This window comes from Diospyros lotus, chromosome 14 (genome assembly GCF_014633365.1).
Source record: "Diospyros lotus cultivar Yz01 chromosome 14, ASM1463336v1, whole genome shotgun sequence".
NCBI lineage: Eukaryota > Viridiplantae > Streptophyta > Magnoliopsida > Ericales > Ebenaceae > Diospyros > Diospyros lotus.
In genome coordinates this window covers 5,406,111-5,523,912 of record NC_068351.1, presented here as the reverse complement: position 1 = coordinate 5,523,912, position 117,802 = coordinate 5,406,111, and the positions used below count along the sequence as shown (strand labels likewise).

Sequence of the window (117,802 nt, the reverse complement as noted above, 5' to 3'; positions counted from 1 at the left end):
ATGCAAATTACTTATTCTAATGCATCTACGTTTTCAAATAAGAAATCAATGCATTCATGTTTCATATTGCAAACTTAACTAGCTATCAGTGCATAACTCTAAAGCTTTAGGAATAACGTTATTTAAAACACACAATTTTTTTATTTTTTTTATAATAAGGGTAGATAAAGATAATCAATTTACACAAGACTACAAGCAAGTAATAACAAACTCACAGTTAAACATGAACCAGATAATTTATAACTAGACCTTACACCCTCAATCTAAATTGCAGTAATAAAATAGGGTTGTTGGAATACATGTAACTCCACGAGTCCATAGATTTATTGTGAGCTGCTAAAACTCAAACAAACAAATAAGCATATCATATAGATATATATTTACATTTTTACACAAAAATAAAAATTTCATATAAGTCATAAGATAAACAAAATGCGTCTCAAGAGTACAAAAAGTACTTCTTACTCTGCCATCTTAACAAAGAGCATTTCTCACAGTGATAAATCTAAATTAATCGGACCCCTTTGGCGCTTGTTACTAATTGCCTTAGACCAATCTATTTGAGGCTCATGAGGATCGTACTGTGGAACATAAGCGTGTAATTTCTCTAGCAGCTCCTCAATGGTGGATGCGGAAATGAGAATCTTTCTTGCTGAGAGAGAAATGAACTCTTTGTCCACAGCTTGATCAAGAAAAGAGAGCAACCCATTGAAAAAATGGCTAATATTTAAAAGTCCAATGGGTTTGGTATGGAGATTACTCTTGGCCCAGGAGATTATACAAAAGATTTCTTCAAGTATTCCAAAACCTCTTAGTAAAGCAATGAAGACATCTGACTGATAAATCTTACAAACCATGCGTTCAGACATAGAAGTCGTTTCTATAAGTTGACCGCGTGTAATCCCAGAAATATGTGGTTCAGCTAAAGGGATTGGCATTACACCTACCACAGATGATTTTTCAAGATGTGCAGCTTGTGAAATATAGTCATTCAATCCACGACTTCCCTCTCCATATACCAAATTATTTTTTTTCTCTCCTAATTTTTAGCCAAGTTCGCTCGGTGCAAATGCGTAACAAATATTGCTCCCAAGTTGAGAGCCACAAAGTACACATATGGTGTTGATTCGACGAACTAACTGGCCTTCCATGTTTATTCCTTTTGTATGCCCTGGAAAGAAGTTTGGTGATCAAAAGTAGCTATATAGGAATTCAATAAGAAATAAACACAAACCAAAATCATGCGTATTTATAAGTAATTGTGATTGTGGCTCACATCTTCCTCTGGTTTTACGTCCAAAAATGGCTTAAACACTTTCTATGAACTGGGGATAGGCTTCCCATCTAATTTTCTTATAGATTGGCAAACATGGTCGTTTTTAGTCAGATTCCCAAGACTATAGCGTTGGTGGTCACTTCTGAACTGGGTTCATAAAGCAAGAAGTTCTCTTTGTACTATTCCACATGGATGTGTCTCAAGAGTCAATCGGATATCATTCAAAGACTCCTTACTCAGTCCATCCTTTATGAAACTAATTTTATCTTCTCGATTTATGGACGTAAACCCCACAAATTTGCATCGTGTGTTACAAGTCCAACGAGCACATTTGTAACAACTATTCACTCTTTTCGCTCTTCTTTTCTTTGCAAAACTACTCTTCCCTAAGCCTAGAAAGTGCTTAAAACTAGGTGAAGTTTCACCAGCTAATCGAACTTTTGTTTCGATCAGCCAACGAATATCTTTAGGGATGTTATTACGCATCAACAGCCTAAGTCTTTCACACCTAGCAGCATAAATTTTTTTCAAATCATTCTGTGGGAGAGATGGATAATACTTGTGAAATTTTGAGAGATAAAGATCCTTTTTTTTTTAAAGACAACTATAAGAAGAAAGTAAAGAACTATAAACTTTACAAAATGGATGAGAGTACCTGATCGGAGAATAACACAAAGGAGAGAAGACTAAGCTCAAAGAAGGGTGGCTTGCCTCATACAGATATGAAGTCTCTTATAGAGCAATGAGCATCACTATTCTACATTCGACTCGAGGCATGCCATAATTGCACCGTTAGACTTGACGTCGTCTAGCGTCTCATTTTTCAACATTTGGCAGTGTGCCTCTGTTTTTTTTTAGGGTAGTGTGATTGCACTGCCCGAGAAAAATGGCTACCACCAACGTCAGCTCTGTCTCTCTCAATTCAAATTTTTTTTTTAATTATTTTTTTTAGGGACCCAATAAAATCATATATACCACACAAGACAATATTATCGAGTCAACCAAAATTATTTGCACAATGGATCGATTTCAAACACCAATAAATCAATTCTTAAGTACACCTTACCCCTCAACTTGAATTGCACATTGTCCTCAATCGGCAATAAAATGATAGAAAATAAGCATACCTGGCGGTTTTCAATGCATGAACTTGTATGAAAAAATTTTATTTAGACTGCACATAAAGAAACACTATTTGAGTAATTCAGAAAAGAAACAATTTATATATATATTTTTATATACTTCCTTTTTGTTTTTGTTTTTGTTTTTGTTTTTTTAATGTCCCAAATCTAGAGACATCTATTTAACCTAAATGGAAATGTGGTCTTTTAACGTCAGATTCTCAAACGATAGGAAACTTCCCTTACTCATCAGATGGTGATGGATAATCCAAATCCACAACGCCTTCATTCTCCTCAACACTACCCTGGTATGACTTCAACCTATGACCATTGACTATAAGAAGTTGTCCTGACTCCGGATTGTCTATCTCAAATGCCCCATATCCTGAGATGGACTTGATTACAAAGGGGCCGACCCATCGAGACTTCAATTTTCCTGGGAATAGATTCAATCGAGAATCATACAAGAGTACTTGTTGCCCTACCTGAAAGCTTTTTCGAATGATGTGCCGATCATGTAACTCTTTCATGCGAACCTTGGCCAATCGTGCATTTTCAAATGCCTCGTTCTGAATTTCCTCAAGCTCATTCAATTGGAGTTTCCTAGATAGGCCTGCTTCAGTTAGACTCTTGTTGATCTTTTGAATTGCCCAATATGCTCTGTGCTCAATTTTCACTGGCAGATGACAAGATTTACCGTATAGTGCCTATAGGGAGACATTCCTAAAATTGTTTTGTAAGCTGTCGTGTACACCCAAAGAGCGTCTACTAGTCTTAAGGACCAATCCTTACGATTAGCAGCAACAGTTTTTTCCAATATGCGCTTAATCTCCCTATTAGCTAACTCGGCTTGACCATTGGTTTGGGGATAGTATGGTGTTGCAACCTTGTGCAGTATACCATATTTCTTCATTAATCCTGCCACAACTTTATTACAAAAATAGGAACCCCCATCACTGATGATTGCTTGTGGCATCCCAAATCGACTGAATATGTTTTCTTTTAAAAATTTCACAACAGTCCTATGGTCATTTGTTCTAGCCGGGATTGCTTCAACCCATTTGGACACATAGTCAACAGCAAGTAAGATGTATTCATGACCAAATGAATTGACAAATGGGCCTATAAAATCCATACCCCAACAGTCAAAAACTTCTAACACTTGGATGGGATGTAATGGCATTATGTTTCTCCTTGACAGACTTCCTAACCTTTAACATCGATCACAACTTGAACAAAACTTATACATATCCTTAAACAGTGTCGGCCAATAAAATCCACTCTGAAAAATTTTTGCAACTATTTTCTTGACAGAAAAATGGCCTCCACATGCAAGAGTGTGACAGAAATTAATGACACTCTGTTGCTCATGATTGGGTATGCATCTACGAATGATTTGGTCAGGACAATACTTGAAGAGGTAGAGCTCATCCCAAAAGAAGGTTCTGACTTTTCTAAAGAATTTATGCTTATCTAGCTTACTCCAATGGTCTGGGATCAGACCAGTTGCTAGGTAGTTCGCAATGTCGGCATACCAAGGGACAATAGATAATGTAGGAATAACATTCACTTCAAACAGTTGCTCATCAAGGAAATTGTCATGAATTGGTTCTTTAAATTGTGAGAGATCTTGACTTGGAATACTTGACAAATGGTCAGCCACCACATTTTCTACCCCCTTCTTGTCTCTGATTTCAATGTTAAAGTCTTGCAGTAATAAGATCGATCGGAGGAGACGGGGTTTTGCATCTTGCTTTGTGAACAAATACTTCAGAGTAGCGTGATCAGTAAAAATGATCACTAGTGACCCTACGAGGTAAGATCGGAACTTGTCCAGGGCAAAGACAACTGCTAGTAACTCTTTCTCTATAGTGGTGTAATTCTTTTGTACCTCATTAAGAGTTTTGCTAGCATAGTATATCACATGAGGTTTCTTATCCTTCATATGCCCTAACACAGCTCCTAACGCGTAATCACTAGCATCACACATAAGTTCAAATGTGAGGGACCAATCAGGGGACTGAATGATAGGTGCAGAAACAAGTGATTTCTTCAACTTCTCAAAAGCAACTTCACACTCACCGTTCCACTCAAAAGGTATGTCAAAAGCTAAGAGGCGGCATAAAGGTCTGGTTATGGCACTAAATGAAGCGATAAATCGCCTATAAAAACCAGCATGGCCAAGAAAAGACCTAACCTCTCTCACATTCCTTGGGGCGGGTAATTTTTGAATTGACTCAACCTTGGACTCATCAACCTCAATACCCCTGGAAGAAACAATATGTCCCAAGACACTTCCTTGAGTAACCATGAAATGACACTTCTCCCAATTTAGCACTAAATTTGTTTCTTTGCACCGGACCAGAATTTTCTCCAAATTTTTTAGACAACTCTCAAAACTGTCTCCATACACTGAGAAGTCATCCATAAAGACTTCTATCACATTCTCAACCAATTTACTGAAAATACTCATCATGCATCTTTGAAAGGTTGCAGGGGCATTGCACAGACCAAGTGGCATTCGTCTGTAAGCAAATGTCCCAAATGGACATGTGAACGTGGTTTTCTCCTGATCCTCTAAGGCAGTTTCAATCTGATTATACCCGAAATACCCATCTAAGAAGCAGTAGAAGGCATGTCCCGCTATTCTCTCTAACACCTGATCCAAAAATGGGAGCGAAAAATGATCATTCCTAGTCACAGAGTTGAGCTTCTTGTAATCTATGCACATCCGCCATCCAGTCTAGATGCGTGTAGGAATGAGCTCATTGTTCTCGTTTTCTATCACAGTGACTCCTGACTTCTTAGGTACGACTTGAGTTGGGCTAACCCGTTTGGAATCAGATATAAGGTAGATGATGCCAGCATCTAAGAGCTTCAACACCTCCCCCCTAACCACTTCTTTCATGTTTGGGTTTAACCTTCTCTGCATCTGTCTCACCGGCTTTGCATCTTCTTCCAAGAAAATTTTGTGGGTACAAATTAAGGGACTAATGTCATGCAGGTCTTCTATACTCCAACCTAGAACTTTCTTGTGTACCTTTAACAGATTCAGCAATTGTTCCTCCTGTTGAGGATTCAGACTTGATGAGATCACTATCGGAAAATATTCTCCTTCACCTAGGAATGCATACTTAAGGTTGTTTGGCAATGGTTTCCTTTCAGGTGTGGGTGAGCAGCTTAAGACAGATTCAATTCTCTCTCGAGAGCAATCTTGCTGCTCCAAAAATTCCTCTAACTCAAAATTTTCCTGAGAAAATTCACAGTTAATGTACTCCTCACTCAATGTCTGTGTCAGATCGACTTCTTCAGTCTCATTCTCCACATCAGGTTGTTTGGAAACCCTAAAAATGTTTGTTTCCAATGTCATATTTCCAAATGATAATTTCAAGATTCCATTCCTACAGTTGATAATGGCATTTGATGTGGCAAGGAATAGTCGACCTAAGATGACTGGCACAGGAGGCTGAGGCCCCTGATGCGGCTGGGTGTCCAAAACGATGAAGTCCACTGGAAAGTAGAACTTATCGATTTGTACTAGAACATCTTCCACAATTCCTCGTGGAACTTTGACTGATCGATCAGCCAGCTGAAGGGTCACTCTAGTGGGTTTTAGCTCACCTAATCCCAATTGTTGATACACACTGTATGGCAACAAATTGTTACTAGCTCCCAAATCCAAGAGTGCCTGATCAACCTTTTGACTTCCTATGATGCATAAAATGGTTGGACAGCCTGGGTCTTTGTATTTGGGGGGAGTTTTCAATTTGGCGCTGACTTGTTCGGTCAGGAATGCCTTTTCATGCACATTTGTTTTCTTTTGACAATGCACAGATCTTTCAAAAATTTTGCATATGAAGGTGTTTGTTTGATTGCATTCAACAGCGGGATGTTAATTCTCACTTGCTTAAACACTTCATATATATCTGCATTTTGTTGCTCTTTTTTCAAATGATTCAACCTTTGTGGAAAAGGTGGTTTGGGCCTGTATTGAATTTCTTTCCCATCTTCTTTTTGTTTTTCATTTTTTTTCATTTTTTTCCACGGTGGATTCATGATCTTTTGGTTCTTTCTTTTTATCAACAGGTTGGTTTATCCTAGGATCAGTAGGTTTCTCAATTATTCTTCCACTTCTTAAGGCAGTCACTGCTTGCACTTGTTCATGAGTGTTGGTTTCACTATTTGAAGCTTTTACCTGGTTGGTTTGCCTAATTGGGTTAGGATTAGTTTGGGATGGAAACCTTCCGGGTTCTCTCACACTTAATGTTTGTGTTATCTTGGTCAACTGGCTTCTAATGTCTTCTATGGCTCTGTTTGTTTGGTCTTGATTTTTGACAAGCTGAGCAACCTGATTGTTGATACCTGTTTGACTTTGGTGAACTGGTGCAAGGTATCTTCCAAAGATCTCATATGAGGAGGTTGGTAAGTATTGGATGAAGAACCTTGATTTTGTTGGAAGGTGTGTTGTTGTGCAGGGAATGGAGGTTGAGAATGATTTTCAGAATCATTTCTCCAAGAAAAATTGGGGCGATTTCTATTATTGGGATGGTATGAATTATAGTTTTGATTATTCCCATAATAGGCTCCACTCTGATTTTGATTTTGTCTCCCCTCAAAGTTGTGTAAATGATTGTTATTATTTTGCCCATACAATACCTCCTTAAAAGCAGGTAGGGTAGGACATTCTTCAGTTAAATGATCTGTTGCATCACACACAGCACACTTTACTTCCACTTGATTAACAGATTGCACCTTTTTGGGTTGAATGTTTTCAACTTTCTTTGTTAAAGCAGTTAGTCTTGCATTTAAATCGTCACTCTCACTCAGTTGGTATCTCCCCCTAGGTTGTGGATTTTCTCTTGAATCAAGAGCAGATGTTGGACCAACTTCCCAGTTCCTTGTATTCTCAGCCAATGTATCAAAGAAGTGAAAAGCTTCTTCTGGAGTCTTCTCATAGAATTCTCCATTGCACATTGTAGAAACTAGCATTTTCAATTGGAGAGTGAGTGAATCATAAAAGAAACTGACCACTCTCCATTGCTCAAAAGCATGGTGTGGACAAGTGTGGAGAAGGTCTTTAAACCTTTCCGATGCTTGAGCAAAATTCTCATTTGGTTTACAGGCAAAGTTCATGATTTGTCTTTGGAGAGTAGCAGTTCTATTAGCAGGGAAGTATTTTTTTAAGAAAGTTGCTTGCATTTCTCTCAAAGTTCCTATAGATCTAGGTGGAAGAGTGCTTAACCACATTTTTGCCTTATCTTTCAGTGAGAATGGAAAGAGTTTTAATCTTATGACATCCTCATTTGCTATATGGTCCATGCAAAGCTACATACTTTCTCAAATTCTTTCATATGAGTATATGGATTGTAACGCCCCGTTTTCCCACAACGAGCGTTAACTCGAGATTTCGAGAATATATATATATATATATATATTTTTTTTCAACATCGAACACACAACATAAGTCTCTCAATACATATACCTTCATCATAATCATTTCCCGTCAATCCCGATCGTACCTTCTTAGCATATCAAAATTTAATAATAAACTAAGACATGTATCAACAATCACATCAGCGGAAGCAAGATCGAAACCTCAATGATATATAACCGACAATTCCTTTACAATAACCAAATCGATGTTTCACATGAAAATATCAAAATATTACATAACCTCTGAACATCGTAATCATGGACAAAACCTACGAAAACTAAACATAGCCGCTACATCTCGATGATATTCTTTCCCTTGGCGCCACCGCTTTCACCTGGAACGTTTGAATATTCCAGGGACATAGTCCAAATTAGATGCTGAATCATCTAAGTGAGAGTTCAAAAACGTTTTTATGCAGATATGAAAAATCATATACAAAATCGATAAATCCCGACATGCACTAGCCTAAGAGAATCCCACATAGCACTTAACCCTAATCGGGAAAAATGCAATCTCTCTAAAGGCGACACGACCACTTCGGCTCATTGGCAAAACAATCATGCTTAAGAGGGACAACCTCAACATATGAACCCGGGAATCACCCCATTGTCATTGTTAGGCTTTACGCTCCAACTCAAAAGCATTCCAAAACCCAACGCAACCCTAGCACCAAGAGTGTCACATCAGCACTATCCTCGGAATCGACTTCACCTCGGCATTAATGCTATTGCTCAAAGGATCCTGGGGTGGTGTCCACTCGCAGCCCCGCCACTTGAGCCAACAACCGGGGTGGTGTCCACTCTCAGCCCCGCCACTTGGGTCCCGTAGGGTGAAGTCCGTCTCAGCCCCGTCCCAAGTGGGTCACCTAGCACTAATCCTAGGTACGCATCCCGAGTGCTGTCACTCTGGGCTACGTCACAAGTTACCAACCCACGTCCCACATGGACGACAGAAAACAAGCCAATGCCGAAAAATCATAACATGCATAAAAATCAACATCTCAATGTATGCAATTTACTGTACGAAATTCATTGCATGTGTAAATAACTGTTTAGACAACCATAATACACCAAGCCATAGGGATGAACATTTCCAGTAAACCATTCACATGTCGCTTAAAATCCTTTTCGGGCAGAACCACTCACAAGTCAAAACAAAGTTGGGGGCGAACACACACCTTTGGGCGCAATTCGAATTCTTCTTGAAAAGCGCAGTTTGCCTCGATTTGCGTGCCTGTCTCGATTTGGGTGCCTTCTTCGAACTTCGTACGAGTCACTTCGTCTCAACCCTCAAGGCACCCGAATCATCACATTTATCCAACAATTATAATTTTCCTTAATTTTCTCACAATTTTCCTATTTTTCTCCCATTTTCTTTTCTAATAATCCAAAATAAATATCTATACGACTATTTTCTCAAATATTTTTACATAATAATTCATAAAAAATTATTTATAAGCCTTTGGGATTTTCTGGAAATTTTTCAGATTTTTCTCCTATTTTCTAAAATTTTCATAATTACTTTTCCTTGAGAAAATTTATTTCTCATCGATTTACTTCGAATATACTTCAAGAAAAATCACCAAAACTCATAAAATAAATTCCCTATACTTCTGGAATTTTTTCAGAAGTTTCTAAAAATTCCTCCTATTTATTTTCTATTTACATTTCCTTTCAAAAATCAAAATTAATTATTTTATCAACAAATTTCCAAGATAAAAATTCACCAAATTAAACTATTCATCTTTCTAGAATTTATGGATATTTTTCCAGAATTCTAATTCCTTTAATTCTATTTTTTATCGAATTTTCTATATTTTCAGTATTTAAAAAAACATAAAAATACATCCGGTCATCTTCTCCGGCGACGGCACACCGGAAAATTGAAGCGACGACACCAGGCTGTTCCTCTCCCTTAGTCGATCCCAATGGTACCGATATTGCTCGGAAAAGACCACCGGAAGCCTTCCGATTTGGCCAAAAACAGTCGGCCGAAGCTATCCCGCCACCGAACTCCGGCGAATCAAATTGACCCTCGATTCGAACTCCGATTGGCACGAAATTTTTCAGATCAGTTACCCATCACCTTGCGAACAAAAGCCCCTTATTAGATCGCTTGATCGATCACTCTACAACCCGATTTCATCTTCACTCGATATATGTATATATATATACACGGCCAAATGCAAAAAACACCTCTACACCGCTCCAAAAATTCTGAAATTCTCCAGAAATGATCATCTTCCCTCAAGGATCAAAAGCCCCTTATTGGTTTCCCTCGATTCGCTCTCAAACTTGAGCGATTTGTTGCTTCATTTTCGGCCAAAAACCCTTGATATTTATAGGCTAAATTCGACCCCCACGTGGCCGATTTCCGGCCAAATCTTTCCCCACACGCTTCCTAGACTACCCTAGGCCATGCCTTAACGAGATTTGCTACCCAAATCTCCCCATTTTCCGGCCGAATCGGCGGCCAAATCTGCCATGCTTTGGCAGATTTTCAAAAATTGCGATTTGGCCCCCTTTGAATTTCCTTTTACATTTTGGCCCTTATTCTCAAGCCCCTTAATTATCCAACTATACCACTAAGACCCACAAGATTAGAACTTCTCATTTCTCCCTTGAAATTTTCAAAAATTTACCGTTTTGACCTCCCTCGGGCATTTTTAGAAAATTACACTTAGGCCCGACTGATTTATTTGACCTCAAATCCACTTGATTCAACCTGAAACCTCTTAAGGGTTGTTCTATACATCGAATACTAGTCCTTGACACTCTCCGTTGACTTTTTGGACGTCGTTTACAGCAATTCGATAATACGACCTAATTGGCAGCTGTATTTTTGCTGTACCGAAAACTGTTCCCGATCTCATTTCTTTCATCACTAAAAATAATAATTTTAATTGCTCTTCGATACTATACCATTTTCCTTGGCTATATAGAGTTCAAGGTACTCCCTCTGATTAATTTGATCGTCCAAAGCTGTGTTAGTGTGCCCTATAGTCTTATTTTTTTTCCCCAAAATTCCAATTATGCCCTTTATCAAACATCATTTTTATCCTCAAAATTATTCTCGGGTGTTACATCCTCCCCCCTTAAAGAAATTTGGTCCTCGAAATTTGGTCCGTGATACTTGCTAATGACTCTTAATTGAAATGTCCTAAGTACCACTCATTATCCTTAGCAATTATTCATTGCTTATATCTCCTTATGATCCGAGCTTACCAGACATGTTTTTATTTTCCAGAATATCCCGTTGTAGCTTTGAACAGGCAGTTACACGAGTCCCAAAATAATTCTTAACACTTATTATTATTTCCAACTGTGTCCTCGAAATACATTTCATTGACTCCCAACCGACTCTAATGCTAATGCCATGATGACACAGAAATTGATAACATTGAATTAGCTCTGCATATCTTTGGTCATTGTCGGATGGGTTTCTTCGTCATCTCTTGCCAAGCCAGGGTAAACCTCTTCATTTTCTCTTGTTAGGCAAAAGACTCGTCCGGTACGAGGTCCTGGCGTCATGGTTATCTTCCCGGGTTGATCCATCTTCTGTCTCTTCGGACATTCACTAGCGTAGTGACCGGGTTGATTGCACGAGTAGCATGTGATCCTCGTTCGATTCCCAGTTGGAGGTACATCTTTCTTCTTAGGGCAGTCCTTTTCCTTGTGTCCTTTTTCGCTGCACGAAAAACACGTGATATGCCCTTGAGAACAATTTATTCCTGGGTGTTCTTTATTGCATCGGGGACACGGCTTGCTATCTTTGAAATTTTTTCCTCCTGTCTTATGCTCCGTGCCTTTCGAATCTCTTTTCTTTTCATCAGATCTTATCAATCCTACATGCAGTAGGTTCATCTCGGTGGTCAGAGCCCTGTCCAGTGCCTCGTTGTAAGTGTTGATGGTACATGAGCTGAGGGCTTGTTGTAGATCTACTTTTAATCCACTCACAAATTTCTGTGCCTTCTGCCTTTCATCAGCTTCGTACATAGGCACGTATCTGATTAGTTGGGTAAACTTGACATCGTATTGGGTTACTGACATTTCGTCAGTCTGCTTTAAGTTCATGAATTCCCAAGTTCTCTCTTCCTTCCAGCTTTGGGGAAAGTACTTAGCATTGAAAACTTCCTTAAATGCTTCCCAGGTTATCGCCTGAGCTTGTCTCGGCCTTAGATCCTATGCTGCCTGCCTGGGTGTCCTTTGTAGGGCTCGTTGGGCTGATTGCCACCATCGTGCAGCCTCTTCCTCGAGCATGAATGTAACGCAGTTAACCTTCTCTTCGCCACTGCACTGCAGATGTTGGAGCAGCTTCTCAGTTTGCTCTATCCAGTACTCGGCTGCACTAGGGTCATCTCCCGCTTTTCCTCTAAACACCGGGGGTCTTTGCCGGCGATACTGATCCAGCACATGGGGGGTGTGCCTTAGTGGCTCGTTCCTTGTTACACGTGTCAGCACGCCCTCTAAGATTCGCTCTATTCGATCAAGCCTACTTTCACTAGGACCTGATCGCTCTTCTTGTCGTCTACTGCTCGTGGCGCGATTCGTCGAACGACTACGGTGATTACTCGTAGCAGAGTTTGCAGAGCAACTATGGCGACTGTTTGTGGCGCGACTCACTGAGCGACCACGATGACTGCTACTACTGTTTTCCTCATCTTGCTCATTGAGATCCAGGATTCTTCGAGTCCTCTCCATCTGGAAAAGAAAACATCAACACTTGAACCATAATGATTCTAATACTCGAATGCTCGATAAATACCAAATCATTCTAATATTTGAATCTTAATGATTCATATCACTTACTTACAAACCTAACTTGATAGCTAGATTACGTCACGTCAGACTAACCGTTACTGACTCAATCATTCTCTATTTCCACTAGTACCCCTGAGTCTCCAATCGGGGTTTTTTGCTAATTCGCTCTGATACCAAATGTAACGCCCCGTTTTCCCACAACGAGCATTAACTCGAGATTTCGGGAATATATATATATATATATTTTTTTTCAACATCGAACACACAACATAAGTCTCTCAATACATATACCTTCATCATAATCATTTCCCGTCAATCCCGATCGTACCTTCTTAGCATATCAAAATTTAATAATAAACTAAGACAGGTATCAACAATCACATCAGCGGAAGCAAGATCGAAACCTCAATGATATATAACCGACAATTCCTTTACAATAACCAAATCGATGTTTCACATGAAAATATCAAAATATTACATAACCTTTGAACATCGTAATCATGGACAAAACCTACGAAAACTAAACATAGCCGCTACATCTCGATGATATTCTTTCCCTTGGCGCCACCGCTTTCACCTGGAACGTTTGAATATTCCAGGGACATAGTCCAAATTAGATGCTGAATCATCTAAGTGAGAGTTCAAAAACATTTTCATGCAGATATGAAAAATCATATACAAAATCGATAAATCCCGACATGCACCAGCCTAAGAGAATCCCACATAGCACTTAACCCTAACCAGGAAAAATGCAATCTCTCTAAAGGCGACACGACCACTTCGGCTCATTGGCAAAACAATCATGCTTAAGAGGGACAACCTCAACATATGAACCCGGGAATCAACCCATTGTCATTGTTAGGCTTTACGCTCCAACTCAAAAGCATTCCAAAACCCAACGCAACCCTAGCACCAAGAGTGTCACATCAGCACTATCCTCGGAATCGACGTCACCTCGGCATTAATGCTATTGCTCAAAGGATCCTGGGGTGGTGTCCACTCGCAGCCCCGCCACTTGAGCCAACAACCGGGGTGGTGTCCACTCTCAGCCCCGCCACTTGGGTCCCGTAGGGTGAAGTCCGTCTCAGCCCCGTCCCAAGTGGGTCACTTAGCATTAATCCTAGGTACGCATCCCGAGTGCTGTCACTCTGGGCTACGTCACAAGTTACCAACCCACGTCCCACATGGACGACAGAAAACAAGCCAATGCCGAAAAATCATAACATGCATAAAAATCAACATCTCAATGTATGCAATTTACTGTACGAAATTCATTGCATGTGTAAATAACTGTTTGGACAATCATAATACACCAAGCCATAGGGATGAACATTCCCAGTAAACCATTCACATGTCGCTTAAAATCCTTTTCGGGTAGAACCACTCACAAGTCAAAACAAAGTTGGGGGCGAACACTCACCTTTGGGCGTAATTCGAATTCTTCTTGAAAAGCGCGGTTTGCCTCGATTTGCGTGCCTGTCTCGATTTGCGTGCCTTCTTCGAACTTCGCACGAGTCACTTCGTCTCAACCCTCAAGGCACCCGAATCATCACATTTATCCAACAATTATAATTTTCCTTAATTTTCTCACAATTTTCCTATTTTTCTCCCATTTTCTTTTCTAATAATCCAAAATAAATATCTATACGACTATTTTCTCAAATATTTTTACATAATAATTCATAAAAAAATATTTATAAGCCTCTGGGATTTTCTGGAAATTTTCCAGATTTTTCTCCTATTTTCTCAAATTTCCATAATTACTTTTCCTTGAGAAAATTTATTTCTCATCGATTTACTTCGAATATACTTTAATAAAAATAACCAAAACTCATCAAATAAATTCCTTATACTTCTGGAATTTTTTCAGAATTTTATAAAAATTCCTCCTATTTATTTTCTATTTACATTTCCTTTCAAAAATCAAAATTAATTATTTTCTCAAGAAATTTCCAAGATAAAAATTCACCAAATTAAACTATTCATCTTTCTAGAATTTCTGGATATTTTCAAGAATTTTAATTCCTTTAATTCTATTTTTTATCGAATTTTCTATATTTTCAGTATTTAAAAAAACATAAAAATACATCCGGTCATCTTCTCTGGCGACGGCACACCGGAAAATTGAAGCGACGACACCAGGCTGTTCCTCTCCCTTAGTCGATCCCAATGGTACCAATATTGCTCGGAAAAGACCACCGGAAGCCTTCCGATTTGGCCAAAAACAGTCGGCCGAAGCTATCCCGCCACCGAACTCCGGCGAATCAAATTGACCCTCGATTCGAACTCCGATTGGCACGAAATTTTCCAGATTAGTTACCCATCACCTTGCGAACAAAAACCCCTTATTAGATCGCTCGATCGATCACTCTACAACCCGATTTCATCTTCACTCGATATATATATATATACACGGCCAAATGCAAAAAACACCTCTACACCGCTCCAAAAATTCTGAAATTCTCCAGAAATGATCCTCTTCCCTCAAGGATCAAAAGCCCCTTATTGGTTTCCCTCGATTCGCTCTCAAACTTGAGCGATTTGTTGCTTCATTTTCGGCCAAAACCCCTTGATATTTATAGGCTAAATTCGACCCCCACGTGGCTGATTTCCGGCCAAATCTTTCCCCACACGCTTCCTAGACTACCCTAGGCCATGCCCTAACGAGATTTTCTGCCCAAATCTCCCCATTTTTCGGCCGAATCGGCGGCCAAATCTGCCATGCTTTGGCAGATTTTCAAAAATTGCGATTTGGCCCTCTTTGAATTTCCTTTTACATTTTGGCCCTTATTCTCAAGCCCCTTAATTATCCAACTATACCACTAAGACCCACAATATTAGAACTTCTCATTTCTCCCTTGAAATTTTCAAAAATTTACCGTTTTGACCTCCCTCGGGCATTTTTAGAAAATTACACTTAGGCCCGATTGATTTATTTGACCTCAAATCCACTCGATTCAACCTGAAACCTCTTAAGGGTTGTTCTATACATCGAATAATAGTCCTTGACACTCTCCGTTGACTTTTTGGACGTCGTTTACAGCAATTCGATAATACGACCTAATTGGCAGCTGTATTTTTGCTGTATCGAAAACTGTTCCCGATCTCATTTCTTTCATCACTAAAAATAATAATTTTAATTGCTCTTCGATACTATACCATTTTCCTTGGCTATATAGAGTCCAAGGTACTCCCTCTGATTAATTTGATCGTCCAAAGCTGTGTTAGTGTGCCCTATAGTCTTATTTTTTTTCCCCAAAATTCCAATTATGCCCTTTATCAAACATCATTTTTATCCTCAAAATTATTCTCGAGTGTTACATGGATTTTTAAAATTTATGCCATGAAAAGTTGGCAACTGTAATACCTCATGTTTGTATAAGGTTGCCACGTAATTTTAATAAGTTTAGAATACCGAAAATTGGATTTTATAGCAATTTTAGGTATCGAATCAACTGCAGGGAATGCCTCGGAGTGAAATTGTCTAAGAAAAATGATATGGTCTCGATATGCGTTCTAATTTAGGATTTATGGTATCAAAAGAAGTCAGATCGGGAACAATTTTCAGTACAGCTAAAATACAGCTGCCATTTAGGCTGAAAACCGAATCGTGGTAGGAGACTCCCGAAAAATCAATGGAACCCTAGGGGGGCTCCGATTTTGCGTAACGAGCAACCCTTTAGTGGTTTCGGAATGAAACAATAGCCCGGTGAGGACACTGGGGTGAATCATCCTTTTAACTAAGTTTTGAGTTATTAATTTTGGAATTTCGGTATTGTAATGCAAATTAATTTGAGGTTTAAGGCCGTAGTTGCAATTAGGGAATTGCACTAGTGTAATAGGGATAAAAATTGGGGTTTAATATATAATTTTTAAATTAATTATGCAATTTTTATATATATTAAAATAGTATATAATTATATATATGCATGTGCGTAGCAGCAGGCACCTCTGCAAATCCATGGCAGCCAGTTGAGTGCGTCAGACGCAATGGAGTGTGGCCACAGAGCAGTCGAGCGCCTATAAATAAGCATGAAGCTTGGCAAATGAGGAGCAGGAGGGAGATCGAAAGAGAGAGTTGAGGAAGAGGGGAAGCTTGGGCTGAGCATGGCAGAGAAAGAGAGAGTTGTGCGAGAGAGGGAGGTCGGCCGGGGGCAGCCGGAAGCAGCTACAGCGAGTGGACAGCCACCATGGCCGCAAGCCGCGACCATGGCAGCGCATGCGGAGGTCGGCCAGCAGCTGGGGCGAGGTCCAGCAAGCTCAGGCGATGTCAGCGAGGTTAGGAGAGTTCGTTGGAGGCTGGAGCATCGACCGAAGTGGCCAAAGGCGGCCAAGCCAGCCGCATGGCAGCGACGGCCATGGTAGCCGCTGCAAGCAACAGCGGTAGGGGCAGTACGCGGGTGCTGTAACGCGCGGAGAAGGCTGCGGCGGAGGGCATGGCGCTGGCGGCGGCGGCGGCGAGCTGAAGCTGAGCGTTGCAGGTGTTCGCGCGGGAAGCAGGGGAGAGAGGAAGAAGAAGAGGAGAAGAAAAAAAAAGGAAAAAGAAAAAGGAAAGAAAATGAAGAAAAAGAAGAAAAATAGGAAAAAAATTAGAAAAAATTTCAGGAAAATTCTGAAAAATAGGATTTGGGGATTTAGTAATTTTTCGAAGATTTTGGAAAGAAATATGGTTTGGGCACGCGTTTCGGGAATATGGCACCCATACCGAGAAAGCCGGAGAAGCTAAGTCAAGGTAAGTAAAATTCTCTAGAAAATTCCAAAAATTCAAGAATATTATTTTATGAATTTTCGTAGTGAAATATTTGAGAAAATATTTTAGAAATATTTAATCTGGATTTATTGAGGAAAATAGGAAGAAATAGAGAAAAAATTATAGAAAATGCCAGAAATTATGGAAAAATAGAATTTAATATTTATTTAAATAATTATGGTGATTAAGATGCTTTGAGGAATAAGTTGAAGTGACTTGTAAAATTTTGAGGTTGACACGCAAATCGAGGCGATACATGAGGCAAGGCACGGATATCTAGGTAGCCTGATAAGCTCTAGAAAGTAAGTGGTACTTCCCAATTTAAGTTAGTTTATGGAAAATACTTGGTTTGTAAGTGATTTATGTTCCTCGAAAATGTTTTCATTATATTGACATGCCCTGATATGTATCCATCACGTAGACTGCATACATGACTATGAAATGCATAAATACACATTGATATCATCGATCACGCGCATTTGTGGCCGTAGGGAGTACGAACTGGTACCGTTGCTTTACCAAGGGTGCACCCATACACCTCGGCCTCGAAAGATGTGGCCGCAAAAATGGTAGGTAGCATGAGGGGTGCAGTTGACACCTACGATAAAAGACATTGCATACACACATGACATAGTATTATGTACCCTTACTTAGATGATTCATCATCTAACTTGGGTTTTGCCCCTGGAATATTCAAACGTTCCAGGTGGAGATTGTAGTAGATTCGAGGATAAATGATGCATGAAATGGCACTTAGCAGAGTGCATGAAGAATGAAATGTATGTTACGTAGCCCTTTTATTTAAGTTCTACTACTTTAGATTTTGAACGTTTTGAGGAATGTAGAAGATGTAAGAATTTATAATTAATGTAAAGATATCAGGTTTCGATCTTTGCTTCCGCATTTGATGTGTATAATGATTCTCTTTCAAGATTTATGTATGGGAATTCTGGGACGAATTAGAGGAATGATGTGGTTTAGTTTTAATGTTTGAAAAAAAAAAATTATTGTCCCAAGTTATAAAACGCGCCCGAAAAAGCTGGGTGTTACATCAACAATTGGATTGTGCCAGGTTTGAAGTTAAACTTATGATGGTTGATGGGAAGAATAATGCATGAGGGGGTTGTTTGCCTAGGAGGATGAAGATACTCCCTAAGGGATCTGATCATACCCTGATTAATGGAATCAGGGTCACCGTGGTCACTACCATGTGCAGACATGTTGTGTGCAAGTGGCATGTTTTCGTTGTATTGAGACATAAGTGATTGATATTCTATAATTCTACCTGACCTAAGTATCATACACTATGCACAAACAAAAATAAAGTAAAAAGAAACAGAGTTACCGAATTTATCAGGAGATACTTCTTCTTATATTTTTTTCTTTTTGTTTTTGCCTCAATCTCCCTAGCAAGGTCGTCAAAATTTGGTTGCACTCTCACCCTGCAATTAAAACACAAAACAAAACACAATAAAAATTTTATTATTTTTTTTCTTATTTAGATGAGAGGTTTATACTCGTCAGTGTACGAGTGCAGTTGTAGTCCAAATTTAAATTTATATTTTCTGAATGAGTCCAAGTCGTCCACTGAGAGATTTATTTATGACAAAATAAAAAGAATGTCACACACAAACACACACGCATTTGGACAAATTGGCAACAAAGTTTTTTTATGGTTTTTTAAACAACAGATACTAGGAAATAAGGTAAAGCAGTAATTGAAATAAATACTTAAAGTGAGAATATGAAATTGGATCGTACTTGAGTTAAGACAATTTCAATACCAACCCGTTGATTCCCAAATTTTAGCATAAAAGATTAGCAACATTAATTTAATTTCAGATATGAGGGTTTATTATTAAATGCAATTAGAGATAATGATAGTTCTAGTTTAAGCAATCCCATACATGATATGCGGGATTCTAATTTAAACAACTACCATAAATTCAATTACAATTAATACACAAAACAACTAAATCGATCATTCGGGTTTAGATATGATAGCGTTTCCAGTTCTAGTAACTCTCATGCGTGACATGAAAGTTCTAAGTTAGGCTTAGGCTCCAATCCAAACATAGTGATTTCTCAATAATTAAGATACACTCATACTGAAATTTAAATTAATGTTACTTATTTAAAGCGCAGTTTTTTTTGGGAATTATTGGCGTTGGACACTGTCTTTGCTTTAACCCAAGATTAGATTTAGCTACTCATCTCTATTTGAAAATTAATTGATAGGAATTTAAATGACATAATTTAAATAACAGAATTTAAATGACAGGAATTAAAATAATAGAAACTAACCGGCCCTTTAGGCGGTGAACAATTAAATGACAAGAATTAAAATTACAGAAATTTAAAGACATAAACTAACCGGCCATTTAGGCGGTGGATAATTAAAAGACATGAATTAAAATTGTAGAAATTTAAAGGCATAAATTAACCGGCCATTTAGGCGGTGAATAATAAAGTAACAATAAATGACATAAGAATTTAAAAGAACAAAGAAAGGAAGTAAGATCATAAGAGAAAATAATAGAGAAAATGAAAGAGAACAAAAGCAATTCTCAAAGAGAGAATTCTAAGGAAACAACTAAATTTTGATTCAAGAATAATAATCACCCTTACAAATGCAATCAAGTGAGCTATTTATAGGCCATAAGATGCAATACAAATCACACAATTTCAATTATTCAACTAGACATAATTATATCTAATGAGCACTCACACACTTAAAGTTAAATGGATTTTAGCTATAATACACACATAATATTAAATGAATTTTAGCTAAAATACATACCTAATAAAACACTCATAAAGTTAAATGGATTTTAGCTATAATACACACATAATATTAAATGAATTTTAGCTAAAATACATACCTAATAAAGCACTCATAAAGTTAAATGGATTTTAGTTATAATACACACCTAATAGTTAAATGGATTTTAGCTAAAAAAACACACCTAATAAAGCACTAACATAAAAAAATAAAAATAAATTTCTATAAATTGGTTTTTGATTTTCATTAGGATTAAAAATAATCTTCGGACCTTCTCCAAATGATATCTTTCATGGGTTGCTCAAGTTGGGTCTTAATTCTTCATGGGTTTTAATTCTTCATTCTTCATGCTTACAAAAAAATAATTTAATGTTATTAATAAATTATATATTATATATATATACATATTACATGCATGCATATAATGATGTATATGTATTATATATAATTTTATATATTATTATTATTTTTAAATTTTACTTTAGAACTTCATTTTATTCATTTTTCAATTTAAACTTGCATATAACTATAAAATATATATTAATATCTAATTTAAGTCATTTTTAAGATCAAAATAAGGGTGTAATTACAACAATTTTTTTACAAAATTAACCACTAATCACCCCTCACCCTTGATTTAGCTCTCGTCGCCTCGATCTCGCTCTCGCCGTTGCCTCTCTGACTGCATGTGTACATGTATTCTGTGTATATGGATGAAACAAGAAGTCAATGGGATGTTGGTGAAGCTCTATGACATGACAAGCTTTGAGCACTGTAATGAGGTCAGGTGTGCTCTAATATGAAGTAGGAGCTCCTTCAATAGCTTCGGTGGTGGCTCCCATGATTTTGGATAAGTGGTGATGGCTTCTGTTGTTACTGTATGTTGACGATTATTTGTGTTTGTTTTTGATTTAAGGTTGCTTCGATGATTAGTAGTGAGGATGAATTCCAGAGTTCTTTATGATGCTCTGTTCCTTTAAAATAGAGCAATGGCTGCTGCAATCGGCAATAGCGGTGGTGATGGGTGCTGTAACCGGCAATGGTTGCGATGATGGGCGTACTGCAACCGACGATGGACGCTGCAACTTGCTAGGTGTGTGTATGTATGGCGGTGATGTGATCTGCAACCAGCTTGCTGGGATTTACAATCGGTTATAAGTGGTTTTTTGAATATTTTGTATAGTATATTTGATTTATTTTTAGGTAATTTCTAGGTAGAAAATTAAACTAATCAAACGCATTCAATTAATATTTTTCTTAGAATTTAATTTTAGGTAATTTAATTTTCTGAAATTCATTTTCTTTCCATCCAAATTTCATCCTTACAATCAAACACACAACGCAGGTTAATTGAGATAAAACTATAAGCTCAACTATAGTGAGCCTTATTAATTAGTGGTAATAATTTAATTAATCAGTGTACGTATACCCTCGATCATAGCATCCCTGCAATAATTAATACTAATTAACTTGATCTTGAACATTAATTTGGAATTAAGGAGTTCATTATTGGCTTGGTTCACGGGGAAGGCCCCAACCCCTCTGTTGACTAAACAGCTCAAGATTTATAGGATTGAACAAATCTCTTGTTAAATGCCCCATTTAAGTCTCTATCTAGTAGAAATGTAGAATTTTATCACATGAACTGACACTTCAATGCTAACCAGATGGATCCCATATTGAGATCATGGATTCACAACCATCGAATCAACAAAAATAATTAAAGATAAAAACGAAACCATTCATGCCAATATATCTCTTCTAAATTATTTTCATTGTAGATGGGTTGATAGTGAATGCCCATTTTATAAAACATATTTTATAAGACGAATTTGTGATCTGCACTGCACAATTAGTCCCAAGAATAACGACGTTCTAATATTTAACCCTGTCCATGCCTACAAGTGACCCAAAGTTTGAACTTAATTTAGAATCTCCCTGTTGAATGAACAAATCAAAACCAACTTGAAATTGATGTTTTATTTAGAAAATTGATCACATACAACACTCGTGAGTTACATCAATTATGTGTAAAATGTCAATATCAATCAACACTATTCATAAGAGATCTGTTTTCTAAGTCTTTAATTTGTTCTCCCTTTTGTCTTACACAAGACAAGACCATAAATGTATAGAAAAAAAAACATTAATTTATATATATATTTTTGAATAGAAGACTTAATTGATCGTGATGTTAATTTTGCTTTATGGTTCTTTTCTCAAAGTTGACTGCTAGCTAGTTATTCACTTAAGTAGGTAATGTTTGGTTTGGGCTGCCATTAAAAAATACTTTTTATATTATATAAATTTGATCAAGATTTTAATTTATGGTTTAAATTTGATTGATTTTAATTTTTTATATTATATAATTTATGATTTTTATATTATATAAATTGAGTCAGTTTGTGATCTCTAATATGATTGTTTACCGAAATGAATACAAAATGACATAGCAATTTGCAATCCAAGTTTGACCTTAGAATGTTATTTTTTGGATATTTAAAAGGCCATGATTGCACAAAACTATAATATTTTACAAACCATTAAATTATTCATCCACCCAAGACAATAATCCCTTCAATTGTTGAATATCCCGACCCGATCGTGATCTAACCCCACCGACACGTCATGTTATTTAATTATAAGAATTAGTATCCTTATGATATATTAATTTATTTTAAAGTTGTCACGCCAATTTCATCTATTTTCTAATTTTTTATGTTATTTGCTGATAAAAAAAATAGAAAAATTTAAAAGTTTGATGCCGTACTGAAAATCGACTTGTGGGCCCTCATGTTATTTAATCAAGCGCTCGAAAGCTCTTGGAAATTTAATTTAAAATGGTTAAAATACTAAGGTTTTTGAATGACAAGAATACCCGTAGCATTTTTATAATAAGAATTTTCATGACATTATGTATTATGAATTTCAGAATTGAATTTTAATTTTGAAATTGTTATATGCTTGTATATTTAATGGCTTATTATTGGATATTTAATTTTTGGAAGGCTTAAGCTGAGTTGAATATGAATATTATTATAGGCCGACTCTACGTGTCCCGGACCGCCCGCCTGCAGTGGCTTATCTGTTTCAGGCCGACTCTACGTGTCCCGGACCGCCTGCAGGGCTTATCTGTTTCTGCAGTAAAGAGCCCAAACTTAAGAGCATATTCGGATGTAAGGCGTTTATTTATTTAGATCGCTATATAAACCTAACAATTACAAAATTTGGAACCCACTGCCCATTACCCAAATGTCTCCACCGCCCAACACCACCGCAGCAGCCGCTGGGGACCAGAGCGGCGCCACCTTATTCTCCGACGTCCACGGCGATGTGGTGGAGGCGCACATCCTCGCCCGCCTCGACGGGCCCACCCTCGCCGCCGCCAGCTGTGCCTCTTCCCAGCTTCACTCCCTCTGCTCTCAAGACCATCTCTGGGCCGCCGTCTGCCACTCCACCTGGCCCTCCACCGCCGCCAGCCCCCGCCTCCGCCACCTCATCTCTGCCTTCCCCGGTGGCCCGCGCTCCTTTTTCTCCCTCTCCTTCCCCCTTCTCCTCCCCTCCACCGCCACCCCCACCACCTCCCCGCCGCCGGAGCTAATCTCTGCCGTCGACATCCACTACAAGAACAAGCTCATCTTCAGCAAAGTCCAGGAGACCGAGACCACAACCAGCTGGTTCCGGTGCTCCCCGTTCAGAGTCGACCTCTTGGACCTCAAAGACACCGTCGCCACCGCCTTCCGCCACCCGGACGGCGACTGCAGCTGCGCGGAGCTCGCCGAGGAGATGACTCTGAGCTGGGTTCTGATCGATCCGTTGAACCAGAGGGCCGCAAACCTCTCCAGCCACAAATCCGTCTCTGTGCAGCGCCACTGGCTGAGCGGCGAGGTCCAGGTTGTTGACAGTAATCCAAATTAATTAGCATTCTTCCTTGATTAGGTTTATTTAGCTAATTTAGCGATCTCAATCTTAAATAGCATTTATCCATGCATTTGGTAGACTTTTATCTTAGAAGACTTTGTTGTTAAACTGACTTTTAGAAGTCGCTTGTCCTGTTATCGACATTAGGTGCAATTCGCAACGGTGCTGGGCGCGTCGGAGACGGTGCAGTGCGGGATAGTGGTGACTTGCGGGGGATCGGAAGGGGGGGAAATGCAGGTGAGGGAGGTGAGCTTGCAGGTGGAGGACATGGACGGAATGCACTTGACGGGTAAGGACAGTATGGACATTTTACACCAGGCACTGGGGGGCAAAAAAGAGAATATAATTAAAGACAGGGAGGTAGAAGGGAGGAGAAGATACAGAGAGTATCTGGAGATGAAGAGAAACAGAAGAGACAAAAAGCTGAGAATCGAAGGGACTTTGGATATGCTCTGCGTGGCCTTTGGATTTGGCCTCACCGTCGCTGCTGCTTCTTGGCTCTTCTTTGGCAGCAGCTGATCAATCAGCATGAATTAATTGATGATACGTACCGTACAAAATGCATGTAATCTAAGCAATATATATATATATATATAATATAGTCTGAAGGATTAATTCTTCAAGGGAAACCAAGTTGTATTCATTAGTGAAGTGCATCATTAGTAGCATTTTGGGGCAAAAAGCAAGCAACCACTATTCAAACAGTGATATTCGTTAGCTTGGCCTGGTCTGGGCGACTTGACCTATTATGGTAGTGAGTGGCTTGGCACCACCCGTGAAACAAAGGTCGTGGTCGTGGTGGGCCTAGGATCCTTGACCCTAGGCCTAGTTGAAAGGCCCGTCTTGGACCAACTCAAATTCTGTTTGATTAGGCCAAATTTTTAAAAAAATTAAAAATATTTAAAAAATTAATTTGTTTTGCAAATGAAAAATAATTTATATTAAAAAATATTTATTGTTTTGACATTAGAAAATAAGTTTTGATGAACAAGTATCTTTTCTGTATTTGAATATCATAAGATGCATCATATAATTCAAAAGATAGATTTCAAATAACAATAGCATATGTGTAATAAGTATAAATTCATTTGAAATTCACCAAATGACATACATATAATCCAATGGCCTTTAAAATTTCAAGTTTCACTCAACTTTTTAGTTATATCATATTTAGCATTAAGAACAAATTTCTTAAAAAAATAAAATGAAAAGGGCCAGTGGGCCAAGGGTTGGGCCGACTTGCCTGGCTCGCAGGCCGAGTAACGAATTGTCCGAGTATTTTCCAAATTAAAACCAACTTTTTGTACTCGTGGCCCAAAGAGAACAAATCTTAGAAACTTTAACAAAAAATGCTTAATGCTTATTTTGAACTGAATCACTAAGTCTTATTTTGAACTGAGTTTTTATCTCTTGAGAGAACTTTAATGCTTAAGTTAATAAGAAAAAAAATAAAAAAATAAATTTCTATTAGCGTGAAACTTTTTTTACTATTAAACATTTTTACTATTGTTAAATATGATCGAATCAAATAATCAAAACCAAAAATAAATTTTTGTCTCCCAAAAAATTTTTAGAGAGTAAAATTTTCTATATTTGAATCCGTATTGAAGACGCACAAGATTTACTCAAAAAATTTAAAAAATATATAATAATTGCTTCTATTGTTAAATATGATTACAAAAATTACTCATATTTTAGAAATTGCAATAATTTTTTTTACTATTAAACAAAAGGATAAAAAAAATTAATTTTTTTGAGTAATTCTTGTTGCACATTATAATTAAAGTTTTTGAATAGTTCTTGTTTCTTCTATTATTTTTTTTAATTAGTTTTGTTGATTTAACTCCGTTAGAAAAAGCAAGCACATGCACCCATTTCATCCAATTGTCCACTAACCCGGTAACTCGATATAATATTAAAGAATCATGCTACATATACATCATTTTTGTACATCTTGGGCTACACAAGGGGTATTATGACCAAAATACCCTGCGCCTCTCCATGAGCCTCACGCGCCTCTATGCGCCTCATGAGGGGTTTTTTGTCATAATACCCCATTTTGTAGCCCAAAGTGTACAAAATAGATGTACCAATAGCATTTTCCAATATTAAATGTCATCTACTACCATGTGCCCTAACGTTTCCAAATCTTAAAAAAAATAAAATAAAAGAAACTCAAATAAATGGCTTCTCATTAAATTAATGAGGTAATTACATTTTAATTTCCCCCTTAATTCAATTATATATGATATCAAGGTATAAACTCTAATAAATAATTTAAGACTTGTTTCTTGCCAAGGGCTAGTTTGGCTATATGTTTTAGTTTGTAGCTTAAAAGCTATTCAAAATTGGGTAAGCTGACAATGTGTGTTTGGATTAATGTGTTTTTAAGTTATTAATTAAAAGTTATGTAACCCCTGTGTTTGGATTAATGTGTTTTTAAGTTATTAATTAAAAGTTATGTAACCCCTTATTTTCCTGGATCGTGCATTACCTTGAGATTTCGATTTTTGTTTTTTCAACATCATACACATAACATAAGTTTCCCGATATACATACTCTCATTATAATCATTTCCCGACAATCACACTCTTATCTTCTCAGCATATCAAAATTTAAAAATTAATAGACTAAAACAGGTATTATCAATCACATCAGCGGAAGTAAGATTGAAACTTCAATGATATATAACCAACAAATTCCATTTACAATTAAATAACCAAATCGATGTTTCACATGAAAATATTAAAATATTACATAATCTTTGAACATCGTAATCATAAACAAAGACCTATGAAAACTAAACATAACAGCTACATTTCAACGACATTCTTTCCTTTGGCATCACTACTTTCACCTGGAACGTTTGAATATTTCAGGAATATAGTTCAAATTAAATGCTGAATCATCTAAGTGAGATTTCAAAAATATTTTTATGAAAATATGCAAAATCATATATAAAATCGACAAATTCTGACATGCCTCAGTCTAAGAGAATTCCACATAGCACTTAGCCCTAACCGGGAAAAATGTAATCTCTCTAAAGGCGATACAACCACATTGACAAACACAATCCTGCTTAAGAGGGACAATCTTTACATATGAATCCGGGAATCACCTCATTGTCATTATTAGGCATTACGCTCCTACTCAAAAGCATTCCAAAACCCAATGCAACCCTACCCCAAGAGTACCACATCAACACTATTCTCGGAATCAACGACACCTCGGTATTAATGCTATTGCTCAAAGGAACTTGGGGTGGTGTCCACTCTCAGCCTCGCCACTTGAATACCGTAGGGTGAAGTTCGTCTCAGCTCCGTCCCAAGTGGGTCACATAGCATTAATCCTTAGTATGCATCCTGAGTGCTGTCACTCAAGGGCCACGTCACAAGTTAACAACTCACGTCCCACATGGGCAACACATAACATGCCAACGCCGAAAATCATAACATGCATAACATAAAAATCAACATTTTAATGTATGCAATTTACCGTACGAAATTTAATGCATGTGTAAATAATCATTTGGACGAACCATCGCACGAAACCAACTGCTCACGATAAATCAAAAGTAACAAAAATATACACAAGAATTGGATTGAACAACTCACAATAAACCATTCATATGTCACAAACAAGTTTTTCCGGTAGAACCACTCACAATAAACCAAGCCATAGGGATGAACACTCACATTTAGACACAACTCAAATTTTTTCGAAAAGCCCACCTCAGCTTCGCACAAGTCACTTTACCTTAAGCTGCAAGGCGTCCTATTTATCATATTTATCCAACAATTATCAAAATATAATTTTCTCCTTAATTTTCTCGCGTTTTCCTATTTTTTTCTCCTATTTTCTATCACTAATAATCCAAAATAAATATCTACACAACTATTTTCTCAAATATTTTTACACAAGCATACTTAACATAATTTTCTAAAAATAATAAAAAAATCCAAAATAATTGGACCTGGCACGTGCCTCCACGTGCAGGCACGTGGTCTAGAGGATTCGGCTAGCTAGTGCGTGATAGTCACGCACCGGTCATCTTCTTCGATTTTTCAGTCGTCGACGAGACTCCGATGCCCGATTTTCTTACACTGCTCGAAAGTCCTCTTCCAGTCGATCAAGATGGCACCAACTTCCGGCAGAAAGAACACCAGAAAAGCCCCCGATTGGGCAGTTGCAGGAGCGGCGCTGCGGACCGCCTTGTCTTTCTGACTAGCCTTCGAAACACCCTCGAACCACCTCCAAAACTCACAAAAATCTCCAGAAACTCTCATCTTGCTTCAAGGATCAAAAACCCCTTATTGGCTTCCTTCGATTCGCCCTCAAACTCGAGCAATTTGCTGCTCTAAAATAGGTCAAGAACCCTCGCTATTTATAGGCCAAAACCGACCCCTACGTGGCAAATCTCGGGCCATAGCTTCTCCCACACGCCTCTTGGACCATCCTTGGCCATGCCCTGATGAAATTTGGCCGCTATTTCCCCATATTTTTCGGCCAAAATCGCGGCTAGATCTGCCATACTTGAGCAGATTTTCGAAAATTGCATTTTAGCCGCCTTGAAAATTTCTTTTACATTTTGGCCCTTATCCTCAAGTCTTTGAATTATCCAACTATCCCACTAAGCTCCATAAGATCTAAACTCTCCATTCCACCCCCGAAGACTTAGGAAAACCATCGTTTCGACCTCTCTCAGCCAAAATCAATAAATTACACTTAGGCCTGATTATACGTAGGATCATATGCTGATCGAAAATCTTTATGTTTCTTTTCGAAACCTCTTAAGGGTTGTTTCTTATATTTAATATAGCCCTACTTGGGGTCCCGTTGACTTTCCAGGAATCCCTTACCATCATTCGGTTTCTCAGCCTGAATCCTAGTTGCACCGAAAACTGTTTCAAATCCGATTTCTTTCTATACCATAAATCTTATCTCGGAATACTCGATACTGCTGTACCATTCTCTTTAGGCATCTAAGTCCCGGGGAACTCCCTCCAGTTGGTTCGGCGATTTATTTTTACTATTAAGTCATTTTTCGGTGTTTTAAACTCATCTAAATTACATGACAATTTCACGAAGATTTGGGGTATTACAAGTTATGTGTTTAATTTATAAAAATTGATAAGGTAGTAGAACTTGATAAAAAGATTAAAATGGACATGGTACTAAATAATACAAATAAAATTTATAAATTATAAATTTTAATAAAAAAATTTAAATTGATGTTCAATTGCTAAAATACAATACTTTATTTATAAATTTAGATTTAATTCATAAAAATCTTCAAAATATATGTTGAGATATTATATAAAATTGTTTATCTTTAAATTTTATCAATACATATCAACTATTAATATTTAAATAAAAGTTCATATTTAAATAAATATTAATACTTAAATATATATATTACAAAATTATAGCTAGAAGCAGGAGACGGCGATGGAGGCTTGCAGCACTGGTGATGGCGGCGATCTGTTAGCAGGGCGACACTGGGCAACTATGGTGGCTTGCGGCGCTCAGCAACGATGGGCGGCGATGGAGGCGTGCGATACTGGTGATGGCGATGATCTGCTTAGTAAAGCGGCATTGGGCGGCAAGTCATATGTAACTTTGTTGATCAGTTGATCCAAGGTGTAAATTTTTTTATTAATTTCTTGAACTTAATATTCATTATAAAGTGAAAACTTAGAAAAAGAAATAAAATTGAACTTTGGTTAAAATTTAATAATATTTTCCGTAAATGGGTCCCCCAGCAACAGGCCTTCCCATTTTCATGCTTCGATATTTTTTTTGTTTAATTTATAAATATAAATATAAATATATTTCGTTAATATATCTTTTAACATTGAGTAAGAACATTTTGAATTTTATAGCAAAGTAGGCAATCATAAATTCATTCTAAAGATCTTTCTTTTAACATTTGAATGTCAAATGAGAGAAACAAACTTATTCTGTGACTTTGTTGCAAGCATTTCCCTATTAACAAAAGTGGTGACTTTAGGGTTTCTTAATTTTGGCTCTTTTTGGTTATTTCTTTGTCTTTAATAAGCTGACAACATTTTTTGTTTATCTTTTTCTACATGCCTTTTAAGTTGTACTAATTAATAATCTCTTTCCTATAGCAAAATTTTAATATAGTTTATTTCACTCAGATCTTTAGTTTTTACAATCGTTAAAGTTGTTTTATTAAATTTAAAAATTTTAAAATATAACTCTTGAAACTTATCAAGACACTTAATTTCTGCATGATCACTAATAGGTCTGTGGTTGTTCAAAAATAATGTGTATTTTTATATTATTCAAAATTTTAAAAAATTATATTATATGCATACATAAACGAGCCTAAAATTAACTTAAGATGGTAATTTAGTTTCCTTGGGAATTCCAATCCCCACAATTGGCACATTTTTTAGTAATATTTTTTTTTTCTCTCTATTCAAATTAGAGATGAAATTTTTTGTGTCTAAATTAAAAAATTTCATCTTTGATATTCATTTTTGAAGAAAATAACAATCAGGCAAAATTTTCATCTTTGAATTTAGAGAGACGGAATAAGACTAGTCTTTAATCTTGTCTATGATGGAATCAAAATCAAAGACGAAAGTGTTTTTCCATCTATGAAGGCATGTAACATTCAGAAATAATTCTGTCTCTGAATTCGTTTCTAAATTAAAAAAAGCTTTAGAGATGAAAAATTTTCGTCTCTAATTTCATATATGATTTAGGAATAGAAGTATTTCATTTATAATTCCATCGCTAAAGGGTTTTTTTTGGTTTGTAAGGATTTTTGTCTCAAAATTCATCTTTGCTAGTGATGAAATTTAATTCTATTGCTATATATATATATATATATAATTTTAGCGTTTGCATTTGTAATAAAAAATGCAACAGAAGCATCAAGTTAGATCTATTGATGAAAACAACATATCCTTGCCCTAAATCATTAGTCTAGAAAGAAATTTCAACTGTTTGACAAAATCAAACTCAAATTAACAGGGAGACATGATATGATGTAGAAAGTACTTGTTTGATGGATGGGTCCATTGTCCGCAGATCAACTAGGCTGAGGAAGTCTAAAGCTAACAGGGTAAGTCTGAAAGCCAAAGGGGTGACCGACGAGGTTATTGAAAGGGGGCAAAAAGATGAAATTGCCCCCGCTCAATTTTCGCCTCTCTGCTCTTCTCCTTCTCCCATGGTTGTGCGCCTAGCCCTCGCCTCTCTCCTTTCTCGCTTCTCCCATGGCCACCAACCGCCGACCGTCGCGCCTTGCCTCACATTGCCGCACTGCCTCGCCACTAGCATCGTTGCCTCATCGCCCGTCACTGCATTTAGTGACGGGCTATGAGGCGACGAGGCGAGGCGACGATGCTAGCGGTGAGACAGTGCAGCGATGTGAGGAGAGGCGCGGCGGTCGGCGGTCGATGGCCATGGGAGAAGCGAGAGAGGAGAGGGGCGAGGGCTGATAGTGGCATCCATTGAAAATTTGTATTTTGGACGAGGGTGTTTTGGTCTTTTTGACCATCTTCTGTAAGTCTCTTTGTAAGGCTGTCTGGCCTGTAGTATAACCCAAGCTAACATCTTTTTAAACCAAATCCCAAATCTTTTTGTTTGCAAGAAAGAGATAGAGAGAGATAGATTTCTTCTAATAATAGAAAAGGGTTGCAAAAACTAGATATTAATCAAGTCTAACTGATCTTCTCTTCACTAACGCAATTAACTTTTGATCCTCTTTGACCTCACTTTTTCTCTCTACACTAAAGAACAATTATGAGTTTGGCGACACTATGATCATTGCGTGCTTTGTAGTGAGGGAAAGAGAAGGCGATAGAGGAAGGGAGAGATGTACATGTTCAAAGCTGTGGTGGTCTCTCTTAAAGCTGTGGAAGAAGCCTACACACATATTGACACAAATAAATGGTTTGGCTGCCCTCAAGTCTTGATTTTCATTCAAGTCATCATCTAGATTTTAATACATGAGTAATAGATAATTTAATGGGAGAGATTATGCAAATTAATTAATGTCTATTCTAAAATATCTCCAAAATCATGAAAACTTAACTTAATTGCTATTGTAATTATTCAATATACAAAATATAGATCTAATTATTTTAGGAAATAGTAGCCAACTTCGTTTTTTGTTTTTTTCCTATTCACGTCCTAGCCAATTTTGTTTTTCAAAATTCTTAATTTCATTTTAATTTTCCATCTCACATGGCAACTTTTCTTCTTAATTTCATTATATTAATTTTTATTTCACATTTTGCATTTCGTTATTCTTTCAGTCATTTCCCATAATCTCAATTTAGTTTTATTTTTTAATATTTATTATTATTCAACCATTGGATGTGAATCTTCTTTAGAATTCTTTTTTTTTTTTTAAAAAAAAACTTGTAATATGAACTTTTTTGTGATTGGAGTATGCATTTTATTGGAAAAATGGTAAATAATTAAGGCAAGTTTTTCAATTCAATCCCACTTTTATATTGAAATTATTACAATTATTGTATATTGTTGATTTATGATTCAAAATAAATTGATAAATGTTCATTTGGATTTAATTTAATTTGCATTTGGGTTTCATGTTGCATTTGGGTTTATATATATGTAAAGTGACTAGTTAAATGTGAGCCGTTGATCATCATCTAAAACCCTTAATCAAGCGGCCGCCATCGTTTGCCCCTTTGTATATAATGTTTCTTTGGCATTCCAATCGGCACTTTTCGCACACCAACTCAACGAACACAAGAGAGAATAGAACATTCTCAAAGAGTAGAAGAATACAAGAAAGAGCGAGAGAGTGAGATGCTATAGCGGTGCAATCAGGAAGAAGAGCTCGTCAGAACGGAGAAGAATGCAAGGTGAATCCGATTTCGACCCTTTGTAGGTGTGAATCACTTGTTTGTTTGCTTGATTAAGGGAGAGATTGGTGAGATTGAGTGCTGGGTTACTCGGCTATTGAGCGATGTACTCTTTTGCGTTTATATCAATTGCGTTTTTTGATTTGTGAGTGGTTGCAAGATTTTTTGTGAGAGTTATTGTGTATCTCTGTAAATCTATTGTTTATTAATAGTGAATTGATTAAAGTGAAGCCCTGCTGTGTGAGTAGCATTGTTTTCGAATGAATTGATTAAAGTGAAGCCCTGCTGTGTGAGTAGCATCGTTTTCATTCGAACACATAAACGTTGTGTTCATTATTTTTGTGTATTATGTGTACATTTTCACTTTTTTGATTCTGTTTGAATATTCTTGAATTTTGGTACGGTTGTAATTTAGTTGTGTGTTTTATTTCACATATATTAACATATATGATTCTAAGAATATATATTATATACATGGAAAGAGAGAGAATTATTTGACAGGTCGAACGTTATTATCTCTCTTATCGGAGTTCCTTACTCTGTCCTCTCTTTCAGGTCAAAGATCCACTGTCTATTTGTCGCCGAAGACAGAATCAATGAGCGCAAAGGAGATCAGATAAAGAAACCCATCTGGTGCTTGGGGACCGCTGCCATTCCGCCCCACAATCAGAAATTATCAAAACATCTCCCCCTCTCTCTCCAGGGATCTGATTCCAAAGTCGAAGAAGATTAATTAACAAAGATGTCGGCGGCGCAACTGGGAACAATGGTGCCAACTACGGACATGATAGACCTGGCGATTGATCCTCTTTATGGCAACTCATGTCAAGCTCTATGAATTCACCATCGCTTTGCCCCAATGGGTTCATTTCGTCTCACTTCTCTTTCTTTGATTCATTTCTTTTCAGTAGAAAAACCCAGCATATAGAAGAAGAAAAAAGCGCACGCACAAATACACCTAAATTGCTTGCTGGACTGATCTAGGGCATGTTTTTGAGTTTGAAAATCTGATTTGATGATTTACTTGTATTTTGATTGCAGGTGGAAACCGATGTGGAAGGCTATTTGTTTGTGATAAAGAGGTACTGTTGCTTGACTGCAAATTAAAGATGAGGAAGCAAATACGCACAGCCACGATCTTCAAGGTAGTGGATGAAAGATCATTGTTTAGTTACAGATTGGTGTTGTTTGAAGAATACAGTTTAATAAAATGTGTTTTCTCATTCAATGCTCAAATTCAAATTTGTTGTGCATATATATATATATCTATATATAGTACTTTTTGCAGTAAAGGATTATATATTACAGACAAAGTACATATATTTCTTATGTAAAATATATTGCCCCCTGCTGCTGATTTTTTATTCCCATTTCTTGTTCATTGATTTCATTTGTAGCGGGCAACAACAGCTTCAAACAGTCCTTCCCACTGCAGTGCTTGAAGTGCGACTGGAGCTGTCATTTGCTGCTCCTATTTCTGTCCATGTTCATGTTGGCACGAACTCTTTTATGTATCCTTTTTTTTTCTCCCTGCCACGCGGGGTTTGGGTGGGGTCTAACTAGTTTACAGGAAATCCAGCTGAGCCATCTTTGAAGGCTTTAATTTATTTGAAAAATGGAAATGTTCTCTTAAAAATGTTTCCAAATGTTTATGATATCATTTTGTATTAATGATTTTAATTTTTTTATCATAGTTCATATGCTTAGAGTTCATGCACAATATTCCTGCACATTATAGACCAATCCTTAGAGACCTAATCTTCAACTAAGTTAAAGATTAAGTCTCTAAGAATTGGTTCATAATGCACAAGAGCATTGTGCATGAACATATGAACTGTAAAAATTAGAATCATCAATACAGAATGATACCATATACAGTTTGAATACATTTTTAAAACAACATGTCTATTTCAAATAAGTTAAAAGTCTTCAAAGATGGCTCAGCCCACAAAAAAAAAAAAAAAAGGTAGGATACATGCATTAAGAGAGTTCATGCCAACAAGAACATGGGCAGAAATAGGAGCAGCAAATGACAGCTCCAGTCACACTTCAAACACTGCAGTGGGAGGGACTACTTGAAGCTGCTGTTGCGCACTACAGATGAAATCAATTAATGAACAAGAAATGGGAATAAAAAATCAGCAGCAGGGGGCAATATATTTTACATAAAAATATTTGTACTTTGTGGGGTTTGTCCAACTTTACTGAGAAAAAGATTATATATATATATATATATGCGCAACAAATTTGAACGCATGTGCAAAACATAATCGTTGTTTGAGTAGGAGAAAATACATTTTACTAAACATTCATCTTTAATTTGCATTCAAGCAACTGTACTTTATCAGAAACAAATAGCCTTCCACATCTGTTTCCACCTACAATCAAAATGGAAGTAAATCATCAGATCGGCAAGCAATTTATGTGTGTTTGTGTCTGCGCTTTTTCTTTTTCTATATGCTGGGTTTTTCGAGTGAAAAGAGATGAATCAAAGAGAAAGAAGTAGGAACATGGAACGAACCCACTGGGGCAAGGCAATGGTGAATTCATATAGCTTGACATGAGTAGCCATAAGGAGGATCTCTTCAGTATAAGATCTATCGCCAGGTTTATCATGTCCGTTGCTGGCACTGTTGTTCCCGACTGCGCTTGCGACATCTTCCTTATTCTTCTTCCACCGTAATCGAATCCCTGGAGAGAGAGATATATAGTGATAATTTCTGATTGTGCGGAAGAATGGCGGCGGTCCCCAGGCAACAGATGGGCTTCTCTATCTAATCTCCTTCACGCTGGTTGATTCTCTTTCTCCAACGACAAAAATATGATATTTTCCCAAGACTGTAGAGGCAACGGCGAACCCTCTAAGAGACAAAGTTCTGATCTTTTCCAAATGCTGGTCTATCTTTCAATATACATATATTTGCTAGGTCTCAATTTTTGAAGCATTTTTTTTTTTTTTCTAATTCCGATGTATTTCGTTTTTTATGGTTAATTGGCATTTTTTTTGCAACATCTTGAAGCATTATTTTATAGCTAGGTCTCTTTTCATAGGAATTTCCATTTATAATTTTCTAATCCCATTCACCTACCAAATTAAATAATAAATTCCTCATTTGGCTTTTGTATACTGGATTTTGTGTTATATTTATTATATAATGTGTTTTTAAGTTTTTGTTTCTTGTATATATATAGATGTTTCAGTATTTATTAAGAGGGTGTTTGTTAAAATAAATAAGATAAAGTTGTATCAAAATTAGTTTAGAATGCTTTTCGGATCAAAATATGGAGTGGTCAACATAAGGCTGAGAAGTATTTTAAGATTTATATCAAATTATTGGTTAATTTTTAAAATTTATTGATAACTATACTTTTTCTTTTCATATGTTTGTTAATACATATTATATAAATATAAAGATAAGAGTTTTTTCACTAAAATATTCCTATTACCAAATTTATTCAAAATTGTTTGTAAACATCAATAAGAAGTTATTTCAAGAATAAATATCATACTTTATTATAATAATGTAACAAAATCAACAATAAGCATATTGTTCGCGTATTTTTTTCCACAAGTAAATGAAATTGTAACAAGTAATATAATGATGAATAAAGTATCGTTCCCACGAGGATTAGCTTTTGATCTTTACTTTAACCACTATTAGTTTTAATAAACCACACACAATTAAAAGAATACTCAATGGAAGTTTTATATTAATTAAAACTAATTCACTAAATGGAAAACACAAAATAATTCTTTAGATTTTAAATGTAGAAATCTAATACACTAAGGTTCATGAATTCACCGTAGTTCTTTAATTGGTTTAATCTTTCAGTGATTGGGTTTTATAATTCTTGCTTGGAGCTAAAAATCGATGATCCTAAGTTAATCAAAAGCCTCTCTCGATGGTCGATTGAATCTATGCTTACATATGAGATTAATTATCTCTAATTAATTTGCAACTATACAAACATGCATTTATCCACAATGATTATCAAAATAAAATTTCATAAGGCATAACGGTATCTTTACCTATTATCGAATCTCATGTCATTTATTACCAAGTGCTAATCTATATTGAATCTCTCGAAAGCAATATAAATCACAAACACGTTCTAATGGCGGCCAAGCATCAAAACGGAATTAGTGCATAACAAATGATCAACTCGAAAGACAAGAATATAATAAAATCCAAATACTTTTAGTTAAACCATTATTGAACTAAGTTTCATCAATCACCTTAGCAACAAAGTACTTAGCCTAACATAGTTTCTACCAATGAAAGAATAATAAAAACAAAGTTCATGATGTTGGAGAGAAGAAAGAACAGAAAAATACAACCAAACCGAAGATCTTCAAGAAAATCTCCCTCTTCTTCCTAGACTTGCCATTTTCTCTTCCGCCAAAAGCTCTTCAATCTATCAAGAATCCTTCCTTATATAGTGCTTTTTAGGTCTTTAAAGTCGTGCCCCTTGAGAGAGCCCATCTCTACTTGATTTAAAAGGAAATGGGCTCAAAACGGCATTTTCGTGAAGCCTAAAGCCTTCCCGCGGCCTTACCACAGAATGCTTTCCGTGATAAGGTCGTGAGCCACATAATACTTCTTCAACCACAGTTTTATCACAAAATGCTTTCCGCGATAAGGCCGTGAGCCACAGAAAATAATTCTTACCACAACCCTATGTTGGAAATGTATGCCCTAAAGACACGTTTTGTTTAATTTATGGTAATGATGTTTCTTTTATTCAGTTTATGGCATATATATTATTTGCATTTAATTGTTGGAAAGGTGTCCATGCTATTAAGTAAGTGATTCATGTGATGGGTCGTTCTTCACAGTTAGGCATGAATCATGGGTACTTAATAAGCAAGAAAATATTACTCTTGATCTTTTGATAGAACTGGGCATTCTATCATGATAAGATCATTGTGCAATAGATCCTAATGGAGGATGGCTTGCCTTAGCCAGTAAACAGTCCGTTTACTCTAATTGTACAAGCGCATTTGGAATGCATAGAGTGGACCTGTGATAGAAGCTAATGACAAAGTACTAATTATCATGGAGCTAGTCTATCACTGCTACTACGTGGACGAGTACTCTAATACTTGAGTATTAGTTGGTGGTCTAGTGAACCTAGAGCTGTATTCTTAGATTCATTGTAGGTGAGGTCTATCAAAGATCAATATCCTTTTGAGTTGGGAGTATGGTTTCTAATTAGCTAAGACAGACTAATACAAGATAGTTTCTGTGATTCACCCCCTTGTGATTGTCCAAGAATAATCAAATAATTCAGGGCCCTGGGAACGTGACTTAAGAGTGTGTGCTTCTGGGTAGCTCCCAGTGATAAGCAAGTACATTCGAGTAGTCACGGATTATTGGACTAGTGATCTAAGGATGGTAGAAATCATTTAGAGAGGTGTTAGTACATTATTCATTTCTAAATGATGGGTGTTACGCAGAGGGGTATTTTCGTCATTACACTAGTAGGTCAAAGACATGGCATATGCAAAATTATTCGTGGGGTCAGTGTTACCATATGGTGATAGTTGGAACACTTAGAATGATAAAATATAGCTACTAGGTAGCAGGGATATTTTGGTCATTTTAGTAGCCGTGAATAATTTGTCTTTTGGTCCCCGGGGTAGCTCGATGTAACTCATGTATTTTTTAATACATTTGGCTTGTTGGGTGAATTACATTAAGAGAGAATTATTTTATTCAGGATGGTCCATAATTAATTGGGCTAGAATAAAATAATAGTTCATTAGTTTAATTAATTAAATTGGGCTAACCCAATTAGAAAATTAATTAAATGGACTTGGCCATTAGGGTTTGGCCCACTAGGGTTTTAACCCTAGGGTTCTCCCTATATATATCTCTCTTTGGTTGTTTTTTTCATCCAAGGTCGTTTTTGCTCTTCTTCACCGAAGGGAGGCCACGAGTTCGAGTCATATTTCGGAAGACCGAAGAGAGCCTCCAAGTTCTGATGCGAAGGAGCCGAAGGATCGCAGGACAGCCGTCGTCTCCACCACGCGCCGTAGCTCCCGCTCATCCTGCTCCTATCGCTCTATTCCGACCGGTAATCCGCCGTAAAAGTAAGTCTCCTAGATTCTAATCAATACGAGGAACGGTTTTGATTTTAAACCGCTTCCGTTGCATGCTATGTTTCCTCGTTTATGATCCTTCACCCTACCACACAATGCTTTGCGTGACAGCACTTTGAGCAGTTTCTCTTTAATTTCTAACACTTCACCAATGACGTCATTCTTTCGGTGCTTTGCGACATCATCATCCTCGACCCCGAATGGACCTTTGACCTTGTCTGTACTGCCATTTTAACTCCAAAAATGCAACATCATCATTACTTTTTGCTCCAATTGTCTTCAACACATGCTCCACATCTACATAACCATATATAGAACCAAATCAAGTAGAAATCATGCTCATTGAGTGTATAAATGCTAAGTTTATAGACCAAAATAAGTGTATAAAAGACACTTATCAAATACCCCCAAATTTAGACTCTTGATCGTCCCGAGCAAGATTATCGACTCAACTATATCACCCATCAAGTAGAGAATAGTTAATATTTCAAAATCACTTACAAGTTGGATAACTTTCCAAGTAGCCTCAGATTTTGGTATCATTCATAATTCACATAGAGTTTTCCAGTAATGCTACACAAATGTTTTGGACCTATTCCATGTTTTGATGTGTGTGTGTGCGAATCTTGTCAAGTACAATATCATGCATAAGGTTGTTGGTATCCCGACCCCTTGATGGTCCTGTACACTTTCCCGCTCGTGATATTCACTCCACCCCCAAACTTGGTATTTTCATTCAATCCCTAGGTGCTCTCAATCACTTTTTTCTTTCTTGCTTCGATTTGGTTAGGTTCAGCCAAAAATGATGTTGTCTCGGTTTGTGAAGACTCTCCTTTATTTTGAATGTTTCGGCATGCTAACATCCACTAGACAGTCAAACCCACCAGTGTTCTCAATCCCTAATAGTTACAAACATCGGCACCATTATTGATTTTTTTTTTGCTAAACGAGTGCATTTTATGCTCCATCTCGTTTTTTTTTTTTTTAGATATCTTATGTGCAAGCCTTCACTTATTAAGCTTTCTGAATGACCCTTGTAACGAGCTTTCAGCCGATGTCTCCAGAGCTAAATGACCACAGGGCATTAGGTTTTAAGATACCCATACGGGCATAATCACTCAAGTCATTCAAGCTATAAAGAAAGGTATAAGATATATGCAGGCTCAAATTTAATTTGGTGCACGACATAGTGACATAGGGATTAGATCACTAGCCTATGGTCATTGCCTAGCTTCCTTTAGTATGCCTAACACATTCCACATAAATTGTTAACATGCACGAAGTTAACACATTCCTCAACATTTGTCATCATGGCTCAACCTTCCCCAAACTTTCCTTTTCATTATATTCGGTGATTAAGTTGCTCACAAAGTTGGTTTAAGGGCAAAAGTCTAAATGGAAACCTAGTAGTGTAGTCAACCTATGCATTGAACCTCCTGACACTTGTGCTCAAATTAGTCTAACATGGATAATGAATCACAAAACAAAATGAATAACATCATTATCTTTACTCGTTTCATCAAAATGGTACCAAATAAGCTTCATCATTGATGGCACGTCTACCCAACAAAATAAGATAATTTTTTTTTTTAATACCATTCAACCAAATCATACGGCATATGCAAGCTGCCCATAGTGAACCTCCCCTCAAACTTAAACGTTTCATTGTCCCAATGGAACAAAGAGAAAGAAAAGGAATGAATGTACCTGATTCATAGTGTCAAGGTTGTGATGGTAGATAGATCAACACATGCTCATTTTGAGGTATTGGAACTTTCGACATTGGCTTTGCCTTTGCAAACAACTAGTGTAGGACGACTCTTCGACTGCATTATCACTTCCGAACATGTACCTACAATGCGCAAGTTTGAACATGAGAGAGCAATAATGAATAAGAACGACATGAAGTAGACAGAGTCAAATGGATGCCCAAACTCCCCCTAGACTTAAACCCCACAATCCCAAACTTAAGGTGCAATATGCAGGTGAACATCGGTTGGGGCATTTTATCAAACACCAAGTATGGATGCTGTTATGATGACCTCAACATTGTTTTTGTGTAAAAATCCTAAAGAGTGACACTCTAACCTAACACAAAGTAAAGAAAAGAAGAGAAAAAAAACGCAACATGCCAATAAATGAAAGAGATAGGAAATTGGGTTGCCTCCCAATAAGCGCTTGTTTAAAGTCATTAGCTTGACTAAGCCTCCATCTTCAAGGAGGCTTGAATCCTTTTTCCATCAATATTTTGTGGGTGCCATTTAATGAACTTGTTCCTTGAATGTTAGCAAGTTTCAATCCAATCCCCTTCTTTTGCTCCCTCAACACCCTTACCAATTTTTCCTTTTCATGACTTGGTGGCTTGGCTTTTAAAGAAGAAGAAACATCCAAAGAACACAGTTTGTCTCTTTTGGATGGACAATCTTTTTGCTTCTCTCTTAAAGAGCCCACGACCACGACCTTGTTCTTGGCATCCAAAATTTGTTCCTGCTCATCAAAAGAGTTAGCCATGCAATTTTCTTTAGGGTCATCATATCTCTCTACTAAATGAACAATGCCATCCCTCATTAAGACTTATTTTTCATTGCCATTAAAATGTTTCATAGTCTTAAATACATTAAACGTAACCGTCTCATCATAAATTCTAAGGCTTAAGTGTTCCTTGTTGGACATCAATCAAAGCTCTCCCTATGGTAAGAAAAGGTCTCCCTAAAATTAAGGGCATATCATAATCTTCTTCGATGTCCAAAACGATGAAGTCAACAGGAAAAATAAATTTATCTACTTTTACCAAAACATCTTCCACTACTCCCCTTGGATATTTGATACTTCTATCAGCCAATTGAAGAAAAACAGTGGTGGGTGTTGGTTCTTTTAATCCAAGCTTCCTGAAAATAGAGTAAGGCATTCGGTTGATACTAGCACCCAAATCACATAGAGCTCGTTCAAAGAATAAACTACCAATGGTATAAGGAATAGTAAAACTCCTTGGATCTTCAAGTTTCGGTGGTAGTTTGTTTTGCAATATGGCGCTACTTTCCTCCGTTAACATGACGGTTTCATGGTCCTTTAGTTTCCTCTTATTTGATAAGATTTTCTTCATGAATTTCACATAGCTGGGCATTTGAGCTAGAGCATCAACAAATGGGATGTTTATATGGAGCTTCTTGAATACCTCTAGGAACTTCTCAAATTGCTTATCCAACTTGTGCTTGCGCAACCTTTGAGGAAACGGAATAGGTGGAACATAAGGCTTGACCAGTAGCAGAGCAACCTTCACTTTTCTAGCTACTACTCCGGGCTCATCATCTTGATCAGTTGTCTCCTTAGTTGTACCATTTTCTTTTGCCACACTTGGTCTCTTAACATGGATTTCCGACAACTGCACCCCGCTCCTTGTTGTGATCGCATTCACTTGCTCCTTGGGGTTAACTTCCGTATTACTTGGCCACGTGCTTGGTTGCCTTTCTGTTAGGATTTTTGCCAGCTGCCCAATTTGATTTTCAATATTCTTAATGGCTGTGTCAGTCCGTTTGCTTCGTTCTTGAAGCTTTGAAATCGCTTCTTCCAATCCTCATTTTTCTTCATTTGGTGTCCCTTGTTTTTGTGGGTTTTGAATGCCTTGATTGTTGGCATATGAAAAATTAGGATGGTTCCTCCAGCCGGGATTGTAAGTCTGAGAAAATGGATTATTCAATGGTCGCTGGAAATTTTGTTGACGCGAAAAATTCTGTGCATAAGCAACATGCTCTGTGAAAGAAGAATCCATAATGAGCAATGGACATTTGGATGATTGATGAGTTGCTCCACAGGTTACACAAACTGGAAGAGAACCTTGCACCATATTAAATGATGGAGAATATTTTAGGGCTTCCATCTACTTTGATAGTGTGTCGATTTTGGCCAACATCAACGTGTTAACATCCACTTCATGTATTCCAGCTAATCTTTTATGTGAGTTTCTATCTGGCCACATCACAAACTGTTCACTCATTGTCTTGAAAAGGTCATGAAGCTGCCCAACTAATTTATTTCGAATGGAACCACCTGCTGTAGAATCCACCGCTGAACGGCTATAAGGAGTTAACCTAGCGTAAAAATAATGATTTTGGGCTGGTAGTGGAAAACCATGGCTTAGACACTTCCTCAGCAACTCTTTGAACCTTTCCCATGCCTCATGAAAGTTTTTTGATTCGGCTTGTTGGAAGGTTGGAATTTCATGCTTGAGCCTGTTAATCTTAGCCGGTGGAAAATATTTTAGCGTGAACTTTAGAACTAAATCCACCCATGTAGTGATGCCACCGGGTGGCAATGAATCCAACCACTCCCGAGCTTTATCTTTTAGAGTATGAGAAAATAATCGAATCTTAAGTGCTTCTTCATTGATCCCTTAATATTTGAAGTTGCCACAATACTCCAGAAAACGAGAGAGATGATAGTGTGGATTTTCATCACTTCTCCCATAGAATGGAAAGTTGTTGGAGAACAAATTTATCACATTCAGCCTCAATTGGAAGTTATCATGCCCATATGGAGGGTAGACTATGCTTGACCGGTTCTCAACAACAGGGGGCATCATGAAATCCCCCATCAAGATATCTCTCTCATTGATCTCAACAGCACGCTCCATTTGAACAAGCTGATTTTCGTTGTCTTCCATACTGCTCTGTTGTTGTCCCCTTTGTACTCTCTGTTCACGACGTCTTTGACGGAAGGTTCGTTCAATCTCCGGATCAAACTCAACATGATCAAGACGTTCTGAATGCCGCATGCACTATCTCAATCCTAACACAGTAAAAATTGAAATAGTTTAGGGTCAACAATTAAATGAAGCAACACAAGTATTAAAGCTAATCTTAATTAAAGTAGTAATCAAAATAACCAATCCCCGGCAATGGCGCCAAAAACTTGTTCACGTATTCTTTCTCGCAAGTGAACGAAATCGCAACAAGTAATATAATGATGAATAGAGTATCATTCCCATGAGGATTAGCTTTTGATCTTTACTTTAACCACTATTAGCTTTAATAAACCACACACAATTAAAAGAATACTCAATGGAAGTTTTATATTAAGTAAAACTAACTCACTAAATAGAAAACACAAAATAATTCTTTAGGTTTTGAATGTAGAAATCTAATGCATTAGGGTTCATGAATCCACTGTAGTTTTTTAATAGGTTTAATCTTTCAGTGATCGGGTTTTATAATTCTTGTTTGGAGCTAAAAATCAATGATCCTAAGTTAATCAAAAGCCTCTCTCGATGGTCGATTGAATCTATGCTTACATATGAGATTAATTATTTCTAATTAATCTGCAACTATACAAACATGCATTTATCCACAATGATCATCAAAATAAGATTTCACGAGGCATAACGGTATCTCTACCTATTATCGAACCTCATGTCATTTATTACCAAGTGCTAATCTATATTGAATCTCTCGAAAGCAATATAAATCACAAACACATTCTAATGGCGGCTAAGCATCAAAATGGAATTAGTGCATAACAAACGATTAACTTGAAAGACAAGAATATAATAAAACTCAAATACTTTTAGTTAAACCATCATTGAACTAGGTTTCATCAATCACCCTAGCAACAAAGTACTTAGCCTAACATAGTTTCAACTAATGAAAGAATAATAAAAACAAAGTTCATGATGTTGGAGAGAAGAAAGAATAGAAAAATACAACCAAATCGAAGATCTTCAAGAAAATCTCCCTCTTCTTCCTAGACTTGCTGTCTTGTCCTCCTCCAAAAGCTCTTCAATCTACCAAGAATCCTTTCTTATATAGTGCTTTTTAGGTCTTCAAAGTCGTGCCCCTTGAGAGAGCCCATCTCCACTTGATTTGAAAGGAAACGAGCTCAAAACGGCCTTTTAGCGAAGCCTAAAGCCTTACCGCGGCCTTACCACGGAATGCTTTCCGCGGTAAGGTCGTGAGCCACAGAATGAAAATCTTGTCACGGGCTTACCACATAATGCTTTCCGCGGTAATATAATACCCCATATTTTTGTGAAGATGCCACGTATTTTAAGTGAATTTAAAATACCGAAAATATGTTTGAATTGACAACGAGTGACCGAATCAGTCATAGGGAGTACCCTAGAGCTTAGATACCTAAGGTTAAAGGTATATTTTTGATGAGCGTCTCGAGGCGAGATTTATGATGCTGAAAGAAATCAAATCAGAAATGGTTTTCGGTTAAGCTAAGTTGTAGCCTAAAACGATCGAATGATGGTAAGGGGTTTCTGAAAAATCGTATATATTGAGTAATTTTGAGTTATTAATTTTGAAATTTTAAGTATCTCGATAAATTTGATGTTTGAGGGTGTAATTGTAATTAGAAAATTATATCCAAACGAAATAAGGATAAAATTAAGAGCTTATGTGGTAAAATATTGAAGTTGAGGACTTGAAATAAGGGCCAAAGTGTTATTTGAAAGAAGTTTGGGGTTTTAGCTTGGATTTCAAAAGTTGAATTCATTCTATCTTTGGATTTCAAAAGCCATTCAATTATAGGTTTGAGTCTTTGGAGTCCATGGCTAAAATTGTGACAAGTGGCATAATGTGATTGGTTGGAGAAATCTATAAAAAGGCACCATGGGTTGTTCTCAAATCATTCCAAACAACTTTGAGAGTTGAGGCACTCTAAGAGGAGGAGCTTGCTCTAGAGAGAGAGTAGGAAGTTCGGCAAGAAGGCGGGAAGGAATCGAAGGAGAAGCTGGGGAGAATGAGCCTCGTCGGAGTTGCGGGTCTTCACCGGAGTTCGCCAAAATCAGTCAACAAAAAATTAAGGTAAGTCCATTTTTTTGATAATCCTGTAGAGGGGGAAGAGAGAGTCGCGTAGGTTTAAACGGGGGTCGAATCGGAGTTACGAGGGAGATATGACCGAAATACCAAAATGACGCAATGCTGTCCGAAATCTGGCAATAGCGCGTGAGATACACGCGCCGAAAGTGGTTGCGCGTGAAGGCGCATGAGCCACCTTCCGAGGGCGCATGAGCACGTGTGAGAGGCCTATTTTCCTTCAAATTTTTTAGTTATGCCCCTAATTTAATACCCTTCAATCCTATATAAAAATATTTGGGTTTAGGTTTATCGAAACATGTATTTTCTGCAGAAACCTAGGCCGTTTGTTGTGAAATTATACCGTCGAAGAGATAAACCAACAAGGTGAGACTCTTATACTCCAAATCTTATTTTTTATTCTCTTATGAGAGATTTCTATTGCATGAGACGTGTTTTGTGAAGTTCTTGTACGTAGACTCTTGTTATTCTCTTACGTGAAATCATAATGCATATATGAAATGTATTTTTCTGAAAATTATATGCTATTGGCTTTTTAACTGTTGCATTTATAAAATTCGTGTGGCCATACTGTTGTACCTATTTGTTGTTGGCCGAGGGCAAAAGTCGGATATCCCCCGAGAGGCTCTATGCGTGCGCCATCGAGAAATCTCTCGTGGGGAAGACTGTGAGTCTAAGGGATAACGGATGTGGTGCTTGCATGAGTGCTATGAGGTCGGGCCGAAGTGACATGGTTAAGGACCTCCTAAGAGGCACTATGCGTGCGCCATTGAGAAAGCTCTCGTTGGAGGAGGCTAACGTGTTCACGAGGCACTTCGGAGTAGTTCTCCTTGTCTTCTCATATATTTTATACCTGATCATGCATCGATATAAACTATTTTTGGAGTTTCTCACTAGAAGATTCATCTTCTAATTAGACTATGTCCCTAGAATATTCAAACGTTCCAGGTTCGACGAGCGACTCTAAGGGAAAGGAGATAGCTGAAGAATAAGCTTAATTTACTACTGTTGTATGCTTATGTGCGAACCTATGTAATTTTGGATATGTTTAAGATGTTCAGTTATCATTTACGAGAGGTGATGTAATACATTTTGTAGACGTCTTGAACAATGTTATGATAAAGCATTATGGTTGGGAACCATATCAGGTTTGATCTAGCTTCTGCATTTGAAATTTTAATGCCTGTCTTAGCTATTCAATTATTAGGTTTGTTAAGTTGAGAAGGTAAAAATTAGGGTTTTTGGGATATTGTGTGATGTGTGACAACTATTGTGATATGAAAACTTTTTATATTCCTAAAATCCTAAGTTATAACACGCTCAAAAAAACTGGGGTGTTACAGGTAAGGCCATGAGCCATAGAAAATAATTCTTACCACGACCCTATCACGCAATGCTTTGCGTGACAACGCCATGAGCCTTTTCTCTTTAATTTCTAACACTTCACCAATGACGTCATTCTTCCGGTGCTTTGCGACATCATCATCCTCGACCCTGAATGGACCTTTGACCTTGCCTGTACTGCCATTTTAGCTCCAAAAATGCGACATCATCATCACTTTTTGCTCCAATTATCTTCAACACATGCTCCACATCTACATAACCATATATATAACCAAATCAAGTAAAAATCATGCTCATTGAATGTATAAATGCTAAGTTTATAGACCAAAATATGTGTATAAAAGACACTTATCACATATAAAATCGAAATATAAAATAAAATTTTGCATTAAAAATTCAATGTTTAACAAAAGAAAAACTGTAATATTATTGTAAATAAGTTGCATAATAAGATTTTTAAGTTGAAAATAATGGAAGTGTTGTTAAGAAAACAAGGTTATTGAAAGATTATTAAGATGCAAAAAATAGAAATATTTAAAAAAAAAAGTGTTTAGCAATCTCAAAGAGAGGTAAAAGAGTCAAAATAATATATTAGTAATGCAGACAAATGTAGAGCTCGGTTCTCAAAATCGAAAAACAATTAAAGCAAATAAAAGGAAAACAAATTCTAGAGATCAAATAATATTTTCACAAGAAATTGAACACACACAAAGGAAGAATAACCTACTAAATAACCATGTCTCCTTCGTAGGAAACCAGCCAGTGTGAACAAAAAATACACACAAATACACAAACATGATTTTAGGAATGTAACAATATACAATGAAGTGGAGAAGAAGATTTATAAAAAATAGAAGAAGATTGCGGCAGAGACAACAATTAACAGCGAAGAAAAGAAAATAAAAGAAGATGAAGAAGATTTGAACATGTACCTTCCTCTACTATTTCTATGGAAGGGTGAAGATGAAACGACAATTAATGAATAATCTTCCTCTACTATTTTCATGAAAAGGTGAAGATGAAAGGAAGATGACTAGTGAATAACAATTGAAAATAAAAGGAAATGAAGATGAACATGAAGGATGTTTTAAGGTGAGGTTTTATACAAGGGTATACATGTAATTTATATTTAATTATCTGTAAAATGTCAGATAAATTTATCTAGAGGGGAATGCCAAATAAATTTATCTGTAAAATGTAAGATAACAAGTTTTGTGATAGCTTTTTCAGAAATTGTCAGATAAATTTAATAAACATGTTGAAAAGGATAGAACCCCGAGATGCTTCCCATATCTTGGTTAACAAACGCCCCCTAAATAGAGAAAAATGAGAAGTTTCACTAATTAATTTATTGACCATACTCCTAAACTAATTTCTTTATCTAAAATTGTAAATAATTTCATAAATTTGTTCATAATATTTTAATGCCAAGAATTAGTTCATTAGAAAGCACCTAATAATAGCTTTAATTTTGTAAATTGTTATGAACCAACGTTCTTGCATTATTGTCGTTCTCTCGACTTAGAGTGTAGATTTTTTCAATTCCAATGACAATTTCCTCCCTATTCAATTTGAAAGAATTAGGAAAATAAGTGTTGGCGTGAGTTGTTCTTGAGTTATTGAAGAGATATCACATGCTAGAATCATGCACCGTAATCCCTCAATCATAGGGTCATCATGGATCTACAATTATAGCCGTAATACTTGTTTTTGTATAGGTTAGCTCTGTATATATATATATATATATTTACTCTAACTCTGTAATAATTTAGAGAAGAATGAAATATATGATTTGATCTCTTGCCAACATGGTATTAGAGCAAATTTTGATCCTTTGTCTTCCATTCAACCAACGATAGTGAAACAGAGCCCTATTCTTTTCCTATGGCCGACAACGATTCTTCTCCTATATAGCCGACAACGACTTCCACTCGGGTGAATCTCCAACCACTACCTCTATTCTATACGAACTAATGACAAGGATGACAGAAGCTTTGAGCAAAGCTATCACTGCAAGAATGTTGTCTGTATATATTCTTTTTATATTATGAGGAATATATATGTATATATATATATTGGTATATTAGAGTTATTGGAATATATTATAAAGACCAAATTAACATTTTAACCTTAAAAAAAATATAACTTAATGCCACATGCCCTTTGCATGTTGTTTATATATATATATGCAATGTAATGACCCTAAATTGGGCCTAGGTGTTTTTCATATTTAATTTTAACTCAAGGGCATTCTAAATGTGGGTCGAAGTATTTTAACAGTTCATTTTGATGGCATGAAATTATTTTAGATTAATATGAAATTTTCTTGGTGCATGTGATCATGAATTTAAGTGTATGGGTCTAATTTATAAGAATTTGAGAAATTAATGTTTTGGACACCATTTAAATAATTAAATGTGTTCATGGGTTTATTAAGTGGGTTAAATAAATTGTTGGGTTGGGCTTGGGCCCAATGATAAAAGAGATTTAAATTTTTTTTATGTGAAAAAAAAAAGAGAAGAAAAAGAAATTAAAATAAAAATAAAAATAATTGTCAAATGTCAAAAATGCCCCAAAAAGCTTGTCTGTTACAAAAAAAAAAAAGGGGAGGGACAAATCAGTCTTTTGGGAGGGGGGAACAATGCAGTCTAGCAGCCTTTTCTGCTGCATCTTTTATTTTTTTTCAGAGACCATATCCCTACTTTTCAGCACCTATAATATACCCATGTTGCCCACTATTGCATTGCATCTTCTTCTTCACTCATTGCTGTGTGTTTTCTATTGTTGGGGAGTTTTTGCACCTCATCAGACAAGTTTTTCCTGTATTTCTATTACATTCTCAAGTTCAAATTTCTATCCATACACTCCTTATGCATTACGTGAAATATGATTATCTGTTGTTTTGTTTCACTATATTTCAACTATGGCTCTGTTTTTCTATTCCTTGTGAGTCTCTTTGATGTATCCAAATGGGGTTTGATTTATTCCAAGGTTTACTTCTGGAATGGCCTACTTCTATTCTTTACAGAAGTTTTGTTCTTTTGTGGGGGTAAATAAAGATTATATATATATATATACCTATATACTCGCACGGAGAAGCTGCAAGTTTGAAGCAGCAAGTCTGGGCGCTCTTCCCCTGTTCCAAGCAAAACACACACACATCTATATATATATATATAACAACCACCATTGTTGTACCAGTTGAGTGACCCATTAGTATTTCCATCCATATATATATATGCTAACAGCCCTTGTATATACATGTACGCACGCCCCTGTTTCTGTCCCAACCAATCCATCATTTGCATATTCATATAGATATATATATATATATAAGTGCGACAGTGTAATCCCGCTACTTATTTGGATACCCCCATGCTTTATTCAAACCGTATAGATATATATATATATATTATGCAACCATCCTAATGTCCCCCTGTCCCACCCGACCCACCCCATTACATTCTCATACATATACATATATATGTGCGTCAGTGTAACTGCTTGCTTGGAAGCTCTCCCTCTCTCTCTCTCTTAAGCCTCTGTTACGTTAATAGTCTTATGTTAACAAAAAGTAGACCCACTGAAAGCACAAGGCACCCAAATAGTATAAATAATATATATATATATATACACATTTTAAGCATCCAAATAAATAATATATATATAAACGTATACACTCCCACTATAAGTTAAAGGCACCCAAGTAAGTAATATATATATATATATATATATGTAAACACATGCACCCACGCACCCTCTGTAATTTAAAGTCCCACCTAGAAATATATATATAACTATATACATAAAATGATTCTCTCTCATAATTATTTTTGTAAAGGAGAATTTTTGGTCCAGAAGTTTTTTTTGGTTTTTCTTTAATTATATATATATATATATCAGAATACATTCTACCTAATTTTGACGTCTTAAATCGAATAATTCAAATTATATGTAAAGAAAAATACATATATAAATGTTTGGTATGCATACAAATAAATTGTAACGAATTCATTAGTAAATTGATTAAACTAATTCATGAGTAAATTATTATATTTGGTGTGCATATTTGATATAAGTGGAAAAGCTATTTAGTATTGTGAGATGGGTATAAAATATATATATAGCTGTGGCATCGGTTTGTGAGATGAAATTCATGATGTTTATATAGATGTGGAAGTAAATGCGTGACACATTTCACACACATTCAATATGATCATATTATGTGGCACAGTATTATTTATCTTTGCGCACCTAATATTTTGCGCGGGGGAAAGGGTACCCTAGAGCACCTGGCGCGGGACGAGGTGACCATAGCCCGACAGGTTGGTTCCATATTATTTGTGAATTTTATTTACATGAATGCACGTCGGCATATGTGAATTGATGGCTTGCGAGCCTACGAGATTTGATTCTGACACTTAATTTCATATGCACATTTGCATAGTAATATATAGTGACATGATGCATTTAAATTGAAATTTATAAAGTTATAAATTTTGAATCTTGTATAAAGCTGTCGAGTTCTTGATTATTCTTTTTGGTGTCACCATATTCTTGGTTCCTGTTCGCTATTCATTGCTTTTCGAACTTGCTGAGCCTTGTGGCTTACTTGATCTTCCTTACCATTCCAGGTAAAGGAAAGACCATTTTCGGGGGTGAGTCCAGTGGGACTAAGGCCCAGGGATAGTGGTGTACGGAGACGCGTCCTATCTTGAAGATCCTGATTGGTGTTTAGGTGAGACTTGAGATAAAATGATTTTTATTTTGTTACTTAACAAAAGAGCCTCTTATTTATTTGTATGGCCTTCGAGCCCAAACTCATGAGGTATTAGGAATGTAGCTGAACCTTAATTTAGTTTCCGCTGCTTGTAATGAAATGAGATGTCTATTTATTTATGGTTTGTTCTATATCATCTCTGTGATGACCTCCTTTCATATGTCCTATGCTAGCGGGAATATTCAAGAGTGGGCCCTTACAATTTTGGTATCAGAGCATAAGTTAGGAAGTGAGAGGAGTTTCTGTACACCTAGGTTTGGGTAGAGTTAGAATTGTGTCTAATGGTTTAGTAAGCCTAAGTTAAGATGGAGTACTAAAAGGTCGTTTGGCATGCAGGAAATGAGTGGACGACGAGGAAGACCGCCGACCCGTGCCCGAGGCAACCGGGCCATCCCTACTCCAGTTCTTAGACCCATTCTTGAGTCTACACCTGTTCCTACCCCTACACCTCCACCTGCATCGGCCACTCCAGTGGAGTCAGTGGCAGACTTGCGCCAGGAGGTTGGTGAGCTGAGGGGCACCATAGTTGCCATGTTGAGGCACTTTGAGAATTTTATGGCGCATCAGGGAAGGCCAGAGCAAGTACCACCTAGAGCAAGGAATGAACCAGGCCTGGATGAGAACGTTAATGGTCAGACTTCAAACCCAGTGCCACAGGAGGTGGAGCCCCATGGAGTGGATGGCAATACCGGGAGCCAGTTGGTACGAAATTTCATGGCACTGAGACCTTTAGAGTTCTGTGGAGGGACCGACGGCTTGGCAGCAGAGGAGTGGATGATGGCAATGGAGAAGCATCTCAGGACGATAGGGTGCAGTGACACCCAGAAGGTACAGTTGGCCACATATCTATTTCGAGAGGAGCCGAGAGGTGGTGGGAGATAGTTCGATAAAGGTTTGTGGGCAGGGAGTCGTCATGGGCGGAGTTCAGAGAGCTTTTCAATGCTAACTACTTCCTAGCTTGGGTCCGAGATCAGAAGACATATGAGTTTATTGAGCTGACACAGGGCAATAGGACGGTGGCGCAGTATGAAGAGTAGTTCATCTCTCTGGCACGATTCGCTCCTGAGTTGGTATGTACCGAGGAAAAGAAAGCATCCAAGTTCTAAAGAGGTTTGCTAGTGGACATCAGATTTCACCTAGCTGGTGCACAGATTACGGATTATGCTACACTGGTGCAAAGGGCACATATCATAGAGAAGGAGAGGAGTGAGCTAAGGGCAGTTCAGGCAGCTGCTAGGGGACCAGGTTCAGCTCAGGGGCAAGGCAATGACAAGAAAAGGAAGGGAGCACCGGGGTTTTCTGGTAAGGTAGCTGACATTCCTCCCTACACCACTTGTGGGAAGCGACATCGAGGTGTATGTAAGGCGTGCTACGGTTGCGGGCAGTTGGGGCACATGAAGAACGATTGTCCACAAGGGAAAGGTATAACGGGCAATAGGGAGGTGACTTGCTACCGGTGTGGAAGAAAGGGGCATACGTCTAACATTTGCAGACAACAACCACAACAAGGAGGACAGAGGTATGAGAACCAAGGCAACAAGATGGGACAAAGGCAATCAGTGCCGAGACTTTAGGGGACAACACCACCATTGGCACCTCCACCACGACAAGGCACCACAGACATTGGTCGACCCCACACCTAGGGACGAGCATTCGCTTTGACGTCAGTAGAGGCAGAGAAGGGAAAGGACACTGTGCAAGGTATTCTCTCCCTATATGACATTGATGTGCGTGTTTTGTTTGACATGGGGTCTACACATTCATTTGTTGCACCTAGGATTGTGTGCCACATTCCATTCTCTATTACATTGTTGCCTTATTACTTGATCGTGTCTACACCGGGAGGAGTCGAGTTAGTGGGGAGTGAAATCTATAGAGATTGTAAGATTATGGTGCATGATAAGGAGTTACCCGGGGATTTGATAATCCTAGACATACATGATTTTGATCTTATTTTGGGCATGGACTGGTTATCCCAACATTATGCCAAAGTGGATTGTAGATGTAAGGTTATCCACTTTGAGTCACCCCAGCAGCCAGTCATATCGTATTGAGGCATTAAACCGATGAGTTCCACACCTATGATATCAGTGATGAAGGCTAAAAAATTGATGCGGCATGGATGTGAAGCATATTTGGCTTTTGTGACCACGGGTAAGGAGAACAATACAAAACTATCAGACATTCCAGTAGTCCGTGAGTTTCCTGATGTATTCTCTGATGAGTTGCTAGGGTTGCTGCCACTGAGGGAGGTAGAGTTTTCCATAGAGTTGATGCCAGGAACCCAGCCAGTTTTCAAGGCACCTTATAGAATGGCCCCGAATGAATTGAAAGAATTGAAAATGCAACTTGAGAAGTTGATTGAGAAGGGATTCGTTCACCCTAGCGCTTCACCTTGGGGAGCTCCGGTCTCGTTTGTGAGGAAGAAGGATGGATCCATGAGGTTATGCATAGACTATCGCCAGTTGAACCAGGTAACGTTGAAGAACAAGTACCCTCTTCCCCGAGTTGATGATTTGTTGGACCAGCTACATGGAGCCTCAGTCTTTTCTAAGATTGATTTGAAGTCGGGGTATCACCAAGTAAGGGTCAGAGAAGGAGACATTTAGAAGACTGCATTTCGTACTAGGTACGGCCACTACGAATTTGTGGTCATGCCATTTGGGCTGACGAATGCTCCGACCGTCTTTATGGATTTGATGAATAGGGTTTTCAGGGAGTACTTGGATCGTTTTGTCATTGTGTTCATTGATGATATTCTCATTTACTCGCCGAGCTTGGAAGAGCATGAGAACCATCTCAGGTTAGCCTTGTAGAGACTTAGGGAAAAGCAATTATATGCCAAGTTCAGTAAGTGTGACTTCTGGCAATGACAGGTGGGATTCTTAGGGCATGTGGTATCCAGTGAGGGTATTTCAGTGGACCCTGAGAAAGTGAAGGCAGTGATGGATTGGCCAAGACCAACCTCAGTGATGGGCATCAGAAGTTTCTTGGGACTGGCCGGTTATTACAGGAGATTTATTGAGGGTTTCTCCCGAATGTCCCTGCCTATGACGAAATTGACTCGGAAGGGAGTCAAGTACGAGTGGAACGAGGCATGTGATCGTTGCTTTGAGGAATTGAAGAAGAGATTGACAACAGCGCCAGTGTTGGCTATTCCCAGGAGTGGGGAGAAGTTTACCATCTTCAGTGATGCGTCGCACTCCGGCCTTGGGTGTGTGTTGATGCAGGATGGGCGAGTAAATGCATATGCCTCGAGACAGTTGAAGAATCATGAGATGAATTACCCCACACATGATTTGGAATTGGCAGTCGTGGTATTTGCACTCAAGATTTGGAGGCATCACCTCTACGGAGAGAAGGTAGAGATTTATACTGACCACAAAAGTCTAAAGTACCTTTTCTCACAAAAGGAGTTGAACATGAGATAACGTAGATGGATGGAACTACTGAAAGACTATGATTGTGAGATTTTATACCATCCGGGGAAGGCCAATGTAGTGGTAGATGCTTTGAGTCGCCGAGGAGCTCACATAGCAGCTATGATGGTCCAAGAGTAGATGCTTTTGAGGCAGATGGGGGAGATGTCTATCTCCGAACTCGAGGAGAGACTTACAGTGTATTGTTCGTACCTGAGGGTACATCTAGATTTGATGGAGCAGATTAGGGTACAACAGTCTTGTGATGTGAAGCTGGCCCAGATTTTGGCAGATGTGGGAAAGTTTTCCCCAATGGGCTTCAGTCAGAGAGGCGATGGGATGTTCCTATTTCATGGTTGGGTTTGTGTGCCTGATAATGCTGGGATCAGGAAGGAAATTCTGGCGGAGGCACATAAGTCTCGTTATACCATTCACCCCGGCACGACGAAGATGTATCAAGGTTTACGACGACAGTTTTGGTGGGATGGACTAAAGAGAGATGTGGCCAAATATGTGTCCCAGTGTGCAGTATGTCAACAAGTTAAGGCAGAACATCAGAAGCCGGCAAGCCTTTTACAACCGTTACCCATTCTAGAGTGGAAATGGGACAACATATCTATGGACTTTGTGTCAGGGCTGCTGAGGACAACAAAGGGGTATGATGCTATATGGGTGATAGTAGACCGTTTGACTAAATCAACCCATTTTCTGCCGATTAAGAAGACTTATCCTTTGAGCCGTTTGGCTAAGATGTACATTGAGGAGATAGTGAGATTGCATGGGGTCCCATCTAGTATTATGTCGGATCGGGATCCTCATTTTACCTCACACTTTTGGGGGGCGTTACAAGATGCCTTGGGGACGAAGTTGAGATTTAGTACCGCTTTTCAACCACAAATAGATGGCCAGATAAAGAGGACCATATGGACATTAGAGGACATGTTGAGGGCATGTGTGCTAGACTTTCATGGAAGTTGGGATGACCACCTGCCACTAGTAGAATTCACCTACAACAATAGTCATCATTCTAGTATTGGTATGCCACCTTATAAGGCGCTTTATGGCAGGCCATGTAGATCGCCCGTAAACATGATACTTTGTCGAAATTATTGACGGCCATTTTGAATTAAATCTTCGACAACCCTTTCTCCGATATCAAAATGGTGTCAGAAAAATCTATGGAATTTGGTTTTCTCAGACACAAGAGTTTCAACGAGCTGCAGAAGTCTTCACTCGGTATTTTCTTTCCGTCTTTCTACCTTTAATAAGAGAGAACAAAATACTAAGACATGGATGAGATGATTAAAGCGTCTGTGTCTGACTGTACAATATGTATTTCTACATTTTGACTTTGCGTATACTTTCTGGTCTTCCATTTTTCAGGATTGTTAGCACATACGCACAACCACCATCTTCAAGGTTGTGCACGAAAAATCATTGTTTAGTTACAGATTGACTTCGTTTGAAGAATACAGTTTAATAAAATGTATTTCTCATTCAAAACTCAGACAACAACTATGTGAACTGAATGTTTTGCACATGCATTGAAATTTATTGTGCATACATATGTGTGTGTTGTGTGTGTGTGTGTGTGTGTGTGCTTCTCAGTAAAGGTGGATAATCCCCCACAAAGTACATTTTTTATGTATAATATATTGCCCCCTACTGCTGATTTTTAACTCCCATTTCTTGTTCATTGATTTAATCTGTAGTGCGCAACAGCAGCTTCAAGCACTCCCTCCCACTGTAGTGTTTGATGTGAGACTGGAGCTGTCATTTACTACTCCTATTTCTGCCCATGTTCGTGTTGGCGTCAACTCTCTTAATGTACGTATCCCTTTTCTTTAGGTGTGGGGTGTATTGACACGGAGAGAATAGAAAAAAAATACCTCTCGATCTTATTTCAAAAAATGAGTTGAACACAGCTATAAATACATGATACATGCTCTGCTCCTAACTAACCGTCCAGCTATTATAACTAATTGTATCAATTGCCTCTAACTCATATACAGCTAACTAACTAACAGTACACATAACCAGAAATATAACAAGAGTATCTATTACTCCCCCTCAAGATGGAGTATGAATATTAAGAATGGCCATCTTGAACAATAAAGGAAACAGCTGGACAGTTAGTAAAGCCTTAGTAAACACATCAACTAATTGGTGCTGAGTGCGAATAGGAAAAAGCTTGATATAACCATCAACAACCTTATCTCAAACAAAATGACAATCAAGCTCTATATGTTTGGTGCGTTCATGAAACACCGGATTGGTGGCAATATGAACTGCGACTTGGATATCATAGAAAAGCAGAGCAGGAGTTGAGGGAGAGACCTAAAAATCTATTAGAAGTTGATTAATCCATGTAATCTCACTAGCAGTGGAAGCTAGAGGTCGATACTCAGCTTTAGTTGATGAGCGAGAAACTGTGCTTTGCTTCTTAGATCTCAATGAGACTAAAGACTTATCAAGGAAAACACAAAATTCGCTAATAGACCTCTAATAATCTAAACACGAACCCTAGTTGGCATTAGAAAAGGCATGAAGCTGCAAAGAGGATGACGGGAAGCATTAAGATCTGGCCTTCTAGGATGAGATGCAAACTGACTAAGTTTGTGAACTACAAAAGTAATATTCGGCCGAGAAATGGTTAAGTAAAGCAACCGGCTAATAAGCCTTTTATAGATAAAAGCATCCTCAAGTAAGTCACCCTCAAAAGAACTCAACTTTAGATTAGGTACCATAGGTAAGGAAGTATGCTTACTAGCTAGAAAACTTGTATATTTCAAAAGTTATAAAGTGTAATGTCGTTGAGAAAAGAAAATACTTTTGGTTGATTGAGCAATCTCTAAGACAAGAAAATACCTCAAATGGCCAAGATCCTTGAGTTTGAACTGTCTGTGAAGGAAATTTATGACAGTAATATCAGAACCTGTATATCATACACATAAACGAGAAGAGTCATAAAAGAGGAACCATTACCCTTGGTAAAGAAAGCATAGTTAGATTTTGATTGTTGAAAACCATACTGAATGATGGCATGAGAGAATTTAGAAAACCATTGTTGGGAGCATTGTTGTTAAAATCTCGATTTTATGTATACGATTTTATGCTTTGAAAACCCTCAAACGATTCAAATCTCATGTAAAATCTAATTTGAGGTAAAATCCTATAAAATCTCGATTTTACGTGTACGATTTTACGCTTCAAAGACCCCTAAACGATTTTATGATTTAGAGATCTCCATTGATTAAAATTGCAATTTAGAGGATGTTTCCAACGTCTGAATGTCACATAGCATCTAACATTGAAACTTATGCAACGAATTGCTATATTTTGCCTCTGAATTGAAACTTGATTTAACATTGATTGTATAAGTAAATTAAGACAAACAGGTAATTAATTAATGGACCACCCAACCTTGAATCGAGTTTTTACTTGATTTAATCAATGTTTAAATCAAGTAAAAATTGTAACTTAAATATGATGGAAGACATTGGAAGTATCGTCTAAAGAATTTTAAGCTATATTTTACCTCTAAATTGCTTATACCAACCTACTAGTTTTTGAGTTATATTTTGGAAACACCATCTTTTGTGCTATAATAAGGAATAATTAGGTTATTAAATGATATTAATTTATTTTTTATAAAATTATATTATAGTAAATATATATTTACAAAAATTAAATGGTATTTTTAATTATCTCTAAAATCTTACGATTTTACGATCCGATTTTATAGACCATTTTTCAATCCTACTTAAAATCTCAATTTTAACTACCTTGGTTGGGAGGCCTATTTTAGACCATATATGGATTTAAGCAATCTACATACCAATTTCTCCCCCTGAAAAGGAACAGGAACTTGAGGTTGATAACCAAAAGAGAGATCCATATAAACTTCCTAAAAAAGATCACCATTGACGAAGATCTTGTTAACATCAAGCTAAACAAGAAACCATTTACGCATAGCAACAAGAACAAGCAATATTTTGATAGTAACTAACTTGGCAATCGGGAAAATGTGTCAATAAAATCCAACCTTTGTTGAGTGTACCCTTTAACCATTAAGGAAGCTTTGTGCCACTCTATAGAACCATAATATTTATACTTAATCTTTTAAATCCATTTACACTCGATGGCATGTTTGTCATGAGGAAGAGTTGTAACGCCCCGTTTTCTCAGAATGCGCATTACCTCGAGATTTTGAGAATATTTTTTTTTTCAACATCATACACACAACATAAGCCTCTCAATATACATACCTTCATCATAATCATTTTCCGACAATCCCGATTGTACCTTCTCAGCATATCAAAATTTAAAAATTAATAGACTAAGACAGGTATTATCAATCACATCAGTGGAAGTAAGATCGAAACCTCAATGATATATAACCGAAAAATTTCTTTTACAGTTAAATAACTAAATCAATGTTTCACATGAGAATATCAAAATAATACATAACCTCTGAACATCGTAATCATAGATAAAAACCTACGAAAACTAAACATAGCAGCTACATCTCGACGACATCCTTTCCCTTGACGCCACTGCTTTCACCTGGAACGTTTGAATATTCCAAGGACATAGTCCAAATTAGATGCTGAATCATCTAAGTGAGAGTTCAAAAATATTTTCATGTGTATATGCAAAATCATATATAAAACCGATAAATCCTGACATGCCTAGCCTAAGAGAAACTCACATAGCACTTAGCCTTAACCGAGGAAAATGTAATATCTCTAAAGGCGACACGACCACATCGACCCATTGGCAAACACAATCTTGCTTAAGAGGGACAACCTCGACATATGAACCCGGGAATCACCCCATTATCATTGTTAGACATTATGCTCCTACTCGAAAGCATTCCAAAACCCAACGCAACCCTAGCCCCAAGAGTATCACATCAGCACTATTCCTGTAATCAACAACATCTCGGTATTAATGCTATTGCTCAAAGGAACTTGGAGTGGTGTCCATTCTCAGTGCCGCCACTTGAGTGCCATAGGGTGAAGTCCGTCTCGGTATCATTGGCACGCATCCCGAGTGCTGCCACTCAAGGGCCACGTCACAGGTTAACAACCCACGTCCCACATGGACAACACATAACATGCTAATGCCGAAAATCATAACATGCATAACATAAAATCAACCTTTCAATGCACTACAAGAAAAATCAAATTTAGTGACGAAAAAATCCGTCACTAAAATAAGAATATCCATCACTAAACAATTTAGTGATGGACAAATTCCGTCACTAAAACCCGCGTCGCTGAAATTTAATCACGGAATTCAGCGACAATATTTTAGTGACGGAATTAGTGACGGAAAACCCCGTCGCTGATCTGTGACGGGCTTTCCCGTCATAGATCAGCGACAGGGCTTCCCATCACTAATTATTTTTTAAAATAAAAAAATAAAAAATATATATTAAAATTTTAATAAAATAAAATTAAAATTAAATTATATTTTTGAAAATCTGTGACGGGTGGTACCCATCGCTGATCAGCGAAGGGAATTCCAGTCACTAAATTAATTTTAAATAAAAAAATAAATATATAATAAAATTTAAATAAAAATTAAATTATTTTTTGAAAATTTGAAAGGGGAATTACCGTCGCTGATCAGTGACAGAAACTCCCGTCACTAAATAATTTTTTTAAATAAAAAAAATATATATTAAAATTTAAATAAAATTAAATAAAAATTAAATTATATTTCTAAAATCTGTGACGGGCATACCCATCACTAATCAGCGATGGGTATGCTCGTCACTAAATAAATTTTTAAATAAAAAATATATATTAAAATTTAAATAAAAATTAAATTATTTTTTGAAAATCTGTGACGGGAATGATCGTCGCTGATCAGCAATGGGAACTCCCGTCACTAAATAATTTTTTAAAATAAAAAAAATATATATTAAAATTTGAATTAAATTAAATAAAAATTATATTATATTTCAAAAATCTGTGACGGGCATACCCGTCGCTGATCAACGACGGGTATGCCCGTCACTAAATTAATTTTTAAATTAAAAAATAAAAAATATATTAAAATATATATTGAAATTTAAATAAAATAAAATTATTTTAAATTATTTAAAAAATTAAAAAATAAATAATTACAAGATAAAAGTATATATTAAAATTAAATTAAATTAAAAAAATAATAATAATAAAATTAAAATTAAATTATTTTAAATCATGTAAGAATGTAAAAATTAAAAAAATAATTTGCTTAATTAAATTAAATTAAATACAACTGAAATATAAATAAAATTATATAAATTAATTTTTATATAAAAATAAATGTTTCCATAAATATTACTATTTACCAATGTTCACAATTAAATTTTTTAATTTATATATTTTTATAATTATATTAAGAAATATTTCAATTGAAAAAACAAATTAAAATTTTAATTTTTATACAAAATTTGTTAATTAAAATTTAAATTATTTAATTGAATAGAAAAAAAATATTGAGATAACAAATATGGACACAAAATTCAAATCCATAAATTCCATTACTACAATAATAAATAGTTCTCAATAGAATTAACAATCATCATCTTCATCATTCTCATTTTCTTCATCTTCACCGTCATTACCCTTATCATTACAAAACGGATTTCCACCCGGTGAATTTCTCGATGGTCCAGGAGGTGTTGAATTACTGAATATTCTAGACATCATTTGATTCATTTGATCCCTCCATCTCAGCATATCCTGGATCTGTTGCCGTAGCTGTTCATTCTCAGTATTCATTTGGGACATCGTCTGCCTCATTTGCTGATTCTCCTCATTCATCTGGGTGAATTGTAGTTTCATTTGTTCAAAATCTTGTGTCACGGATCCACATGAACTATTATAGGTGCTACCAGATGGAGATGGGTAAGATTGATTCCCTTGAGAGCCGAGACCGTAGATACGACCTTTCTTATTTCTACCAGAGACAACTTGATAAAAAATGTGGTGCTCATTGATTGCAGGTGAAGAGGTCGAATCGCTCTTAGCTGATTGTAAAGATGCCTCAGCGTTTAATCTCTCGAACGCTTCCTATATAAATTAAAATTAATATTGAAATTTATAATTAAATTAAAAAATCATCAAATAACATACATATAAGTAAATATAATTACCGCGACAGTTTGTGATCTATGATCCACCCATACTTCTTGTCCTTGATCATTTTTTCGAGTGTGAGTTTTCTTGAAAATTTCAAATTCGTTAAGCTCGCGATTTAATTCCTTTGCCTATATAACAAATATATATGAAGTAAATAAGATAAAATACAAACCACTATATAAGTTATTAAAATTCTGAAACATTGATATAGAAAAAATAATTACCAATCTTCTTCGAGTCTCGGTGAAAGGAATGGATCCGCCTGTGTGCACTGACCCGCTGATCTCAGATGTGCGATTCTTTTTATTTTGTTCAAATTTTTTCTTGTATTCATCCTCATTCCACTTTGCTTGTAATGACCTTCGCATGGACGGATCCATCCAATCACCTTTATCAACACCGCTTTTAACTTTATTCAAATTACTCCTAAAACTTCGTTGACCTGACTTATTCCAAGTAATCCATATACGATTACTTTCTTCAGCTTGCCACTTGAACATTTTCTATAACAAGTTAAATAAAAAAGAATAAATATAAATAAAATATTAAACTGATAATTAAAAATTAGAATTACACTAATGCTAAATTCTTCGAGCCACATTCGTCGTGTTATTTCTGGAACATCATTCCACTGAAGCCAAGGTTCATTGTAGTGTCTCTTCCAAATTTTTGAGAGAATAGCTGGTAGGCCAACTTCAGGGATAAAACTATAAAATCGATATGAAATTAATCAAAACATGAATTTATGTGTGTACCAAAATAAATCAATGAATTTAGACATTATATTAATATACTCACTGATCACAGTTCTGATTACAAGATAATTCTGTTCGATGATCAGCTTGGTCTACATCTGTTGGTTCAGGTTGAGTTGGACTAACATTCTATGGTAGTGGAGAGGACGAAGGGTGTAAATGCGATGTCGGCATAAATGTGTACGAATAAGGGGTAAATTGTGGTGTAGGCTCAGGTGGGTGGGTTGTGGGTATAATAGGAGTATATCCCACCGGATATGACATCCCACCAAAAGGCTGTGAAAACTGAGTCATGGGAATAAAAGCCTGTGGGTGCGTTGATTGGGGAAAGAAGGGAGTAAAAGGGACAACATGTGTTGAAATAGAAGGAGAAGAGTGCGAGGCAATAGTAGAAGAATCTAGAAAAGGTGTATCCCTATGGCATCGACGGCTACCCCTACCCTTACTACCCCTACCTTTGCTTGCTCTGGGAGGTGAATGTTCTGACATCTATTTCAAGAATTACATTGAAAATAAAAAATAATAAAAGTACAATATCACATACATTGAAAAAAACTAATGTCCTTAATTATAACATTAAATCTAAATGTTTTTATAACATCAATTATATTTAATGTTATAGCAATATTTTAATAAATTTAGATTTTTATTACATTAAATCTAAATTGTAACGCCCCACTTTTCGGGCGCGTTATAACTTAGGACAATTCTGGGACAATAATTTTTTTTTTTAAACACTAAACTAAACCACATCATTCCTCGAATCTATCCCATAATTCCCATCTATTAATCTCGAAAGAGAATCACTATACACATCAAATGTGGAAGCAAAGATCGAAACCTGATATGTTAACATTAATCATAAATAAATTCAACATTCCTCAAAACGTTCAGAATCTAAAGTAGCAGAACTCAAATATAGGGGTTACGTAACATTCATTTCATTCTTCCTGCACTCTGCTAAGTGCCATTTCATACCTCATATATGCTTGCATCTGCTACACTTTCCTTCTGGAACGTTTGAATATTTCAGGGGCAAACCCATGTTAAATGATGAACCATCTAAGTAAGGGTACATAATGCTATGTCATGAGTGTATGCAATGTCTTTCATCGTAGGTGTCAACTGCACCCCTCATGCTACCTACCATTTTAGCGACCACCTCTTTCGAAGCCGGGGTGTATGGGTGCACCCTTGGTAAGGCAGCGGTGCCAGTTCGTACTCCCTACGGCCTCATATGCGTGTGATCAATAATATCAACGTGTGCTTATGCATTTCATAGTCATGTATGCAGTCTACGTGATGGTTATATATCAGGGCATGTCAATATGATGAAAATATTTCGAGAAAGTACTACTTACCTTTTAGAGCTTATCGGGCTACCTCGATATCCGTGCCTTGCCTCGTGCATCGCCTCGATTTACGTGCCGACCTCAAAATTTGCACAAGTCACTTCAATTTAATCCTCAAAGCATCCTAATCACCACAATTATTTAAATAAATATTAAAATCTATTTTTTTCATAATTTCTAGCCTTTTCTTTAATTTTCTTTCTATTTCTTCCTAATTTTCCTCAATAAATCCAAACTAAATATTTCTAAAATATTTTTTCAAATATTTCACTACGAAAATTCATAAAATAATATTCTTGAATTTCTGAAATTTTCTAAGGAATTTTACTCACCTTAACTTAGCATCTCGGATTTCCTCGGTATGCGTGCCATATCCTTGAAACGCGTGCCCGGGATGTTTTTCTCACCAAAATCTCCGGGATATCATTACATCTTCATTTCCTATTTTTCAGGATTTTTCAGCATTTTTCCCAATTTTCTTTTCTTTTTCTTCCTTTTCTTTCTTTTTCTTTTCTATTTTTCTTTTTCTCTTTTCTTCTTACTGTTCATCTTCCTCCTTCCTTTCACGCACCTGCACCTTCTCTTCTTCATTTCTTTCTTTTCTTCTTCTTCTTCTTCTTCTTCTTCTTCTTCTCTTCCTCTTCTTCCTTGCGCCTGCAACCGGCCAGCACCTGCACCCGCTGTAACATCCCGCATCGAGCGATAGGAAGGATCGGAACAACTTACCCTGATGGGTCTACACGAACTTCCCAGGGGGGTCACCCATCCCTGGATTACCCCAGGTCAAGCACGCTTAACTTGGGAGTTCTTTGCCAACATTCAGCCCAAAAGGTATCCAGCTGGTGTTGTTTCATTTCTTACACTATCCTCGATATATACTAACTTCTCTGGGCTCTCGGGGTATTACATTCTCCCCCCCTTAAGCACATGACGTCCTCGTCATGCGACCTTACAACTGGTCCCAGACCTTCTCCCCTTGGGGGCTGCCATCCTAGAAGCCTGCCAGAAGCCGCTCCTTGTACAGGCCCTCAAGCCCCGGCGCCACTCCCCGCCCTCATCGGACCGCCTTCGCCAAGGGTCGGCTCTGATACCACCTGTAACATCCCGCATCGAGCGATAGGAAGGATCGGAACAACTTACCCTGATGGGCCTACACGAACTTCCCAGGGGGGTCACCCATCCCTGGATTACCCCAGGTCAAGCACGCTTAACTTGAGAGTTCTTTGCCAACATTCAGCCCAAAAGGTATCCAGCTGGTGTTGTTTCATTTCTTACACTATCCTCGATATATACTAACTTCTCTGGGCTCTCGGGGTATTACACCCGCCACTGCCCACGAGCCGCTACCGCCTTTGCCGACTACTGGTGCCTCCCGATGGCCGAGCACCGGTCTCAGGCCTTGCTGAAAGCTGCTCACGCATCACCTCGGTCCCGCGCCTAGCCGTTGCTCGCAACCCTGCTCGCTGCCAGAGGCTATTGCCGCGCCTGGTTGCTGTAACAGCAGCCTTGCGGCTGCTGTAGCCGCGCCCTCCGACTCCAGCGCTCTGATCTCTCTCTCTCTCTCTCTCTCTCTCTCTCTCCCTCTCTCTCTCGATCTCCCTCTCTGGCTTCCTTTCGTCCCTCGCTTTCTCTCTCGATTGCGGCTTCCCATTTCTTGCTTTCCTCCTTCTCTTCTCCTTCTATTTATAAGCGATCCTCCCCTCTCCTCATTGGCTGGCTGTCCCTCAATGGGTCTAAGACACTCCAACCCACGTTTGGTTTGCAGGGCATGGAGATTTGAATTTTGGAGTGGCAGGGCATGGCCATTTGCGTTTAACAGAGGCCTCTGTCATGCGTGAACATATATATATATATATTTATATATCATATATTACATTAATATATATAAAATTATGTATTAAATTCCAATTTTCTCATAATCTCACTTGAGAATTTTTCCTTATTGCAACCATGCCCCCAAACATCGATTAAATTTGCATTTTAATACTGCAAGCGCAAAATTAATAATCCAATTCTTAGTTGAAAAGGACGATTTTGCCCCAGTGTCCTTACTGAGCTGTTGTTTAATCCTGAAACCTCTGAAGGGTTGCTTATTACATAAAACCGAAGCCCCCCTAGGGTTCCGTTGATTTTTCGGGAGTCTCCTACAACGATTCGATTTTTCAGCCTAAATGGCAGCTGTATTTTAGCTGTACTGAAAACTGTTCCCGATCAGATTTCTTTCGATACCATAAATTCTATCTCGGAGTGCTCTTTGAAACCATATCATTTTTCTTAGATAATTCTACCCTGAGATACTCCCTGCAGTTGATTCGATACTTGTAACTACTATTAATTCAAATTTTCAGTATCCTAATCTCATCGAAATTACGTGGCAACTTCATACGAACATGGGATATTACATAAATATTTCTAAAACATTACATTTTTATAGCATTAAATATGATTATTTTAATAACATTAATTTAATTATTATTTTAACATTTTTAAATTCGTATATTTATTAAATTTTTTTTATATAATCAATATTTTATATTTCATATTTCATTTAAAAGGTAATTTTAAATTTTTTATTATATTTGTATTTCTAATTTTAAAGCTTGTATTTAATAAATACCTAACTAACCAACAATATTTATAACATTATTTTGTAAATTTAATTTTAAAATACAAATGTTATGCATTTTATTTAAAATTATTATAATATATTTAATAAATAACTACTAAATAAAACACTATTTTTACCCCCAAAAATTGTATATTTATTAAATTTTTATATATAATTAATATTTCTTTTAAAAAAATGTATATTTTAAATTTTTTATTAAATTTTATAACATTATATTCATATTTCTAATTTTAAAACTTGAATTTAATAAATACCTAACTAACCAATGATATTTATAACATTATGTTTGTATTTTTAAATTTAAAATACAAATAAGAACTAAATTTCAATAAAAAAATTTAACTTTTTCTTTAAAATTATTATAATATATTTAATGAATAACTATTTAAAACACTGTTTTTACAAATAAATTGTATATTTATTAATTTTTTTATATATAATTAATAATTTTTTTAAAAATATATATTTTAAATTTTTATTAAATTTTATAACATTATATTTTTATTTTCAAATTTAAAATTTATATTTAATAAATGCCTAACTAACCAACAATATTTATAACATTATATTTGTATCTTTAACTTTAAAATACAAATAAGAACTAATTAAAATACAAATATTAAGGTTTTTATTTAAAATCATTATAATATATTCAATAAATAATTACTTAAAACACTGTTTTTACAAAAAAATTATATATTTATTAAAATTTTTATATATAATTAATATTTATTTGACAAAAAAATATTTTTTAAATTTTTTATTAAATTTTATAACATTATAATTTTATTTCCAATTTTAAAGTTTGTATTTAATAAATACCTAACTAACCAACAATATTTATAACATCATATTTGAATTTTTAATTTTAAAATATAAATAAAAAGTAGTTAAAATATAAATATTAATCTTTTATTTAAAATTATTATAATTTATTTAATAAATAACTACGTACAACACTATTTTAAAAAAATTGTATATTTATTTTATTTTTTATAATTAATTAATATTTTTATTTACAATTATTGATTGACATATTAATTTTTTTACACATTTTTTAATATTTTTTATATAAATCATCAATAATAAACACACAATACACAATAATATATACAAAATATACAATTATATAAACATAAAATAAACAATAACATACATGCAATAAATATAAATAACAAAGATATTAATATGAAATTGAAATATCAGCAAAAAGGAAACAATCAATAACTAAGATAATGAAATTGGCATATGAATTAAAAGGAAATAATCTATAACTAACATAAATATTTGTTATCCTAAAAACATTTAAAATATACCTAATAATCTATAACTAACGTAAATATGGGTTGGGGGGGGGGGGGGGGGGGTAAACATGGCCACGGTTCATGAACCGCCGGTTCCGGTTCAAGAAATCTTTGAACCTGAACCGAACCGCCCAAGGGCGGTTTGGGACGGTTCGGTTCCGGTTCCGGTTCGTGCCGGTTCGGTCAACGGTTTGGACCGGTTCGGTCAACGGTTTGAGCCGGTTCGGTCAACGGTTCCGGTTCCGGTTCAAACCGAATTTTTTTAATTTTTTTTTAAATATTGTTGTATTCAATTTTGGTCCTTGTTCCGTTGTTCGGTTCGGTTTGGTTTCGATTTTTAATTGTTAAATGTAATTGTAAATATAAATATTCTCAACCATATTTTTAATAAAAAAACACTACTAAAAATTGAAGAAATATAAGTAATAATTTCATTAAAAATAATTAAAACAACTAAACAAGTATGTAATATAAGTAATTAATTTTTACAAATGTGAAAAATAAAAAATAAAAAATAGAATTAGACTTAATTTCATTAAAAAATAATTACAACAAAAATGTAATACAAGTAATTAATTTTTACAAATGTGAAAAAAAATAAAATATGGACTTGGATCCTACGCATCTTCATTGGAGTCGGAAGTCGCCGTTGTTGAACCATCATTAACCCATTCGTCAGATGATGATGAATGGATAAGTTCTTCTTGACGTCGCATGTTAGCTCTTTCCCAATCATCGAGGCAAACTTGAGCTTCCAATGATTCTGGAGCCAATCTTGATCTTCTTTCGTCCAAAATGTTGCCTCCACTACTGAATGTTTGTTCAACGGCTACAGTTGAAGCTGGAACTGCAAGAAGTTGACTTGCAATAATTGCAAGAGTTGGAAATGTCTCCTTGTGCCTTTTCCACCACTCCAAAATTTCAAAATTTAAACCTGTATCATCACCAAACTCAAAAACTGTGGTTAGATAAGTTTCGAGCTCCGAATGTGAGCTCGATCTAGGTTTTTTCCTCCTTTGATCTAAAAATTTATGACCCCATTTCATTGGTTGGGAGGAAGAGGAATGCGGAGCCATAGATGGAAATGATTCTTCACTACTAGGAGCAATAACATATGCTTCATATAATTGATTGCATAAAGTTCTAACCTTAGAAATTATAATATTCACATCAATTTCTTCATTATTTTCTAATCCTAACAACGAATAATAGTTAGACAAACACTCAATTAAACCATCAAATTTACACCTAGGATCAAATACCATAGTAACAAGAAAAATTTCAGGAATAAATTGATAATAACGTAACCATTTTTCTCTCATTTCTAAAACAGCATGACAAATTTCTTCAACATTAATTCCTTCCATTAATACACCGGCCACATTCATTGCTTCTATTAAAAATTGATGTGAAGTTGGTTTATAAACACTACTAAGTGTATGAGTAGCATCATTAAAAATTCGTAAAATATTCAAAATTGAACTACAAACATTCCACATAGTTGGAAAAATAGGATATTGTGGAATATAATTTGCTGCAAAAGAACACAATAAATCTTTATATTCAAAAGATTGATTAAGTAATTTAAAAGTTGAGTTCCAACGAGTAGGGACATCTTTTGAAAAACGTTTTGGGGTTTGACCATTGGAGGTGCAAAAATGTGCCCATGCTTTTGCAGTTCGAGGGTGTACCCAAATATAAGAAATAACATTTCTAATTGGATCTAAATAAGAATTAAGTGACTTAATACCATCTTGAACACATAAATTTAAAACATGACATGCACATCTAACATGAAAAAATCTTCCACCAAAATTTGGTTGGCAAATTCTTTTCAATTCATTAATAGAAGCAGTATTAGCCGATGCATTATCAAAAGAAATTGAAAAAATTCTATTAACTAATCTATATTCTTGTAAAATTTGTTGAATTATTCTACAAATATTTTCAGCATTATGACTTTCATCAAAACATCGATACGCAAGAATTCTTTTTTGTAAAACATAATTTTCATCAACCCAATGACAAGTAATACCCATATATGAATGAGTTTGCCAATGATCACTCCAAATATCACTACAAATAGAAACATTAATATTATTGTTTTGAAAATATGTTATCAATTCAATTTTTGAGTTTTTAAACAATTTTAACAAATTCCTTTTCAAAGTATTTCTAGGAATTGATTTAAAACTAGGATTAACAAAGTTTTGACAAAATCGAGTAAAACCTAATTTTTCACCAAAACTAAAAGATAAATGATCAATTGCTACCATTTCAGCTAAACCAGACCTACAATTAGCTTCATTATAATGAAATAATTGAGGAGAGTTTGAAGAGGTAGCAAACCCGGATATTTGTGTTTGATCGCGGCTCAATCCAACCTTGAGCGGGTGCTTTGTTTGCAAATGTCGGGCGAAAGTACCATATCCACCTCCTTGCTTGAATTTGTATACTTGATTACAATAATTACAAGATACATCAAATTTACCATCTCCTTTTGGTGTTTTCTTGAAATGAATATTAAAAATATCAGAAGTAGAAATTTTTCCACCTCCCTTTTGTTGAGTTTCACTCTCTTGTGTTTGAAAATTTTGAGCTTCAAACTCAACATTTTCAACATTTCTACCTTCACTTGCCATTTTTTTGAAAAAAGTATGATAATAAAAAAATATAATAATGATAAAATAATATAGTAACAAGTAATAAATAATTAATAATATAATTGAATAAATTGATAAATAACAAAATGAGAAGATTGAAGAAATTGAAATTAAAATATTAAATGAGAGACAAAATTGAGAGAATAATAATAGCTTGAGACTTGAGAGAGAGAGAGAGAGATAGAGAGAAAGTGTGAAAAATGAGTGGGGGAGGGAGGGGTATATATAGATAGGAATTATAAAATTTAAAAAAAAAAAAAAAGTTTGAGGGGGGGGGGGGTCCAACGGTCCAATCCAATTTGGACCGTTGGGGGGGGGGGGGGGGGGGCTGTCCAACGGTCCAATTTGGACCGTTGGGGGGGGGGGGGTGCGCCGCGCACGGGGGGGGGGGGCCGGTTCCGGTTCTCCGGAACCTTGAACCGGAACCGGACCGAATTTCGCCGGTTCGGTCCGGTTCCGGTTCGGCCGGTTCCGGGTCCGGTTCCGGCCGGTCCGGTTCCGGTTCGAACCGCCGGTCCGGTTCAATTTTGGCCATGTCTAGGGGGGGGGGGGGTTGGAAGGGGGACACATTGGGGGGGGGGGGGAGAGGGAGGGATGGGGGACACGTGGGGGTGGGGACGGGCCAGGGAGGGGAACACATGGATTGTATTTTTATATCTGACTGTATTTTTAAATAATTTTATAATATAATATTTTTATTTTTAATTTTAAAATTTGTATTTAATAAATACCTAATTGACTAACAATATTTATAATATTATATTTATATTTTTAATATTAAAATATAAATAAAACTAGTTAAAATATAAATATTATTCTTTTTATTTAAAATCATTATAATATATTTAATAAATAACTACGTAGACATGTTTAAAAAAATTGTATATTCATTTTATTTTTTATAATTACTTAATATTTCATTTACATTGATTGACATAATAATTTTTTTACATGTTTTTTAATAATTTTTTATATAAATCATCTATAATATATACAAAATATATAATTATATAAACATAAAATAAACAATAACATACATGCAATAAATATAAATAACAAAGACATTAAAATAAAATTGACATATCAATTAAAAGGAAACGATCCACTGCAAAAAATAATAATTGTTAGGTATATTTTAATATTTTATATTACTCTTGTGATATATTATAGATATATGACACACAAAATAATTATCGATTTTTTAGTTAATTAATTCTCAGCATTCTTGTGCCAAAGATAAGTTAAATTAATTTATTATAAATTAAATTATTGATCATTTTTTGAATTAATAAAATTATTTTAATACTAAAAATAATATAAATTATCTAAAAATAAAAGAAAATAATTAAAATTTAACTATTACTCTCGAGTAATGGTAAAAATTACCTTTTGTTTTAACGGGCACAACTAAATTAAGTATTACAAGCAAAAGATTAGAAAGCCACGTTAGTTATTAATGCAAGATGTAATTGATTTCATTATAATTAATTTGCATGCATAGGATTCTTGTTTGGCAGCAAAATGTTGAGGGATCTATTAGTGACAGTGCAGGGTAGTACCATGCGCCAAAACTATGTCTCTACCTTGTCCCTCTTGTGTTATATTATTCGAAGCCGAAGTCCTTAAAATAACATCTTTACAACAAAATATATATCTTTATTGCACGTAAATGCAAAATTTTTTTAAAGTTACATTACCAAACAAATGACTAATTATCAAAAACTAAAAAAAAAACATATCAAACATACTTTTTTTCATTTTTTTTTGTGACAGAATTTAATGTGAAATGGATAGGAATTTGAAAATTGAAAAATCTGATAGATAGGAACTTTTGAATTTATAGGAAAATTCATCATATAATTTTGGCAACCATGCACCTTCTAAAACAGCACTAAAAGCAAACCCAGAAAGTACTTTCTAAAGAGTAATTTTTTATCCTATAAACATTCCAAATATACCTAACAATTAAAATGATATAAATAAAATATAAAGATAAAAAAAAAGAAAAATACCTCACTGCAAAAGAAAAGTAGAGCTCAAGTGTGTTGCTTTATCGTGAGAGCGAGAGAGGGAGTGCAAAGGACGGGGAGGGGAAAGAGGTGGGGATTTAAAGAGGAGGGGGGAATTTCAATTTTGAGCGAGGAAAAGCTAGGGGGGGAATTCAATTTAGCGCGAGGGAAAAGGGGACACGTGGCGTACCAAGGAAGGGGGAATTCAATTTAGCGAGAGGGAAAGGGGGACACGTGACGTGCCAAGGGGGGGACACGTGGGAGGGGGGGTGGGGGCGAGCCAGGAGGAGGGGGAGGGGGAGGGGGAGGGGGACACGTGGGGGCGGGCTAGGGAGAGGGAGGGGGAAGGGTGACATGGGGGGGGGGGGGGGGGGCGAGCGAGGAGGGGGAGGGAAGGGAGACACGTAGGGGCGGGCCAGGGAGAGGGAGGGGAGGGGGTGGGGGCGGGCCAGGGAGGGGGATGGGGGACATGGGGGGGGGGGTGGTTTATTTTAATATTTAATTTTAAAATATTAAAATATACTATTTTTAAAAATTCAAATATAAAAAATATAAATACTAATAAAAATAAATATTTTATTTATAAAATATAAATATAGAAATCATAAAATATAAGTTAATTTTAAAAAATAATAAAATATAAATATACAAATAAATTAAATAAAAAATAAAAAATTATACTTTCATTGATCAAGATATATAGTGCGCCTTTATTTATGTTTCTGAATTTACACTATAAATGTTGAATGCAGTTAATATTAATTGTTAAATTTTTTAGTTCATTTTTACTTGATACGATGTAACATCCCGCTCAAGCGATAGGAAGAACCGGAACAACTTACCCTGATGGGCCTACACGAACTTCCCAGGGGGGTCACCCATCCCTAGATTACCCCAGGTTAAGCACGCTTAACTTGAGAGTTCTTTGCCAACATTCAGCCCAAAAGGTATCCAGTTGGTGCTGTTTCCTTCCTTACACTATCCTCGATATATACTAACTTCTCTGGGCTCTCGAGGTATTACATTCTCCCCCCCTTGAGCACATGACGTCCTCGTCATGCGACCTTACAACCGGTCCCAGATCTCCCCCCGATGCATGGCCGATGTGGGATTCGCCTAAGGTGCCTACACAAACCCCCCTCGAGGACTCAGCGTCCTCGCTGAGGTTTGCCCCACCACCGCGCTCAGAGGCTCGGGAGTCGGCTCTGATACCACCTGTAACATCCCGTTCGAGCGATAGGAAGGACCGGAACAACTTATCCTGGTGGGCCTACGCGAACTTCCCAGGGGGGTCACCCATCCTTGGATTGCCCCAGGTCAAGCACGCTTAACTTGGGAGTTCTTTGCCAACATTCAGCCCAAAAGGTATCCAGCTGGTGTTGTTTCCTTTCTTACACTATCCTCAATATATACTAACTTCTCTGGGCTCTCGGGGTATTACATAAGACATGTCAAATATTATAAATTGTATAATCTCTGGTTGTGCTAATATTAGGGTTCTTCGCAAATCTTGGTTGATTGATTCATACATATAGAATTATAGAATATTACAAATAAAAATAATCTTAATATGGGCATTACTCAAAAAACAGGTACATCAATTCCAATGATAAAATAAATTTCTTCTAAGAATTTCTATATATTTTTTGAGAAGTGCTTCTTGATTTGTATAGAGAGCATATATTAAAATTACTTAAGTAATATTATGTCATTTTGGATGCATTTGTCCATATATATATGATCATTAACCAATATATTAATTTAATTTTTTTTCATATTTGTGTATATATTTTTTCTCTAGAATGTGAATGATCCCACTGATCTCTCCAATCTCATTTAAATTTCAAAATAATAAAAAAAAAATATTTTCAGATAATGATATGATCCAAATGTTTTATGATAAATTTTTTGTATTAAATCTTTATCTATAAAATTATTGTAATGTTTATTGTTTAGGTGAAAGAGAATTTATTCTTATTTCAAAAAAAAATATTTACTTGTAATGCTTGTGGGATCTATGATTGAATTTACCTGAACCAGTAAAAAAGATGGCAATAAAATCAATAAGAAGAAGAACTTACATAAGATATATAGTGCGTAGCATGCATGCTCATATCAAATTAAAAAAGTGTCATATGCTATTAATCACCAGATAAGTGAGAAAATTGGTATTATCAAATATTAATTTATTATCAAAAAAATTAATGATACATCAACAGATGAGTGAAAATTTTCTATAAGATGCATGGTTTCATTTGGACCATAAAACCATTCAATAAAAAATTGTTATATGAAAACTTGTATTCAATTATATATAATCTTTTTATTACGTAATAATATTTTGATTAGATGGCGAGTCCAGATCACATAAATAATATAATGAAAATTTTCTTCACGTTGCGAATTGTCTATATCTCCTTCTACACTTGTTTTATTTAGAGTGGATAAGATTTTGAATCATAAAACTCATCAAATTGATAAATTATTTTTTATAAAGATTTATATATATTCAGTAAAAAAATTTAATAAAAAATTTAATTTGATTTAGTTTTTTATTTTTTAGCTACGAAAATATTTTGTTGCTAAATAATTTATAGCCTAGTAACATATGAAAAAAAAAAGTGTAGAGAATAAAGTTGTAGCCTTATAACATTTCTTAAAATTAATATAGTTTTGACCATTTTTCAGTTAAATATTATTAGTAATTTGTTTTGATCTTTAAGTTTAGGCTTAAGTGTGGGATGAAGATCCAAATGACACTCTCGAGATGTTTTTTGTGTATTATAGAAGTTATATTTATATTTCTTTAAATAATTTAAAATTTTAAATTTCTTAAATAATTTAATTTTTTATAATTATTTAGCAGAGAAATATTTCATTACTAAATAATTTTAATTTATTTTTATTTTTAATTATTTAGTGATGAAATATCCATCACTAAATAAATAATATTTTATTTTTCTTTTTTAAATTATTTAGCAATGGATTAACCCGTCGCTAAATAAATTTAATTTTAATTTTTTAAATAATTTAGCAATGGGTCCATTGGTTGCTAAATAAATTATTTAGCAATGGGTAATCCCGTCGCTAAATAATTTTATTTTATTTTTTTAATTATTTAGATACGAAAAATCCCATTGCTAAATAATTTTATTTTATTTTTCTTAGATTATTTAGTGACGGGTTTGCTCAGTCGCTAAATAAATTTTATTTTATTTTTATTATTTTAAATATTTATGCTTCGCTAAATAATTTTATTTTTTTATTTTGTTTAATTATTTGGCGACGGGTTACCCCGCCGTTAAATAATTTCATTTTATTTTTTAATTTATTTAATTATTGTTAAATAAATTTTATTTTATTTTTATTTTGTTTAATTATTTAGCGACGAGTACTCCCGTCGCTAAATAATTTTATTTTATTTTTATTTTGTTTAATCATTTAGCGACGGGTAATCTTGTCGCTAAATAATTTTATTTTATTTTTTATTTTTTAAATTATTCAGTTACAGGATCTCTCGTCACTAAATAAATTTTATTTTATTTTTATTTTTTTAAATTTTTAGCTACGCGTATTCCCATCGCTAAATAATTTTATTTTATTTTTTATTTTTTTAAATTATCGTTAAATAAATTTTATTTTATTTTTTATTTTGTTTAATTATTTAGCGACAAGTATCCGTCGCTAAATAACTTCATTTTATTTTTTATTTTTTAAATTATTTAGTGACGGGTTTTCTTGTCACTACATAAATTTCATTTTACTTTTTATTTTTTAAATTATTCTGAGATGGAAGAACCCGACACTAAATAAATTTCATTTTATTTTTTAATTTTTTAATTATAGGTAAATAAATTTTATTTTATTTTTATTTAATTTATTTATTTAGCGACGGGTGCTGTTGTCGCTAAATAATTTTATTTTATTTTTTAAATTATTTAGTGACGGAACATAATGTTCCGTCACTAAATAAATTTTATTTTATTAATTATTTAGCGACGGGCATTTTCGTGGCTAAAAGATTTAATTTAATTTTTTATTTTTAAATTATTTAGTGACGGGTATTCCTGTCACTACATAAATTTCATTTTATTATTTTTTTTTAAATTATTTAGTGACGGGTATTCCCGTCATTACATAAATTTTATTTTAATTTTAATTTTTTTAATTATAGCTAAATAAATTTTATTTTATTTTTTATTGTATTTAATTATTTAGTGATGGAAACTCCCGTCGCTAAATAATTTATTTTACTTTTTATTTTTTAAATTATTTAGTGACGGGATATTTCATCACTAAATAAATTTTATTTTAGTTTTATTTACTTTAATTATTTAGCGACGGGCATTCCCATCGCTAAATAATTTCATTTTATTTTTAAATTATTTAGTGACTGGTATTCCCGTCACTACATAAATTTTATTTTATTTTTTATTTGTTAAATTATTTAGTGACGGGAGACTCGTCACTAAATAAATTTCATTTTATTTTTTTAATTATGTCTAAATAAATTTTATTTTATTTTTTATTTAATTTAATTATTTAGCAACGGGTTAAATAATTTTATTTTATTTTAATTTTTTTAAATTATTTAGTGACGGGTTGTTTTGTCACTAAATAAATTTTATTTTATTTTTATTTTGTTTAATTTCTTAGCGACGGGTATTTCCGTCGCTAAATAAATTCATTTTATTTTTTATTTCTAAATTAGTTAGTGACGGGGGTGTTCCCGTCACTATATAAATTTCATTTTACTTTCTATTTTTTAAATTATTTAGTGACGGGTATTCCCGTCACTACATAAATTTTATTTTAATTTTTATTTTTTTAATTATCGCTAAATAAATTTTATTTTATTTTTTATTTAATTTCATTATTTAGCGACGGAAACTCCCGTCGCTAAATAAATGTTATTTTATTTTTTATTTTATAAATTAGTTAGTGACGGGTTTACTCATCGCTAAAGAAATTTTATTTTATTTTTATTTTATTTAATTATTTAGTGACGGTTTATCCCGTCGCTAATTTTAACATTTTAATAAAAAATATTAAAAATATTTAGTGACGAAATTTTTCGTCGCTAATTCCGTCTCTAAATATAAAAAAAAAAAATTAAAAATTTGGTTACGAAATTTCTGTCACAAATCCGTCGCTAAAATTTAGCAACGGAATTTCAGTCACAAATCCGTCTCTAAATAGTGACGGAAAAATTCCGTCATTAATTAATGGATTTTTTGTAGTGATGTATGCAATTTACCATGTGAAATTCAATGCATGTGTAAATAATCGTTTGGACGAACCGTTGCACGAAACCAACTACTTACGATAAATCAAAAGTGATTAAAAGTAACAAGAATATGCACAAGAATTGGTTTGAACAACTCACAGTAAACTATTCACATGCCACAAACAAGTTTTTCTGATATAATCACTCACGATAAATCAAAAGTGATCAAAAGTAACAAGATATGCACAGGAATTGGATTAAACAACTCACAGGAAATCATTCACATGCCACAAACAAGTTTTCTCTGGTAGAACCACTCACCTTGGGGCTAAGTTCAAGATTCCTCAAAATGCGTGCTCGACCTCGATTCTGGTGCCAGACGCTCTATAGTTCAACTTCGAGCCTCAATGATACCCTAGATATCATATGTATTCAAAGGAAAATTAATATTTATTTTCCCAATTTTCTCATAAATTTTGTCTAATTTCTTCCTAATTTTCTCTCGATAATTCCAAATAAATACCTCTTCAAGCATTTTTTTTCCAAATTTTTCTCCACAAGAATTAATAAAACAATATTTATAAGCCTCTGGAATTTTCTAGAAAATTTTCAGATTTTTTTCCTATTTTCTCAAATTTTCATAATTACTTTTCCTTGAGAAAATTTATTTCTCCTTGATTTACTTCGAATCTCCTCCAAGAAAAATCACCAAAACTCATAAAATAAATTCCTTATCCTTTTGGAATTTTCTAAGAATTTTATAAAAATCCCTCATATTTATTTTTCATTTACCTTTCCTTTCAAAAATCCAAAATAATTATCTCCTCAAGAAATTTCCAAGATAAAAATTCATCAAAATAAACTATTCATTTTTCTTGAATTTTTGGATATTTTTGAAGAATTGTATTTCTTTTAATTCTATTTTTTCTCAAATTTTCTATATTTTCAGCATTTAAAAAATACAAAAATTAGCTCCGGTCATCTTCTCCGGCTACGACGACCGGCGACCTGCTCCAATGGCTGATCCGACGACACCACCTTGTAGCCCTCCTCAAGACAATCACAATGACACCCTCATATGGCCAAAAAACTCGCCGAAAATAGCCCGAATGGTCGATTTATGATCCGACTCCGGTGAAGCTTGGCGTTTTTCGGCGAGCTTCGAAACACCTTTAAACCTTAATGAAACTTCATGAAATTCTCCAGAAATGATCCTTAATACATGGAGAATAAAAGCCTCTTATCCCAGACCTCTGATTCGCTCCCAAACGTAAGAAATCCGAAGTAAAATTTTTGATACATTCGGCTACATTCGAACCTATATTTATACCCGTTTTCGAAGCCCAATCTAGCCATACCTGGTCAAATCAACGCCTCTATCATCCTTACAACCATTTAATGGCCTCAAATCGTGATGATTTCATGGGAATCGTCCTTCCCAAAAATCCGACGACCGCGGCCATGCCTTGCCATTTTCTGTCAAATCACTGCCATGCTTGGCTGATATTCTTAACCCATATCGGATCCTAATCAAAACCCCACATGGTGAGGCCCATTTTCATACCCCTAGACGGCCTCAACGGCATCACCCGAAGGTTGGCCGGTGATGGCATTGGGCAGCGGCGGCTATGGCTAAGCTTCCTTCTTCATTTTCTGCTATTTATACTTTGGCCCCCTTAAAACTTCCTTTTACATTTTGGCCCTCATTCTCAAGCCCCTGAATTATCCAATAATTCCATCAAGTCCCTTAAGTTCCAAAATCTTTATTTCAGCCTTGAAAATCTAGAAAAACCATCGTTTCGACCTCTCTCGGCCAAAATTAATAAATTACACTTAGGCCCGAATATAAGTAAGATCGTGTTTTTATCGAAAATCCGTTTGTTTCTTTCTGAAACCACTTAAGGGTTGCTAATTATGTAGTGACCCTAAATTGGGTCTAAGTGTTTTTAATATTTAATTTTAGCTCAAGGGCAATCTAAATGTGGGTCGAAGTATTTTAACAAATTATGATAAATTATTTTGATGGCATAATATGATTTTGGATTAATATGAAATTTTCTTGGTGCATATGATCATGAATTTAAGTGTATGGGTCTAATTTTTAAGAATTTAGGAAACTAATGTTTTGGACTCAATTTAGTTAGTGGATGAGTTATGGGCTTTTAGATGGGCCAATAAATTGTTGAGTTGGGCCTGAGTCCAATGATAAAGGAAATTTAGGTTTTATATAAAAAATATATATAATAATAATAAAAGCATCTATGCTTGAAATACCCTAGAAAATGTTGTCCATTAGAAGGGCAGATCTGCCTATTTCTAAAAATAGGCGCAACTTGCAGCCTTCTCTCTCACTTTATCCTTCTTCTTTTCTGTGCACCTAATACTGTACCATTGTTGTCTCCTATTTCATTTGGCCGTCACTTTCTTTTCTTCTTCCTTGCCTTCTTCTCCCATTTTCTGTTGGCAACTGGAACTGCGAAGGAAAGTCTCAGCTGCTTCTCTTTCGTTGGATCGACTCAGGCAAGCTCCTTCCCACATTCTCTTTAGTGTTCATCAAATCCTTGGGCAAGCTCTTGGTTGTCTCCTGGACGTTTGCAAATATATCCATATATATATATTTAAGTATATACATGTTTCTCTCTCTGCAAGTAATTTAATCTTCTTCTTCCTCTTGTTATAGCATTTCTTTCTTTCTTTTGAAATTTCTCCTAAGCATCTTGTTGTCCTTTGATGTATCGAAATAGGGCTTGATTTACTCCTAAATTTATTTCTGGAATGGCCACTTATATTTCTTTCAAGAGTCTGTTCTTCCGTAAAGTAAGTAAATGTTATATATATATATATATACATGCTCCGGCTCCATCTTGTTCTGTTCTAAGCTAAACCCACCTATATACATATAGATATATATGCGAACAGCCTCTATGGTTGCCCAGCCGAGTGACCCACTTGTATATCTCTATATATTCGTGTATAACCCTATTCGGTGAGTCCTTATATTAGCCGAAATCAGAGACCCACTTATATGTATATATGTATTCATACTCTGTTAAAATGCCCTGTTCCAGCCGAGCAACCAGTGACTATATATATACACATACACATATATACTTTGTTCGATGTATTGTGCCTATGTGAACTGTGACCCATATTTATATACACATTCATGCTATCCAAAAACCTCTTATGTATTGTTTGAATCTATTACATATATATATTTAACACCATGCGTTGCCCTGTTTCAGCTTACTGGTGACCCACTTATGTATATTTATATATATACTCATATCCAGTTCGTCTGTTTCCTCATCCCAGCTGGCCCATTTATATATATATCCATATATACTTGTGTATATAAATGAGAAAGGGTGGTCGGATGGAAGTTTCTTCCCCTCACTATTACATTTGACTATCCCCCCTAGTCATATTCAATCCACCCATTTATGGGTTCATATACGTGCACAGTAGAGAGAGAAATTGAGGCATTAAAGCCCAAGAGAAAATAGGATTATTAGGTCTTATTTTATTTTAATATATTTATATTATAAAGGTGCTAAAAGTCCAGAAGTTTTCCCTTTCTTTCTCTAATTAAATATCATTTATATATATATAGATATATATATATACACATGTTAAAGCACCCACGCAGCCTCTGTAAAGAATTGAAGTTCAACCCAAGTAATATATATATTGAAGTCCAACCCAAATAATATATATATATATATATACATAAAATAATTCCTTCTCTTAATAATGTTTGTAAAGGGGAACTTTTTTTTATACAAAAGACTTTTTCTGGTTTTTCTTTAATTATATTTATATGTATATATATTATAATATATTCTATCTGATTTTGATGTCTTAAATTGAATAATTTGAATTATATGTATAGAATTATACATATATAAATGTTTGGTATGCATATAAATAAATTGTAAAGAATTCATTAGTAAATTGATTAAACTGATTCATGAGTAAATTATTATATTTCGTGTGCATACTTGATATGAGTGGAAAAACTATTTAGTATCGTGAGATGGGTATAAAATATATATATAACTATGGCATCGGTTTGTGAGATGAAATTCATGATGTTTATATAGATGTGGAAGTAAATGTGTGACACATTTCACACACATTCAATATGATCATATTATGTGGTACAACATTATTTATCTTTGCGCACCTATTATTTTGCGCGGAGGGAAAGGGTACCCTAGAGCACCTGGCGCGGGACGAGATGGCCATAGCCCGGCAGGTTGGCTCCATATTTATTTGTGAGGTTTTATAAAACTTATACACTTTCGCATGCATTGATTTATGACTTGAGAGCTAGGAAAATTGATATTGGTAATGAAATGATGTACTCTTGCATGTATTGAATGATGGCTTGCGAGCCTGTGGGAATTGATAATGATATTGGAATTTTATATACAATTGCATAGTGATACATGGTGACATGATATATTAAGTTGAATTGATAAATTCACGAATTATGAATCTTGTATATAATTGTGGAGTTCTTGATTACTCTCTTTGGTGTCATCGTATTCTTGGATCTTATATATTGTTCCTTGTTCCTCGAACTTGCTGAGCCTTGTGGCTCACTTGATCTTCTTTTCCATTCCAGGTAAAGGAAAGACGGTTATTGGGGGCGAGTCCAATAGGACTGCAGCCAAGGGATAGTGGTGTACGGAGACACGTCCTAACTTTAAAGATCCTAGTTAGTGATTTGGTGAGGTTTGTAATAATGAGAATTTGTTATGTTATGGGCATTTGAGCCTCTTATTATTTTGTATGGTATTTGAGCCTAGAGTTATGAGATGTTGAGAATGTAATTAAATCTTATTTAAACTTTCGCTGCTAGAAATGAAATGAGTTGAGTTCAGTTTTGTTCTATATCATCTCTGTAATGACCTTCTTTCGAGTATTCGGAAGTGGGCCTTACAAATTATGCTAAATATGAGCCTACTTAAGGTCCCGTCGACTTCCCAGAAGTCCCTTATGATCATTCGGCTTATCAGGCCAAATAATAGCTGTACCAAAAATTGTCTCGATTTCGATTTCTTTTAATACCATAAATCCTATCTCGGAACATTTGTTAATGTTGTATTATTTTTCTTAAACACCCAAGTTCTAGGGTACTCCCTGCAACTGATTCGGCGATTTATTTTACTATCAAACCCACTTTTGAGTATTTTAAACTCATCAAAATTACGTGGTAACCTCACACAGATATGGGGTATTACAAGAGTAGTGACAAACCAAGTATTATTAAGATGAATAACATTCAATTTAATAGCCATAGTATCCCTCTAATGGGCATATTGCACTGCTTGGTTATAATATTGGGGTTCAAAATTGGAAGAGACATTAAGAATGAAAAAACTGTGAGTAGGAGAAAGTTGAGAATAAGAAACATATATAATGGTGCAAATGCTATAAGGATTGAGTTGAGAGAGGAGGTTTGTGGGCTAGCAAGTTGTAGTAGAAATCATCTAGGTTGGTAATTAAGAGGTCTAATGGTTCTAGTAAACCAGCGAACAGAGATGGTAGAAATAAGATCAGGTTCAACCGGGTAGGGATTAGATAGGATAAAGGTGTCTTCAGCCAAGGCTTGAGAATAAACATGTATGCGCTTAGATGTAGAAAAAGAAGGTAAGTTAAGAATTGGTGTAGGCAATACCAAGTTAGGAAAGGGATCGACCACTTCATTAAAAGAGGTGATAGAATGGAAAGGAAATACATGCTTATGAAACACAACATCCCGAGATATAAAAACATTTGTTAAGTTTAAGGGTAAGTAAATACGATTTTGATGATAATAAAAATATTTTTATGATATAAATGTATTTCTTTCTCATATAAAAAGTAAATTTATTTTGAATTAAAGGTGAATTGTCTTTAAACATGTTTCCTTGTTTTGATCATTATATGTCTCAAAAGTTTATGTTTGAATTTTCATTTATTGATAAATGCATTTTTTACTTATGCAAAAAATATATTTATTTTGAATTAAAGGAAAATTACTTTTAGACATGTTTTCTCTTTTTCATACAAAAAGTAAATTTATTTTGAATTAAAGAGAATTGGTTTTAGACATTTTCTCTTACTCATGCAAAAAGTAAATTTATTTTGAATTAAAGGAGAATTATTTTTAGACATGTTTTCTTGTTTTAATCATTTATGTCTCAAAAACTTATATTTAAATTTTCAAATTTTGAATTAAAGAGGAATTATTTTTAGACATATTTTCTTCTACTCACTCAAAAAGTAAATTTATTTTGAATTAAAGGAGAATTGCTTTTAGACATGTTTTCTTTTTTTAATCATTTATGTCTCAAAAGTTTATTTTTGAATTTTTAAATATTAATTTCTCATGCAAAAATTAAATTTATTTTGAATTAAAGGTGAGGTATATTTTCTTATTGTTTGAAAAAGCCTAAACATCTTTTTGAATTTTAAACTTCATTTAACTTTTTCTTTAATGGCTAGTGTGTTTGGAAGATGTATATATATATGGTAAGTATGAAGGCTCAATGTGTAAAACAAACTTGATAGAGCATTCAAACAAGAGTGAGAAGGTTCAGAGTGCTGGCTGGTGGAATTCTCAACCATTTGTGACTTGTTTGTAATTGTTTCTAATTGTAAGTTTGTTATTTTTACTCACTTGTTGTGTGTGGGGATTGTATTTTCTAGTAGTGTGCTAGTGGTTCTTAATTACTTAGTCAAGGAATTGTATATGTTGGTTCTAGCTCCAATTAAAAGCTAGTGTTGTTTCTCCCTAATGGAATCTCAAGCTAAGTCTTGAGAGAGATGATTAGGCTCTTTAGAGCCGAACCTCAATAAATTTCTCTTGTTCCTTGTGGTTGTGTGATTTTATTGTTATTAATTTGACTACAATCATCACATATTAAGATCACAAATTTAAGAGTTTTCAAAAGAGTTAAAATTATTAATTTCTTTGAAAAACCCAATTCACCCCCTTCTTGGGTATTTTTCTTGGCAACAACAACGTTAGTGATAATTATATCATACAACTTGTGATATTTTACTCTTGAGTAATAAAATGGTTTTGATAATGACTATATGAAAATCAATATATGAAAATCAATCTATATGGATTTTGTGAATGAGAAAATGAATTTTTAATATATGAGTTTTGAAGCAAGGTATGAAAACCTATAGAAGAAATATTGAGTATGGTTGAGTGTGTTTTGTTTCAAATCATACTTTTGATAATCTCAACTTGCTTTAAAGATAATCAAAATGAGTTTTTAAAGAATCGAATAAGGATGTATTGAAAATTCAAGATTTTCTATAAAATAGTCGACTATCAGGATCATTCTGTCGACTATGCTTCAAAATAGTCGACTATTTTTGATGTTCTGTCGACTATTTAAGCATCTGTCGACTATTTTAGCATCTGTCGACTATCAAGTAAAAATAGTCGACTATGCCTTCTGATCTGTCGACTATTTTTGTTCATAAGTTTCAAAAATTTCTTCATATCTCAGCATCTATCGACTATTGGAATGTGTCTGTCGACTATTGAAATTTTGTGTTATAAAATAGTCGACTATTCGTTTTGTCTGTCGACTATTTCTTACTTTAGTTGTAAAAATAGTCAACTATATATTTCTTCTGTCGACTATTTCTTTTTGCAGAAAGTTCCAACGGCTATTTTTTTAAATCCCAACGGCTCCAAACGGCTATATTTCTCTTCAACTTCGTGGGACACTTATATATACATGTCATAGATGATCAAGAGGAGGCTAATAGATGGAAACGAGATGATCTAGCAATTGCAAATAATTTTATTCGAGCTTACAGTGTTTGGGCTTTCATTGTTTTATTTTTCTCTCAAAGGCTTGGCTGTTCTATCATTGTAAATTTATTGTTAAGCCTTGTTTTTCATTGTGAGAGAACTTGTAACTAAGAGTGTTAACTCTTAGCTTATCTCTTTCATTTGTATTGTTTCTATTTTCCTAGCTTGTGTAGCTAGAGGGCCCATTAAATTGGGAGGTTGTATTTTCCTAGCAGTAGCTAGAGGGCCCATTAAATTGGGAGGTTGTATTTCCTAGCTTGTGTAGCTAGAGGGCCTACTTGTGTAAGTAGGAGGTTTTAGTGAATTGGTTTAAAATCCTTAGTGGGAGCTAAGGTAGTGGATTAGGCTTGGTTTAAGCCGAACCACTATAAATCCTTTGTGTCTTTTATTCTTCTTGCTTTACATTTATCATCTCATATGTTCTATGTTTTAAGTCACTAAAACCTCCTACTTACCTTATGCACATTCCTCTTAAAATGAGAGTTTTTAGGTATCAAAACATGCTTGGATCCTTGGGGTTTAACATGAGAAACAGTATACACCTTAGTTCCTTTAGGAATCCATTTTAAAAGAGGAGATTTCAAATTCTTGTGATCATGAAATAGGTGTTCAAAATTTTATTAGTCAAAGAGCTAATGTCAAAATCTCACCTTCACACACCTCTCATGATATTAAATGTTTTTATTGTTGCAAGAAAGGCCACATTGCATTTTGTTGTCCTTTTAAAAGGAAATCAACTAGTGGTTCTAAAACCTCAATTGGGTCAAAAAGTTTTCAAGTTTCTACCAAGTTTTTAATTATACCAATTCACCCCCCCTCTTGGTGTGTGCCATAGCATCTCCCGTTCTAACAACTTGTACCCTTTTACACCTAGAGGATAGCCAATGAAAATGCAAGCTATATATAGTTCTAGGATGAAACTTGGTTCTATGAGAAGGTAATTTAGAGGCAAAACAAAGGCTACCAAAGACTTTAAAAGGAGTATATCCATAGGGGATTAATAAAGAAATTGATAAGGTGATATTGTAATGTATAATGGGAGCAAGAGTTCTTTTAATCAAGAAGGTAATAGTAAGAATACAGTCTCCCCAAAACTTAATAGGAACCTTTGATTTGAAAAACAGTGCCCTAACCACATTAAGGAGGTGTTGATGCTTTCTTTCTACTATTGAATTTTGTTTAGGCCTCTCAACACATGAAAATTTATGGATAACACCCTTAAAGGAAAAATACTCAGTAAACTATAATTCATTAGCATTATTTGATCTAAACTTCTGAATCACCTTGTTGAATTGGGTTTCAACTAGAGATAAGGACTTGGGAATAATAGTTTTAGCTTCAGATTTATGACTCATGAGAAAAAACTTAGTAAATCATGTGCAATCATCAACTAAGATAAGAAAGTATCGATGACTAGCATAAGTTGGCATATGAAATGGACCCCAAGTATCACAATGAATAAGATCAAAAGCACATTGGGAAAAATGATTATTTGAAAGAAATGATAGCTTTCTTTGTTTAGCTAAAGGGCACATAGAACAAGGAGCATTGTTCATGTTTTTGTATTGTAACTAGTCTTTCTGTTTGTCCATCTTCTTAAAAAAAAGATAACCTAGCTTGCTATGTCAGGTAGTTTTACTAACAACATGAGCTATGGTAGCATTAGAAGTACATCCTCTATCTACCATTTGAATATCAAATACCACAGATTCAGTATAAAAAACATACAGACCTTCAAGTAGGTCACCCTTGCCAATCATCTTCAAATTGTGTGCATCCTGAATAATACAGGTATGAGAAAAGAAACCGAGACACATGGTATTTTTCTCGGTTAATGCACTCACAGAGATTAGATTAAATTTGAATTGAGGCACATATAGAATATTCTCAAGCAATATATGGGAAGTAAGCTTCACATTTCGAATATAATTCACTGTAATTCGAGTATAATCAAGAAGAGTAATATACAAGCATTTTGAATAGGCCCTCAGCTCATTGAATGAGGAATAGGTAAAATATATATGACTTGTGGCTCTTGAATCCAATATCCAATATCTAGATAATTAAGCATTGGATTGATAGAAATGAAAAAACGGGTACCTGATGCTTGATCAAGGGAAGCATGAAGTTTTGTACTTGCTTTAGCAATAACAAGATGTGAGCTTAACATCATTACAAGAAAAGCTCTATTTAGCGATGAAATTAGAGACAGAACAAAATCCGTCACTAATTAGCGACGAAAATCCATTGCTAATTTTTTTAAATATTTTTTTAATTTAGTGACTGAATTAGCGACGGAAAGACCCGTCACAACATTTAGCGATGGAATTAGTGACAAAATAATCAGTCACTAAATAATTTTTTATATTTTTAATAAATTTAAAAATTTAGCGATGAAAAATCCATCCCTAAAAAAGAAAAAAATAAATAAAAATAAAAAACTTTAGTGACGGTGGTGCTCCCGTCTCAAAAAAAGAAACAAAAAAAATTTAAAATACAAAATTTAGCGAAGGGGGTTACCTGTTGTTAAAAAAGAACCCAAAAAAAAAATTAAATTCAAAAGTCACTAAAAAAGAAAAAAAATGAATAAAAAATGAAAAACTTTAGTGACAGGAGTGTGCCCGTTGCAAAAAAAGAAAAAAAAATAAATTTAAAATACAAAATTTAGTGACGGGGTTACTAGTCATTAAAAAATGGGAACAAAATAATTTTAAAATTAAAAATTCAGTGACGGGGTGCCCCCGTCACTAAAAAAGAAAAAATAAATTTAAAATACAAAATTTAGTAACAGGAGTTACCCTATCAATAAAAAAGTTAAAAAATGTATTTAAAATTTAAAATTTAGTGATGGGATACACTCGTCACTAAAAAAAATTAAATTTAAAACTTAACAACTGGAAATGCCAATCACAAAAAAAATTAAATTAAAAATTTAATGTAAAATTAAAATTAATATTCATGAATTCACAAAAATTAATAAAAATGACATTACAAATTAAAATCAAAATAAGAACAAAATTTTTCGCTGCAAATAAAATAATCTATAAATTTATATTTAAATTAGTAATGAAATAAAATTAATAAATATTAAAATTAAAATTAATATTTATTTCCCTCTACAAACATTAATATTAAAATTAATATTCATTAAATAAGTTTTAAGAATTTTGAACTGTAAATATAATTCTAGAAAGTTTGGAAAAAAATGTTATAAATATAATTTATGTACTTTAATAACCAAAGAGGCTTCCAGATAGGCTGATTCGCACGCTTGTATAAAAGTTCCTGGTGCTTGGAGATTGGCGATTCGATTCGAAGGTGCAGCATTTGGAATTATTGTTGGGATTAATATCCCAATATTGCCATGTGGCGGGCGCATGAGGGGAGGGCAGGTATTGAATTTAGCGACAGAATTCGTCGCTAAAAAAAAAGAAAATAAAAAAAACTTTTGCTAAAAAAATATAAAAATTAAAAACTTTAGCAATGAAATAAATTTGTTGCAAAAAAAAAGGAAAAATAAATTAAAAAAAATGTAATTTCAAACCTTAATTTTTACACTTTAAAAAATGTGTAAAAATTTGGAAAAAATTTATAATATGTGAAATTCAAACTTTAATTTCACATTTTAGTAATTAAATTTATATTTTTGACTCAATTTAATTAAATATATTTTTTTTAATTGTGATAACTGAAACTTTTTATTATTTTGATTACATCTATGTACTTGTATTTATATTCTTTTTTTACACATTAAAGTAAATATGTTAAATTAAATTAAAATACATATATAAAATAAATTTAACTTAAAAATATAAATAAATAAGTGTAATTAAAAAAGAAAAAATTCAAATGACTATAAAAAAAACATAGTAGTACATAAATAAAAATCTAGATGTGCTCCATATACGCATACATTTTTTAAAAATATTAATCTTCATTATTAAGTAATATGTTATCTTTTAGCGAATACCCATCTTTTTAAATGAATAATATGCAGATAAAATAAAAATAATATCCACGATGTTCAGATGATACATTTCACTTGTTTTAAATTGCATCATTAACTACATGATGTTACGCTATATAATTCATTAACTTAGTAATGTTGCTGAAATTAACTTTTAACAAAATGTTAATAAAAATTTAATGTGAAATTCATAAAATATTTAAATTAAATTTAAAATTTGATTTGAAAATGAAAATTTTCATAGTTAAATATATAATTTATAAGAATTTCAATGAAATTCAAAATTAGTGAGGGAATATTCTGTTTTTAAGTTGTAAATTAATAAAACATGAAATTACAAATTAAATTCAGAATGAGTTTTCAAACATATTTTGAAAATAAGTTTGAAAAATATTGGGGTGCAAATGTAATTCTGAAAATTTTAAACAAAAATACAGTAAAAATATTTTGTGAGCATAATAAATAAAGGAGACATTCAGATCAGCTGGTCGCACATGTATGTAAGTTTTTGGAGGTTGGGAGGTACAGGGTTCAATCATTGGAAAATGTAAGAATGACCCGCTCGCAAGAAAAATAATAATTCCTGAGAGTAGGTACATATTTTTATTAATAGTGGAGTAGGAAGTGCGTATTAACGGATACATGATTTTAATTGTAATGTCATATATACTAAAAATTATATATTTAATTAGGTAACTATATTTTTGACTATGCTACATTTCAATTAATTTTATAATTGAGATGAATAATAATTTTTGATAATATTTTCAGTATATTTAGGGAAAAATATAAAGGCAAGACTACAAAGTCTTTTTTGCTATTATATCTTATCTATATTGTTTTACTCATTTGAACAATAATATAAAATTTTATTCTTTAATCAATGAAATGATATTCAACTTTATCTCAAAGAGTACACTTTTAAATAGATGATTATTCATTTTGTTTTCCTCTTAAGAGAATTATCATATCCATAAGATAGATTTTTTAGCAATAATGCTAGATGATACAACTTCCTACAATACTTGTAGGGCCTATAGCATTTGCTATTGCTAAGTAATATAAAAAAAATTGCTTCGATCAAAAGAAAGAATATGAGAATTAAGCTTCTCAGTTACAATATCTCTCAATTGATACAATGCTTAGAAATAAATAATAATAATGAATGTAACAATAGCATGAGAAAAATTGTGTCAATTTAAAGCATGAGAGATAAAATATAATAACTCGTAAGTTAGAACACTTAAATATTTGAAATGAATGCTTTCTAATTCCATAATTAATGCTGCACCATCCAAGTATTTATTGTTGACGATTGAGCCGTTGAAGACGGTTGAGCTGCATTAAATGCACTTGTTAAAAATAATTTTTAGTTTAAATAATATATATAATTTAAAACTAAAAATTAATTAGTCAAATAATTTATATAATTATTATTATTTATAACATAAAACTATTGAACATTTAAAGACTAAAAGATTAATCTTGACCTCCAATTTTAAAATTAAGAATAAACTTGCATACTATTGAAAAATATTTTAATTAAAAAATAATTTATTTCCTTCTTCAATTATTGTTCTTCAAGTACTCTTTAGTATTTTATTTCTATTACTTTTTTTTCTTATTTCTTTATGTCTTATACTTATTTTTTCTATTTAATGTGAAGTTGTAAAATCAAATAAATATAAAAGAACTATATTAATTTTATTAGTTCAAAAAATATATTAATTTTAAAAAATATATATTAATTTTAAAAAATTTATTATTCAGCAACGAACAATCACCCTACACTAATTCTCCATCTGCGATGGGTGAGTGTACGTCGCAAATGATTGTTGATTTTAGTTTACTCTTAAAAGATTTATCATTTTTAGTTTACAAAATATATGTAATTTAAAATTATAAATTAATTAGTAAAATATTTTATAAAATTATTATTATTTATAACATAAACATTATTAATCATTTAAAAAATAAAAAATAAATTTTTATCTGTTATTCTATAATTAATAATAAATTAAAAAATTATTAAAAATATTTTATTTATTTTTCAATCATTGTTCTTTAAATAATTTTAATGATTTATTTTTATTAATGTTTTTTTTATTTTTTCTTCTCCCTTAATTGTATTTTTTTTCTGATTAGTTTAATGTTGTAAAATTAAATATCTATAAATCAATTATATTTTAAAATAGTTAAAAAATATATATTAATTTAAAAAAATTAATTCAATTCATTTTAGTGACGGACCATTGCCTGTCGCCAAAATCAACAACGGGCAACTGCTCGTCGCTAATTCTGGCGGGCACCAGCCCACCCCCCTCCTTATGACAGTTGCCCCCCATTTCCCCAATACCCCCCTTCCCCCCACCCCGAGACTTGGCGCCCCCTTCCCTTTAAAGCCACTCCTCACCCTTCGTTCCTTTATATTTTTTCTCTATTTTGAATTTTTTTCCTCACTATTTTTCTCCTAATTTCATTCTTCTTGTCACTGTTTTGCTCCTGTCTCACTCTCATTGAAATCACGAAAGTGGTTTTATTTTGTTGTGATTTAGTCTTGATTAAGAAGATACGAACCTCATCAATAATTGAAGGTATTTTTTATTTTCAGTTATTAATTATTTTAGATTTAAATTACAACATTGAATGTTTCTTACATAATAGATATTATTTGATTAATTGTTAAGTAGTAAATAGTTATTTATTTCTTGATTAATATTTTTGTTCAATGATTAACTGTTAATATTAATATTTTTGTTATTTATATTTATTAAATGTTTATTATTGTTTATTTTATATTTATATTGTTATATATTATATATTATTATTATTATTATTATATATTCTGTATAAAAAAATTAAATTCAAAAGAATAAGCAATTAAAAGATTTTAGTGTGTTCATGGGGGGCAGTTCACATAAGCATATTTAAATTTTTTATTTAATTTTAATTATAAAAAAAAAACTAAATGAGGGGGAGGGGGCGGCCGTTAGGGGGGTTCAGAGTGAGTGGGTGAAGGGCGGGGTGAGGAGGTTGACAGTGGGCGGGGGGGGGGGGGGGGGGGGGGGGCGGGGGTGTTGTTTAATTAATATTAAATTTAAAATTTAAATTTAATTTTAATTATAAAAAATGAAAATTAAATAATAAAAGGGGCCGTTTAGGGGGGTTCATAGTGGGTGGGTGGGGGAGTGTATTAATAATAAATTTTAAATAAAATTTTAATTTTTTATTTAGTATTAATTATAAATTTATCATGTTATTAATATTAATAATATGGTTGTTAAATAATAATTTTTGTAGGTAAAAATAAAATTATTTTGCACAAATGAGATTTTTTGAATTGAAATTTAATTAAAATAAATCTTAATAAAATTAGATAATAATATATAATTAAAATTAAATTAATAATAATCACAATGGGGGTTTTAAATGTGGTGTGTGGGGGGGGGGGGGGTGTGGTTCACAGTTGAGGGTTTGGTTAATTGTAAATTTGGAATAAAATTTAAAATTTTAAAATAATTTATATTAAATTTTTAATATGTTACTAATATTCCTAATATGGTTATTAAATAATTTTTGTAGGGCCAAATCAACATTTTTGACTATTAAATTAGTTATTTTGACTTTAAATTTAATTAAAATAAATATTCACAAAAATAAAAACTTGTGTATTAGTTTTGTTGTTAAGAATATTCTAATTTTTTAACTTAATTTTTTTATTAAATCTCTTATTAGAAATTAAAAGAACTTAATTTTTTAATTTTATTAATTATATATTATAAATTAAAAATATTAAATATATGTTTTCTAATTTTTTAATAATGAATGGGTGGGGTTCAAGATTTAAGTAGGGTTTAACTCTAGGTTTAATGAAGACAAATCTTAACAAAATTATACAATAATACATAATTGAAATAAATAAAAACTTGTGGTCTAGTTTAGTTGTAAAAAAAGATTAGTTTAACGATAAACAATATGTTTAAATATAATAGTTGAATATCGATAATATTGTTGTCGAGTTAGTTATTTATTTAATACAATTTAAAAATTATAAATACAAATATATATAATGTTATTATTTGGTTAAAACTTTTGTTACTTGGTAAAAAATTTAAAGTAGTGTATGTTTGAAAGTGCAATTAAAAATTACATTGGTCTGTAGTACTGAAAGATGGTTTTCTGAATTTTCAGGATAGTTTTTTTCGTCATACATATTATTGAATTTAAAATGGAAATTCTATCGCATCGTAAGTGGATTGATAATAGGTGTAACCTAAGAAGGGGCGAGATTACTAGAGAATTTTATGAGGGTATTAATAAGTTTATTCAATTTGCGTCTATCCAAGAAAGTTTCATAAGATTAAAAGGAAAGTTAAATTGCCCTTGTATGAAATGCGAGTGTCTAAGGTTTAAATCAGTCAATGAGGTGAAAAGAGTATTTGCAAACATGGATTCATAAAAGGTTATTATTATTGGACACATCATGGTGAAGAAGTGCCCGTTGTGCCTCATTCGATTGTTGAAAATGAATATTATAAAGAAGATAATTTTGGGGATCAATTTAATTCCTATTAACAGATGGTAATGGATGCGGCCGGGCCATCGAATGCGTCATGTATAATGCAAGATACTGGTAGTATAAGTGGTTATCAGACTTACAATGTAGATAAAGCACTGAATGAAAATGCACAAGCATTTTATGACATGTTGGCTATTGCACAAGCTCCATTGTATTCAAATTGTGAAGTAGAAAGTAAACTTTTTACTGCAGTTAGGATGTTGGGTATAAAGTTTGATTACAACATTCCCGAATGTGGGTATAATGAAATCATGCAGTTTATGCATCAAACAATGCCAACTAATTTTTATCATACTAAGACGTTGGTTTCGCAGCTTGGCCTCGGTTATCAGAAGATTGATTGTTGTTCAAATGGGTGTATGTTGTATTATAAGGATGACGAATCCAAGATGAGTTGTAAGTTTTGAGGTCATCCTTGTTTTAAACCTATAAGAAGTGGAAAGGAAAAATTTAAAGAAATTTCTTATAAAAAAATGTGGTATTTGCCTCTCATACCAAGACTACAGAGAATATATGATTCTACGGTTACAGCTGCGAGCATGAGATGGCATCATTAAAGTGGGAGAGAGCCTGGTGTATTATCTCACACGTTTGATGGGGAAGCATGGAAATATTTTGATAAGAAACATCCTAACTTCTCCGCCGATCCTAGAAATGTGAAGCTTGATTTTTATGCAGATGGGTTCACTTCGTATGGCAAATCGAGCTGCTCGTATTCTTGTTGGCCAATCATTGTGACGCCATATAACTTGCCTCCTGGATTGTGTTTGAAAATAGAGTTTTTTTTTCTGACTGCTATTATTCCAAGTCCATCAAACTCGGAAAACAAGATAGATGTGTTCTTACAGTTTCTAATTGATGAACTTAAATTGTTATGGTATAAAGGTGTTCTGACTTATCATATATCAACAAAGAATAATTTTTTCATGAAGGCTGCTTTATTGTGGACCATCAATGATTTTCTTGCATATGGAATATTATCGGATTGGATGACATCGGGTATATTAGCATGTCCATATTGTATGGAGAAAACTAAGACTTTCAACCTCAAGTATGGTGGCAAGATGTCTTTTTTACTGTCACAGGCAATTCTTGCCTATGGATCACGCCTTTCAGAGAAATACAAGTGCATTTAGTAAAAAAACAGAGTTGATAATTCTTCTCCATCACCACGGTTAACTGGAGATAATGTAATACCCTAAGTTATTATGAATAAAATTAATACTATACTTTTATTTAGATGATGCTTATATGATATATTTAATTAGCTTAAAATGATATGTTTGTGCTTATTATATGTAATTAAGTTATTAAAGTGTGCTTATTATATAAGTATGTGTAAGTATGTCAATATGTAAAATATATATAAGTATGTAAATATAGTAAATGAAAATAATATGATTTAAGATTAATATAATGACAAAAATTATATATAAGTATGTAAATATAAGTATATATATAAGTATATATGTATGTATGTCGTGTGTATATATGGTATATATATGTATATATATAAAATTTTTTTTCGAAAAATCCGGATTTTGTAGAAGCAGTGCGCGGCCAGAGCATGGTCGTGCCTGCAAGCGGCGTTCAGGGCAAGGGGGGGTTTAATGCCGAAGTGACCCCCGGAATGGCCTCTAGGACGCGTGGCCGACGATGGTGAGGCAAGGCATGCCGAAATCGGGCTATAAATAGCCAAGTTCGCACAGGCCCATTCATCCGAAAATTGTGAGACTTAGATCGGTCGATTGGGAGAGAGTTTGAGAGATTTGAGAGCGGGGTTTTGATCCTTGAGTCTTGGGCATCATTTCTGGAAACTTTGGTGGCCAACGGAGCAGCAATGAGGGAGAATTGAAGCTTCGTCGGAAAATTGCAACTCGCCGGAGCCGCGCCTTCAATCGACGATTTGAGATATTTTTAATGTTTTTTTCCAATTTTTAAGGCTATTTTTGGAATCAGAGGGTCGGACATGGGGGGAGAAGAAGCTTCCGGCTCGGGCAGCATCGCCGGCGGCGAGAAGGCCGCCGGAGAAGACGGACCAGCACGGGCGCGTGGCTGCATGCGCCCGCGAGTAGGAAGAAGGTGCGTGCAGCCCACGCGCCCGTCAGAAAATAAGAAAAAAAATAGAAAAGAAAAGAAAAGAAAAGAAATAAAAAAAATGTAAATAAAAGAAAAAAAATTTTGAATTTTTTTTATTAAATCTGAAATGTTGTTTATGATTTATTGGTGAAGAAATCTTCTGGAAAATGCTGGATTTATTAATTATTTAAGTAGATTTTCCATTATGGAAATAAAGAAAATTGAGATTTTAATTCCAAAAAAATTTTAAGAAAATTTCAGGATATTAGAAGTATTATTTAAGAAATATTAGTGAAGAGAAATTGAATAAAATAAAAGATTAGATGATTATTATGTGATAATTATATATTTAGCCATTAGGAAATAAGGAAAAATAGGAATTTAAGTTGGAAAATTCCATGAAAATTCCAGAATGATGGAAATATTTTCTAAGGAAAATTAGTAAAGATAAATTATATTTTTTGAAATGCTAGATAATTTTATGCAATTCTTGAAGAAATAAGATTTAGAATTAAAGAGAAATTATGAAAATTATGAAAAATAGTAAATTGATATTCTAAAAATAAGTTTGATGTCTAGGAGTCTTTGAGGGCAAGAAGTAGCCGCTCGACATGAATTTCGAGGCTGACACGTCTTTCAAGGCGACGTAACTGTAAGTATACCGCTTGAACTTAGTACAATTATAAATGTTAATTTCGAAAATGCTTTTATCATATTGGCATGCTATAATGTGAAATCAACACGTAGACTACATCAATGACATGATCATGAAATGCATAGATACACATTGATACTGTTGATCACACGCATATGAGGCCGTAGGGAGTACGAACTGGCACCGCTGCCTTATCAAGGGGTGCACCCATACACCCCGGCTTCGAAAGAGGTGGCCGCTAAAATGATAGGCAGCATGAATGGTGCAGTTGACACCTACGATGAAAGACATTGCATACACTCATAACATTGCATTTGGTCCCCTTACTTAGATGGTTCATCATCTAACATGGGTTCGCCCTTGGAACATTCAACGTTCCAGTCGAGACTTGCAGAGATGATTCCGAGATTGGTGATGAGTAGGGGCATGAGACATCGAGATGCGAGTATATGTACCATGATATATTGTAATATGGATAGTTTCAGAATTGTGTACATTGTATTTATCATCAGACGCTTATGTATTAACTTGTAATAAACGCCATATCTAGTTATTATTATGTGCATTGCCATGAGCAGGTTCGATTCAGCTTCCGCTTTGTAATTATTTTCTAGTATAGATATCTCATCTAGCACTAGATATGGTCTTAGGGAATCTTGGGATAAGTAAATAAAAAAAAAATATATAGACCAAATTTCCTAAGGCATAACACGCTCGAGAAGGCAGGCTATTACAGATAACATTTTTCAAAGAGTCTGTAATTTTCCATCTATCATCCAGCTACAGAATTGTGCGATGCCTGGCTATGGTGTGGAGCACAATTGGACAAAACAGAGCATTTTCTAGCAATGGCCATACTGAAAATATAATATGATCCAACACAACTTAAATATCATGAATATTGAGAAAAATATTTTTGACAATCTTTTCAATACAATAATGGATTTGAAGGGTAAAACTAAAGACAATACCAAGGCTAGAATGGACCTTAAAGAGTATTGTAAGCGGAAAGAACTTGAACTAATAGACCGTAGCGAGGGTAACTATTGGAAACCTAAGGCCCAATACACGTTCACAAGGGAATAAAAGTTAAGTGTTTTTATGTAGATAAAAGAACTTAACCTCCCTGATGGATATGCTTCTAGCTTGGGTAAATGCGTTGATATGAGAAACACAAAGTTATTTGGATTGAAAAGTCATAATTGTCATGTTCTCATGGAGGGATTACTTTCAATGGCATTTGCAGCATTACCAGATCGAATTTGGAATCCGGTCACTAAGTTTTGCCAATTTTTCAAAGACATTTGCTCAACAGTACTGATGATTGAACACCTAGATGTCATAGAACAAAATATACCCATCATTTTATGCAAACTAGAGTGTGTATTTCCTCCCTGATGGTTTAACCCAATGGAACATCTCCCAATGCACTTAGTTTAAGAAAGAAAGGTGGGGGGACATTACAATACAGATGGATGTATCCATTTGAAAGGTTCTTCAACACTTGAATAAGGTCAGCAATAAGGCTTGTGTAGAAGAATCTATATGTGAGGCACATTTGAGAAGACGTCCACATTTGGTTCATATTATTTTGCACTAAATGTTCCATCAAGAAGAATGAGAGTCCCTCGAAAAGGCAATGGAGGAGATTCTTCATATCCACAAATTTTCGTGTTTAATTATCTAGGCTATGTTGCTGGAGCAATGAAAATCAGGTGGATGGATGGGAAAGAGTTTGATGCTGCCAAAATATATGTCTTGTTGAATACTCTGGAGGTTGAACCTTATATCGAATAAGAATTAAAATTTAAATGAATATATTTACAAGTTCATACTTGGTTCATATTATTTGATTGAAACATCATTTAAATTTTTCAACATGTACACCAATCTATTGTGTCAACTATCTTCAAATATCATAGATGCATAAATAGACAAACAAATCGAGAAACATTTTCCTAAGTGGTTCCATCATCAAGTATGTTACTTAATACTAGATTATTTTTAAATTGAATTTTAGTTATACATTAAGTGATTCAAACGTTTTCTCAGGTTAATTCGAATGCTCAAGTTGTTATAGATCCATTAATTCAGAATATAGGATGGGGACCAACTCCAAACGTGCAGTATAGGCCAATATATTTTGTGAACAAATATAAATTCCATACCATTGAATGGAGTAATAGTAGATCTATCGAAAATTTTGGTGTTTGGGTGCCTGTAACAGGGGTTGGATCCTCAGAGTCCTATTATTACGGAAAAATTATAGACATTATTGAATTGAAATATGCAGGCCTATCATCAAAAGGGTAGTTCTGTTCAAATGTGAATGGTACGATCCAAGTCCTCGGGGAAACAAAATCCACGATAAGTTTGGGATTGTTGAGGTTCGATCGTCAAGAAGGTATAGGAAATATGATCCTTTCATTTTTGCTCAACAAGCTAAACAAGTGTATTACGCGTCATACCCCGACACTTGCCGTGATAAATATGATTGGATGGTTGTTATTAAAACAAAGGCATGGCCTACAATAACGGCTCCGAAAGCTAACATGGAAGAACCTTTCCAAGAGGATGAAATACCAGAACTCCCGCAAATTGATCAAAATGATGACTTTAAAGGTACTTTACAAGATTTAGATGGAATAGTTGAAGAAATAAATGTTTCAAATGTTGTTCAGCAACAAGAAGATGATGATGCAGATGAAGAATCTATATCAGAAGATGACGAGGAAAAGTTATTTTCTAATGACATAGATAGTGATGAATTTGTAGAAGAAGATTGATATATTTATGAATATGTGAATTCTCTTATATATGTCATGATATAATATCTTTTGTATTTTTGAATGTCTGTGACCTTGTACGTTTTATCATGCTTTTATGTTTCATGTAATTCTCAAAAATAGATGTCAAGACATTCATCTCCTGAACCAAGCAGGGGTAGGTGTAGTAGGGGTAGAGAAAGACGTTGATCCTATAGGGACACACCTTCCCCAGATCCTAGTAGTACTAGTTCATAGTCTTCTCCTTCTATCTCTACACATGTTGTCCCATCTACTCCTTTATATCCTCAATTATCGCACCCACATGCTTTCGTTCGCATGACTCAGTTCCAACAACCATTTCCCTCTATGCCATATCATATGGGTTATACTACAGTCCCACCCACATTCCACCTACTTGAGATTGCACCATAATCTGCCCCTGTCATAGGTCGACTTTTCATCCCCTAGGAAGTCCATACACATACTCATTTATGCTGATACCACATGCACATTCTTCGACCTCTTTTCTTGCACAGAATGTTGAGCCGACTTCATCTAAGCCAATTAATACCGACCGAGTTGATCACCGAGTAGAGTTATCCTGCAATCAGAACTGTGATCAGTGAGTATCTTATATATATATATTGTTTTTAATTGATTGTTTGTGATTGTTATACATAGAAATGCAATTTCTTACTTAATAAATATTGGTTTTATAGCTTTTTCCCTGAGGTTGGCACACCAGGTGTACAATCAAAAATTTGGAAGAGATGATACACTAAAGCTTAGTTTCATTGGGATGATGTGCCTGAATTAACACGACGGATGTGGCTGGATGAATTTAATGTTAGTATAATTGCAATTCTTAATTATAAAAAGTTTTAATTTAAAATTTTATACATATTTATTCATTTTTAATTTCTTGTAAAATAAGTTTAAGTGGAAACTCGATGAAAGTGAACCTATATGGATCACTTGGAATAAATCTGGTCGGAGAAATTTAAGAAATAATTTGAACAAAATTAAAGGAGGTTAGATAAGGGTGAGTGGATAGATCTGATGATGCGGCGAACATTATAGGTAAAGTGGGTCAGTCCACACAGGCGGATCCATTCTTTTCACCGAGAGTCGAAGAAAGATGGTAATTAGTTTTTCTACTTAAATGTAAATTTTATAAACTTATATAATGGTTTATATTTTTTTTATTTACTTCATATATTTGTCATGCAGGAAAAGGAATTAGACTGCGAGCCTAATAAATTTGAGATTTTCAGGAGAACCCACACTCAGAAGGATGATCAAGGACAAGAAGTGTGGGTTGATAATAGATCAAAGGTCGTCACGGTAATTATATTTATGTACAATTTAATAATTTTTTTATTAATTGAGATTGTCAATATTTTAATTTATATAGGAGGCATTCGAGATATTAAGTGTAAAGGCATCTTCAGTATCAACCGGCGGTAGTGAGTCGTCCTCTCCACCTACAGTCGATAAACGTCAAATTTTTTATCAGGCTATCTCTGGTAGGAATAAGAAGGGTTGTGTCTATGGTCTCGACACTCAAGGTTGGTAGTCTTACTCGGTTGGATTCGATATCAACTCCAGTGGTTCATGTGGGTTGTCGTCGGAATTAGAACAAATGAGATTGAGAGTCACCCAGATGAACGAGGAGTTGTATTCCGCTTGGACCTAGGTGATCGAGGTGCAAAATGAGTTACATTCCGCTCGGACTTAGATGGACGAGGAGCTGCATTCCACTTGGACCCAAGTGATAGACATGCAAAATGAGAATGTATAGCTGAGTTAGTGGCAACAACAGATGATGGCATGGAAAAGCAGATGAATAGACAAACGATGGCGTTACACCAACTTGGCCGTCTTATCAGCAACTTGGACTGTCGACTCAACTAGGACCGAGTAACCAGTTTTATTAATGAGGAACAAAATGATGATTTTAATGATGATGATTGTAACTGAATATTTATGAATTAATTGATTTGAATTACAAATTTAGTTTTGTTATTTTATAAATTTATATGAATTTTAATTTTTTTAAAATTAATGATTATATAAATATATTTTTAATTTCTAATTAATTAATTAAATTAAATTGTTAATTATCATCAATTTTATTTATATATAATTTTTTTAAAATAAATATAAAATATAAAAAAATTTGAATAATAATTAAATATGAATTTTTTTATATTTAAATTTTTATTTATATAATTTTTTTATAATTTTATTTTTGATTTACATTTGAAAATATTATTTAATTATTTATTTTATAGTTTAGCGACGAGTTAAAGATCCATCGCTGTTTCTGTTGCAAAATCTCTTCGTCGCTATTTTTCGTTGCTAAATTTTAGTGACGCTATCTTTAGTGATGGAGAGGCCACCATCACTAAATCTGTCGCTCAAAAATTTAGAGACGGATTTTGATGTTTTAGTGACGAAAATTTTTGTCGCAAAAACTCTAATTTTTTGTAATGCATGTTCAACAATTGTTGGTACTGCATTGGGTTCAAGGACTGCATGAAACCTCCAATCTTCTGATTCTGAGATTGATTATTATTTGAATCAAATGCTTGACTCACAACAGTAGATATAACTTGATTAGAGTTCATTTGGCTAAGGTTATTCAGCTGTTTAGGCTTGTATCCCAGAGGATAACCATGCAGTTTGTAACACTTATCTACATTGTGTCCATTGTATCCACATTGAGTGCATATAGGTCATTCTCTCTTCTGGAATCTACCACGATTAGGTTTACTCACATGATGCTTAACAGAATTAGAATCACCAGCAAGTTAAAGAATTTTCCTATGATTTTGTTCTTGAGTAATGAGTGTAAATACTTTGTTAATTGGAGGTATTGGATCCATAATCAGTAATTGACCTCTAACTTACGCATAATAATCATTTAATCTCATTAAGAAAGACATCACATACTCTATTAATTAGTAATGGTCTACTATGGCTTTAGTTCCACCACAAGAGCAATTTCCAAAAAAACACAGAGGCCTATAGTTACTAAGTTTTTTCCCAAACGATTGTCCTTGTTTCAAGTTCATCAATTCACGCCTAAGTTGGAATATATGAGGTCCGTTGCTTTATTGATACCTTTCCTTAAGAGCGGACTCAAAATATATCACACTTGCAGAGATCTCCTTAGACACAGAATTCAAGATCCAATAAATAATAATATGATTGTTTCTGATCCAAATATTAAGAAGAGGATCATCACCTAATGGTCGAGGAATAGATCCATTCACAAATCCTAGCTTATTTTTCACAAACAACGCGATCATCATTGCTCGACTCCACAAAGCATAATTGTCTCTTGTTAACGGTTGAGAAACTAGGAAAAGGCCGGGGTTGTCGGAATGATATGAGAAGTAAGGACTTGATCCATTGTTAATGGCGGAATTACTCATTGACGAGGAGGAAAAGTCTGGAATCATTGTCGCCATAGGACAAATATGGACGAACAGGAAGTTTGGAAGAGTCGTAAGTATACAAATTTCAAATAAAGAAGAATGCAAGGGTCATTGAGGCCGTTGGAGAAGGATCGAGAGAATGCGACAATAAGAATCAACTAAGAGAAAGCGAGTTAGTGCTCTGATACCATATTGAAATAAAGAGAATAGAAAAAATACCTCTTGATCTTATTTCAAAAAATGAGCTAAACGACTATTATAACTAATTGTATCAACCGCCTCTAACTCATATACAACTAACGAACTAACAGTACACATAACCAGAAATATTATAATAAGAGTATCTGTTAGGGTGTAACATAGTTTACAAGAAATTGAGTTGAGCCAACTTTGAAGACTTTAACTTATTTGAAATAGAAATGTTGTCTTACAAATGTTTTCAAATTTTATTGATATCATTCTATATTGATGATTCTAATTATTTCAGTACTACTTTTGTGACTAGAAAACCTATTTATACCATTTAATTTTCACTTGAACTGTAGTTGAGTTTATTAAGCATTGTGAAATTAAAGTTTTTTATTTTTATTTTCCTTACAAACTAGCTCTCGCCTGGTCGATTGAAAACAAAACAAAACCCCAAGTATGGAAAATGCACTGAGAAACTGATCAAATCTAAATAAAAGAAGAATAGACTTGATGACAACGTATTGGGGTCAACCAAAGGACAACAAAAGAACTATTAGAAAACACCCACAAAAAAGAAAACATGGCATTAATTAGCGAATTGACAACACAAGATGGGTTCTTAATCTTGGATTGTCTTTGCATCAAAAAACCTTTTCACCCAACTTGACCTTCTAAATGATCAATGATACCTTACTTTTGCAAGATAATTCTTCAAGCACCTTTTCCACTTTGATCTCGTTCACATTCTACAATTCACTATATATATAGTTATCTCCATCATTGAACATTGAAGTTTGTTTTCCTTAAATCTTGGCAATTATGGTTGCATTTAATGTGACATCATTGATAAAGGTAGAAGTTGAAACTTCCACCTCACTTAGATTTTCCCCCTTGGTAAATGAGATTTTTGACCTTTCACCTACCATTATGTTTTATCACTCCACACGCCTTGGTTCCACGTGCTTATCATCCATCACAACACTATCTTCCTTTTTCCTTGAATTAGATAGTTTTTGTAACCCTATTTCAACCAAAGAACCCTCCTCAAGAGTTTTCCCAAGCATCACCACTTTCTTTTTATTTCTAACATGTCATCTTTCGCCACAACATCTAGAGCTTAGCTGACCATAGAGGTACCTAACATTAGGAAGCACGACATTTGAATTCTTGATATATAAACCTCTCGAGAAATTGATTAAGACCTCTTCATCGTAGACAACATAACCCCTTATCTAGATTCGAAACCCTTATTTATCTAAAACACTTTCTAAGGAGATTTCCTTAGACTCCATATTTTTTAAGGCAATAAGTTTGCCATTAATATTTCACAAACTAAGGTCCTTTACCATTTTTAGATCTTTTAACATTGCTTTGAGCATTGCTCCTTCACTCTCTCTATCTTTGTCTCTCAATACTATATATAGAGCATACAAATATCACAACTTTCTGAACTCAAAATCGTTTCTCTTTGGAGAGAAAGAATTGTCAAGCCCAACAAGGATAAGAGGTTAATCATATCACAAAAGAGAAGATCAATTGCTACAAGACTTGCTTATCTAGTTTTTGGAGGTCTTGTAATCATTAAAAGAACTTTATATCTCATTATATTTCTTTATTCTATTATATAAGCAAATATGGATTTTGGTGTTTTGAAGTCTATCATTTAAATTAAATTCTCATCAAAATATGGTCTATATATTTTATTTTGTTTTAAAAAATAAAAATTAATATTATCAATAAAATTTGAATTCATGTGCTCCAAGTTATATTCAACACAAAAATGATTTTTCCACTAAACCACAACTTTATTTATTTAAATTGTACCAAACAACTTAAAAAATAAAATCCAACTCTCAATAGTCACCCAATAATATTTTATTTGGAATATTGTATTTTATTTTTAACTTCCATGTGCATAGCACGAGAGACTCCTCTAGTATATAATAGAAGTAGTAGGTAATTTCAATATAAAAGAAGGATGGGATTGATGAAAAACTAAAATTTATGAGGATTGAAAAAGATGCAAACAAAGCAACTTTTTGAATAGCTTAGTTGTTTTGTGTCAATGTGTTTTGTTTCTTCTCTCATTCGTGCTCTGCAATATAAATTATGTTATGATCATAGCTTCAAACATCTCTCCCTCCCTCTTTGCCTCACAATATTGTAAAGCACGCAACTATATATCATAATGTCATCGAAGGCTTATTCATCTTTGGAGAGGAAAGGATTTGGGATCCAATCAAAGAAGAGGTCAACTTCCAACATCCTCAACTTGGTTGAGCCTCAGGCCATCCATGGACCAATCCACCGAACAAATACATTCTACCGATTATTATGCCTTCCTATTGGAGTTTGATTGAGCATTATGAGACTAGGTTCATTTGTGTAGGTTTTAGAACCAAACTATTTCTTGGCCAAACACAGATCAAGCGTAGTAAACAGAATACAGAAACGAAAAGTACAACCACAACTCTCACACACACAAATAGCAACATAGCGAGATATGTGTTCGGATCGAAATAGATCCTACTCACGGCAGAGGCTCCGCCTTTAGTCAATCCACTAAAATCTCAAAGTTACAATTGATTACAAGATCTCAAACGGAAGTAAAACAGTATTGCAAAAACAACTATTGAAAACATAATCCAAAACAAGAACAAGTATAGATCTATTAAAAACCAATCTAGTGATCAAGTTTAAAGGATCTGTTCTTTTAATATACCAATCTCTCATGCATGCCTCAGGCGCTTAAACAACATAGAGATTAAAAGCAACACCTTACTTACCAACTGATCTTACACATAAATGATGAATTGGTCACATGAGAGAGAAGGATTCATAGGAAGTGTCTCACTTCAAGAATGCGTTGATTTAGGGTTTCAGAAAGTGAGAGAATACGATCTGTCGAGATTAGGGCATCAGATAGCCCTTTTATAGCAGCATCAAATGGATTGAAAATGGGTTGGACCAGTAGCAAATGCAACACAGAAAATGCATATGGACATGGGCACGACCCATAATAAACTCAGCCCACATATAATCAATGGCCCACATGATTTACATATCAACATAATATATATACAACATTTAAATTCAAATCAAATGAATATAATGTGAATCTCAATTTCATATAACATCATGCAATCAGATTTGATAAATCAAAATGTAAATGGAAAAATCATTTAAACAATTTTGAATCACACAAATCAACAATTTGGATTGACGTTTCTTTGGCATTTTTCATGCCTTCCAAGTCACCATTTTCCAACACTACCCCTAAGTTATTTTATAAAATAACACATTTGGAATTCATTTTTCATGGTAGTTTGTAAATCAACACATGCATTTGGAATTCATTCATTGTCACATAACTATACGTACCCTCAAAAGAAAAAAAAAATAAACACAAGTAAAATCCATATACTCTGATCACCATTCTTATTAGGACATGTAGATCTTGGACATTCGTGCATTAAGGAGAGCAACAAATACGTCACTACAAAAAAACTGGCATTTAGCGGCAGTTTTCAAAACCGCCGCTAAATCAGCCGTGGTGGAGCATTTAGCGACGGTTTTCAGCAACTGCTGGAATAACCACCACAAATCATATTTTTTGCTGCAGCTTAAAAATCGTCGCATAATTAGTGATTTAGCAACGGTTTTTGAATTGCCTAAAAAATTAAAAGAAAATTAAAATTTTAAATTCCCCCTAGTTACCCGCGCTCGCCCAGTCACCCGAACTCGCCCAGCCACTTAGCGATGCTGGAAATTAAATTTCCAACCTTCATTCCCTGGTTTTGAACCCGCGACCTCCCCTATGCGCGTGCGCGCGTGAAACCGTCTAATGTGCTAAGCCCCTTTATTATTTAACTGCGCATATAAATTATATACCAATCCAACAATTATTTTTTAGAATTATATTTTGTATTTTTAATATAAATTAAAAATAATTAATTAATTAATTAATTAATTTTTAAAAGAATAAGGGAATAAATTAAAAATAAATTAATTGAATTAAATTAAATAAATTAATTGATTAAAAAATAAAAAAAAAGATTTTATATATTTTTTAAAATTATTAAAATTTTATATATTAAAATTTTGTTAAATTTCTTTTTATTTTTAATTTTTTAAAATAAATTTTTTACATTAATTTAAATTTCTTTTTAAGATTTTATATTTTTTTTATTAATTTAATTTTTAATTATTTTCTAACATAAAATTCAAAATTTTAAATTAATTTTAATTTTAATTAAAATTTTAAATTACTGAATTAATTTAAATGAAGTAAAATTCAAATTTTTAAGTAACATTTAAATTCAGAAGTTAATTTAATTTTAATTTGAATTATTTAATTAAAATAATTAAAATTAAAAACCACAAATTTTTAATTTTGAATATTTTCTAATTAAAAACCTCAAATTTTAATTATTTAATTAAAATAATTTTAATTATTCGAATATTTTGAATTTAGCGGCGGTTTAGATCTCAAAAATCATCACTAAATTAAATTTTTTAATGAATTTTGCAGCGATTTTAAAAAATCGCCACAAATGTTAATTTAATTTTAATTTTAAATTATTTAATTATTTTTGAATTTTGCGATGGTTTTGAAAAATCGCAACTAAATTAAATTTTTTAATGAATTTTGTGACAACTTAAAAAAATCGACGCAAATGTTAATTTAATTTTAATTTTAAATTATTTAATTTTTTTTTAATTTAGTAGCAGTTTCTCAAAAACTGTCGTTAAATTCAAATTTTAGTCAATTTTGTGGGGGGTTTTGAAAAACCGCCACAAATGTATTTTAATTTTAATTATTTAATTATTTTTGAATTTATTGACGATTTTTGAGAAATCGCTGCTAAATTCAATTTTATTTGTTAATTATTTAATTATTTTCTAAATTTAGCGACGATTTTTTGAAAACCGTTGCAAAATTAAATGTTTTAATAAATTTTGCAACGGTTTTGAAAAATTGCCGTAAAATATTAAAAAAATCGTTGCTAAAATCGTATTTTGCGGCGATTTGTAAACTATCATGAAATGCCATATTTTGCGGCGATTTTAAAAATCGCCTCAAAAAAATCACCGTAAAAAATTAATTTTTTTTGTAGTACCTCTATAAACTTTGGAAAGATATGAAAATAACCAAAGAAGGCGATGGACTCTCATTTAGGGTAAGGATATAGCCATTGTAGTTCATATATATATAGGATTGATTATAGTGCCTAAAAACTTAAATTCTCTATATCTTTATCTTGCTAGTAGCAACCTCCCTCCCTTCCCTAACTTGTTTGCCCAATTCTTTCAACCCCTATGCGGTGGAAATAGTTTCTGGGATTGAAAAAATCTACCCTTCAAGTCGAGAGAATGACTACAAAGCGAGAACGTTGGTTCATAACAATTTACAAAATTAAAGCTATTATTAGGTGCTTTCCGATTAACTAATTCTTGGTATTAGTAGATTATGAACAAAATTGGAAAATTATTTAGAATTTTAAATAAAGAAATTAGTTTCAGGATATAGTCAATAAATTAATTATTGAAACTTCTCTCTTTCTCTATTTAAACATCTATATGTTCAAGATAGAAAAACTTAAAAGAACATTAACATAATAAATATAACACAAATTGTGGTATAAAAGCCGAATGGGGAATTGATTTTTTTTTTTTTTGGTAGGTGAATGGAATTGGAAAATTAGAAGTGGAAATTTCTATTAAAAGAGACCTAACTAGAAAATAATGCTTCAAGATGTTGCACAACAAAAAAATATAAACTAACAATAAAAACAAAATACATCAGAATCAGAAAATAAAATAATTCAAAAACTGAGACCTAGCAAATATGTATATATATATATGGAAAGATAGAGCAGCATTTGGTCGGGACGAACGTTACGCTATCTCTCTCTTATCAGGGTTTCTCTCTCTCTCACTCTCTCTCTCTCTCTCTCCCCCCCCCCCCCCCCCCCCCCCCCCGCCCCTCCCTTCTGAGGGTTCACTTGTCGTTTGAGAGAGAGAATCAACCAGCGCGAAGGAGATCAGGTAGAGAAGCCCATCTGCTTCTTGGGTACCGCCGCCATTCCGCCTTACAATCAGAAATTATTAGTACATCCCTCTCTCTCTCTCCCTCTCTCTCTCTCTCTCTCTCTCTCTCTCCAGGGATTCAATTCTGGTCTAAGAAGAATAAGGAAGATGTCGGCAGCGCAGCCCGGAAGATTGGTGCCAGCTACGATAAACCTCGCGATGGATCATTCTATTGAAGAGATCATCCTTGTAGCTGCTTATGTCAAGCTATATGAATTCATCATTGCCTTGCGTCAATGGGTTTGTTTCATCTCCTCACTTCTCTCTCTTTGATTCATCTGTTTTCACTAGAAAAACTCAGCATATAGAAAAAGAAAAAGCGCGCACAAAAACACACCTAAATTGCTTGCTGCACTGATCTAGGGCATGTTTTAGTTTGGAAATATGATCTGATAATTTACCTGCATTTTGATTGCAGACGGAAACAGATGTGGAAGGCCATTTGTTTGTCATAAAGAGGTACTGTTGCTTGAATTCAAATTAAAGATGAGGAAGCAAATTAAATCATTTAAATATAGGACCTATTTATTGATGCATTAATCTCAGTTTACATCTAGAATTGCTTATGCGCTGTTGTAATTTGTATTTGAAGGAACACTCAGCCACATTTCCTGTTGATTATTCTGAACTCGCGAAACACAGGTCTGATTTATTTTTCGGCTGTCAATCCAAGTTAGGGTTGATTAATCTGTTCAAAGTCTGTTGGATTAGTTTGCTTTCTGGGTATATATATTAAGATGCGAGTAAATTTTATGATCCTTTAATTAATACCGTAAACAGGATACTTTGTCGAAATCATTGACGGCCATTTTGAATTAAATCTTCGACAACCCTTTCTCCGTTATCAAAATGGTGTCCGAAGAATCTATGGAATTTGGTTTTCTCAGACACAAGAGTTTCAACGAGCTGCAGAAGTCTTCACTCGGTATTTTCCTTCCGTCTTTCCACCTTAATAAGAGAGAACAAAATACTAAGACATGGATGAGATGATGAAAGCGTCTGTGTCTTTCTGTACGATATGTATTTCTATGTTTTGACTTAGCGTATACTTTCTGGTCTTCCATTTTTCAGGATTGTTAGCACATACGCACAGCCACCATCTTCAAGGTAGTGCACGAAAAATCATTGTTTAGTTACAGATTGGCTTCGTTTGAAGAATAAAGTTTAATAAAATGTATCTCATTCAAGACTCAGACAACAACTATGTGAACTGAATATTTTGCACATGCATTGAAATTTATTGTGCATATATATGTGTGTTATTACATGTGTTTTTCTGTTTTCTGTATTTCTAGTATAGCTGGAAGTAGTAGTTTATTATTGCGCTGGTTAGTTGTTAGCTAGTTTGTTAGCTTAGCTTTATTGTTATAACTATTTAAACTCTAGCTTTTGGCCGATTATTACGGAATGAGAATTGAAGGCATTTTTCCTGATTTTCCTTTCTCAATATGGTATCGCATTTTGAAAGCCTAGGGTTTTCTTCTCCGATAGTCTCTGACATCGTGCCCTAGGTCTTTCTTACTACTACTTTCTGCTTGCTTCCTTCTTCGTTGATCTCGACGCCGTGTTTTTATCCAACGATCATGAATCTTGCGAATCTCCTTTGTTCGGAGATCTACAATTTCTTTTTGATTACGAATCTCCTTTGTTCGGAGATCCGCCATCGATTGTTTTCTCTGGTGGTCGTGAATCTTGCAATCCCCTCTAGTTTGCTTCCTTCTATCTCTTTTGTTTCTTTCATTCGTCTGTACTCGTACTATGGTCGATCTGTCCTCTTCCTTGTCAAGGCTCAATTCTACCATTGACGAGGGATCGAGCCTCTATTTTCTTCATCTTTCTGATAATCCTGGTCTCCTTTTGGTCTCCCAACCTCTAACGGGAGACAATTATGCCTCCTAGAGTACTCGAGCAATGGTCATATCACTTTTTGTCAAAAACAAATTAGGGTTCATAAATGGAATCATTTCACGACCTGTTGGAGATGATCCTTATTTAGTGCCTGGATCAGGAATAACAATATAGTTATTTCTTGGATCCTCAATTCAGTGTCAAAGGAGATCTCAGCGAGTTTAATCTACTCCGAATTCGCCTTTGACATTTGGATAAACTTAAAGGAAAGGTATCAACAAAACAATGGCCCTAGGATCTTTCAATTAAGACGCGAGCTTATGAATCTTACGCAAGGGCAACTTACTGTAAGTACTTACTTTACCAAACTCAAAACGATATGAGATGAACTCAACAATTTTAGACTTGTTTGTACCTGTGGAAAATGAACTTGTGGTGGTAATAAGGCTCTTGTAGATCATTATCATGGGGAATATGTGATGTCATTTCTTATGGGATTGCATGATTCTTTTGCTCAAGTCAGAGGTCAGTTACTTCTTATGGACCCTTTCCCTCCTATTAATAAGGTTTTTGCCTTGATATCTCGAGAAGAAAATCAAAGAAATGTTGTGTCTAGTGGTAATGATTCTATGTTGCTTACTGTAAAACATGATGTGAATAAGGGGAATCATGGTAGGTTTGGAAAGAAAGACAGGCTTGTGTGTACTCATTGTGAGTTTCATGGTTATATTGTTGATAAATGCTATAAACTACACGGCTACCCTCCAGGATAGAAGTCTAAGCAAAGGAATCCTAGTCAGATGTTTGATGTACATCTTAATCAGCCTAATAACCCTAATGTGGGAGGATTCATGTAATCATTAACCCCTGTACAATATCAACATCTGCTAACTATGCTGAGTTCTTATTTAAACATGGCTAAGGTAGCTGCAGAATCTGATGCTTCTCATAATCAAGCATCAAGTACTTATTTCTCTATCTCGGTTAGTCCAGCACTTAATAGCCCTAGGTATTGGATTGTTGATTCAGGGGCTACAAGTCACATATGTTTTAGTCTACCCTATTTTGATCAATTAATTGAGGTTTATCTCAAATGTCTTTGTTACATTGCCTAACCATTCTCGGATCCCTATTACTCATATTGGCAATGTGAAAATTAGTGATCATCTCATATTAGAGAATGTTTTATATGTACCCCAATTCAAGTTTAACTTGATTTCTATGAGTGCACTGGCTAAGACAAATTCTATGTCCCTCAGTTTTTCTTCTCATTCCCGTGTTATTCAAGATGTCCATCAAATGAAGATGATTGGCAAGGGTAGTCTCATGGAGGGCCTTTATGTGCTTGATGGCGATTCCTTTAAATATGTATATCAACCAATAGATAGCCCATGTATCTCTAATTCTGTGTGTAACACCCCACTTCGCTGGAGAGTTAGGTAACGTAAGATTCTGGGGATATAATTTTTTTTTTTCCAAATAAAAACTCATCACAAAAACCGTTCCCAAAAATCCCGTTACACCTTCTGAGTGTATCAACTATGAACCGTCAATAAACTAAGACAGGTACACCATCTATATGCGGAAGCTAGATCGAAACCTTAACAGGTTATAACCGAAACCACTTTATTCATAATATAAGGATGCATCAACGTTTACATGACGTTCTCAAAATAAACAACATAACTGAAAGGACATAATGTAAACTATCCACTAATCGTCGTCACTCCTTGGCTATCCCTTTCCCTTTTGCATCGCTGCCTTAACCTGGAACGTTTTCCAAGGATAAAGTCCATATCAGATGATAAATCATCTAAGTGAGAGTTCAAAACACATTTTTCATGAATGAATGCAAGACATGAAATAACCAATACATCCGATAAGCCATAGCCCAAGAGAATCCCAAGCGCTTAACCCTACCACGGGAAAAGAGCAATCTCTCTAAAAGCTATGCCACCATACCGACTCGACGACACGACGCGATTCTAGCTGAAGAGGGGCAAGCTAACGCATCTCTCCAAATTACGCTTCCACTCTAAGCATCCGAGAATCACCATACAATCCCAACTCCAAAATTTCACATGGACCACCTAGTCATCCTAGTGCAACTTTCCTAACCAAATGGCCTGGCACGAAAATCAAGACGGTTATCCTGACATGCACACCAGCATCAGATACCCCTATTATTCCGTCACGCCCTTGGAGAATTATGGCTACACTATCCAGACAACATCCTAGGCTGACATCCCACATGAACAACACAGTATGGACCACCTAGTCGTCCTAGTGCAACTTCCTTGACCAAACGGTCTAGCACGGAAACCAAGGCGACTATCCTGACATGCATACCAGCATCAGATACCCCTATTATTCCGTCATGCCTTTAGAGAATTATGACTACACTATCCAGACAACATCTTAGGTTGACATTCCAAACGTACACACAAAACTCAAGATAACGCCATATTTCACAATTCAAAGCATCATATAAACAACAGTGTTATAAAATACAATGCACGAGTACAAAACGTTTAGGGACGAACCTCCCTCATAAAACCAACCGTCACCGGTTACCATTGGCATGCAACAAAACCATTTGCATGAACAAGTCAAGACTAACTTTTGGGATAGAACCACTCACAATAACAAGTTTTGGGGGCGAACACTCACCTCGACGTATTCGGATCGCCTCGATCCTAATGCACAACATCATTTTGCGTGCCAAATCACAGACACTTGAATTTATTCTCAATCTCTTAAGACAATATATTCCCTAAACACCATATTTAATTAAGGAAGCATCAAAATCCATTTTTCTCAATTTTTCTATAATTTCCTTTATTTTCTCTCAATTTTCACCTCGATAATTCCAAAATAATTATTTCCTCAACCATTTTTTTAAATATTTCAACACAATAAATCCTAAAATAATTAAAGGAAAATTCTAGAATTAAAATTACCGAAAATTCCTTTGTCACGCGCCTAGCGCGTGGGTACGAGGGAGAGTAGGCGCGTGCAATCACGCGTCACCGTTTTCTTCGTTCCAGCCGCTGACGGTTGCTCTAATGGCCACGGAAATAGTACCCCCTTGAAGCCCACTTAAAGTCGATCACGATGGTACAACTTCTAGGCCGAAAGACCATCGAAAAATACCTCGAAAGGCGAGTTGCAGTCCACGGTAGGCAGACTGCCTCCAGTTTCCGACCGACCCTCGAATGGCCACCAAACGCACTCCAAAACGCTTCAAAATGCTCCCAATCTCTTCTCCTTGATGCAAGGATCAAAAGACCCTTATCAAAGCTCCCAAAATCATCCAAAAACGCGATCGATTGATGCCAAAATCATTAAAACCCTCTCCATAACACGACCACAACTTGGTCCCCAAGCATCCTACCGCCGAATAACATCTCCCCCAAACCACCCTCGGTCGTCCCATTGCCGAAAACGGCGTTCATATGCGGAGATTTGCGGCTGCCAAAATTCCATTACGTTCACACTGCCCATTTTCATTTTATTACACTTCAACCCCCTAGTTTCTTCAATTGACATTTATGCCCTCTCCATAACACCCCTGATAAATTCAACTATACCACGAAGGCCCTCAAACTTGGTACTATTCATTTCATCCTTGAAATTCTCAAAAATCTATCATCTTGATGTAACACCCTGAGAATAATTTTGAGGATAAAAATGATATTTGATAAAGGGCATAATTGGAATTTTGGAAAAAAATAAGACTATAGGGCACACTAACACAACTTTGGACGACCGAATTAATCAGAAGGAGTACCTCGGACCCTAGATAGCCAAGAAAAATGGTATAGTATTGACGATCAATTAAAATTATGATTTTTAGTGATAAAAGAAATGAGATCGGGAACAGTTTTCGGTACAGCAAAAATACAGCTGCCAATTAGGCCGTATTACCGAATTGTTGTAAATGATGGCCAAAAAGTCAACAGAGAGTGCCAAGGACTAGTATTCAATGTATAGAACAACCCTTAAGTGGTTCCAGGTTGAATCGAGTGGATTTGAGGTCAAATAAATCAGTCGGGTCTAAGTGTAATTTCCAAAAATTGCCCGAGGGAGGTCTAAACGGCAATTTTTCAAAAGTTTCAAGGGAGAAATGAGAAGTGCTAATCTTGAGGGTCTTAGTGAGGGTGTTAGAAAGATCAGGGGCTTGAGGTTAAGGGCCAAAATGCAAAAGAAAAATTTCAGGGGGCTAAAGTGTAATTTTCAGAAAATTGCTCAGAGATGGCAGATCTGGCTGAGATTTTGCCCGAAAAATCCAGCCATTTGGACAGCCTAGGACCGTCAGGGAATGGCCTAGGGTGGCCTAGGAGGCGTGGGGAAGAAGGCTTGGCCGAAAATCGGCCACGTGGGGGTTGTTTTTGGCTATAAATACCGAAGGTATTCGGCCGAGAATGAAGCACCAAATCAAGCTCGTTTTTGAATGATTTTTGGAGCTTTGATAAAGGGCTTTTGGTCTCTAGGCATCAAGGATCATTTTGGGAGTATTTTGAAGCATTTTGGTGAGCGTTTGAGGGGGTTTCGAGTTTGGCCGAGGGTTTGAGGCGGTCCACCTAGCCGGACCTGTAACCGGCCATTTGGGCCATTTTCTGGTGGCCTTTCGGCCTGATTTTTGTGGCATCGTGATCGATTCTCAAAGAGCTTTCGAACGACACCGGTTTCATGGCCATCGGAGCAACCGCCGGCGACCGGCTAGAGGTAGAAGACGGTGGCGCGTGACTGCCACGCGCCAGCAAATTTTGTCCAGCCACTCGCCCGCGCGTGAGGGAGCGTGAGGCCTCAGGTAATTTTGAAATTTTTTATTTATTTTAAGAAAAATAAAATAAAAATTATGATGGAAGAAAATTTTGAAAAATGTTGGAGAAAATGGTCATTTTGAAATTTTCAAGGTAAATAAGGCTTATGAAAAATAGGAGGAGATATTGAAAAATTTTTAGAAAATTCCAGAAGTTAGGAAATATTTATTTATGAAGAGAAATCGAGGAAAAATCTTGAGTAGGCATTTATTAGAATTTTTGAGGAGAAATATAAAGAAAATAAGAAGAAATTATGAAAAAATTGAAAAAAAATGATATGATTTTGAACAAACGTGATGACTAGGGTATCATTGAAGCTCGAGGTTGAAGTATAAGAGCGTCGGGCGCAAGAATCGAGGTCAGGCACGCAAATCGAGGTGGGCACGCAAATCGAGGCGGGCACGCAAATCGAGGCGACTCGCGCTCTTCAAGAAAATTGAGTTACAAGGTGAGTGTTCGCCCCCAACTTTGTTTTGACTTGTGAGTGGTTCTACCCAAAAAGACTTTGAGTGACATGTGAATGGTTTACTGTGAATGCTCATCCCTATGGCTTGATTTATTATGGTTGTCCAAACAGTTATTTACACATGCATTGAATTTCGTACGGTAAATTGCATACATTGAGATGTTGATTTTATGCATGTTATGATTTTTCGGCATTGGCATATTGTGTGGTTCACATGGGACGTGGGTTGTTAACCTGTGACATAGCCGAGAGTGACAGCACTCGGGATGCGTACCTAGGATTAATGCTAGGTGACCCCACTTGGGACGGGGCTGAGACGGACTTCACCCTACGGGACCCAAGTGGCAGGGCTGAGAGTGGACACCACCCTAGTTGTTGGCTCAAGTGGCGGGGCTGTGAGTGGACACCACCCCAGGTTCCTTTGAGCAATAGCATTAATGTCGAGGTGACGTCGATTCCGAGGATAGTGCTGATGTGACTCTTGGGGCTAGGGTTGCATTGGGTTTTGGAATGCTTTTGAGTTGGAGCATAAAGCCTAACAATGACAATGGGGTGATTCCCGGGTTCATGTGTCGAGGTTGTCCCTCTTAAGCATGATTGTGTTTGTCAATGGG

At 34.8% G+C, this 117,802-nt stretch overlaps 5 protein-coding genes, 1 long non-coding RNA gene and 1 other non-coding gene across 12 annotated transcripts; 4 read left to right on the top strand and 3 right to left on the bottom strand.

Moving 5' to 3' along the window:
• Positions 1–11,235: 11,235 nt before the first annotated feature.
• LOC127790154 (uncharacterized) lies at positions 11,236–11,880 on the bottom strand. The gene has a single exon (XM_052319449.1). It carries the CDS (start codon positions 11,878–11,880, stop codon positions 11,236–11,238), a length of 645 nt encoding a protein of 214 aa, XP_052175409.1.
• Positions 11,881–23,330: 11,450 nt separating this feature from the next.
• Positions 23,331–24,726, top strand: LOC127790440 (probable F-box protein At2g36090). Its single transcript, XM_052319961.1, has 2 exons — positions 23,331–24,017; positions 24,192–24,726. Exons 1-2 carry the CDS (start codon positions 23,376–23,378, stop codon positions 24,561–24,563), a joined length of 1,014 nt encoding a protein of 337 aa, XP_052175921.1. The 5' UTR covers positions 23,331–23,375; the 3' UTR covers positions 24,564–24,726.
• Positions 24,727–32,774: 8,048 nt separating this feature from the next.
• On the top strand, positions 32,775–36,036 carry LOC127789605 (uncharacterized). Its single transcript, XR_008020622.1, has 3 exons — positions 32,775–32,911; positions 33,467–33,774; positions 33,953–36,036. It is a non-coding gene; the product is annotated as an uncharacterized LOC127789605 (long non-coding RNA).
• A 3,162-nt stretch (positions 36,037–39,198) lies between these two features.
• On the bottom strand, positions 39,199–43,785 carry LOC127790153 (uncharacterized). The gene is made up of 3 exons (XM_052319448.1): positions 43,513–43,785; positions 41,844–42,501; positions 39,199–39,311 (listed from the first exon to the last, which is right to left on the bottom strand). Exons 1-3 carry the CDS (start codon positions 43,783–43,785, stop codon positions 39,199–39,201), a joined length of 1,044 nt encoding a protein of 347 aa, XP_052175408.1.
• On the top strand, positions 43,139–43,245 carry LOC127791268 (small nucleolar RNA R71). Its single transcript, XR_008020908.1, has one exon. It is a non-coding gene; the product is annotated as a small nucleolar RNA R71 (small nucleolar RNA).
• Positions 43,786–61,868: 18,083 nt separating the features above from the next.
• LOC127790674 (uncharacterized) lies at positions 61,869–73,293 on the bottom strand. Of its 6 annotated transcripts, none has more exons than XM_052320267.1 (5): positions 73,227–73,288; positions 63,086–64,742; positions 62,736–63,014; positions 62,526–62,639; positions 61,869–62,442 (listed from the first exon to the last, which is right to left on the bottom strand). In XM_052320267.1, the coding sequence occupies exons 2-5, from the start codon at positions 63,110–63,112 to the stop codon at positions 61,942–61,944; spliced, it is 921 nt and encodes a 306-aa protein (XP_052176227.1). In that variant the 5' UTR covers positions 63,113–64,742; positions 73,227–73,288; the 3' UTR covers positions 61,869–61,941. The 6 variants fall into 6 exon arrangements, with proteins under 6 accessions (XP_052176227.1, XP_052176226.1, XP_052176224.1 ...); XM_052320266.1 differs by lacking the exon at positions 73,227–73,288 and adding an exon at positions 64,951–65,293; XM_052320268.1 differs by having other exon boundaries at positions 61,870–62,442; positions 63,086–63,218.
• Positions 73,294–110,156: 36,863 nt separating this feature from the next.
• On the top strand, positions 110,157–111,159 carry LOC127790152 (mRNA-decapping enzyme-like protein). The gene is made up of 5 exons (XM_052319447.1): positions 110,157–110,288; positions 110,467–110,507; positions 110,641–110,690; positions 110,829–110,973; positions 111,120–111,159. The coding sequence occupies exons 1-5, from the start codon at positions 110,157–110,159 to the stop codon at positions 111,157–111,159; spliced, it is 408 nt and encodes a 135-aa protein (XP_052175407.1).
• Positions 111,160–117,802: the final 6,643 nt, after the last annotated feature.

Bases quoted from the DNA above. Each gene is read 5' to 3' on its own strand.
- LOC127790440 (XM_052319961.1), top strand. From the start codon at position 23,376: ATGTCTCCACCGCCCAACACCACCGCAGCAGCCGCTGGGGACCAGAGC. The intron at 24,018-24,191 runs GTTGTTGACAGT...TATCGACATTAG, and splicing joins GGCTGAGCGGCGAGGTCCAG to GTGCAATTCGCAACGGTGCT.
- LOC127790674 (XM_052320267.1), bottom strand. From the start codon at position 63,112: ATGTGGCTCGAAGAATTTAGCATTAGT. The intron at 63,015-63,085 runs GTAATTCTAATT...AACTTGTTATAG, and splicing joins TCGAAGAATTTAGCATTAGT to AAAATGTTCAAGTGGCAAGC. The intron at 62,443-62,525 runs GTAATTATATTT...TAATTTATATAG, and splicing joins ATAGATCACAAACTGTCGCG to GAAGCGTTCGAGAGATTAAA.
- LOC127790152 (XM_052319447.1), top strand. From the start codon at position 110,157: ATGTCGGCAGCGCAGCCCGGAAGATTGGTGCCAGCTACGATAAACCTC. The intron at 110,289-110,466 runs GTTTGTTTCATC...TTTTGATTGCAG, and splicing joins TCATTGCCTTGCGTCAATGG to ACGGAAACAGATGTGGAAGG. The intron at 110,508-110,640 runs GTACTGTTGCTT...TTGTATTTGAAG, and splicing joins CATTTGTTTGTCATAAAGAG to GAACACTCAGCCACATTTCC.
- LOC127790153 (XM_052319448.1), bottom strand. From the start codon at position 43,785: ATGCGGCATTCAGAACGTCTTGATCATGTTGAGTTTGATCCGGAGATT. The intron at 42,502-43,512 runs GTGATAAATTTG...CAAATTGGGCAG, and splicing joins ACTTCCAATTGAGGCTGAAT to CTGGCAAAAATCCTAACAGA. The intron at 39,312-41,843 runs GTATCAAATATC...ATGGTTATGTAG, and splicing joins TCTTCAATTGGCTGATAGAA to ATGTGGAGCATGTGTTGAAG.
- LOC127790154 (XM_052319449.1), bottom strand. From the start codon at position 11,880: ATGTCAGTAACCCAATACGATGTCAAGTTTACCCAACTAATCAGATAC.